Source organism: Macaca mulatta, chromosome 10 (assembly GCF_049350105.2).
Source record: "Macaca mulatta isolate MMU2019108-1 chromosome 10, T2T-MMU8v2.0, whole genome shotgun sequence".
Lineage (NCBI taxonomy): Eukaryota > Metazoa > Chordata > Mammalia > Primates > Cercopithecidae > Macaca > Macaca mulatta.
The window spans coordinates 34,879,144-35,000,433 of record NC_133415.1 but is presented as its reverse complement, the minus strand read 5'-3'; the positions used below and the strand labels follow the sequence as shown (position 1 = coordinate 35,000,433).

The 121,290-nt window shown below is 49.8% G+C and overlaps 3 protein-coding genes, 1 long non-coding RNA gene and 1 pseudogene across 18 annotated transcripts; 1 reads left to right on the top strand and 4 right to left on the bottom strand.

Annotated features, from left to right (window-relative positions):
- Positions 1 to 2,699: 2,699 nt before the first annotated feature.
- On the bottom strand, positions 2,700 to 21,995 carry TMEM121B (transmembrane protein 121B). Of its 5 annotated transcripts, XM_077950993.1 has the most exons (3): positions 21,852 to 21,995; positions 19,644 to 19,765; positions 2,700 to 6,548 (listed from the first exon to the last, which is right to left on the bottom strand). In XM_077950993.1, the coding sequence occupies exon 3, from the start codon at positions 6,465 to 6,467 to the stop codon at positions 5,793 to 5,795; it is 675 nt and encodes a 224-aa protein (XP_077807119.1). In that variant the 5' UTR covers positions 6,468 to 6,548; positions 19,644 to 19,765; positions 21,852 to 21,995; the 3' UTR covers positions 2,700 to 5,792. The 5 variants fall into 5 exon arrangements, with proteins under 5 accessions (XP_077807119.1, XP_077807117.1, XP_077807118.1 ...); XM_077950991.1 differs by lacking the exons at positions 19,644 to 19,765; positions 21,852 to 21,995 and adding an exon at positions 7,150 to 7,741 and having other exon boundaries at positions 2,700 to 7,035; XM_077950992.1 differs by lacking the exons at positions 19,644 to 19,765; positions 21,852 to 21,995 and adding an exon at positions 7,230 to 7,741.
- On the bottom strand, positions 20,939 to 55,584 carry HDHD5 (haloacid dehalogenase like hydrolase domain containing 5). 5 transcript variants are annotated; one of them, XM_077948562.1, is made up of 9 exons: positions 48,620 to 48,772; positions 37,635 to 37,838; positions 36,553 to 36,665; positions 34,612 to 34,705; positions 32,672 to 32,705; positions 30,294 to 30,468; positions 27,329 to 27,517; positions 26,765 to 27,143; positions 20,939 to 21,995 (listed from the first exon to the last, which is right to left on the bottom strand). In XM_077948562.1, the coding sequence occupies exons 1-8, from the start codon at positions 48,743 to 48,745 to the stop codon at positions 26,807 to 26,809; spliced, it is 1,272 nt and encodes a 423-aa protein (XP_077804688.1). In that variant the 5' UTR covers positions 48,746 to 48,772; the 3' UTR covers positions 20,939 to 21,995; positions 26,765 to 26,806.
- Positions 55,585 to 67,652: 12,068 nt separating this feature from the next.
- Positions 67,653 to 67,976, bottom strand: LOC144332000 (uncharacterized). Its single transcript, XR_013399660.1, has 2 exons — positions 67,868 to 67,976; positions 67,653 to 67,833 (listed from the first exon to the last, which is right to left on the bottom strand). It is a non-coding gene; the product is annotated as an uncharacterized LOC144332000 (long non-coding RNA).
- Positions 67,977 to 69,470: 1,494 nt separating this feature from the next.
- ADA2 (adenosine deaminase 2) lies at positions 69,471 to 121,065 on the bottom strand. Of its 7 annotated transcripts, none has more exons than XR_013399657.1 (11): positions 118,598 to 118,650; positions 104,635 to 104,996; positions 102,332 to 102,551; positions 97,792 to 98,002; positions 81,780 to 81,907; positions 80,013 to 80,103; positions 77,558 to 77,666; positions 72,980 to 73,137; positions 72,237 to 72,439; positions 70,791 to 71,996; positions 69,471 to 70,166 (listed from the first exon to the last, which is right to left on the bottom strand). XR_013399657.1 is itself a non-coding variant. In XM_077950989.1 (10 exons), the coding sequence occupies exons 2-10, from the start codon at positions 104,948 to 104,950 to the stop codon at positions 71,903 to 71,905; spliced, it is 1,530 nt and encodes a 509-aa protein (XP_077807115.1). In that variant the 5' UTR covers positions 104,951 to 104,996; positions 120,928 to 121,065; the 3' UTR covers positions 69,471 to 71,902. The 7 variants fall into 7 exon arrangements, 4 of the variants coding, with proteins under 4 accessions (XP_077807115.1, XP_015005144.3, XP_015005145.3 ...); XR_013399658.1 differs by having other exon boundaries at positions 69,471 to 70,804; positions 71,314 to 71,996; XR_013399659.1 differs by having other exon boundaries at positions 69,471 to 71,011; positions 71,519 to 71,996.
- On the top strand, positions 83,001 to 83,442 carry LOC144331999 (large ribosomal subunit protein eL32 pseudogene; annotated as a pseudogene).
- Positions 121,066 to 121,290: the final 225 nt, after the last annotated feature.

Genomic DNA, 121,290 nt, shown 5'->3' with positions numbered 1-121,290 from the left:
TACTTACAATGCAGTGGGCTGTTTTAACTCTATAGCCTTTGGGCTCTGTGCTTGGTGCTCCCCTTCCTAAATAAACGAGGGGTATGCAGGGCCCTCTTCTGCCTTAGCGCCCTGCCAGCTGGGACTCCAGCGAGACCCGGGGCACCTGAGGGCAGAGTGAGATGGAGGGCCGCTGCTCCAGCAGCCAGGCCTGCGTCCCACAAGTCAGGTGTGTCGGACAGTGGGTCCTTCCAAAGAAGAGGCAGCAGGGTTGGGGGCTGGCCAGCTGCTCATCCGCCCTAGGTAGCTTGCTCCTCTGTAAACTGGGTGGGGCAGGAGTTCCCACCTCATGGGGTCCTGGGAGGCCTGCAGTATCCCTGAGTGGCACCAGCCTGCTTTTGGGGCAGAGCAGTTTGTGCCCCCTGAGGTACCACCGAGCCTCGTTCCCTGCTATTAGATATTGCTCTCTCCCTCCAGTGTTTGCCTTTTCAGATTATAAAAGTAATACGTGTTCCCATACTTGGCATCTCTCAGAAGCTCAGGAAGTATGTGGCTGAGTGAACATGTCCGTTGTGGAAAAATGGCGACAATATGGATTCCATGGGTATATTTTACAGAAGATAAAGAAAAGCAACTACCCCTAAACCCATGGCACAAGCTGTTAATGTTAATTCTGTACCCGACACTTTGTCCACGGGGCCTCCCCTCACTCTGCAGTGGCATCCAGGTCCATCTTGCCCTGCGCCTCTGCGTGGCTCTCCATGCCCCATCGCCTCTCCCAGATCCTAGCACTGGGTCCACACTCTCACCCTGTCCATTTAGATTGATGAAGGCGAGCAGTCATCCGGGTGGGCCAGTCTTCCCTGTGAGAGGAACGTGCAGTCTCCTGTCTCGTGGTTTGAAGGGTGCCAGGAAGCCTGGCCCAGCCCACCTCTCCCTGGAGTCCTTCCCAGGAGGAATAGCCCCTTAGGTCATTGACAGTAGGATGAGTTCGCTCACTGGATCCTTCCTCTCTGATGAGACAGGAAGAAGGTACACAATGACCGGAGGAGAGGGAGTAGAAGGAGGGACGCAGGTGGCTGGCTGGCCCCTACATTTGCCTGCTTCCTTGCATGGGTGTCCCACTGGCTGCCTCTGCTCACCAGTGTCAGGGGATTCTCACAGAAGATGAAGACAGCCCCTGCTTTTTTGCTAGCATGGCTGAGCTTTCATGGAAAGGAAGTTGGACCCGAGCAACAGCCGACCACTAAAGGTTGCATGGAGCAGTGCAGATGTGGGAGGAAGAAGGGCCTTGGTGCACACTGGCTTTTCTTCCTGACTGCGGTGCGGCATTGTGCCAGCTACCTCCTCTTTCTGGACCTCAGGAAAATGGAGAGAAAACAGCCCTGAAGGTGGCTGTGAGGAGGGAAGGGGCTAATGTGCAGAGGGCCTGACAGTCAACCACATGCTATATTTTCCTGTTCTTCCTTAAGGCGAGAACTGCATGGCCAGACTCAGGCAAGGCCTAGGTGTGGGCTGGGCATGGCCTACACATGAAGAGATCACTACGCATCCCTACTGCACCTGTCACAAAGCGCCTTCTGATACGCCTGGCAAACCAAAATCGGTGAGCGCCAGCTTACTTCCCTAGAAGACATTTCTAAACATTCATAATATGTTTGGTCAAATTAATCACCTAATTTTGCATCCATTCCAGGGACAAATGAAGACATGGTCCTATGTTGCTCTGTAATTATTTTCTGTGTAAATTTTGTTGCTTGTTACAATTATACGTCTTAGGGGAAAGGACCATTTCACATGTGTCACCTCATGTAATTCTCACCATAGCCCTGATTGCTCCTGTTTTATAATGACGAAGTTCCAGTTGATGGCCAAAGCCACAGCTAACGAGAGGAGAGAGCCCAGGCTCCCAGGAGCTTCCACTCTCAGACCTTGCCTCTCGGGCTCTCCTGAGTCAAACCCCTGTGTAGCCTTTGGCACAGCCAGAAGCATCAAGCTAGGGTCACAACACAGAGAGGGGCCGTGTGATACTGGCTGCCTCTGTGCTAAGACCATTCTGTGTTTATTTTGGTGCAGACCCAATGTTCTTCCTTAGACTTAATACTACCCTTCATGTTAAAATAAAACCAAACAAAAACTGGTGGCTTTGTTCTTATTCATACGTATGAATCTGTGCTTCTGGCTGGGGCAAGAGTGATAAGAGGAGGGCACAGTATTTAAAAATTAGTTTCTCAAGATGTTCCCCCTTTGGAAAGCTACTCTTAGAAATAGGAAGCCGGGCGTGGTGGCACACCCCTGTAGTCCCTGCTAAGGCAGGAGGATTGTTTGAGCCCAAGAGTTTGAGGCTGCAGTGAACTACGATGGCGCCACTGCACTCCAGCCCTGGTGACAGAGTGAGACCCTGTCTCAAAAAGAAAAAGAAGGAAGGAAAGAAAGAAAAGTGCAAGAGCGCCCAGGGCGTGAGAAAAAAATCACTCTCAGGCTGAGTCCATTAGAGCCGAGCTGGCTGTGCCAACAAAGCCTGTCAGACACTCACCAGCTCAGGCCACAGCCTCACTGCCTCCCTCAAAAACATGCCAACTGCCTAGAAGGAAAGGGCCAAGGTGTACCCCTAATGTGAACACAAACCTATAAAATAATGGCGAATGTCAGAGTGACATTTAAGAATTTTGTAAGGAAACCAGGACAGAAAAGATCTTGAAACAAACCACACAGGAAGCTTGTCACAAGCCTCAAGTTTTTTATTTTCAGAACAGAGTCTGGTTTTATTTTTAAAAAGAGAAGGAAAAAAGTGATAAATGCTAGTGAGGTGCCACTTCCCTCCTTCTTCCAGGCTCTAACCGCCAGCTAGCTCTCTTTCACAAAACCCACGGATGCAGAATCAGGGCGTGTTAAAATGGAACAGTCTTTAGAGAGGGTCTAGTCTTTTGAAAATAAGTAAGGATCTGGGGACTCACAGAGAGGAAGGCCCTGACTTGCTGAAATGTTAGGGGTAGGCGGTTCTCAAAATTCTGAGCCCAGGATCCTTTTCTGTGAACTATGCACGGGCTGGCATTGACCTCGGAAGACAGTGCACCGCCTTGGCTGTCAGGCCCATGGGGAAATCTCACGTTTGCCCCTTCACTAGGGATGCCCTAGAAAGCAAGGCAAAGGAAGCTTTAGGGGTCATCGTGAATGGGGCCGGGAAAGTGAGTGCAAGGACTCAAGAAAAACACAGCAGAGGAAGGGACTGACCCTCTGAGCACACGGTGCTTGACCCATGTGTGAAAAGAGGGTGACTGGGGCTGAGCTGGGGGCCTGGTGTCTGCCAGAATTGGCCCAGTTGCCATCAGCCTCTTGACATATCCAAGGAAGTGGCAGCTCATTGGAACTTATCACAGCCTCCCACCAAAAACCTAACAGTACAGAGATTTTACAGTCAGGGAGGCCCAGCAGGAGATGGCCATCCAAACAACAGAAAGGGGACAAGTCAGGGGGCCAGCCAGCAGCTGGCCATGGCTCAGACACAATGTCCTTTCACAGTCACTGAGATTAGGTAGCAGAGAAACAGAGCAAAGCTGGAGAGAGGACATGGGAACAGGGAGCAGCTGTTGGTACCCACCCAGGGCCTAGGCCCCAGAACCTTGAGTACAATCAAAGGGAGAGGAGAGGAGTCAGTGGGAGCAGAGGAAGAAGGCAGAAAAAAACCAATTAAGTGTGAAATTCAGCCAGCTATTGGGCCACATAGGGTGAGGGACTGGAAGCACAGATTGTGTGTGGAGTGTAAACATTTTCCCCTGCTGTTCCCTGCTCTGAGAGCATGAGGAGGCTCAAGAGAACTCTGGTCCAGCCTTCTGCCCCTCTTACGTCTGTCTACATGGGTGTCTTCTGCCCTGAGCCCCGAAGCAGTTGGAAGAGGGGGCTTCCAGCAGGAGGCGGGGGCTTGGCCTGGGTGCTGAGTTAACGGCCAGTGACTTGGCACTTCCGGCCCTCCCTGTGCACTCTGCAGCTGTGCCAGGCCCTGCCCCACAGTCAGCCCAGGCGCCCAAGCCCTCCCTCTGGCCTTCTCCGCTGGGGCTTCACACACCCAGTGCAGAGCAGCGAATGTTCTGCCGGTGCAGCCTGGCTGGCTTCTCTCCTGGCCACCTTTACAGGGAGCATCAGGACCAGGGCTTTCAAGAGCCACAAACTCAAAGAATGTGAGAGTTGAAATTACCTTCAACCTTAGAGATCACTCATCTAACTTCTACTTTTTTAATGTGAGAAAACAGGCCCAGAAAATAAAAATGATAGTCACTCAAAGCCAACGAGTGACAGAATCAGAACTAGAATCCACATCTTCTGGTAACTTGTCTAGAGTTTATTACGCTACATAAAACTTCCCAAACGTAAGAAGGGAGAAGGGGAAACAAAAATTCTTCAAGTTTCACCCCCACCACATCCTGTTGAGGGTGGAGGGAAGTGAGTATTTCCTGGCCTTGTTAGCTGCTGTCCTCCTGCACCCTTAAAATATGTAAAAATACTTATCCTGCCTCAAAGATGGCAACAGTGACATTCCACACCAAGACTGTAAGTGCACAGTCCCCGGATGTCTCTTGTCATCACCCTCAATGGGAGGAATTCTAAGAGGGAAAGTTCTGCAGCCTGCCTTGGCCCTAGTGAGACTCTTAACCAGACCACAGGCGGGAGGTCACCACCTCACTTTCTGATCTACACTTCCTAGAGGAAGGACAGGTGGGGAATGGGGCTTCCTACTCCCTTGGGCCCATGGGAGGCCCAACTTCACAGCCATCCAGGAACCCCACCAAAGCTATTACTCTAAGCCCAGATCCGACCCAGTTGGCACCAAACCACAGGAAGGATAAGAGTTCTAGGTGCAGAGGGAGGAACAGACAGAGGCCAAGCCAATGGCTGATACTCCGCAGACCCTGTAATAACACTGGCACCAAACCCCAGCTGGAGCCAGTGGCCATGGCAAATGCAACTTCTGAGTATTTTGTCTTCATTTTTTGCAAGCAGCATCGGTGCATGATGCAACAAAAGTTGAAAGCACGGAGGTAGAAATGCTCGCTCACCCAAGAAAGGGTGCAGTTTGGTCCTTAGAGAATGGATCCCCCCCCCTCTCCCTGAGCTGAGAAGAGAGGAGCAGGATTGAGGAAGATCCTGGGTGAGCTTCTCCCTTCAAGGGGAGTACCTGGGCAGCTCCCAGGGGCCCAGCTCTTCCTGGGAATTCATGGTCACAAATCCAGGCAGAAAAGAGGAGGGTGGTGGTAAGTATGGTGTAGGGGGCAGGGCCTCCCCAGATCTCCTACCTGTTGCAAAGGGCCACAGGGTGGACACAAGAAAACAACACTACACACACAGAGACATACACTTTGTATCTATCACCTGGAAGAAATCCAATAGACACATCAGTGGAAAAGTAGGTTCTGGGTCAATTTCAAGGCATGTGACAATGGCCACTAACCACAGCCTAAAAGAGGCTGGCACTTCTAAGCAAGGGAGAAGGTCCAAGGCCCAGCACCCCTCTCCTCCTAATGGATGGGAATTAGAGTGGAGGTGGGCAAAGCAAGAAGCAGAGGTACCAGCCCTTGGAGGTCAGGATTGGGGTAGGACAGGAGGAGAGAGTAACTGCACCTACCTCCCTCACCATTAACTGCTGGTTTCCCTCCAAGCTGTCCTCACCCCAGGGGTGCAGAAGGACACCCTGGCCCTTAGCCCTGAAAAGGGTTACCTCTTCCAAATACAGCCTGATCAAATCTGGGCGACAGAAGGTAGAAGACAAGGGGGTTGGGGACTCTCAACCCAAAACCAAGGACCCATGCCCTTCACCCTCAATTATGGGAGGCCACAGCCAGGGTGTTGACATAGCCATGGGCACCCCCCTCGTTCTCCGAGATGCAGTGGCCCAGCTGGGAGCCTCCCTGAGGTGGTGGCGGAGGCGGTGGAGGGGCGGAGGGCGGAGCACCATAGCCCCCTCTGGCCCGACTCGGGGAGGCCCGACTGCCCCGGTCCCAGCAGCCCTCCAGGGCTTCCAAGCCGCGGCAACCGAGGAAGAAGAGGTTCTTGAGCATGAAGATGGAGAGGGGCTGCTGGTAGCTGACCACCAGGAGGCAGCGCAGCGCCAGCAAGGGCACGTCTACCAGGCAGCCGCCCAGCAAGCGCAAAAGGCGGCTGCAGCTGCCGGGCCCGGAGGCCTGGCCCCAGGATGCCGCCGCCGCCGCGGCCGCGGCGTTGAGCTCGTAGAGCCAGAGCACCGGCGAGGCGAGGGTGAGGAAGTAGACGGCGATGAGCAGGTAGCGCAGGTGCGCGGGCAGTGGCACGCGGCCCTCCAGCATCAGCTCCACCAGCGTGAAACTGTCGAGCAGGTCTAGACACGTGCCCAGGAAGCATCCAGCCGCGCGGTGCCGCTGGGGCTGCAGCAGCAGGGGTCCTGCCGATCCCGGGGGTGCGCCCGCCTCGCTGATGGCCCGCACCAAGCTGTAGAGCAGGGGCACCGACAGCGCCATGGTGAGACGGAAGCCCGTGGTGCCGAAGGGCGCGCGCAGCTCGATGAGGTCTAGGATAGACGTGCCCAGGATCAGCACCACCTTGGGAGTGAAGGCGATGGAGTAGATAAGCCAGGCCAGGTAGGCGAAGGCGAACTCGCCCGCTGCCGCGGCCGCCCCCAGGCCGCCCCCTGCGCCGCCAGCGCCCCCGCGGGCTCCGCGAGCCTTGGCCCCAGCGGTAGCAGCCGAGGGGGCGGGCAGGTGCAGGGGCGGCGCGGCGTGGTGGTGGTGCAGGTGGTGGTTGTGCGCGCTGCTGGCCACTCCGCCCCGACGGCCCCGGCTGTTCTTGGCGAAGAAGATGGCCCAGCCCACCACCACCACCAGGTCAGTGGCGATCCAGGAGCACCAGTACAGGTCGGTGACGGCGATGAGGTACAGATCCAGCAGGCCACCCTGAGCCAGCAGCAGCACCACGGACAGCGCCTGGTAGCCCCAGCGGCACCTGGGACTGGGGGCGCAGCCGCGGCGCCTACCCCTGCGGCCAGAGCGGTCTGGGCAGCCGCAGCAGCAGCAACACGGGCAGCAGGAGGCGCCGCTGCCGGTCCCGGTGCCGCCCGCGCCCCCCGCCGAGCGGCTCCCGGGGCCCCCGACGGCCCCGGCCGCGGCGCCCCCGCCGAAGTCCGCGGCTGTCATGCTGCAGGAGGAGGTGGGCGTGGAGGTGGAGGAGGAGGTGGCGGCTGAGGAGGAGAAGGCGGCGGGCGCTGGGCCGGCCGCGGCGCCCACCTGAGTCGGTGGCCCCAGGAGCGCGGCGTTGGGCACCAGCGGCTTGCTGACGCTGAGGCTCTCGTCGTCGTCCTCGCGCTCGGCGCCCGTGCTGCTGCTCGGGGAGCCGCCGCCCCCGCCGCGTCTGCCGCCGCCTCCCCCGCGGCTGGTGCTGGTGCTGGTGCTGCTGTCGCCCGAGCCTCTCCGGCCGCGGAAGGAGCCCCCGCGGAGGAAGAGGGGCTGCAGCCGGGCGGCGGCCGGGGGCGGCGGGAAGGAGCCGGACGCGGAGGAGACCGAGCGAGGGTGGCCGAGCGCCGGGCGCATTGTCCTCCGAGGGGCTCTGGGGCCGCCCAGCTGTTCCCTCCCCGCCAACCCCGGGCGGGCGAGGCGGCCGAGGCGGCCGAGGGGAGCCGGGGCCCGCCGCCTCCCCAGCAGCGAGGACTCGCACCTGGGCCGGGCGGCGGCGAGATCCGGACTGGAGCCACTGGACTGGGCGAGCCGGGCCGGGCGGCCGGGAGCGGGGACAGGCGGGGAGCCTAGCGGACCGCGGTGACGGCGGGCGAGGCGGGGGCGGGGCGGGGCGGGGAGCTAGTCCCGCCGAGAGGGAGGGAGGCTGGCGGCGGGGAAACCAGGACTGGATTCCAGGGGGAGAGGAGGCGGCGAGACCAGAGGAGGAGAAAGCGCGGCACACTGGATCAGCGGGAAGAGAAGGGGCGGGGGTGCCGTGCGTCACGGTCGGGTGGGGAGCCCCGTGGCCTAGAGGAAGCAGGAGGCGCGAGCAGCCGCCAGGGCGAGGCGACCCCGTGTGGGGGGCCTCCCAGGGAGCGCGGAATCCTAAGGAAGTCGCTGGGAGTCCCACCGGCTGCACCGCAGGGCGTTAGTGCCTAGAGGGCTTCGGTGTCCCCAAGCGATGGGCTCAAGCTATAGGGCGGGCTTTGTACCTGGCCTTCTCAGCTCTGAGGCAGGCGGAGGGCAGCTTCGCCTCCACCCTCCGTCCAGCGCCCTTCCCACGGGGCCATCCGCCTCTCCCTAAGGCAGTAAAAACCAGTGGAGTCAGGCAAAAAGGGCCAGGGCAGCAGCCCCGACCTGTAGTCCTAAATTTCCATGTACCCAACCCCGGGGTCACGAGCCATCTCTGGGACGACCCGATTCCAGCGGATGGAGAAGTTCCCTGAAAACACCTGCCTGGGAGGAGAGACTAGGGAACAGGATTGGGCAAATGGCATCCACCCAGCGGGCTTCTCAACGGTTTTTAAAGCAGAATGGGACATAATAGGAAGATGTGTCTAGCGGAGAGGAAAATAAAGGGGGCATTTAGAAGTGTGGGCACCTGGATGAAAACAAACGCTCCAAAGGGATAATGGTGAGGGTTACAGCCCATCACAATAACAGAGACACCAAGGAAGGAATGCAGTCAGTGGCCCTGCGTAGACAGGCTCAAGAGAGAGCACACCAGCTCACCCCAGGACAGGACTCATCCAAGGCTGGGGCTGGATGTCGATGCAGCAACTCTGGAAGGCAGAAGGTAGACTGCTGCCTTTAGGGGTTTAAGGGAGAAGGAAATGACTAGAGTAGCTGGGGCTCAAAAAAAATCTGAGGTTCACCAATAATGGAGACATCCCATTCCCAGCCCCATGAAAACAAGGCAAAAAGCCTGCCTGCCCTGTTCACTTCCACACCCTTTGCGGCCTGTGGGCTCCCTGATTTCATGACCTTTGAAGCTGCTGCTGCGGGCTCATCTCCCCTAGGTAACAGCTTGCAGCATGATAATGCCATGCGGTGTGAGGTAGCTACAGGCAGTGGAGCCACAGGGGTTAGTCAGGCCTCGCCCCTAAATCCGCCTCTTGAATAAGGGTCAGTTTCAGCCAAACCTGCGTTTTCCAGTTCCCTGGAGGTCAGTCTGCACAGCCAATCCCTGGTAAATACACAATTTAGAACCTGCACCATCTCCACCTCCCCCGCACACACCACCTTTGGAAAGCTGGCATGGTGGTGAGGGCAGGAATTCTGGGGCCGCCATCCCAGCTGTACCACTTAACACCTTTGTGGTCTTAGGCTGAATATTTCACCTCAGAATGTTGATCTGTAAAAAGGACCCCACTCCAGCCGGGCAAGGTGGCTCACACCTGTAATCCCAGCACTATGGGAGGCCAAGGTGGGCGGACTACCTGAGGTCAGGAGTTTGAGACCAGCCTGACCAACATGGAGACCTAAACATCTCTACTAAAAATACAAAATTAGCCGGGCATGGTGGCACATGCCTGTAACCCCAGCTACTCAGGAGGCTGAGGCAGGAGAATCACTTGAACCCAGGAGGCAGAGGTTGCAGTGAGCCGAGACTGCACCATTGCGCTCCTACCTGGGCAACAAGAATAAAACTCCATCTCAAAAAAAAACGGACCCCACTCCTACCTTAAGGGGTTGTTGTGAGTATAAAGAGAGATCATGTGTGTAATCTTTCTTCGATGACAGAGCCAGTCCCTGGCTCAGAGTCCATGCTCAGTTAAAGGTCTCTGTGTTATCGTCATTCCATTGGCCATGCCTTAGCCTCCCGGGGAACATCGACTCACAGCAGGGGCCACCAATGGCTGTTTTCTGCCTGGACTCTGAGTTCTACTCCCCCACAGCACTGCACTTTGGTAAGTGCCCAGGAGCAAAGCTGCCCATGGTTAGGAGCACTGTTCTTGGAGCCGGTCTTCTCAGGCTCACAGTGTGAGACATCCAGGGTGCCAGTTGGGGCCAGGGTCCACCTATGTGGGGCAGAGTGGGAAGTGAACAGTCTAACGGGTGCAGTCACCACTCAGGGTGAGCAACACAGCAGGCCTGGCAGCTATCAGAGCTAAGCCAGTCCAGGTCAAAGAGTATCTTACTGGGGGGCTGCCAACTGCTAATGGGGATGATTATAGCAGTCTCCCAATCCCTCCAGGGGAACACCAGCCAGCAGCTCACACGGAAGCTGGCCCAGGCCTCCTGCACAATTAAGTAAAGTAGTGGAAGAAGGAAGCAGCTGGTGGGGCGCAGTGGCTCATGCCTGTAATCCCAGCAATTTGGGAGGCAGAGGCAGGTGGATCACCTGAGGTCAGGAGTTTGAGACCAGCCTGGCCAACACAGTGAAACTCCGCCTCTACTAATAATACAAAAATTAGCCAGGCGTGGTGGCATGCACCTGTAATCCCAGCTACTCAGGAAGGCTAAGGCAGGAGAATCACTTGAACCCGGGAGGCGGAGGTTGCAGTGAGCCGAGATCGCACCATTTCACTCCAGCCTGAGCAACGGAGTGAAAAAAAAAAAAAAAGAAAGAAAGAAAAAAGAAAAAAAAAGGAAGCAGCTGACGAAGGAAGAGCTGGACTTCTGACAGCCAGGGAAGAGCACCCTCCCACTCCCCAGCCCACACCCTACCCTGTCTCAAAAACAAAACAAAACAAAACAAAACAGAAAGTAAAAAATAAACCGGCCAGGCATGGTGGCTCACGCCTGTAATCCCAGTACTTTGGAAGGCTGAGGCAGGTGGATCACCTGAGGTCAGGAGTTCGAGACCAGCCTGACCAATATGATGAAACCCCATCTCTACTAAAAATACAAAAATTACCCGGGCATGGTAGCCTGCGCCTGTAATCCCAGCTGCTCGGGAGGCTGAGACAGGAGAATCTCTGGAACCTGGGAGGCGGAGGTTGTGGTGAGCCAAGATCGCACCATTGCACTCCAGCCTGGGCAACTCCTCCCTTTGAAAAGGAGCGAAACTCCTTCTCAATAACTAAAAAAATAAATAAACCAAGTTCTTTCCTAGGAGGGAGACAGATATATAACCAATTAAGCACAATGAAGTATTAAGAATATTATAGCCAAATTCAGAGTCCAGGAGAGATACAAAATAGGAGTGGGGCAGCAAAGCCTTCACGGAAGACAAGACAAGAGAGCTGTTTTAAAGGCTGAGCAGGTGTTGGGTAGCAGATAGGAGGTAGAGCTGGATCAGAAGAGCATTCCAGGAGCAAGATGGACAAAGGGCCTAAGGCATAAAGTAGCAGGCGCTATACAGTTACAAATATTGGCTCTGCTTGAATATGAAGTACAGGAGAGCATGCAATGAAAGGCACCGCTGAGGAAAACAGGTAGGGCTGAGTTACAATGGGCCTGACTCCAAGCCGAACCTGGGCTGCGTTCTAAGGCAGGAAAGGACTTTCGAAAGCGGAAGTATACCAAGCACAGATTTGCATGTTAGAAAAGTTGCTTTGTAGTGCAGACGGTGGATTATAGGGAATAAAAAATGGAGGTACAGAGACTATGTTCTGGTTCTGGCAATACTGTGAACTAAATCATATAAAAACTCCCCAGCTTACCAAAAAAACAACACTCAGTGAAATATAACTTTTTTTTTTTTTTTTTTTTTGAGACGGAGTCTCACTCTGTTCCTCAGGCTGGAGTGCAGTGGCGCAATCTCGGCTCACTGCAAGCTCCGTCTCCCGGGATCATGCCATTCTCCTGCCTCAGCCTCCCGAGTAGCTGGGACTACAGGCGCCCGCCACCGCGCCCGGCTAATTTTTTTTTGTATTTTTAGTAGAGACGAGGTTTCACCATGGTCTCGATCTCCTGACCTTGTGATCCGTCCGCCTCGGCCTCCCAAAGTGGTGGGATTACAGGCGTGAGCCACCGCGCCTGGCCGAAATATAACATTCTTTAGATGCACAGTTAATCTCAAAGAGTAAGGGAAACTCTTGGAACCATAAATGAAGAGGAAATCAGACTGGAAAGTGAAGTAAATGAGGCTGCGAGTGCCTTCAGATATGTAGTCAGCCTCACTTAGCCACATTGTTTAATATGGTGGGGACTGGCCACATGTGGCTCTCTAAATTTACATTTAGGCCAGGCGCAGTGGCTCACGCCTGTAATCCTAGCACTTTGGGAGACCGAGGCAGGTGGATCACCTGAAGTCAGAAGTTCGAGACCAGCCTGGCCAACATGGCAAAACCCTGTCTCTACTAAAAATACAAAAATTAGCAGGGCTTGATGGCATGGGCCTGTAGTCCCAGCTACTCAGGAGGGGAGATGGGAGAATCGTTTGAACCCGGGAGGCAGAGGTTGCAGTGAGCCAAGATGGTGCCACTGCACTTTAGCCTGTGTGATAGAGTGAGACTCCATCCCCTCAAAACAAATGTTTCAAAAAAAAAAAGTGTCTTGCATATTTCTTCTCCTTTCTTCTCTTAATTTATTCAAAAAGCAATTGCATAAAACTGTAATTGTATTGGGCCTTTAACATATAGAAATGTAATAGATTTGACAATAACAGCACAAAAAAGGAAGTTGAGAGCAAAGCTGTATTAAGGCAAGGAAATGACATAAGATGGTAACTCAAATCCACAGAAATAAATGAAGACAACCAGAAATGGTAAAATACAGATATAGATAAATATTTTTTAATATATTATATATAGGCCGGGCATAGTGGCTCATACCTGTAATCCCAGAATTTTGGGAGGCCAAGGCATACGGATTGCTTGAGCTCAGGAGTTTGAGACCAGCCTAGGCAATATGATGAAACCTCATCTCTACAAAAAATATTTTAAAAATTAGCCAGGCATCAAAAATAAATAAATAAATAAATAAATAAATAAATAAATAATTAGCCAGGCGTGGTGGTGCACACCTGTAGTTCCAGCTACTCTACTTGGGAGGATGAGGCAGGAGAATTGCTTGAACCCAGGAAGTGGATGTTGCCGTGAGCCGAGATTGCGCCACTGCACTCCAGCCTGGGCAACAGAATGAGACCCCATCCCGAAAAAAAAAAATTAGCCAGGCATGGTGGCACATGCCTGTAGTTCCAGCTACTTAGGAGGCTGAGGTAGGAGGATCACTTGAGCCCAGGAGATTGAGGCTACAGTGAGCCCCAATTGCGCCACTGCACTCCAGCCTGAGCAACAAAGCAAGACCCTGTCTTAAAAAGAAGTTATATATGTATAATGTATAATAATAATGGCACCAAAAAGGCAAAGAAGGAATAGCACTATCTAGGAATGAAGTTTCTTTATCTCACTGGAATTAAGTTGGTATAAATCTGAAGTTAATTTTGATAAGTTAATATGTATAAGCCCTAGAGCCACACTAAGAAAATAACTCAAAAAGTAGTTTAGAAATCATTAAAGGAATTTAAATGTTACACTACGAAAACTCACTCAATACAAAAAAGAAAAGAAATATTAAAAAAAAAAAAAAATACCTAGCCAGGCGTGGTGGCTCCTGCCTATAATCCCAGCACTTTGGGAAGCAGAAGCAGGTGGATCACCTGAGGTCAGGAGTTCAAGACCAGCCTGATCAACATGGTGTTTCACTAATACTCTGTCTGGTGGGGAAAGCAAGCAAACAAACACACACTTCAGTCCTACCTGAGGTGCTCAAAAATAAACAAACAAAAAACCTGGCTGGGCATGTTCGAGATCAGCCTGGGCAACATAGCAAGACCTCATTTCTAAAAATATATATATATTTTTTGAGACAGAATCTTGCTCTGTCCCCCAGGCCGTAGTGCAGTGGTGCGATCTCGGCTCACTGCAACCTCTGCCTCCCGGGTTCAAGCGATTCTCATGCCTCAGCCTCCCAAGTAGCTGGGATTACAGGCGCCCGCCACCACACCCAGCTCATTTTTGTATTTTTAGTAGAGACGGGGTTTCTCTATGTTGGTCAGGTTGGTCTTGAACTCCCGACCTCAGGTGATCTGCACACCTTGGCCTCCCAAAGTTCTGGGATTACAGGCGTGAGCCACCACGCCCAGCCATAAAAATAATTTTGTTTTTAAGTAGCCAGACATGGTGGCATGTGCCTGTAGTCCTAGCCACCCAGGAGGCTAAAATGGGAGGGTCATTTGAGGCCAGGAGTTTGAGGTTACAGTGAGCTATGATCATGCCACTGTACTCCAGCCTGGGTGACCCTGTCTCAAAAAAAGAAAAAAGAAAAGAAAAGAAACCTTCAGATTTCTAGTATATAGTAGTCCTCTCTTTATCCATGAGGGATTCATTCCAAGACCTCCAGTGGATGCCTGAAACTGAAGATATACAAATACTATGTTTATTTTTCTATACACACCTATGATAAAGTTTAATTTATAAATTAGGTACAGTAAGAGATTAAGAATAGTAACATAGCCGGGCGCTGTGGCTCACGCCTGTAATCCCAGCACTTTGGGAGGCCGAAGGGGGGGATCACGAGGTCAGGAGATCGAGACCATCCTGGCTAATACAGTGAAACCCCGTCTCTACTAAAAGTACAAAAACAAAAATTAGCCAGGCATTGTGGCGGGCGCCTGTGGTCCCAGCTACTCGGGAGGCTGAGGCAGGAGAATGGTGTGAACCCGGCAGGCGGAGGTTGCAGTGAGCCGAGATCATGCCACCGCACTCCAGCCTGGGCGACAGAGCAAGACTCTGCCTCAAAAAAATAAAAAGAATAGTAACATAATAGAACAATTATAACAATATATTATAATAAAAGTGTATGTGAATGTGGTGCCTCTCTGCCTCAAAATATCTGAATATTTTCAGAGTGTTTTACCATGGAACCGAAACCATGAAAAGTGAAACTGTATATAAGAGAGACTACTGTATAGTCACTGAAAAAAATTTAATGGATGAGCTCAACAGCAAATTAGACACAACTGAAGTGAGTAAATTTAATAATATATATGAAGACATTCTCTAGAATGTACTACAGAGAGCTAGAGACTGAAAATATCTAAGAGACAAGAGACATGAGAGATAGATTGGAATATCCAAAATATGTCTAACAGAAGCTCCAGAAGGAGAATATAAAAGAATAAGGGAAAGACAATGAAGAAATTTCAACTGAGAATTTTCCAAAATTGGTGAAAGAACTTCTCCAACCCACAGATTTAGGAATTGCAATGAATCCTAAACAGGATGAATAAAAATAAACAGGCTCTGAGATGTTTTCAAGTAAAATTGTAGAACTCTAGACAAGAAAAAGATCTTAAGGGAAATCAAACAGTAAAAAACAAATTACAACAAACAACAGTTAGATTAGTGGCAGACTTCTCATCAGAAATAACAGAAGTCAGAATGCAGTGGATGGTAGCAATAAAGCTAAATAATCAGTAATCACAATAGATGTTATATTAAATAACAGATGATCAGATTGGATTTTTTTTAAATGTCCAGTTATAGGCTTTTACAAGAAATATCCCATGGCCTGGCATGGTGGTTCACACCTGTAATCCCAGCACTTTGGGAGGCTGAGGCAGGAGGAACCCTTGAGCCCAAACTGGGCAACAAAGTGAGATGCCATTTCAACAACAAAAAAAAATCTTTTTTTTTTCTTTCGGGCAGGGGGGAGTGTTTTTGTTTTGTTTGTTTTATTTTGTTTTGTTTTAAATGGAGTTTTGCTCTTGTTGTCCAGGCTGGAGTGCAATGGTAAGATCTCAGCTCACCACAACCTCCTCCTCCCGGGTTCAAGCAATTCTCCCGCCTTAGCCTCCTGAGTAGCTAGGATTACAGGCATGTGCCACCACACCCAGGTAATTTTGTATTTTTAGTAAAGACGGGGTTTCTCCATGTTGGTCAGGCTGGTCTCGAACTCCTGACCTCAAGTGATCCTCCCACCTCGGCCTCCCAAAGTGCTGGGATTACAGGCATGAGCCACCATGCCCAGCCTTCAAAAAATGTTCTTAATTAGTCAGGTGTGGTGATACATGCCTATAGTCCCAGCTAGTCAGGGGGCTGAAGTGGGAGGATCCCTTGAGCCCAGGAGTTGGAGGTTGCAGTGAGCTATGATCACGCCATTGCACACCAGCCTGGGTGACAGAGCAAGACCCTGTCTCAAAAATAAATAAATAAAAAAGAGAAATGTCCCTAAAATATAAAGACAAAGTAAAAAAAAAGGCTGAAGAAAAAATACACAAATATAATTTAATGCATGTATATAATTAAACTAGGCAAATATCAACTTTAAAAAGTGGGTTTGCCAATATTAATACCAGAAAAAATAAACTATATGACAAAGAATATTCTTAGGGATAAAGAAGTTCATTATATAATGATAAAAGACAGTACACCATAGTAGTGAAGGGCACACACTCTATAGCCAGACTACCTGGATTCAAACCCTGACTCCACCATTTAGTTTTATTTTATTTTTATTTATTTTTTTTTTTAGAGATGAAGTCTCACTTTGTCACCCAGGCTAGAGTGCAGTGGCACAATCTCGGCTCACTGCAACCTCTGCCTCCCAGGTTCAAGCAATTCTCCTGCCTCAGTCTCCCAAGTAGCTGGGATTACAGGCACCTGCCACCACACCCGGCTCCTTTTTTTTTTTTTTTTTTTGTATTTTTAGTAGAGACAGGGTTTCACCATGTTGGCCAGGCTGGTCTTGAACTCCTGACCTCAGGTGATCTGCCCACCTCGGCCTCCCAAAGTGCTGGGATTACAGCGTGAGCCACGGCGCCCGGCCGACTCCACCATTTAGAAGCTGAGTGACCTTAGGTAAATTACTTAATCTCTCTTTCCTTGATTTTCCCACTAGAAAATGAGGAAAATAATAGTATCCACTTCATAGAGTTGTTATAAGGAGTAAATGAATTAATATATGGAAAGTGCTCAGCACAAAGTGCTATATAAATATTTGCTGCTGTAAAAAGACCAAGTTCCAGAAAGACTATAATTCTGAATGTGTATGTATTCAATAACATAGCCCTAAAACATATCAATAAAAATGGATAATATTTATGAGACATTGGCAAATAACCTAATGATAGTGGGAAATACAAACACAGCTCTCAGAAATTGATAGCTTAAACAGATAAAACATTGGTACAGATGTACACAAGTTGAACCACATCATTAACAAGCTTGATCTAAATGGCTGAATTCAGAACTCTGTACCTACAAAATTAGATACTACACATTGTTTACAATTTTACATGCAACATTTACAAAGCCTGACCATGTACAGACCAATCCTTTAACCTCACAACAATTAGATTAGAATAAAATAACAAAACAATGACCAACCGCCCCCCACATATTTGGAAGTTTAAACACATACTTCCAAATGAATCATTCAAAAATTAGAAAATATTTAGAACTAAATGAACATGAACATATCGCCTGTCAAAATGGATGGGATATAGCCAAAGCAGAAGAGGAACATTTATAGCCTTAAATGTTTGTGTTACAAAAGGAGAAAACTGAACCTTTAATAAGGTAAACGTCCAACTTAAATTGGCTGAGCACAGTGGCTTATAATCCCAGCACTTTGGGAGGCTAAGGCAGGAGGGTCACTTGAGGCCAGTAGTTTGAGATCAGCTGGGTACAGCAACACCCTGTCTCTATAAGAAATTAAAATATTAGCCAGGCATGATGGTACATGCCTGTAGCCCCAGCTACTTGGGAGGCTGAGGTGAATCACCTCTTGAACCCAGCAGTTTGAGGCTACAGTGAACCATGATCACACCACGTCCAGCCTAGGCGACAGAGTGAGAGCCTGTCTCAAAATAAATTTTAAAAAGTTGGAGAAAGAAAAGCAAGTATAATGAAAACACAAAGAAGGAAATATGGTTGGGCATGGTGGCTCATGCTTGTAATCTTAACACTTTGTTTTTTGTTTGTTTTGTTCTGTTTTGTTTTGAGACGGAGTCTCACTCTGTCACCCAGGATGGAGTGCAGTGGTGCGACCTTGGCTCACTGCAACCTCTGCCTCCTGGGTTCAAGCAATTCTCCTGCCTCAGCCTCCTGAGTAGCTGGGATTACAGGTGCGTGGCATCATGCCGGCTAATTTTTGTATTTTTAGTAGAGACGGGGTTTCACCGTGTTAGCCAGGATGGTCTTGATCTCCTGACCTTGTGATCTGCCCACCTCGGCCTCCCAAAGTGCTGGGATTACAGGTGTGAGCCACCACACCCGGCAGTCCTAGCGCTTTGGGAGGCCAAGGCATCAGCTTTCCAATTTGGTAACGGGTAGAGGCTGAAAGAGTTTTGAGGTATATGCTAGAAATGTGGACATTAAGGGTGATCCTGATGAGGACTCAGAAAGAAAAGAGGAGAGCTGTAGAGAAACCTCAATCTTCTTAGAGAGTACCAAAGTAATCCTGAACAGAATGTTAGTAGGAATATATAGTAAGGCCATTCTTTTGTTTTGTTTTGTTTTGTTTTGTTTTGTTTTGTTTTGATTTGATTTGTTTGAGACAGAGTCTCACTCTGTCACCCAGGCTGAAGTGTAGTGGCATGATCTTGCTGCAACCTCCACTTCCTGGGTTCCTGCCTCAGCCTCCCAAGTAGTTGGGACTACAGGTGCCTGCCACCACACCTGGCTAATTTTTGTATTTTAGTAAAGACAGGGTTTCACCATGTTGACCAGGCTGGTCTAGAACTCCTGACCTCAAGTGATCCACCCGCCTTGACCTCCCAAAGTGCTGGGATTACGGGCAGTAAGGCCATTCTGAGGGGGTCACATATGGAAATGAAGAACATTTACTGGAAGCTGGACAAAAGGCCATCCTTGTTAGGAAGAACTTGGCTAAATTGTGTTCATGTTCTATCATTTTGTGGAGGTAAAAATTGCAAGCAATGAAACCTGCAATTGGATGTTTGGCTTAGGAAATCTCTAAACAAAGTATTGAAGGAGTTACCTAGCTCCTTCTGACTGCTTCCAGTAAAATTCAAGAGAGACATAAATGACTTAAAGACAGAACTGTTAAGCAAAAAGTAATGAGAACTTGAAATTCTGAAAAATGATCAGCCCATCCATATAGAAAAGAACGAGAACCCGTTTGGAGAGAACACTAAGGGTGTTGCTGTGTTGCCAAGCTCCTTTAGTAAGATTAGTATGGATCAGCCATTGCAACAGAAGCTAGGAGCTATTCTCCAAGATAATGGAAGAAGGACCCTGAAGGCAGTTCAGAGATCATGAGAGCTGGCACTCCCATCACCGGCCCAGAGTGCAAGGACCCACAGTGAGAGCAGATTCAAAGGCTGGCCACCTCTCTGGTCCAGGCCAACCAAGAAGCAGGAATTAGTCCCTCACCAGACACCGAATCTGCTGATGCCTTGATCTTGGACTGTCCAGTCTCCGAAAGTATGAGAAATGAATTTCTGTTGTCATAGGACACCCAGTCTATGGTCTTCTAACAGCCTGAATGGACTAAGACATAGACCAATTGCACTTATGAACATAGGCAAAGAACTCCTGAACAAATTACCAGCAGTAGCGGCCAGCAACATGTAACATAACCAATTTGGTTTTTTCCCAGGGATGAAAGAAAGAGTTAAAGATGAAAACAGGCTGGGCGTAGTGACTCACGCCTGTAATCCCAACATTCTGGAGGCCAAGGTGGGAGGAGCGCTTAAAGCCCAGGAGTTTGAGAGCCGCCTAGGCAACATGGCAAGACCTCACCTCTACAAAAAATAAAAAATAAAATTAGCTGGGGTGTGGCGGCACATACCTGTAGTCCCAGCTACTTGGGAGGCTGAGGCGGGAGAATTGCTTAAGCCTGGGAGGTCGAGGCTGCCGTGAGCCAGGACTGCGCAACTGCACTGCAACCTGGGTGACAGAGAGATACCCTGTCTCCAAAAAAAAAAAAAAAAGATGAAAACAAAATATATTAATATAGTTTACCATATTAACAGATTCAAGGAGAACACTTAAGATCAACTCAACAAATACAGAGAAACAAACATTTAATATCTATTCATGAATTTTAACAAAAATTGAGCAAAACAGAATTTTTTGCTCTATTGGTCTTGCTCTGTTGTCCAGACCAGAGTGCAGTGGCACCATCACAGCTCACTCAGCCTTGAATCCTGGGCTCAAGCAATCCTCCTGCCTCAGTCTTCCAGGTAGCTGTGACTACAAGCATGTGCCACCACACCCAGCTATTTTTTTGTTTGTTTGTAGATAGAGGGTCTCCCTGTGTTGCCCAGGCTGGACTCGAACTCCTGGACTCAAGCGATCCCCCTGCTTCTGCCTCCCAGAGTGCTGGGATTATAGGCGTGAGCCACCAAGTCTGGCCAGAATTTCTTTATTCCTAGTAAATGGTAATATGGCAACAGAGACAGACTAGACGCTGTCCAATCCCATTTCCTCTTCCTAGACAGAGGAAGACCACATTTCCCATCCTCTTTGTAGTCACATTAGAACCACATGGCTAGCCAATAAACACGCAGACGTGGTATCCACCACAGCCTGGTTCAGCCATAAATCGCTTCACGGTCATCCATTCACTTTCTCTCCCACAGACTTTGGATGCCGTGTGTGGAAGATGACAGCATCACCAACTGGAGGGTGCCTGGATCCCTGAGTCACCATTTGAAGGGAAAAGGTCAAGAGTAGCCACCTGACCCATATCAGGCTATGAAATGAGCAAGAAAGAAAGATTTTGTGAAGCCATATTTTCATCCATGTGTAGGTCTATTTCTGGGTACTCTACTTTGTCCCATTGGTTTGTATCTCTCCCTCTGCCAGTAGAACAGTGTCTTAATGATTGTAACTTTATAAAATTGCTTGATATCTGATAGGCAAGCCCAGGGTCAAGACAGGATGAACCCCTCTAGAACAAAGGCAGTTTCTCATTTCTTTTTTTTTTTTTTTCTGAGATGGAGTCTCACTCTGTCATCCAGGCTGGAGTGCAGTGGTGCAATCTTGGCTCACTGCAACCTCCGCCTCCCAGGTTCAAGCAATTCTCCTGCCTCAGCCTCCCGAGTAGCTGGGATTACAGACACGTGCCACCTGCCTGGCTAATTTTTGTATTTTTTTTCTTTTTTTTTTTTTAGTAGAGATAGGGTTTCACTATGTTGGCCAGGCTGGTCTCACACTCCTAACCTCAAGTGATTCCCCTGCCTCGGCCTCCCAAAGTGCTGGAATTACATGTATGAGCCACCGAGCCTGGCCCTCATTTCTTAACACTGCGTTTGGTAGGGCAGCAACAGTCATTTATATGTGAATAAATGAAGCTGAAAGAGGAAGTTAGAAAGACCAAAGGAAGAAGCAGACAAGAAGGGAAGAAGGAACACCCCTCCCCTCTCCAAAGAGACAGCTCCAGGAATGCCAAGTCTGCTCGCCTAGGGATGCAGAGCCAGAAAGCCCAAGTCAGAGTGGGAGGAGGTAGGGAAGGAATTTCAAGCTAGACTCCTATTCTCTCTCTCCACCCCCTCTCTCACCCCAAAAAGAGAGAAAATGACACGAGGCTTTCGAACCAAGAGCTGGAGGAACCTGGAGGCAAAAGCTGAGGCTGTCAGCTGCCCAGCAGTTAACACCCTGAGACCATCTTCCCACTTCCAACACCCACAGAAGCTGCCTCCCAAGGGCTCCGGTGTCCCCGCGTGGCCCACCTCAGCAGTATGATGCAGCACTGGGGAAGTGACAGAATGTGAAAAAAACTATTATAGCTGAGATATTTTAAAATTCCGCCCTCCAGGCAGCATCTGGTTGCTACAGCAACCCCAGCTCTGCAGGGTGTCCCGATTACCAGCAGGCTCCCTGCACCTGCCTCAGGCTGAGAGCAGGCGGCTGCCGCCAAGGGGAACACCAAGGAAATGCCCATGTTCTGATTCCAAGGTAATGGCTCAGACCCAAGGGGATTTTTATCTGTTCAACGTGAAACCTGATGAAGTTTTGTCCCATGTTAATAATTTCATTAAAAATATGGCCTTACCTCCTATTCGATGCACTCACAGTCTTTTTTTTTTCATTCATTTGGCTCCATCAAAACGCAAAAAAGATAACATTTTCATTCATTTGGGATCGAGCAAATGAAGGCAGCTGGATGAGTTTTGGTTCCAGGGTTTAGACAAAGCCCCTAAGGGACAAAATTGGAATCAGAGCTGAGTAGCTGGTCCTGCTCTCTAGATTTGCATAAGTCATGTGGCAGGACACTTGCTCTTTTGCACCCGCCTGAAATAGCTTATGATATCCTTAGGAAACCCAAACAAATAATAAATAGGGGGCTGGGCACTGTGGCTCATGCCTGTTATCCCAACACTTTGGGAGGCTGAGGCAGGGGTATCACTTGAGCCCAGGAGTTCCAGACCAGCCTGGCTAACATAGCAAGTTCCTGTCTCAATGAAAAAATTACAGGCTGGGCGCAGTGGCTCACGCCTGTAATCCCAGCACTTGGGGAGGCCGAGGCAGGTGGATCACCTGAGGTCAGGAGTTCAAGACCAGCCTGGCCAACATTGTGAAACCCTATCTCTACTAAAAATACAAAAAATTAGCTGGGCGTGATGGTACATGTCTGTAATCCCAGCTACTCGGGAGGCCGAGGTAGGAGAATCGCTTGAACTTGGGAGGCAGAGGTTGGAGTGAGCCGAGATTGCGCCACTGCACTCCAGCCTGGGCGACAGAGCGAGACACCGTCTCAAAAAAAAAAAAAAAAAAAAAAAATTACATTAGCTGGGTGTGGTGGTGCACACCATAGTCCCGGTTATTTGGGAGGATGAGGTGGGAGGATTCCTGAAGCCCAAGGAAGTCAAGGTTGCAGTGAGCTCTGAGCACGCCCCTGCACTCCAGCCAGAGGGTGTGGTGTGTGGTGGTACACACCTGTAATCCCAGCACTTCAGGAGGCTGAGGCGGGAGGATCGCTTGAGCCCAGGAGTTCGAGACCAGCTGGGTCAACAAAGCGGGACCCCATCTCAAAATATAATAAATAAGTGAAATTAAATTAGAAAGAATGAGTGGTTTCTGACCGTGTGCCCTCATTTCTGAAAATGGCATAGATAAGAATGCTCTCTCCATGGCTCATGCTTGCAATCCCAGCACTTTAGAAAGTCAAGGTAGAAGGATCACTTGATGCCAGTTTGAGAGTCAAGGTGGAAGGATCACTTGATGCCAGTTTGAGAGTCAAGGTGGATTACTTGATGCCAGTTTGAGAGTCAAGGTGGAAGGATTACTTGATGCCAGTTTGAGACCAGTCTGAGCAACATGGCAAGACCCCATCTCTTAAAATAAAAAAATTAATTAGCTGGGTGCAGTGGGCAGGGGGGCACACCTCTACTCCCAGCTACTCAGAAGGCTGAGGTGGGAGAATCACTTGAGCCTGGGAGGTAGAGGCTGCAGTGAGCTGTGATTGTGCCACTGCCCTTCAGCCTGGGTGACAGAGCAAGACCCCAGACTCTAAAAGAAAAAGACCAAAAAGATTTCTGTCAGGAACAGAACATAATCTGAAATGATACAGAACTGTATAATAGCTCACTTATTTCTCAGCTAGTCCTATGAAACAAACATTGCCAACGCCAATTTCACGGGTGACAAAATGGAAGCTTGGAGAAGTGAAGGAAGTTGCCCAAGGCCATATAGCTAGTGGATGGCCGGGCTGGGACTCCATCGCCAGGCCTGCAGCCCTTTCACTTCTGCCACACTCCCTAGGGAGTGAAAGCAGAGGGAGGCGTGTTTGTGTCCAAGGGCCCCTGTGGAGGACTCACCATAGGAGGGTCTCAGGGGCCGTCTACTATCATCTTTTGAAGACTGCCAAGTGCCAGGCACGCAGGTGTGGGGACACAATTATGATGCAATACGGAGAGTTCATGGAGTAGTAGAAGACACAGAATCAGCAAGTATATGTGGGTCATGAGGTGGTAGGTACCATGAAAACATTAAGTAGGGTAAGGATGATGGTGCTATGTTTACAGAAAGTCAAGGAAATTGGAATGGCACATCCATCAGATCCATAAGAAGTGGGTCTGGGAGAAAAGGAAGAGATGCTTGGCCGGGCGCAGTGGTTCATGCCTGTAATCCCAGTACTTTTGGAGGCTGAGGCAGGCGGACCACGAGGTCGGGAGTTTGAGACCAGCCTGGCCAACGTAATGAAACTCCGTCTCTGTCAAAAATCCGAAAATTAGCTGGGTGTGGTGGCACGCACCTGTAGTCCCAGCTACTTAGGAGGCTGAGGCAGGAGAATCGCTTGAACCCAGAAGGCGGAGGTTGCAGTGAGCTGAGATTGCGCCATTGCACTCCATTCTGGGGGACAGATTGAGACTCCCTCTCAAAAAAAAAAAAAAAAAAAAAAAAAGGGAAGGGATGGCACGAGCCACGTGGACACTGTGGCCTGGCAGAGGGGCTGCGAGAGGCCCTAGGCAGGAGGGAACGTGGAGTAGGGTGGCGGGTGTGAATGATAATGAGGAAAGCAGCAGGTGAGGTCCCGGGGGGAGTGGTGGGACAGGATGAAGAGGATTTGTACCAAGTTAAGAAATCACTGCTTTTGCTGAGTCAGATGTCACCGGAGGGCTTTCATCACAGAACGGGCCACGTGATCTGCCAGTGAGTGAGCAGAGCAGGTGGGAGAGAAAAGGGCGGAGGCAGGGAGGCCAGAAGTGTGGCTGCAACAGCTCAGGTGAGGCCAGGGGCCTAGCTGGGGTGGGGCGTGGTGGGTAGCAGAGCTCACTTGGGAAATTAAGAGGAGCTCAGCAGGACGCCAGGCCCTTGGGCCTAGACAAGGAGAGCAAGGAGCTGCCGCAGCCACCTAAGGTGGGGAAGACAGTTAAGCAGGAGGTGTGGACTGCGCTCAGTGTCTGGTCGTGGACACAGAGACACTTACACTGAGGGAATGAGCACAGCTCCTCAGTGCTTAGCCACTCAGCCTCCAAGACACTGGTTCTCCTGTTTCACAGCCACTCTCTCAACCTCCTTTGCTCCCTGACCTCTAAGCACCTCTGAGGCATCCAAGCAGAGGTGTCAAGAAATCAGTTGAGGGCCGGGCGCGGTAGCTCATGCCTGTAATCCCAGTACTTTGGGAGGTCGAGGCAGGCAGATCACCTGAGGCCAGGAGTTTGAGACCAGCCTGGCTAACGGTGAAACCCCATTTCTACTAAAAATACAAAAAATTAGCTAGGCGTGGTGGTGCACGCCTGTAATGCCAGCTACTCAGGAGGCTGAGGCAGGAGAATCGCTTGAACCCAGGAGGTGAAGGTTGCAGTGAACCAAGATCGCGCCATTGCACTCCAGTCTGGGAAACGAGCAAAACTCCATCTCAAAAAAAAGAAAGAAAGAAATCAGTTAAGGTCGGGAGCAGTGGCTCACGCCTGTAATCCCAACACTTTGAGAGGCCAAGGAGGGCGGATCACTTGAGGTCAGGAGTTCGAAACCAGCCTGGCCAACATGGTGAAACTCTGTCTCTACTAAAAATACAAAAATTAGCTAGCCAGGCATGGTGGAGCATGCCTGTAATCCCAGCTACTCAGGAGGCTGAGGCACAAACACTGCTTGAACCCAGGAGGTGGAGACTGCAGTGAGCTGAGATCGTGTCACTGCACTCCAGCCTGGGTAACAGAGTGAGACTCCATCCCCCCAAAAACAAATAGTCAGGCGGAGAGAGCCAAGAGGGCTTTAAGAATAAGGGAAGGAGGCCAGGCATGGAGGCTCACTCCTGTAATGCCAGCACTTTGGGACACCAAGGCGGGCAGATCATTTGAGGCCAAGACTTTTAGACAAGCCTGGTCAACATGGTAAAACCCTGTCTCTACCAAAAATAAAAAATAAAATAAAAAAATTAGCCAGGCGTGGTGGTGTGTGCCTGTAGTACCAGCTACTCAGGAGGCTGAGGTGGGAGAATTGCCTGAACCCAGGAGGTTCATGGGGGCCATGATCGTGCCACTGCACTCCAACCTGGATGACAGAGCAAGACTCCGTCTCTAAAAAATAAAAAAAGAACAAGGGAGGGAGGTATCAGCTGTGTCAAACGCAAACGGCTACTGGAGTAAAATAAGGACGAGAACTGAGTGGGGAATTTGCAGATGCTGAGGCCATGGGTGACACAAATGAAGAAATGAAGTTGGTTACTCCTAGAGGAAGGGATGCAGGAAGCGGCATGTTTTCTAGAATCACTGCAGGAAGAGCTGCTTCCTTTAGAACAATCAGTAACAAGATCCCTCCTTTTCCACTCCAGGGAAGTTGCTAAGTACAGCTAAGTATATGCCAAACTCATTCCTAGACAACCTCAAGCTTCACAGCCCAGAATGGGTATGGGCTTTGGGGGCAGGAGGTAGGAAAGGAGATGTGGGCACCTCGTGGAGCTGAAATGCCACCCATCTCCCAGCCCCTGGGCTGCCCACACCACTCACTCCTTCTCCTTTTCCCACAGGACTTTCAGTGCACTCCAGACAGAGCTTCACAAGAGACAGCATCATGAATATTTATAATAATTATTTTAATTTTAAAAAAAGCCCCAAATCTCTGGGCAATAAACTACAATACAGTAAAAAGTAGCATCTGGTGTTAGACACTCTGCCGACAGGCTGCACGCCTTCAGTGCCGGCAAAGGCTCTGCACAGACATCCACAGTATTCCACACTGCCTCCCCCTTTTCAGAAGTTCCTACTGAAACGAGAAGGACACTGAGGCACACAGGTGAAGAGAATGGCCTGGGGTTAGACTGCCAGGAGAGGCACAAGGGAACTGTGCCCAGAAGATTCTGACAGTTCCATACAAAATGCTACCCAGCAGGGAAAAAGAGCCACTGTCTTCTTCTAAGTGACCAGTAATGCCACACTCATGGGGCAGCAGGAATGGTGGCAAGGGAACCAAGCCCTGACCTGAGCCCAGTGATCAGGCCAGAGCCCAGCCAAAGGGACTCGCCCACAGGTCCAGGCTCACCCCCTCGCCTCCCCCGCACTGCCCTCACTCCGAGGCCCAGCCCTCCTCGCGGAAGACCAGCTGCACAGCCTCATTCACGTCATTCACCACGTGGGAGGCCTCCATGAGCCCTGGACTGAAGAACAAGTCTCGGTGCCCGTGGAATGGAGGCTGCTCTCCTCCAAGGACAGGCTCCGTGGACTGCGGGTTGCTGGGATTGTAGACGCCTGTGCACACCAGGATGGAGATGCAGCTCTGGCTTGCTGAGGGCTGCTGCTGCCGTGGGCCCCCGGCCCCTAGTTCTGGCGCCCCGTCACGCGTCGCCTTCTGCAGGTACTGGTGGAACAGGTTGGCGCCATATATGTCAGACGTAGGGTTGTCACTGGCAGGGGCAGCCACACCGGAAAAGGAAAAAGGAGAAAACCCTAACTCAATGTTGCAAAGCAAAGGGAGCAGAGTTTCAGGGCAGAAGAGTGAATGAGATATAGGGAAACGGGGGTAAGACTAGAGAGGGAGGGAGGGAAGGGGACGTCATAAAAGGGATGAAGGAGGAGGGGCAGAGCCTACCCCACAGCATAGAGCTTCCGGATGGGGGCGACCCAGCCCCGCCTCTCTGCCTGTCGTCTGATCAGGTCCTGGGCGTACTGGTAAGTGAGGATGCTGGGTTTGCCCATCAGGCCCTCGTATCTCAGCTCCTTGCCCGTCACTTTCTGGTAAATGGTTTCCAGGCACAGCAGAAAGGTGCCATGTCCAAACCTGCCAGAAACGAGCATGCAGCAGTTCAGTCTTCCTGATCTCCAGGTTCTTCTAGAGAATAGGACTGCCACTGTCTAAGCAGCAACCACACAGACCAGCCTCTTCCCCAGGGTAAGAGCTGACATGTAGCAGACACTGTGCTGGCACTGGAGGCAGCATTTCACATTTCCCTCTCAGAAAAACTCTATGAGATGACACTATTTGTAAAATGAGGAAACCAAGGCACAGCAAGATTAAGTAGTTTGTTCAAGATGGCAGAACTAGGATTACAACTCAGTCTGACTCCAGAGCTTAAATCCTGCTGCAGAGCTGGGGCAGACTATGGTTGCCCTTCTCCCTTCTTTGCTGGTGTCCATTTTCAGCTGACCATATTGCCACTAGGTGTGAAAACGACCTTCCCGTGCCTCCCTTCCAGCGAGATGTGGCCATGTGACTAAGCTACAGTCAAGGAAAGCAGAATGCTGGGCTAAGCTTTTAGTAAGCATCCTTATAACTGGGGACAGGGGGCCAGGTGCAATGGCTCATGCCTGTAATACCAGCACTTTGGGAGGCCAAGGTAGGTGGATCACCTGAGGTCAGGAGTTCAAGACCAGTCTGGCCAACATGGTGAAACCCTGTCTCTGCTGAAAATGCAAAAATTAGCTGGGTATGGTGGCACATGCCTGTAGTCCCAGCTACTTGGGGGACTGAGGCAGGAGAATCACTTGAACCCAGGAGGTGGAGGCTGCAGTGGGCCAAGACTGCACCACTGCACTCCAGCCTGGGCGAAAGAGCAAGACTCCGTCTTAAAAAAAAAAAAAAAAAAAAAAAAAAACTGGGGGTAGGGTATTCTTCTCTGCCCTCTCTGCCCTCCCCAACTCTTTCCTGACACCTGGAATGCCGATATGATGGCTGGCACTTGGGTGCAATCTTGGCTCACTGCAACCTCTACCTCCCGGGTTCAAGCGATTCTCCTGCCTCAGCCTCCCAAATAGCTGGGATTACAGGTGTGCACCACCATGCCCCGTTAATTTTTATATTTTTATTAAAGACAGTGTTTTGCCATGTTGGCCAGGCTGATATCTTGAACTCCTGATCTCAGGTGATCCACTCACCTCGGCCTCCCGAAGTGTTGGTATTACAAGCGTGAGCCACCACATTTTTCAGTGTCATTTATGTAAAGAATTCTATTTTTAATTAGAAAAGTTCATCTAAAATCTGGTTTATAAATTGAAATCTGCCCCTTGCTTTTCAGTTCACAGTGACATAACCAACCAAGCCCACTGATCTAGTGTCAGCATCCCTCCTCTGGGAATAATACTTCAGAGACAAGGCCAAGCCTCGAGCCACAGACATACACTTTTTTTTTTTTTTTTTTTTGAGACGGAGTCTCGCTTTGTCACCCAGGCTGGAGTGCAGTGGCACCATCTTGGCTCACTGCAAGCTCCGCCTTCTGGGTTCATGCCATTCTCCTGCCTCAGCCTCCGAGTAGTTGGGACTACAGGCACGCACCGGCTAATTTTTTGTATTTTTAGTAGAGACGGGGTTTCACCGTGTTAGCCAGGATGGTCTCAATCTCCTGACCTCGTGATCTGCCTGCCTCAGCCTCCCAAAGTGCTGGGATTACAGGCGTGAGCCACCGCGCCTGGCAGACATACACTTTAAAAGTGACAAGAGCATCCCATACCCCTGTCTCTCTAGGACTACTGAGATGGGCCCTGAGGCAGTACTGGGCCGTGCCCACCCTCTGCTGACGAGCACTGTTGACTGGGGGTCAACAGCAGGCTGACTCAAGAGTCTGGCCATGCAGATAACGGCAACCAAACAGTACACAGCAGCTGTCAGCTGGCCTTCAAGTAAGCACCTTGAGGGCCAAAAAAGGGCTGCCTCTATCTGTGCTATCCCCAGAATAAGACAGAACAGATGATACCAACACAGCTGAGCAGGGAGTGTAGGCACCTGCATGCCCCTGAGAAAGCCACTTATCCGCTGGGTCTCAGTTGTCTGGTCTGTGCAACCAACAGAACAATCCTTGGCTGGCATGATGGTGCATGTCTGTAATCCCAGCACTTTTGGAGGCTGAGGCAGGGGGATCACTTGAGGCCAAGAGTTCAAGGCTGCAGTGAGTTATGACTGCACCACTGCACTCCAGCCTGGATAAGAGAGTGAGACCACACACACACACACACACACACACACACACACACACGGCAAATGCTTGCTTCCTCCTGGATAAGAGAGTGAGACCACACACACACACACACACACACGGCAAATGCTTGCTTCCTCCTGGATAAGAGAGTGAGACCACACACACACACACACACACACACACACACACACACACACACACACACGGCAAATGCTTGCTTCCTCCTGCCCTATGTCTTAAGGGTAAAAGGAAACAAGAAAGTGAAAGAACCAATGCTACAGGGTGGAGCCAAGGAAGGAAGGGCAACTGAATGTGCACTGATACAGCACAAAAAGTATCCACAGTTTGGGTCCACAGACACAAAGAGCATGTTCTGTTAAGATTATAGGGGCAGGGGTCATGTGTGAAACATCCTCTCAATACATCCTCAGACTGTAATCTGTAGTTTAGGTTCAGTAACGAATACGTGGAGTGATCCTTGAAAGCCCTTCCAAAGGCCAGCTTACTGCAGCAACAACAGGGCCTACCAAAGTAAGGTCCGAGTACCCCGGTGTCAGGATGACGGGTGGGAACTGCCTGCAGGACTGCCCAGGCAGCAGCCAGGAGTGGACCACCAGACCAAGGCTGGGAGCTTTGTGTCCTCACCTGGGCATCTTGGCTTCAGCCATCCACAGGAGATCCATGTTGCTGGCCAGGATGGGGAGGTGGGGGTAGGGGGGTGTCGCCAGGCCAGTCCCAGGGCTCCCATTGCTGAGGAGGACATCCATGATCAGCTGCAGGCTGGTCTCCCAGCGGACCGGCTCCCCTAGGAGGAGCACCCCTTTAAAGAACAGAGGCACAGGTGAGGGCTGCAGGGCAGGTGGCAGGCCCTCAGGATGCCAGCTAGGGCTACCCGCCCACAAGCCCTCTACCCATGGTGCACCCAGCTGGGCAGGGCACAGCTCCCCGACAAGCCTAGTAGAGCCCCTTACCCATCCACCCTGGGTGCACAAGGCCCAGGGCCCAGGAAGGAGATTCCTGAGGGCTCCCATTCTGACTTCAGTCCACTGGTGCTTCACAGAAGAGGTTACAAAACAAAAGCAGCATGTCTCAGGCCTACTTCTCCTTGCTGACTGGGGCTCTGCCACCACGCTCTCCCTCACACGACTTAGCAAGGGCTCCTGTTCCCTCAGTCACTTCTCTCTGAGCCCCAGGGACCAGCAGAACCTAACAGCCAGGAGAGGGGGTGTGGAGTGATACAGACTTGAACCCCAACCTGGACTCCACCGATCTTCCTGTATGACTGTGGGCAAGTAACTTCTCTTCTCCAAGCCCCAGTTTCCTCAACTGCAACTACATAACAGCAACACTACTTATAATGCTGTTGTGAGGATAAAAATGAACTATATCGCCGGGCACGGTGGCTCAAGCCTGTAATCCCAGCACTTTGGGAGGCTGAGACGGGCGGATCACGAGGTCAGGAGATCGAGACCATCCTGGCTAACACGGTGAAACCCCATCTCTACTAAAAAATACAAAAAACTAGCCGGGCGAGGTGGCGGGCGCCTGTAGTCCCAGCTACTCAGGAGGCTGAGACAGGAGAATGGCCCGAACCCGGGAGGCGGAGCTTGCAGTGAGCTGAGATCCGGCCACTGCACTCCAGCCTGGGCGACGGAGCGAGACTCTGTCTCAAAAAAAAAAAAAAAAAAATGAACTATATCATCAGTAAACAGCCCAGGACTAGACACACAGGAAGCACTAGGCAAAGGACTCTGCTGACACTAAGGTACAGGGCTGGTGAACTGCACCAGACCAGTGATTCTCAATGGGGCAGCACCACCCCTTATGAGGTGCTTTAGAAATCAGGGGCAATTTTAATTGTCACAATGACTAAAACCTAGCAAGTGAAGGTTGTGGGAGGGGGCCAGGGATGCTACACACTCAGGACAATCCTGCGCAATCAAAAACTATCCCACAGTAAAATTAAAATTAATTTTTAAAAAAACCATCCCATGGCTGCGTGTGGTGGCTTGTGTCTGTAATTCCAGGACTTTGGGAGGCCAGGGTGGGAGGACTGCTTGAGCCCAGGAGTTTGAGACTAGCCTAGGCAACATAGTGAGATCCCGTCTCTACAAAACAACGAAAAGAAAAAGGAAAATCTTTCCCATGTCCTAATAACATTTGAATGTCCCACCTGATATCCTGATATCCACATAGGTGAACAACCTTTTCAGAATTACTTGAACAATTCTATTTTACATATAATCACAAAGTATTTTTGTACAGTTTCAATAAACATCGATTTTTCCAAAAATAAACCAGACTGTTCCAAAAATACAACTATCCTGTAAGTCAAGAGAAGACTGTACGTTGCCTTTTGAAAACTCTACCAGGAGTTGTTCCCTGTTTTGGAAAATTACTTGACCAATGGCAATGCTGCCCCTGATTTCTGAGTCACCTGTAAAACACACCTATCACACCTATGAACACACTGACATCAGCCTGCATTTGTAGCTGTTAACATTCATGGTGATGCTGTTCAGTGCAACCATTTTACTTCTTGGATAAGTACTACATACTGAAATACATTATCTTCTTACTAAAAATGTCTCCTTTTATATCCCCCTATTACAGTTAGGGCTTTATACTGAACTAATTTTTAATATGTGTGTATAGAAGTTATATTACCTCTGAATTTCGCTTCAGGATAATAAAGGGGATATTCCAACGTTCTTGCTATAAAAAGGGGAGAACTAGGTTTGAAAGTGGAGAAACACTAGAGCAGATCACCTCTAGGTGCCTTTCCACTGCTAAAAGTCTCTAAGCTTACGGTTTTCCTGCAATAGTGAGTGGCACGGGGAAGGAAAGACTAACAACAATCTCAGAGGTGGTGAGTGGCAGATCCAGACCAGGGCCCGGGTGTCCTGACTCCAAGGCCCCCTTGCTGCTGAACCAGGCTGCAGGCAGTCACACCGAGACAGCCTGAGGGCCAGAGAGGACAGGGAGAAAAGACCTCACAACTCATCAAAGACGACCTCTCTTACCTTCAATGGGGGGGAAGTCATTCCTCGGGAGGGGCTGCAGAGAGATAAATGAGAGGCTATAAACACAAGTCACCGTCCACTCCTGGAGAACCACACCTCCACCTCCGGAGTGCTGGGAGGGGAGACACACTCCACAGACCCCACACTCGTGGCCAAGCCCAAGCCAAGGGAAAGCTGGAGAGGACTGAGGAAGATGCGAGAAAGGCGAAAAGACAACGGCCAGGTGGGGCCACAGAACAGGCAGGACACCACATGTGAAGTCACCAGGAGGAAGGGTGGTCAGGTGTCTTTCTCCGGTGGGAGAGGACACAAGACACAGCCAAGTAAGAGTCTAGAATCAGGCAGCTAAGGATGCAGGTGAGCCCGTGGAGATGAAGGTGGCATTGGGGCCTGATGGGCCATTTCTCCTGTCGGTTCTCAAGCAGGCGGCTTCACTCAACCAGCCTCGAGGGTCCATTCCATCCCCAGGCCATGGTAGTCTTGGCTCTGCCACCAACCAACTATGTGACCCAGGACAGGTCACTCCCCTGTGTGAGGCTGCCTCTGAGCTATTCTGAGATCTGTTCCAGCTCTGACATTCTGGTTCTCCACAGAACTTGCCCAGGTCAGGGAGAAAGCCCTCACAGGAGAGGAAGTGCTCTGTTCCATCAGAAAGCTCTGGAGGAGGAAGGACTTAAGCTACATCTGCAAATAAAAGTTAGTTATCTGTTTATAACTGCATGTCGTCAAACTGTGAGAATGGTCTGACTCAAGACCTGGGCCATGTGATACGTAGACAGTGCGATGAGGAGAAAGTGAGCCAACGGGCACCTCGAGAGATGGCAGTCATGCTGCAGAGGATCACCAGGGATCAGATGAGACGGTGGACAAAGTCAGTGCTCAAAAATGAGCCCAGCACACAGGACACCTGGGCAGATGTGCAGACTGGCCAGTGCTTCCTCTGCAAGCAAGCCGCCTCTCCCAAGGGCAGCTCAGTGCCAGGCTTCAGGATTGCTAACTTCACAATGGCCAGCAGCTCTCCTGGGCAGCACTGGGAAGGCCGGCCAGTAAGTCTGGAACTCCTTGTTGGAAGGGATGCTGCAACTCTGAAAGGGGTTCCCAGGTAATGACAAACAATACAGAGAGGACAGGGAGTAAAGCCGTTCACTTCTCTGGGCTATTTTTTTCCTTTTTTTTTTTTCTTTTTTTGGAGACAGGGTCTCACTCAGTCGCCAAGGCTGGAGTGCAGTGATCACAGCTCACTGCAGCCTCCAGCGCCTGGGCTCAAGCAACCCTCCTTCCTCAGACTCCTGTGTAGCTGGGACTACAGGCATGCGCCACCATATCTGGCTTTTTTTTTTTTTTGAGACACAGTCTCACTCTGTCACCCAGGCTGGAGTACAACGGCGTGATCTCAGCTCACTGCGACCTCCGCCTCTTGGGTTCAAGTGATTCTCCCACCTCAGCCTCCCAAGTAGCTGGGATTATAGGCGTCCATCACTGTTCCTGGCTAATTTTTGCATTTTTAGTAGAGATGGGGTTTCGTCATGTTGGCCAGGCTGGTCTGGAACTCCCGACCTCAGGTGATCCACCCGCCTTGGCCTCCCGAAGTGCTGGAATTACAGGCGTGACCCACCATACCTGGCCAATTTTTTTAAAATTTTTTTGTAGAGACGGGGGTCTCACTATGTTGCCCAGGCTGGTCTTGAACTCCGGGGCTCAAACAGTCCTCCCAAAGCGTTGAGATTACAGGTATAAGCCACCGCAACCAGCCTCTGGGCCATTCTCATAAATTCAGGGAACAAAACCCTTAGCCAGATGTGCCTCCAAAGAGGCAATGGACATGCAGAAGCATGGACAAATCACAGCTCTGCAGAAGGGCTTGCAAGGTCAGCGACACAGCCAATGCAGGGCACGGGAGGAGTGAAGGATGACACAGCCCAACCCGTGCTCCTTATTACCGTGGTCTTCAGCCGCCGCTCCAGGTCCACCATGTCAAGCAGAGGGAAGGCCATCCGCAACTCATCCATGGTAACAACATTTCGGAAGCCCAGCCTGGAGCAAGCTCAGGAAGTAATGCTGGACAGTTCTTGGGGAAGAAGCCTTTCTGAATGCATCAAATCACAAGTGAAGGGAACACAACCCACTCCTGATCAAGCCAGGCAGGAGGGCACCAAGCAGAGCTCAGCAAGGATGGCACAAATCCTGCAGGTGCTGGCAGGCAGGCTATAACTGCACAGCCAGAGTAGAGAGGGCAGCTCCTGGCTAACCCACCAGCAGTCACCAGGCACATGCCAGCTACCAGGTCCTACACTGGGCACAGCCCAGGGGGCCAAGGCACGTAAGAATCTCTGTCCCCAGCTGGGTGCAGTGGCTCATGCCTGAAATCCCAGCACTTTGGGAGGCTGAGGCAGCAGGATGGCTTGAGGCCACGAGTTCCAGGCCAGCCTGGGCAACGTAGTGAGACCTTGTCTCTACAAATAAAGTCAGTTAGGCATGGTGGTACCCACCTGTAGTCTACTCAGGAGGCTACTCAGGAGGCTGGGGCAGGAGGATCACTTGAGCCCAGGAGGTCAAGGCTATAGTGAGCTATGATTGCACCACTGCACTCCAACCTGGGCAACAGAGTGAGACCCTGTCTCAAAAAAAAAAAGGTTCTGTCCCCAAGGAGCCGAGCACATTCAGAGCCCATTAAAACCAGTGTTCTAAGAACAGTGCTGCCAGTCAGTGCTGAGCTCAGAAGAGACTCTTCAGTGGGCTGGGGAGTCCAGAGGAGTCATGGAGAAGTAGGGCTGGAGCTAAAATCTTAAAGGATGAACCCAAATCAGCAAGGAAGAGGAGGCCCTGGGGAGGGACAAGCCAGCTTCAGCTGCCTCCATCTTCCTGTCCTCAATTCCAACTTGCAATCTTAACTGGACATGGTTTCAGATTACTTTCAAAATGAATTCCCCCAAAATCCTGATTCTATCAGATTGCCCCATCAGTAATAAAGCCTGCTCTGCCCTCCATTGCCCTGAGAAGTTGGTCAGACTCCTCAAGTTTACTTCCAAGGTTCCCGACACCACCCACCCTTCCTGTTCTTTCATTCCTCTCCCTATCCCATTCCCAACCTCCTACTTCCCCTGCCTAAGAAAGCTTAGCCATCTCCCGGGGCTCCACTGTACCCCTCCAAGAAGCCACAGGCAACTCCTGCCCCAGGGATACTCCAACCCCTCCCCTCAACGCCTGTGGCGCAGCTCCTGTGAGCTTACAGGACTTCCATCATACACCATCGTAAACGCTCCTTTATTGCGCACAGGGTTATTCTTGCCTCCTCAAGCACAAGCCCTTGATTTATTCGTAAGCCTCACGTCCTCATCCCAGTCCTCATCCCATTCAGAGTGTGCAGCAGACCACTGGCACACAGGACGTGCTCAGCACAACTCAGTTGCTTGAAACAGGGGCCAGGTATTATTCCGCAGGCTCCCAGAGACAAGCTCCCCATAGCTGCTTCACTACCACTGGCTAATAAACTGACTGGGCACCCCAAGGAAGAGGCTAGAGCAGGGGTTCCCAAACCTAGTTACAGAACCACTAAGAGAGATGTTTTGTTTTTTTAAAAAATACAGATTCCTGAGTTTTACCCTAGACCTAGTGAATTAAGGCTCCAGCGCAGATACCCTGGAATCTGTATTTTAAGCCCCTCGGAGGATTCTGATGCAGGGGTATGAGGACTGGCTTCTAGAAACCACCAGACATGAGGACTGACCACAATCGGGAGCTTTCCTCCCTCCCCTGAGCCCACAACATCGCCTGTGTACCCCAGCACCCGGCACTCCTCACTACAGTCCCCACTCAGCTAAGGGAGGAAACGCCCCAGCCCTGCCCCTTCCCTTCAGCCAGAGTTAAGACCAAAAGGATACCCCTGGGCATTTTCCACCACGGGCCCCTGCCCAGACACCAGCATCCGCTTCTCATGGTACTCTGAGAAGAGCTTCATGGGGCTGTGAGAGAGGATAACTTGGTCTGCATCCACCTGTAGGGACAGCCAAGACAGGGGAGGGCAGAGGAAGACAGAACTGTTAAGGGAAATAATGAGACAGGTGGCAGGTCCTTTAGCCTGCTCAGAAAAAGAAAGGTGAGCAAAGCCCTTTCTAGCACCCAGCAGCACTTCTAAAAGGCACCCAAACAGATGTGAGAAGAACCTGTCTCATTTGGTTCTTGCCACACAAAACAAGAGACCAGAAATGCCACAGATGTGGGTTCTGACCACTCGCCACCGCCATCCCGTCAGGTTCAGTTTGGATTTCCCAAGCCCCCATTTGGAAGCCACAGGGTTCATGTGTGCTCCCTGTCACTGTCACAGAAATTGGTCTTTTACTTTCTATTTTCAGTTCTGCTAAGACTTAGCTACTTAACATTTATACTAACCCTAACAACGCAGCCTTTAGTTGGAAGGTTTTTGGAATTCTCTCTGGAAATCACAGCAAGGAATCAATTTTATTCCGTCACACTTTACATGCAACTTTGAGCAGCATCATCTAATACACCAGCCATTTTATTTACTCTCTTGGCTCCAAAGGACTCTTTCCAAAAGCTGAATTCACCCTCAACAAACAAGAATGCATCAAAGTTGGGATATGGTGCAGGGCTGCAGGTGGCTGAAGAGGACAGCACTCCTTCGGGTGTACACATCACACTCAGGAAAGCCAAGGTGTGACTTCAGAGCTGCACCTGCTATTCCCGCTGTGCAGAGTTCCAGACATGTGTGTGACCTTTGCTTTCCAGGGACTCACACCCCCAATACCCAGAAGAAAAGAAACAGATACAACGACATAAACTACAACTACCAAATACACAGGCAGGATTTCTGTGTTCAGCTGTGGCCATGACCTAGGACCAGGTGATTCCATATCCCAACCCAAGGGAAAGGGACTTGAGCTGGGGCGGGGGGTCCACTAAGAACCAGGTCCGTGGGCTTCCATGCCTCTGGCTGCCTTCTCACCTCGCACCCCAGCAGGGCTGACAGCTCCTGGGCTTTGCTGTGTTGTAAGCTGTTCCCAGCATTTGTGACAAAAACCACGGGCACCCGCAGCTGCCCCTGGGAGTTCATCAGCCTTCGGAAGGCTTCCAGAGCAGCAGGGATCACTCTGTGGCCCCGCACAAGCACTCCATCGATGTCCAACAGGAACCCAAAGGTGGGCGGGCTCTGCAGAGATGGTAAGATAATCACCAGTATGTGAGTCAAGAGGTAGGAAGAGAACAAGGAAACAACCCTTACAAAGAGAGGCTCAACACCATCCTCGGGTCACTCATGTCCCTTGAAAACCTGTCAGAAAGAACGAAAAAATGAAGACGGGATTCTGATAGGGTAATTTTTAAATTAGAACATAGAGAAATCCAAAGAAAATATAATCCCAACACTTATTTTTATTTTTTATTTATTTATTTATTTATTTTATTTTATTTTATTTTTTTTTATTTTTTATTTTTTTTTTTTGAGACAGAGTCTCGCTTAGTCGCCCAGGCTGGAGTGCAGTGGCGCGATCTCGGCTCACTGCAAGCTCCGCCTCCCGGGTTCACGCCATTCTCCTGCCTCAGCCTCCCGAGTAGCTGGGACTACAGGCGCCCGCCGCCTCGCCCGGCTAATTTTTTGCATTTTTAGTAGAGACGGGGTTTCACAGTGTTAGCCAGGATAGTCTCGATCTCCTGACCTTGTGATCCGCCCGCCTCGGCCTCCCAAAGTGCTGGGATTACAGGCGTGAGCCACCGCGCCCGGCCCCAACACTTATTTTTAATCATTTGTTTTTACAGACAGAGTCTTCCTGTCACCCAGACTGGAGTACAGTGGTGTGATCATGGCTCACTGCAGCCTTGACCCACCAGGCTCAAGGGATCCTCCCGCCTCAGCTTCCCAAAGTGCTAGGATTATTAGGTGTGAGCCACCGAGTCCGGCCTAACCCCAACACTTTAAAACAACCAATTAATAGTTTCCCTTTTATCTATTCTTACATTTGTCTTGTAGCTACAACTGTACTATATGCAATTTTGCATCATCTCGTTCTTTTTTGCTTGACATATCATAAATATTTTTATGGATTACAATAGCCTTTATAACCATCTTTTAAGATTTTATTATAGCAAAAAGTTGGTTGGGCGCAGTGGCTCAGGCCTGTAGTCCCAGCACTTTGGGAGGCTGAGACAGGTGCATCACGAGGTCAGGAAATTGAGACCATTCTGGCTAACACGGTGAAACTCCGTCTCTACTAAAAAATACAAAAAACTAGCTGGGCGAGGTGGCGTGCGCCTGTAGTCCCAGCTACTCTGGAGGCTGAGGCAGGAGAATGGCGTAAACCCGGCAGGCGGAGCTTGCAGTGAGCTGAGATCCGGCCACTGCACTCCAGCCTGGGCGGCAGAGCCAGACTCCGTCTCAAAAAAAAAAAAAAAAAAAAAGATTTTATTATAGCAAAAAGTTAAAACAAATATAACCTCAATCACTACAGACAATATAAAAATGTTTCAGAAGTTTCTTGTCTCCAACTTACTTAGTCCTATTCCTGTCTTGCCTAATTTCCAGAAGGCTTAAATCCATAGTATACATAACTTTCTAATCTTAACACACACATAGAATCATGTTGACTTTGTTTTCCATCTTACTTTTTTAGTTGGTATCTCTTGGCTATCTTTTTTTTTGAGACAGAGTCGTGCTCTGTCGCCGAGGCTGGAGAGCAGCAGTGCGATCTCAGCTCACCACAACCTCTGCCTCCCACGTTCAAGTGATTCTTCTGCCTCAGTCTCCCAAATAGCTGGGATTACAGGTGCACCCCACCGTGCTCAGCTAATATTTGTATTTTTAGTGGAGACGAGGTTACGCCATGTTGACCAGGCTGGTCTCGAACTCCTGACCTTAGGTGATCCACCCACCTTGGCCTCTCAAAGTGCTGGGATTACAGGGGTGAGCCACTGCACCCCGCCCTACCATTCCATATTAATTATGCATAGCTCTATTTCCTAAACATCATTTCTGGCTACATACTATTCTGAGTGAATGATTCACTAATATTGTTCTCTGTATTTTGGAGTTTTCCACAATTTTGCTATGAAAAATAATGCTACAAGGAATCTCTTCAGGAATACTGATTTTTTTTTTCCCCACATTATGGGTATTTCCTTGAGCTAGATTCTTAAAAATAGGAGTAATAAATCAGAGAGAGCAAATGTAATTACGCAAACACCTGCTGACAAACTGCTGTTCAAAAACATGTCCACTGGCAACGTACTTTACCCTTACAGTATTGATTTTCACAACTGTTTGTTAATTATCAAACTTTTTGATAATTTAAAGGTAAAAAATTATCTCTTCTTGATCTGCATTTCCTGGATTTATAAAGTTGAATGCTGTTTTTAAAAATCATTCCATTTCTCGTTTTATAAACTGCCTGTTAACATACAAGATATTCTTCAATCGTCAAAACAAATCTAACCTAACTTGTTTGCTATTCTTCTTTTGTTGGTGCCAACCAGGTCAAGTCATTCTTATTGACACACCTACTCTATGCACAGAGCTCCCTTTATAAAGAGCAACCAGAAACAGAAATGGTGCTCTAGGCCAGGTGTGGTGGCTCACACCTGTAATCCCAGCACTTTGGGAGGCTCAAGAGGGTAGATCACTTGAGATCAGGAGTTCAAGACCAGTTTGGCCAACATGGTGAAACCCCGCCTCTACTAAAAATACAAAAATTAGCCAGGCGTGGTGTTGGGCGCCTGTCATCCCAGCTACTCGGGAGGCCGAGGCAGGAGAATCACTTGAACCTGGGAGGCGGAGGTTGCAGTGAGCCAAGATCGCGCCACTGCACTCTAGCCTGCGCAACAAAGCTAGACTCTATTAAAAAAAAAAAAAGAAAGAAAGAAAAGAAAAGAAAGAAAGAAAGGAAAAGAAATAGCGCTCCAGTTCCTAGTTTCTTAGCTAGGGTGACAGAGCAAGCAACCAGCCTAGAAAGCAAACTCTAAAACAGCAGCATTTTTGCAAGTGCAAATCAATTCTAGGTAAGTTCTAAATAAATAAACAGAATTAAACAAAGGCAGTTTCTTCAAAGAGAATTTTGTGCCAGGCAATGAAAGTGTTAAATATATCCTGTAACAAAACTCTTTGCACCCCCCGGTCACCCCCAGACTAGATGAGTGGTTCCTGCCTGCCTACATGGTTCAATGAGAAGACAATTAGACAAGCAGCCCCAGGACAGTCTACAGGGAGCCTTGCACTAAGAGATGAGCCCACACCAGGGGCACCTGACCCACACGGGTGGGGAAGATCGGCCATCACAGGTCTCCTAGGCCAATTTAAGGAGTTTGAAAATGGAAAGTGGTATCATGAGACCCGAACTATAGAAAAAAAAAATTGGCTGCAGAGAAAAGACCACATTGGATAGACTGAAAGGAGTTAACTCAAAGAAGACCAGGTGGGACCAAACGCAATCCAAGATAGAGAAGACGGAGGTTTCACCTGGGAGAGCAGGATAAGAATGGAGATCAGGGGGCATTATCAGAGACAGAACAGTCATGACTTGGTAACCATCCAGATACAGGGGTGGAGGGAAGAGGGAGCCACACGGACTCCCATGCTTTTTTAATTTGGTCTGGGAACCCGGGAGGATGGATGCTGGTATGAGTCACTGAACCCAAGGGCACAGTAGGAGCAGGCAGTGAGAGGTCATTGGAGGATACAAGGTTAAGTCCCACTTTGGACCAGGAGACAGGCAAGTGGAGACATCAGCACTGGACAGGTCTTGGAGATGAAAAATGTGGAAGGTCTCTCCTCTCAGAGAACCAGGAAGAACAATACAACTTAATAAGGGACCACACAAGACCTGCCAGCAAAAGACAGTGCAAGGAGGAAAACCAAGAGCATGTGGGGTCAAGGAAGCTGAGGGATGCCTCTGGGTCAGTAAAATAGAGACTGGAGTGGCTGTAATGATCCCATCTCCCTTCCACTGAACAGGCAAGACCCCCGGGAGAGGCAGTCTTCCAGCTCCTCCATGCTAGCCTGTACACCAGCCCTCCAAGCTTGGACAATGACAGCTACAGAGCCAAGCAGGAGGGGGGCAGGGACCCTGGAAAAACAGGAGGAAGTACCTCGAGCCAACAAGATATCACACCTGAACACCAAAAAATAGCTGCCAAGAGAAAAGGGACCAAGCTCCACATGCCACACAGGAAATGCCTGGACAAATGGTGCCTCTAACCCTTGGCTTCACAGGATTATGCTGTTGCACCCAGACCTGTCACTGTCCCAAGCACTCAGCCAGACATGTAACAAAGGCATTTTTATGTATTCTTTTTGGCAGCCCTTTGGGGAAGTGTCAGCATCTCCAAATGGCCTTGCCTAGCAAAATGTGCCTGGTTTATTATACAAGGTGTTCAATATACAGGCACTAAATTACCTGACTGGACAAATAAGACACCAACCTCAGAGAGAACTCAGCAAGGGTCACCCAGTTCACAAGTGCTGGATTCAGGATTCAGCCTCAAATTCAGCTGGCAACTCGGCAGCACCTCAGAGAAAACAGGGGACCCCAGGACTGCTTCCCCCACCTCCTGCTAGCCCCCCTCCGTGAGCTCCATTTCTTCTCTCTCGTCAACATACTCATGTACCCTCAAGGATCCCTGGAGTCCCTCCCTATTCCCCAAGAAATCTCACTAGAATGGGGGTCCTAACCTAGGCCCACAGATAGATTTCATAAAGCCTCTTTAAACGTTACATGCATTCTTCCTGGAAAAAGTAACCACAGCACTTTTCGGATTTCATTTTCCTATTCTTCTCAAGGAGAATCACTGCCTGGGCTTAAAGGGAGGAGTGGATGTGATTTGCCCTTTACCCCCATACCTGGCACAGTGCTTAGACTCACAGGTGCTTGACAAAGGCTGACTGGATGCTGAATGACCCAAAGGATAAACGGTTAGGGAGAAATAAGCACTTCCTGACCACCCTATCCCTTTCTGAAGGAAAAGAGTGGCCCTTAGAAAGTAAGTCCCTGGAGGTAAGGACTGGGCGATTCCAACACTTTTTTGAGGCGTGATCTTGGCTTGCTGCAACCTCCACCACCCGGGCTCAAGCGATCCTCCCACCTCAGCCTCCCAAGTAGCTGGAACTATAGGTGCGCACCACCACACCCGTCTAATTTTTGTATTTGGCAGAGATGCAGTTTCGCCATATTGGTCTGGTCTCAAAGCTGGTCTCGAACTCCTGGACTCCAGTGATCTGCTGCCTTGGCCTCCCAAAGTGCTGGGATTACAGGCATGAGCCACCGTGCCTGGCCAACACTTTTTTTTTTTTTTTTTTTTTTTTTTTTTTTTTTTTGAGACAGAGTCTCGCTCTGTCGCCCGGGCTGGAGTGCAGTGGCCGGATCGCAGCTCACTGCAAGCTCCGCCTCCCGGGTTCACGCCATTCTCCTGCCTCAGCCTCCCGAGTAGCTGGGACTACAGGCGCCCACCACTGTGCCCGGCTAATTTTTTGTATTTTTTAGTAGAGACGGGGTTTCACCGTGTTAACCAGGATGGTCTCGATCTCCCGACCTCGTGATCCGCCCGTCTCGGCCTCCCAAAGTACTGGGATTACAGGCTTGAGCCACCGCGCCCGGCCTGGCCAACACTTTTTTTTTTTTTTTTTTTTTTGAGACGGAGTCTCGCTCTGTCGCCCAGGCTGGAGTGCAGTGGCCGGATCTCAGCTCACTACAAGCTCCGCCTCTCGGGTTTACACCATTCTCCTGCCTCAGCCTCCCGAGTAGCTGGGACTACAGGCGCCCGCCACCTCGCCCGGCTAGTTTTTTGTATTTTTTAATAGAGACGGGGTTTCACCATATTAGCCAGGATGGTCTCGATCTCCTGACCTCGTGATCCGCCCATCTTGGCCTCCCAAAGTGCTGGGATTACAGGCATGAGCCACCGTGCCCGGCCAACACTTTTTTTAAGAAACAGCCTTGCTCCGTCACCCAGGCTGTAGTGCAGTGACACAATCGAGGCTCACTGCAGCCTCAACCTCCTGGGCTCAAGGGATCCTCCCACCTCGGCCTTCCAAAGTGTTGGCACTACAGGCTTGAGCCATTATATAAGCCCAGCCCTAACATCTCTTTTTTGTACCGTTATGAACAGAGCATACTGTTCTGAAAATTTAAACTTAAAACTCATTTGCTCAAAATCTGGAGACAATCAGATAAATTTTAATAAGGTCTACATTTTATCTCAATTTTTTTGGTTTAAAAAAAAAAAAGGCGCCAGGCGCAGTGGCTCACGCCTGTAATCCCAGCACTTTGGGAGGCTGAGGCGGGCAGATCACCTGAGGTTGGGAGTTTGAGATGAACCTGACCAACACGGAGAAACCCTGTCTCTATTAAAAATACAAAATTAGCTGGGTGTGGTGGCCCATGCCTATAATCCCAGCTACTCGGAAGGCTGAGGCAGGAGAATTGCTTGAACTCAGGAGGTGGAGGTTGCAGTGAGCCAAGATCACGCCATTGCACTCCAGCCTGGGCAACAAGAGGTAAACTCCATCTCAAAAAATAAATAAATAAAAATAAAAAATAAATTAAAAAAATTTGTAAAGGCCTAGATTTTAAGTGATATTAAGGAATTACTAATGTTGTTAGGTATGATATTGGCATTGTGGTTATGTTCAGAATGTCCTTTTTTTTTTTTTTTTTTTTTGGTTGAGACAAAACAGGGTCTTACTCTGTCACCAAGGCTGGGTGCACTAGTGTCATCTCAGCTTACTGCAACCTCAACCTCCTGAGCTCAAAGGATCCTCTTGCTTCAGCCTCCCAAGTAGCTGGGACTACAAGCATGTGCCACTACATGCCTGGCTAATTTTTTTTTTTTTTTTTTTTTTTGTAGAGGCAGGGTCTCCCTATATTGCCTGGGCTGGTCTGGAACTCCTGGGCTGAAGTAATCCTTCCAACTCCCAAAGTGCTGGGATTACAGGTGTGATCCATGGCACCCAGCCAGAATGTCCTTATTTTCTTAGAGGTACACACAGAAGAATTTAGGGTTGAAATAACAAGAAATCAGAGATTTACTTTAAAATCTCAGAGCCACAAAAAAAGGAGGAGGGAGATAAGCAAAGCAGGTGTGGAAAAACATTAATCAATCTGGGAGATGGGCACAGGGGTTCATATTATTCCAATTTTTGAATTTCTGAAAACTTACATAGTTAAAAAAAAAAAAAAAAGCTCATTTGTACAATGGCTGCAAAATTTACCATACATAGTTTTAACAGTCATTGCGTAAAGTCGTAAGATTTGCCTTTTTTTTTTTTTTTTGAGGAGTCTCACTCTGTCACCCAGGCTGGAGTGCAGTTGTGCAATCTCGACTCACTACAACCTCCGCCTCCTGTGTTCAAGCGATTCTCCTGCCTCAGCCTCCCAAGTAGCTGGGACTACTGGCACGCACCAACACACCTGGCTTATTTCTTATATTTTTAGTAGAGACGGGGTTTCACCATATTGGCCAGGCTGGTCTCAAACTCCTGACCTCGTGATCCGCTCATCTTGGCCTCCCAAAGTGCTGGGATTACAGGCATGACCCACCACGCCTGGCCCAAGATTTGCCTTCTTAAAAATAAGAATCCATAGCCCCTGTAATTAGAACAGCAAAGTTTTCAGGAAAACTGGAGCAATATCCATAAGGCTCCCTCATCCATCACTACAAACCCCTCCCCAACCTTCAGGATGTACACAGAGAACCAGGCACCCAGTACCATAAAAAGTGAAGGTGTACATCAATTATAACAAATGTACCACACTAATGCAAGATGGTAATACAGTCACGCACCACAACGATGTTTCAGTCAATGACACACTGCATATACAATGGTCCTTTAAGATTATAAGGGAACAGGAACTCATAGCTGAAGAAGAGGCAAGAGAAAAGGTAGCTGCAGAAAGAAAAGAACATTCAAGAAAATTCAGTGAAGGGTTCAGCAGAAGCTTTTACAGACCTCAAGTTCCTTAAAAAGTCTGAAACATGAACTCCAACACCAAAAGGTTTTCATTACTAGAGAAGAATGTTTATGGTACATTATCCACTTACAAGCAAACCTATGACAAAAAAAGAAACCAAGCAAACCACAATGGACATATTTCTGGTAAGAGTGACACCTCAAGAGCCTCAGAGAGGTCCTTCAGAAGATATACAGAAGACAGCACTGTTAACACAGATGACAGTCCCATGCATATGACTGCCCTAAAGACCTTCCAATGGGACATGGTGTGAAGGCGGAAGACAGTGATATGGATTACCTGACCTGACCTTGTGTAGGCCTGGGCTAGTATATGTTTGTGTCTTCACTTAAAAGTTCAAAAAAAATTTTTTTAAGGCAGGGCATGGTGGCTCACGCCTGTAATCCCAGCACTCTGGGAGGCCAAGGCCGGCGGATCACGAGGTCAGGAGTTCGAGACCAGTCTGGCCAACACATGAAACACCATCTCTACTAAAAATACAAAATATTAGCCAGGCGTGGGGCAGGCGCCTGTACTCCCAGCTACTCCGGAGGCTGAGGCCGGAGAATGGCGTAAACCCAGGAGGCACAGCTTGCACTGAGCTGAGACCACACCACTGCACTCCAGCCTGGGTGACAGAGCGAGCGAGACTCCATCTCAAAAAAAAAAAAGAAAAAGAAAATAAAAGAAAAAAGCTGGCCGGGCGCAGTGGCTCATGCTTGTAATCCCAACACTTTGGGAGACCAAGGCAGGCAGATCATGAGGTCAGGAGTTCGAGACCAGCCTGGCCAATATGGTGAAGCCCCGTCTCCACTAAAAATACAAAAATTACCTGGGCGTGGTGGCGGGCGTCTGTAATCCCACCTACTTGGGAGACTGAGGAAGGTGAATTGCTTGAACCCGTGAGGCAGAGGTTGCAGTGAGGCGAGATGGCGCCACTGCACTCCAGCCTGGGTGACAGAGCTAGATACCGTCACAAAAAAAAAAAAAAAAGAAAAAAAGAAAGAAAAAAGCTATGGAACAATGATATAAATGAAGCTATTTAGTACAGCTGTACAATGTGTTGTGTTTTAAGCTAAGTGCTATTACAAAAAAGTAAAAAGTTTTAAAAATTAAAAACTTGGTAAAGCAAAAAAAGTTACACTAAGTTAAGATTAATTTTCTTTTTTTTTTTTTTTTTTGATAGAGTCTTGCTCTGTTGCCCAGGCTGGAGTGCAGTGGCCCAATCCCCGCTCACTGCAACTTCCCTCCCAGGTTCAAGGGATTCTCCTGCTTCAGCCTCCTGAGTAGCTGGGATTACAAGTAATAGATCCATTACATAGATGGGGAAACGGAAGCTTGAAAAGCTAAGTAACTTGCCTTAAGTGAAGCTGCTAACAGACTGCACAGGATTCAATTCTAAAGCTCGTGCTCAAACTCTATGCTATGCTGCATTCTTCTTTTTCTACTCTACCGAAGAGTCACTTGGAAACATCTCCGGACTCTGCGGAGATGCTAGAGCCAATATAATAGTTACAAATGAGGGCAATATTTCCTTATATTTATACCCTCACAGTTTGTAAGTCCTTTTATCAACATATTCTCATTTCATACTTCCATCTTGGTCACTTCTAGCGTTGTGACACTGGCCAAGTCACTCAGCTGCTTTGAACCTCAGCTGCTCCATATGTAAAAATCGTAAAGACAACACAGCTGTTAAGAGCTTAGACTCTGGCACCAGACTACCTGAGTTCCAGATTCTGTCACTTACCAGCTGTGTGCCCTTGGGTAAGCTGCTTAACCTCTCTGTGCCTCTGCTCCATCTATAAAATGGGAAGACTAATAATCGTACTTTCCTCGGAGTTGTTATAAAGATTATACGAATAACTGTGGAGAACCTGGCATAAAGTAAGCACTATGCGTTTTTTTTAATGTAAGTAGTTTGGCCGGGCGCAGTGGCTCACGCCTGCAATCTCACCACTCTGGGAAGCCAAGATGGGCGGATCATCTGAGGTCAAGTTCGAGACCAGCCTGGCCAACATGGTGAAACCCTGTCTCTACTAAAAATACAAAAATTAGCCAGGTGTGGTGGCGCGCACCTGTAATCCCTGCTACGCAGGAAGCTGAGGTAGGAGAATCGCTTAAACCTGGGAGGCGGAGGTTGCAGTGAGCAGATATTGAGCCACTTGCGCCACTGCACTCCAGCCTGGTGACAGAGTGAGACGCTGTCTAAAAAAAACAAAAAACAAACAAAAACAAGCAAGGATTACTGTGAAATCAGTATGTTAATGTAAAATATTACTTGTGGGTTTAGAAGACAAAGTGGTTCCTTTTACAGGAAAAGGCAAAACGGCCCAAGGGAGCGTGAGAGCCGTGGATCTGACCAATCAGGTTTAATGTCCCGGCACAGCCGTCTCCCGCTGTGGCTTCCTCACCACACAAGGTCACACCTCCTCCGAAGCGTCGGGGAGGCTCACACATCACTATCGTGCCGGACACACAGCAGGCGCCGGCTCCAGCCCTCCTGCTCCCGCCCGCGGAGCCTCCAGCGCTCAGCCAAGGTCACCGCGAGCTGAACCGATCCCAAGGCCCGCACCAAACCCACACGCACTTGGGGGCGGCGCACCCGCAGGCGCGGCTCCCGGCGCGTGGCCCCGTCTCCTCCACATGCAGATGAAAAACACGGCCCAAACGACCTCATGGTGGAAATCAGAAAACGCACAGGGAAAACAGGGACGCGGACACCTCCGGGAAGCGCAGGGGCTGACGAGCAGCCTGGCCGAGGCCGTCCTGACCAGCGCTCTCCCGCGGGAGTAGCGTTTCCGAGGCCGCGGGCGAGTCAGGGGGAGGGAGGGCACATCGGGCCCCCGGCAAGAGCTAGACGCACTCGGGCGCGACGACTGTCCAGGCAGTTTCCAGGAGGCGGGGATGCCAGCCCGGCCGTCCCTCCTTCCCCGCGGCTCCCCGCCCCGCCTCCGGCCCTGAGTGGCGACTGGCTCGGCCGGAACCCGGACGTCCTCACCTGAGCTGGGCCCACAGCATAGCTCCTGCGGGAGGGGCGGCCCAGAAGCCCCGCAGCCGCGCGCGCCGCCCGCCAGCAAAGCCAGCGCGCTGCGCCGAGCGAAGCCACACAGCCCCACGCAGCCATCCGGCCGTCGCCGCGCGCACGTGCACAGCGTACCGCCCGCCCGCGAGTCCGCCCGCCGCGCAGCCAATCAGCGGTCGGCGCGCGCGGCATCACGGGAGTTGTAGTCCTGTAAGCGCGCGGAGCCAGTCGGCGCCTACGGAACTCGACCCTCTGGCCACACAGGGGCTACGTTGTAAGGAAGTGCGAGGTCCCGCCGCTTCCTAGACCGAGATCGCGGTGAGCGGGCCTCGGCGCACGGTGGGCACGGCCTGGGCGGGGGCGCCTGCACTGTCGCCCCGCGCCTGCGGATCCCGGGAACACGCGCGGCAGGCCCCAGACCGACCTCCCTCAGCTTCGCGGACTGTCTGGGCCGGGAGTCTCAACCTTGACTTCAGGGACCGGTCGCTGGGGCAGACCCTTAGTGGTGTTCAGGCCCTCTGGGCCCGTGTCAGTCAAGGGACGGTCGTCGCGCGCCAATTGTTAAGTCTTTAAGTGTGCAAACCCGCTGACGCCCTCCCCGCGGATAGGGAGACTGCGCACCTGAGCCCGCCCCCACGCGCGCACTGCGGAGAGGTAGAGGCAGGAATGTAATACACGATACAAAATAACTACTCCAGAGAGGGCCGGATGACTAAATCGGCAAACACTTAGGGAACACAACTGTGTCCGCTGCGCGGCTCCCGCAGTAGACACAAGGGTGAATGAGCAAAGAATGGACTTCGGTCACTGAGAGAGGAAGCCGACTCCGTCCATGGAGGCCCCTAGCAGAGCTGGATCTGGTAGTCCCCGGTCATGAGGGGAGATTCTGCTGGAGAAAGAGAAGTCTCCATTCCCACCCTTTGAAATGTGTAGGATGCCCTCAGATTCTTTGGCCCGTTCATAGGTATAGCTACACTAAAAACGCGGGAGCCTACAATGTATTTAGGACTAGCAGAGAGGCAGGGAGTTGAGGGTATGGACAGAGACTGTACTACCCCACAAGTTAGCAGGCCAGGGTGCCGTGGCTCACCCCTGTAATCCCAGCACTTTGGAAGGTCAAGGTGGGAGGAACGCTTGAATCCAGGAGTTCCAGATCACCCCTGGGCAACATAGGGAGACCCCTTCTCTATTTTAAAAATAATAAAATAGGGCCAGGCACGGTGGCTCACACCTGTAATCCCAGCACTTTGGGAGGCTGAGGCGGGTGGATCATGATGTCAGGAGTTCAAGACCAGCCTGGCCAACATAGTGAAACCCCGTCTCTACTAAAAATACAAAAAATTGGCCGGGCATGGTGGCTCACGCCTGTAATCCCAGCACTTTGGGAGGCCGGAGCAGGCAGCTCACCTGAGGTCAGGCGTTCGAGACCAGCCTGATCAACGTGGAGAAACCTTGTCTCTACTAAAACTACAAAATTAACCGGGCGTGGTGGCACATGCCTGTAATCCCAGCTATTTGGGAGGCTGAGGCAGGAGAATCGCTGGAGCCCAGGAGGTGAAGATTGCGGTGAGCCGAGATCGCGCTACTGCATGCCAGCATGCCAGCCTGGGTGACAGAGCGGGACTCCGTCTCAAAAAAAAAAAAAAAAAAAATACAGCCGGGCGCAGTGGCTCAAGCCTGTAATCCCAGCACTTTGGGAGGCCCAGGCGGGCGGATCACGAGGTCAGGAGAGCGAGACCATGCTGGCAAACACGGTGAAACCTCGTCTCTACTAAAAAATACAAAAAACTAGCCGGGCGAGGTGGCGGGCGCCTGTGGTCCCAGCTACTCCGGAGGCTGAGGCAGGAGAATGGCGTAAACCCGGGAGGCGGTGAGCTGAGATCCGGCCACTGCACTCCAGCCTGGGCGGCAGAGCCAGACTCCGTCTCAAAAAAAAAAAAAAAAAAAAAATCTTAATTCAGTTCAACTACAGTTGATCAGAATTTAGAAGACTAACTTAAGTCAGTCAAACTCACAATAGCCCAACCCTTAAATCCTGCCAGGGGACATAGCCCTCTAGGATTGCAATGTTCCTAATCCCTTCCTTCTATTAAACTACCTAGAAACTGATTTAGTCATTAGAAATTTATTGGTATGATGTCTTTTAAATATGCCCACAGTTTTTTTGACAATCGGCTCCTTAAAAGTTTAGCCAAGCGCAGTGGCTCACACCTGCAATCCCAGCACTTTGGGAGGCCAAGGTAGGTGGATCACCTGAGGTCAGGAGTTCAAGACCAGCCTGGCCAACATGGTGAAACCCTGTCTCTACTAAAAATACAAAAATTAGCTGGTCATGTGCCTGTAATCCCAGGTACTCGGGAGGCTGGGCCGGAGGATTGCTTGAACCTGGGAGGTGAAGGTTGCAGTGAGCTGAGATCGCACCACTGTACTCCAGCCTGGGCAACAGAGTAAGACTCGATCTCAAAAAGAAAGAAAGAAAGAAAAAAAGGCCAGGCACAGTGGCTCATGCCTGTAATGCCGGCACTTTGGGGGGCCAAGGTGGGTGGATCATCTGAGGTCAGGAGTTTGAGACCAGCCTGGCCAACATGGTGAAACTGTCTCTACTAAAAATACAAAAATTAGCCAGGCATGGTGGTGTGTGCCTGTAATCCCAGCTACTCGGGAGGCTAAGGAAGGAGAATCACTTGAACATAGGAGGCAGAGGTTGCAGTGAGCTGAGATTGAGCCACTGCACTGTAGCCTGAGCGACAGAGTGGACTCTGTCTCCAAAAAAAAAAGCTGGAGTTGGGTGGGTGTGGTGGTTCATGCCTGTAATCCCAACAATTGGGAGGCCAACGCAGGTGGATCACTTGAGCCCAGGAATTCCAGACCAGCCTGGGCAACAGGGCAAAACCCTGTCTCCACAAAAAGTATATAGAAAAAAAAAAAAAAATTAGCCAGTCATGGTGACACACACCTGTAGTCCCAGCTACTCTAGGAGGCTAAGGTGGGAGGATCGCTTGAACTCAGGAGGCAGAGGTTGCAGTGAGCCAAGATTGTGTGCCACTATACTCCAGCCTGAGCAACAGAGTGAGACTCTGTCTCAAAAAAAAAAAAAAAAAAAAAAGCTGGAGTCTCATTCTAATTCCCCTCCCATTGAGTGTGGGCTGGGCTTCACTGACTTCTTAATAAATAACATGGGACAGAAGTGAGTGTAGTTGATTTCCAAGGCTAGGTCATAAAAGATACGGTGACCTCCACCTTGCCCTCATTTGGATTACTCATTCTAGGAAAGCTAGACGCATGGCAGAGATGTCATGTGGTGAGGCCATTCAAGCAGCCCTGTAGAAAGGCCCACATGGTGAGGATCTGAGGCATCCTACCAGTAGTCAGGAGAGATAAGCTTGGAGGTGGAACCTCCATTCCTGGCAGACCCCTTGACCAAAACCTCATGAACCACCCTGAGGCAAAACCACCCTGAGGCAAAACCACCCAGCTAAGTCACTCCTGAATTCCTAACCCTCAGAAACAGGGAGATAATGAAGGTTTGTTGTTTTAAGTCATTACACTTTGGGGTAATTCATTACACAGCAAAAGACAACTAATATCTTGGTGATCAGGACTATGTCACACTTAGCGTTATTAATCTTTAGGAGTTCTCAGCCTAATTCAACAGTGTTCCCCACATGGGCCTGCCTTGCTTTCATCCTTCCTCAGCCTAATTCAACAGTGTTCCCCACATGGGCCTGCCTTGCTTTCATCCTTCCTCCATTGTGGACTGAATGCCATAAGACCATTGCAGCCCATCCAAGGCAAGAACCAGAAATGGGCTGGGTTTTGCTGTTGTTTTAGTTGGTTTGGTTGGTTTGTCTGTTTGTTTCAGAGAAAGATGACAAAAGGTGCACTTCGGGAGATTCCAACATGATTATTGAATCAAAGACTGTGTGTGAATGTGGTAAGTCTATTAGATTCTCTGGGTTCATAAGCCAGAAAAAGGTAAGAACCATCCTCTAAGGAGAAATCTCACAGCTAAGGCTTGCCATGTTAAAGAGTTTGCACTTCCAGAAACAAGGGCACTCATGTCTACCCTGTACTGTTCTAGATGTCTTCCCATTCTGCCAGATGCACGGAGCACATATTCTGCAACCCCAGCTCTATCTTTGGGCAATGCTGAATAAACACTAACAAACTCGGGCTCTGTGGCTTACATTGTAAGCAGACCCCTTGCCCTGCTGTTACTTAACACATCTTTATTTTGTTTCCCAGTCGTGTTACGACACACTCACATTGATGTTCTTTCACATTCAAGTTCAGAATATTTGCTCCGTTCACTTGATTGAATTTGGAGACTTCCCAAGTCTTTACATCAGCACGTCTTCTGAGTTTATCCAGATTATGTTTTGTACCCTCTGTACAAATGGACCATGGATGTTAATTAGAAGGGCCTCGCCAGTTTTCAATCACATGTTACTCGTGGGGTTTGTTAAATTAGCTTTTGTCTCAGAGGGAGCTTCGATGCTTGGATTACACTATATTTGGAATTTGTAGCCTTCTGTGCACTGACTTGCCCCGCCTTCCTACCTGGCTTCAGAAGTCCAGGATTCTCTACCTTGAGCATCCATCAGAATCACCTGGAGGTCTCCTAAAAACACAGATTGATGGTGCGCCCCTTGGAGTTTGGACGTGCATATCTGATCAGCTCCCCAGGATGCTCATGCTGCTGACCCACTTTAGGAAGTTCTGCGTTAGGAGTTAGTATGTCTCTGAGCAGATGCTGGACCAGTATGTTCTGGAGACCATGCACTTCCCATCCCAGAACAGATGCTACTCCCTGTTCTCCATCCCCAGCCCCCAGCCACACCTATATAACCACAATTCTGTTCAACTGGTGCCCCAGCACTCATATCTGTGGGCCCTGCTCATCTCAAACGATCCATATTTTTCTCTCAGGCCTGCTTTGCTTTCAGTCATCCTCTGTTGTGGCCCGAACACCATAAAACAGCAGCTATTCCTGGCAGGAATACGAGGTGAGCCAGTTATTTTCAGGAAAGGTGACAGAACAGAAGATACACTGTGGGAAGTTCCAACCTCATGCATGTACAAGCTCGATGCCCTGGACTCTAAGCTGCTTGAGGGCAGTGTCTCTCTGATTCACCTCTGTCTCCTTCACAGGTCCCGTTATGCATGGTGCCTTGCACATGATGGGTGCTCAGTTAACATTAATAGGCAGGTGAGGCCAGGCGTGGTGGCTCACACCTGTAATCCTAGCACTTTGGGAGGTGGAGGTGGGCAGATCACCTGAGGTCAGGAGTTCAAGACCAGCCGGGCCAACATGGTGAAACCACGTCTCTACTAAAAATACAAAAATTAGCTGGGCATGTTGGCACGCATCTGTAATCCCAGCTACTCGGGAGGCCGAGGCTGGGGAATCACTTGAACCCGGGAGGTGGAGGTTGCAGTGAGCCGAGACTACACCATTGCACTCCAGCCTGGGTGACAGAGTGAGACTCCATCTCAAAAAAAAAAAAAAAAAGCAACAGGTAAATGACTGTTCATACTCCTACTTTCTCCACAAACTTGCAAACATGTGTCTGCATCTAGACATCTGTAAACCTGCTATCACCCACACACATTTTCTATTAGTTAGGATTAGGTTTGGCTGCAAGTCACAGAAACCTCCAAAGAGCAGTGGCTTAAATAAGAAAGAAATGTGTTTCTCTCACATAAACGAAGTAGTTGGCAGAGAACAACACAGTCTTGGTATTGTGGTTCCACAAACTTGTTAGGTACCCAGGCTCCTATTTTGCTCCTTCACGGCCTTCACTGCACAGCTGCTACTTCGTGGTCTAAGATAGCTGCTCAGGCTCCAGCCCTTATGTTCACATGCCAGCCACCAGGAAAGAGACAAAAAGGGGTATGCCATTTCCCTACAGGTGCAGTTCCAAGGGGTCTGTTACACCACTTCTGCTTACACCTCATTGGCCAAAACTTAACCACATGGCCATGCCTAGCAGCAAAGAAGGCTAGAAAATATAGCCTTATGCTGGCTAAAAGTCATGGTTGCTTTTCCACATGAGAAGGAATAAAGGATAAAAGGAGGGAAATTGGCATATCCTACCTCACACCAGTAGGAGGCAGACAAAAGAAAAGAGAAGTCGGTTCCCAGCACAGGAATGGCAGGGAAGCTGTGGCTGGAAGAACAGGGGTGGAGGATGGGTAACAGGCCACAGAGAGATGGGCGGGTCCCCCTGGCTGGGGGTCAGGAAGGGCTTGCAGAAGGGTTTACTGCTCACTGTCTCTCTCTCTCTCTCTTTCTGTCTCTCTCGTTCTGTCTCTCTATCTCTCTCCATCTCTCTGTCTCTCTCTCTCTCTCTCACACACACACACACACACACACACACACACACACTCAGTCTTGCTAAAAGAGAATTCTGAGAAGGTGGAGTTCTCTGTAGGGAAGGAATATGTATTTCCTACTCGTCATGTTTCCCTGAAAATGGGACTTCTATTAATAATACTCCTGGCGGCCGGGCACGGTGGCTCAAGCCTGTAATCCCAGCACTTTGGGAGGCCGAGACGGGCGGATCACGAGGTCAGGAGATCAAGACTATCCTGGCTAATATGGTGAAACCCCGTCTCTACTAAAAAATACAAAAAAACTAGCCGGGCGAGGTGGCAGGCGCCTGTAGTCCCAGCTACTCGGGAGGCTGAGGCAGGAGAATGGCGTAAACCCGGGAGGCGGAGCTTGCAGTGAGCTGAGATCCGGCCACTGCACTCCAGCCAGGGCGACAGAGCGAGACTCCGTCTCAAAAAAAAAAAAAAAATAATAATAATAATAATACTCCTGGCCTCTCTCTACCTGGGGAAGAGGAAACGTGACTTACCTGAGAGAAGCTGGGAAGGAAGAACCAAGCATATGTGGGTTGGTCCCCTCTCCTCTTTAGAAGCCAGCTGGTCCACCGGAAGTGTGTGTTCTGCCTGTCCCTGCAGTGCTGAGGGCTGGGCTTTATACCTGTGCCAAGGACAGGTAGATACCTGTAATCAAGGGTAGCATCAGCAAGCCCGTGTTGTCTCCCAAATAAGTGGTGTTCTCCAACAAGCTTTTAGCAGTAACAAAGCTGATATTTTTATTTTCATCTGTCCCTTGTCTATTTTTCAATGATTTAGATTTAAGCAGAAAAGCCTGGGTTCCTTTTTTGTGTGTGTGACAGGTTATCTGTCGCTCAGGATGGAGTTCAGTGGCGCGATCAAAGTTCACTGCAGCCTTGACCTCAACCAATCCTCCCACCTCAGCCTCCGAGTAGCTGGGATCACAGGCATGCATCACCATGCCCAGCTAATTTTTTTTTCTAGGCACGGTCTCACTATGTCACTCAGGCTGGTCTAGAACTCCTGGCCAGTAATTCTCCTGCCTCCACCTCCCAAAGTGCTGGGATTACAGGTGTGAGCCACCATACCTTGTCTTTTTTTTTTTTGAGACCGAGTCTGACTCTGTCGCCCAGGCTGGAGTGCAGTGGCACGATCTCGGCTCACTGCAACCTCCACCTTGCCACTGGAGCCCTCCAGCTTGTCACTGGAGCCCTCGGGCCTGTCTCTGCCTGTCGCTTCACCTTGTCATTCTCATAGTGCCTCTTGCTCTTGCCCTCCTTACCACATGCAGAGTTTACATTCAGGATAGGACCAAGTGTCAGGTATTGATGCCACAGAGGCAATGAGCTCAACCTTTGGCATTCTCTGTTCTCCCTGTGCTTCCTGTCTTCAGAAGGGACCTGGGGAGTTGGGGAGGAATGGTCCCGAGATCGCGTGGGCACCTGAACTCACTACAACAGAGGTGGCCAGTTATTCTGCTTATCTGCGGGGGATGGGAAGGTGCAGTAGGGGTCTCTAGTCTGGGGCTGGTGGGGAAAGAGGCTGTAGGAGTTTTAGGAATAAATCACTTTTGGAGCCTGAGGCGGGAGGATTCTTTAAGGCCAGGAGTTGAGACCAGCCTGGGCAACACAGGGAGACCCCAATTCCAAAAAAAAACTGGCCTGGCACAGTGGCATGTGCCTATAGTCCCAGCTACTCAGGAAACTAATGTGGGAGGACTGCACCACTGCACTCCAGCCTAGGCGACAGAGACCTTGTCTCTTAAAAAAACAAAAAAAAGGCCAGGTGCAGTGACTCACACCTGTAATCCCAGCACTTTGGGAGGCCAAGGTGGGCGGATCACAAGGTCAGGAGATCGAGACCATCCTGGCTAACATGGTGAAACCCCGTCTCTGCTAAAAATACAAAAAATTAGCCGGGCGAGGTGGCGGGCGCCTGTAGTCCCAGCTACTCAGGAGGCTGAGGCAGGAGAATGGCGTGAACCCGGGAGGCGGAGCTTGCAGTGAGCCGAGATAGCGCCACTGCACTCCAGCCTGGGCAAGAGAGCAAGACTCTGTCTCAAAAAAAAAATAAAAAGAAAGAAAGAAAGTAACTCAGGGAGCTTCCTAGCCCAACGGACAGCTCTCCTCCGCCCAGTGCTCTTGATGGGGTGCTCCCATCCCAGCCCTGCCCAGCTTCTGCCTTTGCCATGTCCCCCTGTTCCCTTCCTATGTCCGTACTGTCCTCTCCCCACCCATCGTCACTTGCTCCAGGAAACTCTGGCCCAAAGTGCCTGAAATGCTGGCAAGGAACAGAGCCCTTGGCACGATCCCTGTGGAGGGTCAGGCTGGGTCATGGCTCCAAGTGCAGGCAGAGGAGAGAGCCCTAGAGATTCAGGCTCCCAGCTGCCCCTGGGCCAGGTGCGCCAGCCTGACTCCTTCTGCTCAGTCCAGTGTACCACGTTGAAGACAGGCTGGTTTCTTGTGGGAAAGGGGCAATAAAAAGAAAAGGAGAGGAGGGAATGGAAGAAAGGAGAAGCTAGAGAGAAAGAGAGAGAAAAGAAAGGGCAAGAGAAGCTTGATCAAGGAAATTTTAAAACCTAACAGAGATGAAGAGGAGGGAGGAAGGAAACACTAGTAGACAGAGTTCTTTTTTTCTTTTCTTTTCTTTTCTTTTTTTTTTTTTTAGAGGCAGGGTCTCCCTCCATTGCCCAGGCTGGAGTGCAGTGACTGAGTCTCGACTCACTGTAGCCTCAACCTCCTGGGCTCAAGCAATACTCCTACCTCAGCCTCCCCACCACACTCAGCTAAATTTTGTATTTTTTGGCAGATACGGGGTTTCGACATGTTGCCCAAGCTGGTCTCAAACTCCTGAGCTCAAGCGATCCACCTGCCTTGGCCTCCCAAAGTGCTGGGATTACAAGCATATGAACCTCTGCCTGATTCTTTGGTTCTGATCACAGTCAGAACCAAAGAACTGACGGAGTTCTTTTTTTGTTTGTTTTGTGTTTTTTTGTTTTGGTTTTTTTTTTGTTTTGTTTTGTTTTGTTTTGTTTTGAGATGGAGTCTCACTCTGTTGCCCAGGCTGGAGTACAATGGCACGATCTCGCCTCAGTGCAAGCTCCGCCTCCCGGTTCAAGCGATTCTCGCCCCTCAGCCTCCGGAGTAGCTGGGATTACAGTCTCCCACCATCATGCCTGGCTAATTTTTGTAGAGATGGGGTTTCACCAAGTTGTCCAGGCTGGTCTTGAACTCCTGACCTCAAGTGATCTGCCTGCCTTGGCCTCCCAAAGTGCCAGGATTACAGCCCTGAGTCACTGCGCCCCACCTGGATCTCAAGTCTTGATAAGATTTAGGATTGATTCTTTCAGCAGGACTATTTAACAGGTGGTGTCCCTTCCAATTTGCATCCTAACGGTATTAGGGTTCTCCAGAGATACAGAGCCTGTAGCATGCAGATAGATAGATATATAGATAGACAGACAGACAGACAGACAGACAGACAGATAGATAGATAGATAGATAGATAGATAGATAGATAGATAGATAGAGATAGGAGACAGACAGATACATGAGGAGGGATTTATTAGGTGAATTGGCTCACATGATTATGGAGGCCTGAGAAGTCCTACGACAGGCCGCCTGGAGACCTGGGGCTGCTGGGAGCATGGCTCAGTTCAAGTCTGAAAGCCTCTGAACCAGGGAAGCTAAAGGCGTGACTCAGTCTGAGGCTGAAGGCCTGAGAACCTGGGGGGCTGCTGGTGCAAGTCCCAGCTCTAAAGGTCAAGACCCTTAGACTTCTGATGTCCCAGCTCCAGAAGAGAGACAGCAAATTTCCCCTTCCTCTGCCTTTTTGTCCTATCGGGGCTCCCAGCTGATTGGATGGTACCCTCCCATATTGACAGGGTGCCTTCCCCACTCAGCCCACCAACTCATACGCCAGTCTTCTCTGGAAGCAGCCTCACAAGACGCTGCTTTACCAGCTATCTAGGTGTCCCTTGATGCAGTTAAGTTGACACCGAAAATTAACCATCACCCCAATGAAGTACAGCCAGTCAAAGGCTGGGACCCATCCATGGCTGGAGCCACAGGGGCAGCAGTCAGTGGGGTCACTTGGAGTCAGGGCATGGGGAAACAGCACTGGGCAGTAGCTCCATCTGCTCAACCCACCCGTAAGCCTGGGCTCTGGAGGGCAACTGACTCCCCAGGAGCCTTCCCTCTGCCTGTCCCTGGAATCCCCTCCCCTCCTATGGGAGTCTGGGGGCCTTCAGGAGCTGAGCCCCTTGCCTGCATGCCAGTCTCCCTAGGAAGGACTTTGCAGGATGAGCCCAGGTTCAGCTCAGAGACTCTCTGGTGCCAGCTGCCCCTTCTCAGGGTCAGTGGCAGGAGAGTGTGAGGGCTGAGCTAAGTGCATCAACGCCCCGTTTGCCCCTGGGATTTGGGAGAGGCCGTGGCAGGAGCTGTATTTGGAGGGTCCAGGCACTGCCCTGACTGGGAAGTGCAGTGCAGCCTAGGGATGGGCCAGGGAGCTCACAATGCCAAGAGGGCAGATAGCTGGGAGTCTATCTGCCCTCCTGGGGAACAGCCACCAGGTACCAAGCAGGGAGGCTAGCAGCCTAGCCCAGGGACTTGCGTGGACTTCGCATGCTTCCTACATGCTTAGAACTCTGTCGGGCCAGGCGTGGTGGCTCCAGCCTGTAATCCCAGCAGTTTGGAAGGCCAAAGCGGGCGGATCAGCTGAGGTCAGGAGTTCCAAGTACTAAAATACAAAAATTTGCTGGGCACGTTGCCTCACACCTGTAATCCCAGCACTTTGGGAGGTGGCTGGATCACCTGAGGTCAGGAATTCGAGACCAGCCTGGCCTACTAAAAATACAAAAATTAGCCAGGCGTGGTGGTGTGCATTTGTAATCCCAGTTACTCAAGAGGCTAAGGCAAGAGAATTGCCTGAACCTGGGAGGTGGAGATTGCAGTGAGCCGAGATGGTGCCATTGCACGCCAGCCTGGGAGACAAGAGCAAAGACTTCATCTCAAAAAAATAAAAAATAAAAAAAATACAAAAACTAGGCGGGGTGTGGTGGCTCACGCCTGTAATCCCAGTACTTTGGGAGGCTGAGGTGGGCAGATCATGAGGTCAGGAGTTCAAGACCAGCCTAGTCAACATGGTGAAACCCCATCTCTACTAAAAATACAAAAATTAGCCAGGTGTGGTGGCGCACCCCTGTAATCCCAGCTACTCAGGAGGCTGAGGCAGGAGAATTGCTTGAACCTGGGAGGTGGAGGTTGCAGTGAGCCAAGATCGTGCCATTGCACTCCAGCTGTGGGCAACCGAGCAAGCCTCCATCTTGAAAAAAATAATAATACAAAATTAGCCGGGCATGGTGGTGTGTGCCTGTGGTCCAGATGAAGCAGGAGAATCGCCTGAAACCAGGAGGTGGAGGCTACAGTGAGTTGAGATTGTGCCACTGCACTCCCGTATGGGCAGCAGAGTGAAACCCTGTCTCCAAAAAAAAAAAAAAAAAAAAAAAAAAAGAGTTCAGAACAGTGTGGATACCGTGCTGCCTTTTGCATCGGAGTGGGAAAAACAATATATATTTGCTTTTGTTTATTTTGCATAAAGAAACACAAGAAACTAAGCCTGGTGGGAGAATGGGTGGGATGGGAAAGAGGACGGTGGAAAAGAGAGGTGGACACAAGCCTTTCGAATGTGTTCCTTTTCACACTTTTTGAATTTTTGAAATGTGATTGTATATAGATTCACATTTTAATTTTAAATGCAATTAAAATGTAAAATTCATTAAGGCGCTACTCTATCATCCTGTACTATGGGCTCTACTCTTTTTTTGTTTTTGTTTTGCTTTGTTTTGAAGAGAGAGAGTCTCGCTGTGTTCCCCAGGTTGGTCTAGAACTCCTGGGCTCGAGCGCCCCTCCTGGGCCTCCCAGAATGCTGGCCTACAGGCGCCGCCACCACCTGGCCTCTACTCTAAAAGCATTGAGGCCAGGATGACCCAAGGTCACCAGCGGCCCATGCTGCCTGGCAGCGGGTTGAGGCCGGGAGGGGACCCTGCGAACAGGCAAGGCCGTGTGTGATCTGTGGGAAGCAACTAAACCAGCGTATTCGCGGCGGGGGAGCTCTGTGCCGTCCCGCGGCCCCACCCCACTCCGCCAAGGGAAGCCATAGCTTGGCGCTGCCCACAGTGACGCGAGGGACCCCGAGGGCACCCGGGCCTGGGTGGACACGGAGGTGGGACCGGGCGCGGCCGGCAGGGGGCAGCAGCGCCGCGCCGCCCGCGCAGTTCCACAGGTGCGCGGAGCCTGGGGCCATCGCCTCCCGCCGGCCGCCGGCCCCAGCGAATCGCCGCCTGCGTTCTGCCGTTTCCCCGCCACCGCAGCCACCCGGAGCTCGGGCGGCCGCAGCCATCCGCAAGCTGCGGGGCGGCGGGGCAGGGCGCGCCGCTAGGGACGCCGGACAAAGGGAGCTCGCGGGCGGGGCCTGGGCGCCTACATCTTTGCTCCTGGGCAGGGAAGGGACAGGAAACTGAGGCTGTTTCCGGGGCTGACCCCTGGCCAGAGAGAGCAGGGCTCGGGAGGGTCGGCGCGGCCCGGAGGCGGCGCCCCCTGGAGGCCGGTGCCCTCTGGCTCTGCAGCTGGGGAGAACAGGGATGGAGGCCGACCGACCCCACTCAGCTAGGAGTGAGGGGCGCCGAGAGCTCACTGGGATGCAGGTGCCGACCCCCGAAATCCACTCCAGACCAGCGAAGAAAACAGCTCTGTGTCCCAGGACGAGCACATACCTGCTGTCACCCACTGTGCGACCTGGAGGAGTTACTGACCCTCTCTGGGCCTTAATCAGTCATCAGAAACACAAACGCGTGGATAAGATGGTCTTTAGGCCTCTCCCAGCTCTGCTATTCTGTGAATCTAAGAAACTCTAGTCCCTCCATCAGTCCCCACCCCGGGCTGGCTTAGCCTCAGGGAGGCCTGGCTGAGCTGGGGCCCTCATCCAAGGTGCATGGTTCCTCAGCAAAGGCGTTTTGGAAGGCTGGGTCCCACCCTGGAAGGTGGCGGAAGAAGAGGCTATTGGCTAAAAAGTCTGGACAAATTCAAAACCAGCAGCTCCGCCCTGTTTTTTTCAGAGCACAGCCAAACCCAAATCACACCTCTGCACCCACCTTGCTCCAGAGATCTCGGCAGCATTTACAGCCCCCAAATGTTATTTTTACACCCTTTCCACGAAGGGAAGGACAGAGGAGGGTAAGCTATTTTTAGGATGACTGCTATTTAAAGTAACATACTGGGCTGGCAAGGTGGCTCAGGCCTGTAATCCCAGAGCCTTGGGAGGTCCAGGCAGGAGAATCACTTGATGCCGGGAGTTCCATACCAGCCTGGGCAACAAAAGGAGACCCCATCTCTATTAAATAAACAGCCGGGGTGGTGGTGCGTGCCTGTCGTCCCAACAACTTGAGAGGCTGAGGCAGGAGGTCAAGATCATAGTGAGCTATGATCACACCACTGCACTCCAGGCTGGGCAGTGAGACCCTGTCTCAAAACAATAAATTAGGTAACCTAGATTATGTATGTAAAAATAATATTTCCAACCCTGAGCTTACAGATGCATTTTCATACCGTCCTCCCGAAGAGATCAATTCCTGTGAGAACCAAGGATGGCACCAGTCATTGAAATCCTGACCATGGGAAACAGCCATTTGGGATTCGGGGATGGGTGGCTGAGACAGTTTACAGAATCTCATTCTGGTGAGCTTTAAGAATGGAACAGGCACGGGGTGCGGTGACTCACGCCTGTAATCCCAGCACTTTGGGAGGCTGAGGCAGCCAGATCACTTGAGGTCAGGAGGTCGAGATCAGCCTGGCCAACATGGTGAAGCCCCAACTCTACTAAAAATACAAAAATTAGCCGGGTGTGGTGGCGTGCGCCTGTAGTCCCAGCTACTCGGGAGGCTGAGACAGGAGAATCACTTGAACTCGGATGGCGGAGCTTGCAGTGAGCTGAGATTGCACCACTGCACTCCAGCCTGGGTGACAGAGCGAGACTCCGTCTCAAAAAAAAAGAAAAAGAAACAGGGACATCTTCCTGAGGAAGGCTTGGGCTGCTCTCCTTGAAGGTGAGGCTGGTTGCAGTCTTTCAGGGCCCCTCGCAGGCTGAGGCTCCCGTAAGTTTTCTCTTTTCAGCTAGTCTTTTTTTTTTTTTTTTTTTTTTTTTTTTTTTTTTTGTGACGGAGTCTGGGTCTGTCACCCAGGCTGGAGCGCAGTGGTGCGATCTCGGCTCACTGCAAGCTCCGCCTTCCGGGTTCACGCCATTCTCCTGCCTCAGCCTCCCGAGTAGCTGGGACTACAGGCGCCTGCCACCTCGCCCAGCTAGTTTTTTGTATTTTTAGTAGAGACGGGGTTTCACCGTGTAAGCCAGGATGGTCTGGATCTCCTGACCTCGTGATCCGCCCTTCTTGGCCTCCCAAAGTGCTGGGATTACAGGTGTGAGCCACCACGCCCGGCCTCAGCTAGTCTTTTCAAACGAACACACCTCCACCTCGCTTTCCTCCTTCCAAATGAAGAGCTGATCTAGAGCAGGCACAGATCCAGATTTTGGGGCAGTCCTGAGGTTTATACATATTTGAAGGGTCTTCTTAAGGAAAAAAGAATAAAATCTGACTAACACACATTTCCTCTGAAATGGCAGCTTCAGTAGTGCTGCTAAGGTAGCCTAGCCCTCCATTCCAGAGGTCACTTCCAGTCTAACAATTCCATCGTTTTCTCTTCTTCTTTCAACTCTTTCCCTCTTCCTGCCCATTTTTTTGTTTTGTTTTATTTTGGATTTTTGTTTGTTTGTTTGTTTTTGAGACGGAGTCTCCCCCAGGCTGGAGTGCGGTGGCATGATCTTGGCTCACTGCAACCTCCCCCTCCTGTGTTCAAGCGATTCTCCTGCCTCAGCCTCTCGAGTAGCTGGGATTACAGGTGCCCACCAACATGCCTGGCTAATTTTTTTGTATTTTTAGTAGGAATGGGGTTTTACCATGTTGGACAGGCTGGTTTCAAACTCCTGACCTCAAGTGATCCACCCACCTCAGTCTCCCAAAGTGATAGGATTACAGGGATGAGCTACCACACCTGGCCATAGATTTCCATTTTAATATGCATAACTTGTATTTATGTGTCTATACACACACACAAACATACTCCAGTACCAATGAGCACATCTGGTGCCTAGATCAGGGCTGCTAAATATTTTTCTCTACTGAAAGGAACAGAGCTCCCTGAGAAATGGCTGAGCTCAGGCATGACACAGGGAAAGTACAAAATGAACCTACAACATTTTATTGCGTAAGAAAATAAGGAAGTCTGGCCAGACACAGTGGTCCACACCCATAATCGCAGCACTTTGGGAGGCTGAGGTGGGCAAATTGCTTGAGCCCAGGAGTTTCAGACCAGACTGGACAATATGGCAAGACCCTGTCTCTACAAAAAATACAAAAATTAGCCAGACGTGATGGTATGTGCTTGTCGTCCCAACTTCTAGGGAGGGTGAGGTAGGAGGATCGCTTGAGCCTATGGGGTCAAGGCTGCAATAAGCTGTAATGGCACCACCGTACTCCAGCCTGGGGGATGGAGCAAGACCCTGTCACAAAAAAAAAAAAAAAAAAAAAAAGAGAAGAAAAAGTAAGAAAGTTCTCAAAAAATTATAGAACTTTATCATCAGCCAACTTAACAGGACTCCCATGGCCAGATGTGGAATAGTATAGGCATCACAATAAATAATGCTAGTAATGGATTATAGCCCATTGAACACAACCTGAATCCCTGAGTCGTACTGGTAGAAGGAAAAAAGGGGCCGGGCATAGTGGTTCATGCCTGTAATCCCAGCACTTTGGGAGGCCCAGGCGTGCGGATTGCCTGAGGTCAGCAGTTCGAGACCAGCCTGGCCAACATGGTGAAACCCTGTCTCTACTAAAAATACAAAAATTAGCCAGGCGTGGTGGCAGGCGCCTGAAGTCTCAGCTACTTGGGAGGCTGAGGCAGGAGAATTGCTTGAAGCCAGGAGGTGGAGGTTGCAGTGAGCCGAGACTGCACCATTGCACTCCAGCTTGGGCAACAAGAGTGAAACTCTGTCTCAAACAAAAAAAAAAAAAAAAGGAAAAAAGGAAAAAAGGAAGGCGAGAGGGAAGGAATTGTTCTTCCTTGCAGCAAAATGGCAACTAACAAATATGGAAGAAATGGTAGAATTAGAAAATCACCATTTTGGCCAGGCACAGTGGATTACACCTGTAATCCCAGTGCTTGGGAGGCTGGTGAGAGGATTGCTTGAACCCAGGAGTTTGAGCCATATTGGGCAACATAGTGAGACTTTGTTTGTACCAAAAAGTTGTTTTAATTAGCTGGCTGCAGTGATGCACACCTGTAGTCCCAGCTACTTAAGAGGCTGAGGCTGGAGGGTTACCTGAACCCAAAAAGTCAAAATGCAGTGAGTCATGCTCATACCACTGCACTCCAACCTGGGTGACAGAGGGAGACCCAGAAAAAGAAAAAAGAAAAAAGAAAAGAAGGAACGAAGGAAGGAGGGAGGGAAGGAAGGAAGGAAGGAAGGAGGGAGGGAGGGAGGGAGGGACGGAAGGAAGGAAGGAAGGAAGGAAGGAAGGAAGGAAGGAAGGAAGAAGGAAGGAAGGAAGGAAGGAAAAAAATCACCATTTGATGGTTGTATTTTCTGAAATATTTTCCAACAACTTCTGTTATCCTATATATTCTTTTTTATAATGTGACTTTGACAATCTTCTATCAAAAGTTGGGATCTCTGTCTCCTCCTCTTAAAACCAGGAGGTGTTTTTTGTTACTGTTGGGAAATGATGCCATGTGACTTCCAGAATCTTCCATTTATTCCCCGGAATGCTTACCCCAGAAGTTGAGGCCAATGGGAAGAAGCCCAAGCTAGCCATAGGAAAGCAGCAGCTGAGCCCTGGGGCTGTATAGAGAGGTGACTCCGGCGGCCCGTCAGCTCCAGCTCTGCCTCCACTGTGACAAGGACCTCATGAGAGACCCCGAGCAGAACTTCCCAGCTGGGGTCTGCCCAAACCCCTGACCCACAGACACTGGGAGAGCTCATAAATATTTTTGTTTGTTTGTTTGTTTGTTTTTGGTTTGGTTTTGAAACGGAGTTTCGCTCTTGTTGCCCAGGCTGGAGTGCAGTGGTGCCATGTCGGCTCACCGCAACCTCTGCCTCCTGGGTTCAAGCTATTCTCCTGCCTCAGCCTTCCAAGTAGCTAGGATTAGAGGCATGTGCCACCACGCCTGGCTAATTTTGTGTTTTTAGTAGAGATGGGGTTTCCCCATTTTGGTCAGGCTGGTCTTGAACTTCTGACCTCAGGTGATCCACCCGCCTTGGCCTCCCAAAGTGCTGGGATTACAAGCATGAACCACCATGCCTGGCCCCATAAATTTTTATTTTTGTTTCAAGCCACTATATTTTGGGATAATTTTCTGCACAGCAATAAATGGAACAGCAACCATTATAGTAATAGCAGATTTAGACAAAAGTCCTCAGTGGATGCAAGCAGTAATGGGTAAAGTTTTAAGGAGGAGTGAAGACTTTTACATAAAGTGTCTTCTCTCCAAATATTTAATTACTGAGGGAAAAATGGTAACTTCACAGTGGCAGATTCTGGCAGAAATCAATTTAAGTGATCAAAGTCGGCATCATATTGAAACAAATTAACATTGTACGCATCAGTATGCTGGCAAATGTGTAACAGCTGGCTGGTGGGGACATGGATTTGTAACATTTGCTGATTTTTGTGGCACAAAACCTCCCACAAGCCTGGTGGCATGGCTCATGCCTGTAATCCTAGCACTTTGGGAAGCCAAGGCGGGCGGATGGCTTGAGGCCAGGAGTTTGAGACAGGCTAGACAGTATAGCCTGATCCCATCTCTACAAAAAGTAAAAAGATAAAGAAAACTTAGCCGAGGTGGCGGTGCACCCCTGTAGTCCCAAGTACTTTGGATGCTGGGCAGGAGGATTGCTTGAGCCCAGGAGGTAGTGGCTGCAGTGAGCAGCGATCCTGCCACTGCACTCTAGCCTAGGCAACGGAGTGAGACCCCTGTCTCAAAAAATATATATATATATATCCCATCAAGACCAATTTCAGACTCCTAAAGGTTTAACAACAAGCTGGAAGTGTAACACTTGGCCCCATTCATGTGCCCCTGGCGTGTACACTGAGAAGGACAAAACCTTGTTGCTAAGGTGCTCCTCTCAAAAGTGTATCCCCTGAGCCTCTTCCCAGGGAAACGTTAGAGGAACCTGAAATGAGGGATAGTCTGTGAAATAACTGGCCTGTACTCTTCAAAAATGAGGTTCCAAAACACAAAGGAAGACTAAGAAACTGTTTCAGACTGAAAGAGACAAGAGATTTGACAACTAAATGTAGCTTGTGATCCTGGATTGGGTTCTGGACCAAAACCAAAACAGAACAAAACAAAGCTCAGCGGGGCCAGAGCCAGATACTAGCATTTTTTCAATGTTAATAATTTTCTGATTGGGATGGATGTGCTGTGGCTCCGTAGGAGAATATCATTGTCTTTAGGAAAGGCACACTGGAGAATCTAGGGATAAAAGGCATAATACCTGCTACTTAGTAGTCAGAAAAAAATAGGATATATATAGAGAGAGCAATTAGATAGAGACAGAGAAAGAATGATATATCGAATCAAATGTTGTAAATGTTAATAACTGGGGGGACCTGGGCAAAGAGAATGTTAGAGGTTTGTGTTGTTGTTGTTATTTTTGTTTGTTTTTTGAGACAGGGTCTCCCTTCATTGGCCAGACTGGAGTGGAGTGGTGCAATCTCAGTTCACTACAACCTCCTGGAGTGGTGCAATCTCAGTTCACTACAACCTCCGCTTCCTGCGCTCAAGTGATCCTCCCACCTCAGCCTTCTGAGTAGCTAGGACCACAGGCACACCCCACCATGCCCAGCTAATTTTTGTATTTTTAGTAGAGATGAAATCTGGCCATGTTGCCCAAGCTGGTCTCAAACTCCTGGGCTCAAGCAATCCACTCGCCTCGGCCTCCCAAAGTGCTGGGATTACAGACGTGACCCCCTGTGCTTGGCCTGGTAAGAGTTTTTTGTACTATTCTTGCAACTTGTTTGAAATTATTTCAAAATGATCAGATAAATGCTCCGTGGACATTTAGTTCAATAGGACTAGGCCTATGCAATGAGGAATAAAGTCAAGAAGAAAGAACTGGGGCCGGGGATGGTGGCTCACGCCTGTAATCCCAGCACTTTGGGAGGCCAAGGTGGGCAGATCATGAGGTCAAGACCAGCCTGGCCAACATGGTGAAACCCTATCTCTACTAAAAATACAAAAATTAGCCAGGTGTGATGGCATGCGCCTGTAAACCCAGCTACTCGAGAGACTGAGGCAGGAGAATCACTTGAACCCGGGAGGCAGAGGTTGCAGTGAGCCAAGGTCGCGCCACTGCACTCCAGCCTAGGTGACAGAGTGAGACTCTGTCTCAAAAAAAAAACAAAACAGAAGGCAGAACTGGACACAAAGGCAAGACTATTGCTGGTTCATTTTGCCAAATCATTTGCCAAATCAGCAAGTCCAGGCCAGAGGCTGTCTGTGTCTGCCTGTGCTGGAGGTCCCCTGCAGCCATGGCAACTTGCTACAGAAGTCCATTCTGCTAAAGTCCATCTTTACTAACTATTAAATGTAAGTTAGTGGAGTTGGGACCTAAAAGAGATCTTCAGGGATTGGGTAAGGCACTGAATCACCTGCAGAGTTAGACAGGACTCTAGAGGTTGTCTTCTTCCACCCAGGCACAGCTTGTGGTTGCTGACTCCTGGTCGCAAGGCTTTTACCAGTTCCCGGAACCAAATGGTGATAAACTAGGAATGGAGAGAGGGCTCGCCGCTGCCTGAGAGCTCCATACAGGTCATGGAAGATGGCTGAGAAGACATTCGCATCCACCTGGGGCTTTTTTTTTTTTCTTTTTTTTTTGAGACGGAGTCTGGCTCTGTCGCCCAGGCTGGAGTGCAGTGGCCGGATCTCAGCTCACTGCAAGCTCCGCCTCCCGGGTTTACGCCATTCTCCTGCCTCAGCCTCCCGAGTAGCTGGGACTACAGGCGCCCGCCACCTCGCCCGGCTAGTTTTTTGTATTTTTTTAGTAGAGAGGGGGTTTCACCATGTTAGCCAGGATGGTCTCGATCTCCTGACCTCGTGATCTGCCCGTCTCGGCCTCCCAAAGTGCTGGGATTACAGGCTTGAGCCACCGTGCCCGGCTGCCGCCTGGGGCTTTTAAGGAATTCTTTGATTCCCTGCCATCCTTGAGTTGGGTGAGGACAGGGCTGGTTTCTTGCATCCTTCTTCCAAGGCCAGGTGAGGAGCTGGACTCTGATCTCTGATCACACCAGGTCTTTTATTTGGGGCGGCTCTGCTCTACTCCCCACTGCCTCGGCTGCTGGCTGAACAGACACAGTGACAGCCACTCATTCAATGCATTGTTTATTGAGCCCTAACTAGCTTTGGGCCCAGGCTCTGGGTTAGCAGCAGGCGTGAAACAATCAGAAACAATCATGAGTGCCTGCCCACATGGGGCTTACAGTCTCGCAGGGCGAGACTGTAGACACAGAAATAAATATCTGATTATAAATTGTGATTCGAGGCATGACAGAAAAGAGCAAGGCTCCCTGAGAGAAACAGGACGGGCATAGGAAAACTTCTCTGAGACAGTGACATGAACCTGAAACTTGAAGGGTAAAGAGGAGTGGGCAAGACAAAAGGGGAAAGAAGGAATGTTCCAGGCAGAGAGAAGGAGAAGAGACCCAGGCACAGTATAGAGCCGAGGACATTTGAGGAAGAAAGGGCCGCCGGGGTCAGGGCCCTCAAGGTGACTGGGAGAGGAAGGCGCTGGAATGGATCCAGATTAAATCAGATGCTGTATGCCCTGTGGAGACATGGGGTGTTCCTCTAAATGCACTGGGTTGTAAGCAAAGGAGTGACCTGATTTAATTTGATATTTTAAGTCATTCTAGGCCAGGCAGGTGGCTCACGCCTGTAATCCCAGCACTTTGCGAGGCCAAGGCAGGCGAATCACGAGGTCAGGTGTTCGAGACCAGCCTGGCCAACATGGTGAAACCCTATCTCCACTAAAAATACAAAAATTAGCCAGACATGGTGGCGCATGCCTGTAATCCCAGCTACTTGGGAGGCTGAGGCAGGAGAATGGCGTGAGCCCAGGAGGCGGAGCTCGCAGTGAGCCGAGATGGTGCCGCTGCACTCCAGCCTGGGCGACACAGTGAGACTCCGTCTCAAACAAAACAAAACAAACAAACAAAATGCCATTCTACTCTGTGAAAAATGAGCTGGAGGAGGCAAAGGGAAGAAAGGGGAGATCAGTGAGGAGGTGTTGTCATAGCTCGGGCAGGAGCATGGTGGCTTGGACTCGGCAGCAGCGTGCAGGTAGAGTGCCACTATTGGAGTCCGGATGCGGGATGCGTTCTAATGTAGGGAGTGGGGGACAGCGCAGCATCAAGACTTGCACTGAAAATTTCTGCTTTGAGCAACTGGGTGGAACAGATGGAGGTGTCCTTCACCAGCTATGGGAAAGGCCAGGGAAAGGTTTAAAGGGCTGAGTGTGGTGGCTCATGTCAGTAATCCAGCACTTCAGGAGACTGCGGCAGGAGGATCACTTGAGGCCAGGAGATGGAGACCAGCCTGGGCAACGTAGCAAGACACTCTTTAGAAAAATTAAGATAGAGAAAAAGAAAGGTTTAAAGGGAAGAGACCTGGCCGGGCACGGTGGCTCAAGCCTGTAATCCCAGCACTTTGGGAGGCCGAGACGGGCAGATCACGAGGTCGGGAGATCGAGACCATCCTGGCTAACACGGTGAAACCCTGTCTCTACTAAAAAATACAAAAAACTAGCTGGGCGAGGTGGCGGGCGCCTGTAGTCCCAGCTACTCGGGAGGCTGAGGCAGGAGAATGGCGTAAACCCGGGAGGTGGAGCTTGGAGTGAGTTGAGATCCGGCCACTGCACTCCAGCCTGGGCGACAGAGTGAGACTCCGTCTCAAAAATTAAAAAATAAATTTAAAAAAAAAAAGGGAAGAGACTGAGGGTCCAGAATTGTACCTTGTCAGTTTCTGAGATTCCTGTGAGCTCTCCAAGTGCATAAATCAATGTGGGAATCATTAACAAATAAATGGTATGAGAAAGCAAAGGAATGGATGAGACCACCCAGGAAAAGAGTACAGAGAGAGAAGAGAAATAAAGAGGAGAGAGTTAAAGAGACCAGAAGAGGCCAGGCATGGTGGCTCAGCCTGTAATTCCAGCACTTTGGGAGGCAGAGGTGGGCAGATCACGAATTCAAGAGATCGAGATCATCCTGACCAACATGGTGAAAACCTGTCTCTACTAAAAATGCAAAAATCAGCTGGGTGTGGTGGCACATGCCTGTAATCCCAGCTACTCAGGAGGCTGAGGCAGGAGAATTGCCTGAACCCGGGAGGCGGAGGTTGCACTGAGCCGAGATCATGCCACTGCACTCCAGCCTGGGCAACAAGAGCAAAACTCCATCTCAAAAAAATTTAAAAAATAAAAAAATAAAGAGACCAGAATAGAAGAGAGCCCAGGACTGAGTCCTGAGGAAACAGCACAGAGATCAGAGAGAGGAGGAGACTCTGAAATAGGGAAACTGGAAGAAATGGCCAGAGAGAGGAGAAAACCAAGAGGGTCAATGTCACTGTGATTGAGAGAGAATATTTCCAGAGGATGACTTTGGTCAGCCAGCCAAGTGCTTCTGACAGCGTCGCTCCACACAGAGGCCGTTGATTTGGTGGGGACATGGAGCTGATTCAAGAACGAGTGAGAGGCAGTGACAGCTGGTGTGAGAAGACAGCTTGTGGAGGGCTGGCTAGCTTCTCCTCACTTTGTAGCCACATCCGCTATGAACTTATCCCATCTCTTCTTCCAGATTTCCATGAAAGTATTTTTCTCCGTCTCCAACAGGGTGCTGTACCTGCAGGAAGAGGAGAGGCCCAGGTCAGCCTCAGGGCAGGGGCTGGAGACCCGGGCAGGGAGCCTGAGGGGACATTAGAGCCTTGCAGAGCACCCTCCCCAGGCCAGCAGCAAGGACTAAACAGCCATGATGAGAAGGAACCCACAGGAACCATCAAGGCATCTGTCTCAAGCCTCCAGAGAGGCAAACACAAGCCGCAGGCTACAAGGAGGCGGGCCTGGGAGGACACGGGACACTCACCTGATAGAGTTCATGGCTAGCTGTTTGAGGGTCCTCAGGTCAGCCTTCATCCCCCCAATGCCCATGAAGGCTTCATAGAAATCGTACGACAAGCCTTTGGCACCAAACATGGCTGGATCATCAGAGCTGATTACCATGGGGTGCCCAATGGCCATCAGAGCGGCTACAGGGTGGTTCCTCAAGTCAGACACCAGTTTTAGCACCTGCCCAATAGAAGGCAAGGGAGAAAGATGAGCTCTGATCCCTGAAAGGAGTAGTCACAAGTGAGGTGAGACCTTGAGCCCCATCAGCTCCCTCTGTCTTCCCATCACTATCTCGCCAGTATGGGGATGACTTCTGGGCAGAGTCACAAGGAGACACAAGGAACACAGCCAGTCCTCATGCTCCTCCTCTGGTCCTGCTCAGAGAAGCGCTAACTGAACACAGACACAGAGGACTCCAAGAAACCGTGGGGAGCAGCATCCCATGGCCCATCCCACTTCACTGGCCTCCCCCCATGTCCTTTTGCTTTGTCTACAGTTTTGCCCAAAATCCCACCCCACTGGAAACCCTCCCTGCTGTCTCATTCTTATTGGTGGCTTAGGCAAAAGGCCCTAATAACTTTACCAACAGGGGTGGGAGAGTGGAGGGATGTAGGTAACAAGAGACTTAAGGAGAGAGAAGTTATACAGGGAAAAGTTTGAGACAGCAGAGGTAGTGGTTAGGGGAGATCATATGGGATTAGCCGCATGGGTCACACGTACCTGGTTAGAGATGGGACAGACTTCTATGGGGATGTCCTTTTCCCAGGAGTAAGCCCTGGCTGCGGGGTGTTTACTCAAAGCAAATCCATGGCCGATTCTGGTAGTGTTCAGCATCAGAGCATCCAGAATGTTCTTGTCTATGGAAGTGCCCTGCCAATCTGAAGACAGGTGAATGGTCTTCCATGGGCGATGGATGGGTCTGACCCACCCGCCCCCACCGACCGTCCTCAAGTAAACAGCCCCCCATGCACAAAAATGAAGAAAAATTAACATTAACACAAATACACACACCGTTTCCTTTTAACAATGCTAAAGAGAGGTATGATATGGCTTTATTAAATTAATCATCTAATTTATTAATTTATCATTCTAATGAGAAAGTTGAAACTTAATAGCTTTTATAAATTGACCAAAGAAGTTCACATAGTAAATAGCAAACCCGAGGGGTTTTTTTTGGTTTTTTTTGAGACGGAGTCTCACTTTGTCGCCCAGGCTGGAGTGCAGTGGCACGATCTCGGCTCACTGCAAGCTCTGCCTCCCGGGTTCATGCCATTCTCCTGCCTCAGCCTCCCGAGTAGCTGGGACTACGGGCACCTGCCACCATGCCCAGCTAAGTTTTTGTATTTTTAGTAGAGATGGGGTTTCACCATGTTAACCAGGATGGTCTTGATCTCCTGACCTCATGATCCGCCCACCTCGGCCTCCCAGAGTGCTGGGATTACAGGCATGAGCCACCGCACCCGATCACAAAACTGAGTTTTAAACCTCGGTCTCTCTGACCCCACAGTCCGCTTTCCTTCTTCCTCTTTTGTGGGACTTTTTTTTTTTTTTTCCAAGATGGAGTCTTGCTCTGTTGCCCAGGCTAGAGTGCAATGGTGTGATCTCGGCTCACTGCAACCTCCGCCTCTGGGATTCAAGCGGATTCTCCTGCCTCAGCCTCCTGAGTAGCTGGGATTACAGGTGCCCACCACCACACCCGGCTATTTTTTGTATTTTTAGTAAAGACAGGGTTTCACCATGTTGGCCAGGCTGGTCTCAAACTCCTGACCTCAGGTAATCCACCCGCCTGGGCCGCCCAAAGTGCTGTGATTACAGGCGTGAGCCACCGCACCCGGCTCTGGGACTCTTACGCTTATAATCTTTACAACAATGAGTCACAGGTTCTCTTATTTACAACATCAGTATAACTACCTGTATGTGCTCACTTTAATTTATATATGTAATAGTACTGTCAAGATGTTATCACTTGCCAGGTGACTGCAAACATTCTTGTGGCCTCCCTTCTCCCCTGACATCCCCATCACACCTTTCTTGCAGCTAGGGCCCTCGGTAGAGGATGAAAGGTCAGATGTGCCTTTCTCAGTCTCCCTTACAGCTAAAATAGCCTTAACGCTGGCCTGGGAGGGGAGCTGTGGGGGATTCCTCCCTGATAAAAGGAGATCCACTGGGAGGCTGTCTCCTATTTTGCTTCACTAGATGTGGTCACCCCAAAAGTGATTTACCATCTGACAGCCAAGTGGGGCAGAGTCACCCACACAATGGGCATAGCAGAGATTGCTTCTCATATGAGATAACAAATGTCCTTATTGTAAAATCTGTGGGATGCATGTACTCTATTCTTGCAGCCATAAGCATTCTAATGGATCCACATATAAAATATGAACATCCGGCTGGGTGTGGTGGCTCACACCTGTAATCCCAGCACTTTGGGAGGCTGAAGCAGGAGGATCGCTTGAGCCCAGGAGTTTAAGGCCAGCCCTGGGCAACATAGAGACACCCTGTCTCTACAAAAAAATACAAAAATTAGCCAGGCATGGTGGCATATACCTGCAGTCCCAGCTACTTGGGAGGCTGAGGTGGAAGGATAACCTGAACCCAGGAGGTGGAGGCTGTAGTGAGCTGTGATCATGCCACTGCACTCTAGCTTGGGTGACAGAGTGAGAGTCCGTGTCAAAAATATGTATATATATGAAAACTCCACTTTTCTGATAGAAATAAAACTCAAGAATTTTCATTCGTACCTAGCACATGTATTTTGGTGGATTGTCACTGGTTTTTAAAGATTTCTTCTTCTTTTTAAAAATAAGGACACTACTTTTAAGTATTAGATACCCAAGTCCTGGCAAAATCATCTCCAAGGAACATACATCTTGGAATTGTTAGGTCCTGTGCTGCAATGTTTTGTACTGCCAGAATTATTTCACACATAAGTACGATTTTCCCCAACCAGACCACACACTCTTCAAGGTTAACAACACCCTCACCCAACCCCCTCCCCCTCAAACAATTCTTCTGCTCTCCTAGAGCAGACTTTGATCTAAATTGGATCTAAATTGACTCGAAATGTCAGGAAAAAGAGATTAATGCACAAGGTCCCTTCCTCTGAGAGATGGTGTGATAAAGCAGAGCTTAAGCCTGGGCGGGAAATAAAGCTGCCCACCACTCTCTCCACCCCTCCTTGGTCTTCTGAGGGTGACAGGTGGGATGCTGCAGAGAGCCGCCCTCCTGGTTCCGGCCTCCATGGGAACAGCCTCCTCCCAAATCTTCCTTTGGATCTGAAATTGCAGCCATGATCTTGCTTAGTTAGGGTTTCCACATTTTAAGGACTGGAATACGGGAGGGGCTGAGATGACTGAGCGAGCCCAAGGATGGAGTTCTGGGGAAGAAAGATGTGGCTGGGCTAATGGCATTTCAGGAGGAACAGCAGCCAGGGCCTGCATGCGGCAGGGCAGGGTTTCCTCTCCTACGATAATGAGGGACAGAACATCCTAAAGACAGGGAGCAGACCTGGTTCTCCTCCCTCTTCCGCCAATTTCCGGCTGCGTGGCTTTAGGCAGATCAGTGAACCTCTCTCAAGCACAATTCACTTGGAGGATGGAGAGCGTCAGAAAAGGTTCCAATTCATACACATTATATACATGCGTCAAAATATCACATGAGGCCGGGTAATCCCAGCACTTTGGGAGGCCGAGGCAGGCAGATTGTTTGAGGTCGGGAGTTCAAGACCAGCCTGGTCAACATGGTGAAACCCCATCTCTACTAAAAATACAAAAATTAGCCAGGTGTGGTGGCAGGTGCCTGTACTCCCAGCTACTCCGGAGGCTGAGGCACAAGAATCACTCGAACCCGGCAGCCAGAGGTTGCAGTAAGCCAAGATCGCACCACTGCACTCCAGCCTGGGCGATACAGCGAGACTCAGTCTCAAAAGAATTTTTTTCCATGGCTCACGCCTGTAATCCCAGCACTTTGGGAGGCCGAGGTGGGTGGATCACTTGAGGTCAGGAGTTCAAGACCAGCCTGACCAACATGTTGAAACCCCATCTCTACCCATCTCTACTAACAATAAAAAAGTTAGCCAGGCATGGTGGTGCCTAAAACACATTTTTATAGCCAAAGTAGGATGATGTGAGTTTGCAGGATTATGCCTGCACCATGAAAAATTAAAAAAAAAAAAAAAAAAAGAGAAGAAGGATTCAAATTCAGACTCCACCGCATACCAGCTCTTTAACCCTGGACCACTAACACTGTGTTTGGAGCCTTGCGCTCTTCATCTATCATATGGAGATTAAAACATGAGCAGGACTGGGGAAACAATTAGAAATAAATTAGAAAAAGCCGGGCGTGGTGGCTCACACTTGTAAACTCCAGCACTTTGGGAGGCCGAGGCGTGCAGACCACTAAGTTAGGAGATCGAGGCCATCCTGGCTAACACGGTGAAACCCCACCTCTACTGAAAATACAAAAAATTAGCCAGGCATGGTGGTGGGCGCCTGTAGTCCCAGCTACTCCGGAGGCTGAGGCATGAGAATCTTTTATTTTTTATTTTTTATTTGAGACGGAGTCTTGCTCTGTTGCCCAGGCTGGAGTGCAGTGGCGAGATCTTGGCTCACTGTCAGCTCCGCCTCCCGGGTTCAGGCCATTCTCCTGCCTCAGCCTCCCGAGTAGCTGGGACTACAGGCGCCTGGACCATGCCTGACTAATTTTTTTGTATTGTTAGTAGAGATGGGGTTTCACCATGTTAGCCTGGATGGTCTAGATCTCCTGACCTCGTGATCCGCCTACCTCAGCCTCCCAAACTGCTGGGATTACAGGCGTGAGCCACCGTGCCCAGCCAGAGAATCCCTTGAACCTGGGAGGCAGAGGTTCGATGGTGCCACTGCACTCCAGCCTGGATGACAGAGCGAGACTCCATCAAAAAAAGGAAGGAAGGAAGGAAGGAAGGAAGGAAGGGAGGGAGGGAGGGAGGGAGGGAGGGAGGGAGGGAGGGAGGAAGGAAGGAAGGAAGGAAGGAAGGAAGGAAGGAAGGAAGGAAGGAAGGAAGGAAGGAAGGAAGGAAGGAAGGAAGGAAGGATACATGTAAAGTGGCTGATTCTATTATCCTGTTATTCCTTCTCCATGGGGCTGTTGTCAGTATTAAATGAGATAGAGCACAGAAAAGGGCTCTGGAAACGCCTATAGGCTCTAACCCTGAGGCATGGGCACTGCTGTCCTGTCTCCTGGCAGCAGGCTGGAGTCCTGCCCAGGGGCACTCCCACTGACCACCTCCACTGCCCCTGCGCTCGCATCCCGCAGGCTCACCTGTCTCGCCGGCGTGGAAGAAGTAAGGCAGCTTACCGCCATCCCTGGCGGGGATCATCAGAGCTTCCTTGTAGTAGTGCAAGGAGTGGCCAGTGTCCTCATGCCCCACCTGCAGGACAGAGAAGGACAGGGAGGAGTCTGCAGGGCGCGTGCCTCACTTGCTGATGGCGCGCCCTGCAGCCTGTGCACACCCTTCCTTGTACCCTGCCGCCACTGCCGAGACCTTTGTCTCGCGGCCTTTTAAGTATGACCAGGAGCAGGCTGGGCGCGGTGGCTCACGCCTGTAATCCCAGCACTTTCGGAAGCCGAGGCAGGCGGATCACGAGGTCAGGAGATCGAGACCATCCTGGCTAACACGGTGAAACCCCATCTCTACTAAAAATACAAAAAATTAGCCGGGCGTGGTGGCGGACGCCTGTAGTCCCAGTTACTCGGGAAGCTGAGGCAGGAGAATGGTGTGAACCCGGGAGGCGGAGTTTGCAGTGAGCCCAGATCCAGCCACTTCTCTCCAGCCTGGGCAACAGAGCGAGAAAAAAAAAAAAAAAAAAAAAAAAAAAAAAAGACCAGGAGCAGAGTTGAGAAAGAAAAGAGAGCTCATTTGTTCCCTGAAATAGTTCCCCTCATTTTCAGAGGCTGTGTCTTATATCCCCCAAGCCCCTTCCACCCTGGCTCCTCACAGCACCTCCCAGGTCCAGGTGCTTCAGCCCTGAGCTCCTGAGGTGGGCGGGGAAGAAGGACTACCGGTGTACCACCATGCTTGGCTTATTTCCTTTTAATATTTTGTAGAGGTCGGGCGCAGTGGCTCACATCTGTAATCCCAGCACTTTGGGAGGCCAAGGTGAGTGGATCACCTGAGGTCAGGAGTTTAAGACCAGCCGGGCCAGCATGGTGAAACGCTATCTCTACTAAAAATACAAAAAATTAGCCGGGCATGGTGGCAGGTGCCTGTAGTCCCAGCTACTCGGGAGGCTTAGGCAGGAGAATCGCTTGAACCAGGAGGTGGAGGTTGCAGTGAGCTGAGATCACACCAATGCACTACAGCCTGGGTAACAAGAGCAAGAAAAAAAAAAAAAAAAAAAAAAAAATATATATATATATATATATATATATATATTTGTAGAGACAGGGTCTCACTGATTTGCTCAGGCTGGTCTAGAACTCCTGGGCTCAGGCAACCCTCCCACCTTGGCCCCACAAGGTGCAAGGGTTACAGGCCTGAGCCACTGCCCTGGCCTAATCTAGATTCTTTTTTTTTTTTTTTTAGATGGAGTCTCGCTCTGTCACCCAGGCTGGAGTGCAGTGGCGCAATCTTGGCTCACTGCAGCCTCTGTCTGCTGAGTTCAAGCAATTCTGTCTCAGCCTCCCAAGTAGCTGGGATTACAAGTACGGGCCACCATGCCTGGCTAATTTTTGTATTTTTAGTAAAGGTGGGGTTTCTCCATGTTGGCCAGGCTGGTCTTGAACTCCAAACCTCTGGTGATCCACCTGTCTCGCCCTCCCAAACTGCTGGGATTACAGGCATGAGCCACGGCCCCTGGCCTAGATTCTTAATGAGATTGCTGAGCTGTCACCTAAGAAATGTCCTGGTCGTGCTTTGATTTGGTGGGGGGTGTGGGGCAATGACAACACCTATGAATGCGCAGCTTCAAAAACCGGTGTGGCCAGGCATGATGGCTCACGCCTGGAATCCCAGCACTTTGGGAGGCTGAGGCGGGTGGATCATGAGGTCAGGAGTTGGAGACCAGCCTGACCAACACGGTGAAACCCCATCTATACTAAAAATACAAAAATCAGCTGGGCGTGGTGGTGGGCACCTGTAATCCCAGCTACTCAGGAGGCTGAGGCAGGAGAATTGCTTGAACCCAGGAGGTGGAGGTTGCAGTGAGCCAAGATTGCACCACTGCACTCCAGCCTGGGTGACAGAGTGAGACTCTGTCTCAAAAAAAAAACAAGCGGGGAAGAAAATGGGATAGAGGAGAGGGAGGGACAAATATCACTACCTTGAGGATTTGCAAAGGGCTGGCTCCGTCCTGGACTCTTTTTCCAGACATTACCCCCCAACCCCCATCCCGCATGCTACAGGGGTTGGTGAGGGTTGTAAGAGCCACATCTAGGTGAGCAGTGTGGGACAGAAAAAAGGGCACAAGCAGGGCCATGGGGAATGAGCCCATAACTGTGGTCCAAATGCCCTGAATGCCATCCTTATTCTGGAACTTTCCTTGTTAGCCAACTGGCTGTCTGCTCTCCCTTCTCCAGTGATGACTGTCCCCTTCAGGCCTCTGAGAGGGTCAGCGCTGAGCAGCCCTGCTGGGTCAGCAGCCTGAGCCTGGCCCTGGGATTTCAGGGGTACCACAGGCACACTGCGCTCCCTTCACAGGGAAATGCTGCTCTGCCCACACAGGCATCCTTGCGTGCCCCCTTAACAGGCAGCCCTTCTGTTCACAGCATGGGTTACCAGATCAAACCCTGCCACCACCGTGGGGAACTTGGTTCGGAGCCCCATGGCCGTTCGGATGGATTCTGCGATGACAGTCACGTCTTTGGATCTGTGAGAGACAGAGAAGCCGGGAGACAGTGCCCAAAACCAACAGAGCACAAACCCCAGAGCACTCCCTCCGTGCAGGGCTGGGCCGGCCCCGAGTGTGCAGGAGCCGTTTCCCAAACCTGAGGCACCCCTGCCCTCCTAACCCCACCCGGACCAAGCCATTGTGACCCTTGAGAGATATTTAGCCCAAATCCATTCTTATTCAGAGATCCTTTCTGGCTCTGGGGGCACCTGTAGTCTCTGAAAAATAGGTGGGGTCAGAGGACCCACAGGAACAGTTTCATTTGTCTGCATTTAGAGGAGGCCAAGTGGCCTCGTTCCCGACTCTCCCCGCATCTCTGTCGGGGACTCAGACATGGATGCAGTTCAGGGGCAGCTGTCTGTCCACTGGACGCCTGCAAAGGGCCACAGGTCACCCAAGTCCCTGATGGGTCGGCTGGACCCAGTAACCATCTGGCCTCTTGCTGATTAAGTCAGCAAGACTCTGGGCACTGCAGAACCCTACAGGGGCAAGGCAGGCAGCATGACAACAAAAGCCCCAGAACACAGGCTCTGGCGCAAGCCCACAACGGGCTCAAGGTCTTTGCCCTGCCACTAGCTGGCTGTCCTGCTCCAATCCTCCACTCTGTGGGGACAAAGCCTTCCTGGCCCGCCCCTCCATGGCCTCTCCCCAGAGTCTAGGTGAACCTGGGGACATTGATACACTCAGCTCAGCCCTCACACCCTCCTGCCACTGGCCCTGGGAAGGGACACCTGGCACCAGGGAGCCTCTGAGCAGAACGTGGGCCCATCCTGCAAGCTCCCTCCTAGGGGGACGGGCACAATCCCTCCTAGGGGGACCGGCGCAAAGCCAGAGCTCAGCTCCTCCAGGCCCCAGGCCCCATGGAAGGGGGGGCACTCAGGAAGACTGGGCACAGGAGGAGGCTCCTGGGGAGTCAATGCCCTCCAGAGCCCAGGCTCGTGGTGGGCTAGGCAGATGGAGCCGCTGCCGGATCCCTCCGGTGCCCACCCCATGCCTGACTCCGAGTGATCCCACTGGCTGCTGCCCTTGCGGCTGAGACCATGGACAGGTCCCAGCCTTAGACTGGCTGCTCTTGAAATTGAGGGGAGGGGTCTTGTCTGGTAAAGTCGGAAGGACAATTAAGCTGCAAAGCTTTCTGTGCTTCCCTGGGAAAAAGAGTGGGTCTTTCACCCACGTGCCAGGCCACGCACACGGCACTACTGGAGGTCGCCACATGCAGACCTGAGCCAGTGCCCTCAGGGCATCTCCCTGATCAAGGATTCACATGCAACCACACACAGAACCCAGAGGCGAATTGAAACCAAAAAATGGGCCGATTATCCAAACATTCATGCGAAACCATTATGCTCATAACTGAGTCACCAGGCCAATGTGGGGTCACAGCCGAGAATCATCTGGGAAATTCACACATTCTTCATTTCAGTTTGGGGGTGAAGACCCGAACTAGAAGTGGCTTCAGGGAGCAATTCATTGCTGGGTCACCGCACTTCCCTACTACTGTGCTCACACACAGAGGCACAGCGCAGCTCCTTGGCACCAGCGCTGGGCCTCTCCTGGCCTCCCAGCCCCGCTTCTCACCCCTCCCCTCCCAGTCCAGCAGCTCTGCCTGCATCCCAGTCTCCCAACCCGAGCTCTTCAGCAATATTCTCTCTTACCTGTCATCTGAATAAATGATTTTGATTCCAATAAACTCAGGGTGAGTTTCCACAAACTTCTGAGCTACTTCCTGGTAAGTCTTCACTGACCACTCTTCGTCGTGGTGCTCTCCACTGAGCTCATACACCTGGGAAGAAAGCACAACCAGGAGCCGTCAGGTGAGCAGAGAGAGACACCCTTCCCAGCCACCTCCTTCCCAGCCACCCCTGCCCAGCCACCCCCTTCCCAGCCACCCCTGCCCAGCCACCTCCTTCCTAACCACCCGCTGTCAGCCACCTCCTTCCTAACCACCCGCTGTCAGCTACCTCCTTCCCAACCAACTCCTTCCCAGCCGTCAGCAAGCTCTGGGAAAAGTAGATGGGGTCAGGGGACTCACAAAACAGTTTTATTTGTGTTTGGATGAGACCAAGTGGCCTTGTTCCCAAAAGTCCAGCCAGGCTGGACTTGTGCTTCCCTTGTTCAGGTCCTCCACGGCCTCGGACATTATCTCTGCTGCTGCCTGGGGAATTCCTAGCTGGCTCTGGGATAACCCTGATGCCCGCCTGTCTCCTTCATTGCTGGGTCACTGCACTTGAAACGGCGCCTAGCACCTGCGAGGGTAGGTGGCCATTAAGCATTTGCATAATGGTTGAAGAACAGGTCACGGAGGGACAGGATGAAAGCCAGAAAGAGTGATCTGAGAATGACGTCATTCCCCATTACCTGCTCACCTCCGCACTGCTTCCCTAACTCCAGGTGCAGCAGCTGCAAGGTGGCCAGTGCCACCAGGGACAGCAAGGGGACACAGTGAGAGCAGAGTGGGGACAGCTGGGAGTGGGCAGGTGACAAGGAAGCTAAGGGAAGGGAGGTGTGTAATGGGGAAAGGACATCAACGATATCCCTCGAGGCCCGGTGTGGTGGCTCACACCTGTAATCCTAGCACTTTGGGAGGCCGAGGCAGGGGGATCACTTGAGGTCAGGAGTTCAAGACCAGCCTGGCCAACATGGTGAAACCCCCATCTCTACTAAAAATACAAGATTAGCTGGGCATGGTGACATGTGCCTGTTAATCCCAGCTACTGGGGAGGCTGAGGCAGGAGAATCGCTTGAACCCGGGAGGCAGAGGTTGCAGTGAGCCAAGATCACACCACTATACTCCAGCCTGGGTGACAAAGCAAGACTCTGTCTCAAAAAAAAAAAAAAAAAAAAAGGGCCCTCTCTCTTCCTTGGCGCTGCCTATAGAGGTGGCAGCCATCTCCTCCTCAGCATCATGGCCGCCCCCAGACCCCTTGTGAAGCCTGATGGTCAAAAAGACAACCAAAAAGTTCATCTGGCACCAGTCTGCTGATACGTCAAAAATTAAGCGTAACTGGTGGAAACCCACAGGTACTGACAACGGGGTTCGTAGAAGGTTCAAGGGCCACATCTTGACAACCAACATTGGTTATGGGAGCAACAAAAAAACAAAGCACATGCTGCCTGGTGGCTTCCGGAAGTTGCTGGTCCACAACATCAAGGAGCTGGAAGTGCTGCTGATGTGCAACAAAACTCCCTGTGCCGACATTGCCCACGTTTCCTCCAAGAACCGCAAAGCCATCACGGGAAGAGCTACCCAGCTGGCCATCAGAGTCACCAACCCCAACGCCAGGCTGCGCAGCAAAGAAAATGAGTAGACAGCTCATGTGCACGTTTTGTGTTTAAATAAAACTGTAAAAACTGAAGGGGAAAAAAAAAGGGGCCAGGCACGGTGGCTCACACCTGTAATCCCAGCACTTTGGGAGGCTGAGGCAGGTAGATCATGAGGTCAGGAGTTCGAGACCAACCTGGCCAATATGGTGAAACCCCGTCTCTACTAAAAATACAAAAATTAGCCGGGTGTGGTGGTGCATGCCTGTAGTCCCAGCTACTCGGAGGCTGAGGCAGGAGAATGGCATAAACCCGGGAGGCAGAGGTTGCAGTGAGTCGAGATCACGCCATTGCATTCCAGCCTGGGCAACACAGCAAGACTCCACCTCAAAAAAAGAAAAAAGAAAAAAAAGATGTGGGAATTTCTGCAGAGACTGTGGGGTGAAGGAGATAGAGAGCAATAATATGGAGGTGTCGATTACTTCCATGGCCATCAATGAAGCCCTTATGATGTAAAAGGAACAGGGCTAGGCACTGGAAGGGATGAAAAGTGCTAATAGACAAGATAGCTGCCCTCACGAGGGACAACATAGTCAGAGAGATAGATTTGACCCACTGAAAAGAACTCACGCCTGTAATCCCAGCACTTGGGAGGCCGAGGCAGGAGGATCACTTGAGTCCAGGAGGTCAAGACCAGCCTGGGTAATGAGTGAGTTCCTGTCTGTAAAAAGGAATGAAAAAAATAATAGAATACGTGCTAAAGAGAAGCACATGGACTCCCAGAAGAAGAAGAAGTTTGTTGTGACTGGATGGGTCAGAGAAGGTTGCTAGTCCTGACCAAGGGAACGGTGGCTCCACACAGAGCCAAGAGCTGCCTGGGGGGTGGGGGGTTCAAGGAGCCGAGGTTGAGACCTGCAGTGGGAGCCAGGAGCTGTCCCCTCACTAAGGAATAAACACCCTTCCTCCTCCTGGGACTCGGCTCCTGCCTCTGTGGCATCTCAGGAACTGGGTCCTTGGGAGTCCACCTCCTCTGCTCATTCCCACCAGCCCCTTGCTTCACTCCTGTCTCCCAGCCTAGGGGCCTCCCACACCCCTCCAGGCTGCGGCCACTATGTGTCCTTTGCCTCTGGGCAGTCCCTCAGATCCTCGCTTTCCCCCAGGCCCACAGAGCAGCACTACTGCTCTCTGATCGCCAGGGTGCCGCCCTGCTGCCTGGGCAGGGGCAGTGGGAGAGCAGGCAGCAAGGCGCTCTGCTGGTCTTTGCTCTTCTGTTTCCTCTGCTGCCCCCATGAAGCGCAGCACATCACACAGCCCCCCATACCCTCCACCTGGCCAGGCCACACATTCTGCTCAGGCAGTTTCCCTGACTGCCTGACCCAGCACAGACACTAAAGTTCAGGGCTACTGAACTTTAAGGCTGCCAGAGCGTGCCAGAGGGGAGAACCTTAGGTACTGTTCATTCAGGATCTGGTATTGTCCATTATTATTATTATTATTATTATTATTATTATTATTTACTGAAGGGGGTCAGAATACATCACCCCAAATAGGCCACTTTAGCAGAAGAAATATTTTTAGCTGAAGGCAATTAAGAAGCAGTAAATGGGTCAGGCGCAGTGGCTCAAGCCTGTAATCCCAGCACTTTGGGAGGCCGAGGCGGGCGGATCACGAGGTCGGGAGATCGAGACCATCCTGGCTAACACGGTGAAACCCCGTCTCTACTAAATAATACAAAAAACTAGCCGGGCGAGGTGGCGGGCACCTGTAGTCCCAGCTACTTGGGAGGCTGAGGCAGGAGAATGGCGTAAACCCGGGAGGTGGAGCTTGCAGTGAGCTGAGATCCGGCCACTGCACTCCAGCCTGGGCGACAGAGCGAGACTCCGTCTCAAAAAAAATAAATAAATAAATAAATAGAAGCAGTAAATGAAGAAAGAGCTCTTTGCCCACCTCATCCGCCTAAATTTCCCTTTGTGAAGGTGTCGCCCTCCCCTCTCCCGTACCAGAACAATCACCCTTACCACTGGAAACAGAAAGTTGCTACCAAGATGGGTCTGCACAAACCAGCCTTATAAAATTGACCTTATCTTCCATTAGTTTTCTCCATATGTTTACCTGCCCACAAAGTACTGTCCCTAGAAGCCCAAACCCCTTTTCCTTCATCTTGTCACTTCTTCACAATTTACTACCAGTTGTTAAAATGGAATATAAGCCCCCAGTCTAACTTCTTTGGTGCTTCACATCTTTTTAAGGAAGGCCTCCATCTATCTGTGCACATAGCAAATTTTTAGGCTGGACGCAGTGGCTCACGCCTGTAATCCCAGCACTTTGGGAGGCAGAGGCGGATCACCTCAGGCAAATCACCTGAGGACAGGAGTTGGAGACTATCCTGGCCAACATGGTGAAACCCCATCTCTATTAAAAATACAAAAAAAAAAAATTTTTTTTTAACTTTTTTTTTTGCAACCGTCTTGCTGTATTGTCCAGGCTGGAGTGCAGTGGCACCAATGTTGGCTTACTGTCCGTTTCACTCTTATTCTGTCATGGATATACAGTAGAATTTTCCTGAAGTTGCATCATGTGTGATATCATTGTGACCGGTAATGCCAATAATGGATTATGTGCTTGTATTTAGAATTTTTTTTTTTTTTTTTTGAGACAGAGTCTTGCTCTGTCGCCCAGGCTGGAGTGCAGTGGAGCGATCTTGGCTCACTGTGACCTCCGCCTCCTGGATTCAAGTAAGTCTCCTGCCTCAGACTCCTGAGTAGCTGGGATTACAGGCACATGCCACCACACTTGGCTATTTTTTGGTATTTTTGATAGAGACGGGGTTTCACCATGTTGGTCAGGCTGGTCTTGAACTCCTGACCTCATGATCTGCTTGCCTTGGCCTCCCAAAGTGCTGGGATGACAGATGTGAGCCACTGCGCCCGGCTAGAAAATTTCTTAATTTTGGCCGGGCACGGTGGCTTACACCTGTCATCCCAGTATGTTGGGTGGCCAAGGCAAGTGGATCACTTGAGGTCAAGAATTCAAGACCAGCCTGGCCAACACGGTGAAACCCCCCTCTACTAAAAATACAAAAACTTGCTGTAATCCCAGCTACTTGGGAGGCTGATGCAGGAGAATCACTTGAACCCAGGAGGTGGAGGTTGCAGGGAGCCAAGATCTCGTGCCATTGTACTCCAGCCTGGGCGACAAAAGCAAAACTCCATCTCAAAAAAAAAAAAAATTTCTTAATTTTAACAGCGAATACAGGATAGATCAATAGACATAATCCACATAAATAAAAGGTGCTCGAAATTATCAAAACTTTTTTAAAATATAAAGAGGTTCTGGGACCAGAAAGTTGGAGAACCATTGTATAAACCCAACCCAGCATTGTTACCTGCAGTTGTCTTGGACTCCTCTGGCTGGTTCACAGCAGGGAAGAACAGGGTTCTGTCCTGGCCTTGACCACCCTGTCATTACTGAGCCTCCTGCCCACACCCCACCTAGACTGGAGGCCCCTCCAGGGTAGAATCCTTACAGTTCCACTCTCCTCACCTCCTCTCCTACGGCACCAGAGCAGGAGCTCCATAAATAAATATGAATTCAAGGAGAGTGCTGTCCACAAGGAGTTTTAAAAGTACTAAGGACCAGGCAGCAAGGGCAAATAGATGTTGGAGGAGTGGTGGGTGGAGCCATGCTACCAGAATAGAAGGGAGACAAAAGAAATAAACTTTAAAAAAAATTTTTTTTTTTTTTTTTGAGACAGAGTCTCGCTCTGTTGCCCAGGCTGGAGTACGGTGGCCGGATCTCAGCTCACTGCAAGCTCTGACTCCCGGGTTTACGCCATTCTCCTGCCTCAGCCTCCCAAGTAGCTGGGACTACAGGTGCCCGCCACCTCGCCCGGCTAGCTTTTTGTATTTTTTAGTAGAGACGGGGTTTCACCATATTAGCCAGGATGGTCTCCATTTCCTGACCTTGTGATCCACCCGTCTCGGCCTCCCAAAGTGCGGGGATTACAGGCTTGATCCACCGCGCCCGGCCAACTTTAAAAAATATTAACGAGCCGGGTGCGGTGGCTCACGCCTGTCATCCCAGCACTTTGGGAGGCCGAGGCGGGCGGATCACGAGGTCAGGAGATCGAGACCATCCTGGATAACACGGTGAAACTCCGTCTCTACTAAAAATACAAAAAATTAGCCAGGTGTGGTGGCAGGCGCCTGTAGTCCCAGCTACTCGGGAGGCTGAGGCAGGAGAATGGTGTGAACCCAGGAGGCGGAGCTTGCAGTGAGCCAAGATTGTGTCACTGCACTCCAGCCTGGGCAATAGTGCAAGACTCTGTCTCAAAAAAAAAAAAAAAAATTAACAAATGACAACTCTGCTTAAAAGAGGATCTTTGAGGCCTGGCACAGTGGCTCACGCCTGTAATCTCAGCACTTTAGCAGGCCGAGGCAGGTGAATCACCTGAGGTCAGGAGTTCAAGACCAGCCTGGCCAACACGGCGAAATCCTGTCTCTACTAAAAATACAAAAATTGGGCCGAGCGCGATGGCTCACGCCTGTAATCCCAGCACTTTGGGAGGCCAAGGCAGGTGGATCACGAGGTCAAGAGATGGAGACCATCCTGGCTAACACGATGAAACCCCGTCTCTAATAAAAATACAATAAAATTAGCGGGGCATGGTGGCAGGCACCTGTAGTCCCGGCTACTCAGGAGGTTGAGGCAGGAGAATGGCATGAACCCAGGAGGCAGAGCTTGCAGTGAGCCGAGATCACACCACTGCACTCCAGCCTGTGCAACAGAGCGACACTCTGTCTCAAAAATAAATAAATAAATAAATAAACAAACAAAAATTAGCCAGGTGTGGAGGCGGGCACCTGTAATCCCTACTACTCAGGAGGCTGAGGCAGGAGAATCACTTGAACCCGGGAGGCAGAGGTTGCATTGAGCTGACATCGCACCACTGCACTCCAGCCTGGACAACAGAGTGAGACTCTGTCTCAAAAAAATCCAAACAAACAAAAAAGAGAAGATCTCTGGCAGATTAATCAAGTATGCAGAGATACACAAGTGATGCAACCAGAGCAGAGGGCGGTGGTTCAACACCCTCAATCTCAGAGTCCTGTGCTTATCACTGGAGAAGCCGGGAGCTTTGCCTTCCAAGGTCGCACCCACACTGCTGATGTCATAGCATGGAACACCTGGAGAACAGGATCTGGCTCCCAGGACTGCCAACACCAAAGCCCATTCAGAGCACCTTCCTAGTCTCCTGGTGCCCTGTAAACCACCACTGAGGCTGCCCATGAAGGAAGGGTGCAGGATGGGATCTGATCATCAACAGCACTCCAATTCAAAGAGAGGGAGGCCCTCTCAGGGTGAGGGAGACCTGCAGCTCCTCAGGGCCTCACAGCTAGTGTGGGCAGACACTCCTAAGGAAGTCAAGCTCCCTAGTGAGGGCTCAGCTGGCTTGGGGGTTCTGGTCAGCCTTCCAGATTCAGGCTCCCAGTGGAGACACAGTCTGTCCCAAATCAGTCATCCCTCAGAAGATTATTGCAAGGATCAAATGAATTAATATTTGTAATACATTCAGGAATGATAACCACTAATAATAATGTTATTATTACAAATCTATCACCAGATCTAGAAAAACAACTCAAAACCTGCAGTTGCCTCAGGAACATTGAATTAATGTCTAAGAATCTAACAATTTGTAAGTACAAGTAACTTGGTGCTAGCCATTCATCTAAGACTAAGTGATATAAAAAGTTGCTATACACTGAACTCACTTTAGATTATCTTAATTATTAACTATAGTTTAATAAAGAACTATACATTTTTAAGGAAGTTATTTAAAATACATGTGATTTACATAAAGCGATATAAAATTTTACATGTCTATGATATCATAGACATGTAAAATTTTGAAGCTGGGAGGAACCATAGGGAAATTTGGGAGCAGAGTGCTGTAAAGGTCATACAACTGGTTGTTTTTTTCTGTTTTTTTTTTTTTTTTTTTTTGAGACGGAGTCTCACTCTGTCACCCAGGCTGGAGTGCAGTGGCACCATCTCGGCTCACTGCAAGCTCCGCCTCCCGGGTTCACGCCATTCTCCTGCCTCAACCTCCTGAGTAACTGGGACTACAGGTCCCTGATATCACACCTGGCTAATTTTTTGTATTTTTAGTAGAGACAGGGTTTCACCGTGTTATCCAGGATGGTCTTGATCTCTTGACCTCATGATCCGCTCGCCTCAGCCTCCCAAAATGCTGGGATTACAGGTGTGAGCCACCGCACCCAGCCTCATACAACTGGTTTCTATCAGAACATAAACGAGGACTCAGAATTTCTTTTTTTCTTTTTTTTTGGGGGGGGGGGACAGGGTCTCACTCTGCCGCCCAAGTGGCAGTGCAGTGGCATGATCTTGAACAGCCTTGAACTCCCAGTCTCAGGTTATCCTCCCACCTCAGCCTCCTGAGTAGCTGGGACCACAGGTGCATACCACCATACCCGGCTAATTACTTTGTTTTGTCTTGTTTTGTAGAGACAAGGGTTTTGCCATGTTGCCTAGGCTGGTCTTGAACTCCTGAGCTCAAGGGATTCACCTGCCACCATCTCCCAAAGTGCTGGGACTACAGGCATGAGCCACTGCACTTGGCCAGTACTAGCAGTTTTACTCAACTTTCACTACCAGATTATCATTCACTTAAGAAGTGTTGAGCTTCTACTGTATGCCAGGCATATGCAGGGGGCTTTATGCCATAATCTCATTTAACCCTCAAAACTACACTGTGAGGTAGGTCTCATTTTACAGATAAGGATTTTGAGGCTTTAAAAGTTTGATAAAGCTAAGCACAGTGGCTCATGCCTGTAAATCCCAGCACTTTGGAAGGCTGAGGCGGGCGGTTCACCTGAGCTCATGAGTTCGAGACCAGCCGGACCAACATGGAGAAGCCCCGTCTCTACTAAAAATACAAAATTAGCTGGGTGTGGTGGCACATGCCTGTATGCCCAGCTACTTGGGAGACAGAGGCAGGAGAATCGCTTGAACCCGGGAGGTGGGGCTTGTGGTGAGCCGAGATTGTGCCACTGCACTCCAGTCTAGGCAACAAGAGCGAAACTCCGTCTCAAAAAAAAAAATTTTTTTTTTGAGAAACTCAGCCCCCCTGCATAATTAGTGGGGCTGGAGGCCGGCCACATTTCAGAATTTTGCTTGCCCTGAGGTGTCTCCTGTCATCAGGAGGCCCCTGCCCCCTCCTGTAGAAAGGTGACAGTCACTAGAGTGACATCTCAGCCTCGGCTGCACATTGGCATCACTCAAGGAGAGGAAAAATGCCTGTGTCCCACCCCAGAGCAACCAAATCAGAATCTGTGGGGTAGAAGCTTGGTGTTTGTAACCTCCCAGGTGGTTGCAGGGCTGGGGTGAAGATCTGCCACTGTTCCAATGTGACAGGCAAGTAAATAGCACAATGACAGCAGAGTCAGACGAGTCCTGTCAAAAAGGGAGCAGTTAAGAGGGTGCGTGTTCTCGTAAAGCGACACCAGCAACATGACACAGGGGACGCTTCATTCAGCAAGGAACCAAATGGAATTTTGAATGAAGGGTCTGCTAAGAATCCAGGCAAACGCATGGGGGCTGGGGAGCACGGGTACGGGGAGCACTAGAAATGCTTATTATATGAATGACAACGTCTTAGAAAACGTCTGGGAATGACTGTCACAGGTTCTCTGCCACCGACGTGTCTCCCATAAGCTCTCCCCTCCACAAGCGCCAGCAGGGCCATCCCCTGCGGATAACCCTCTGGGGTCTTGGAAGAGCCCCATGCTAAAGACTCAGGGGACCCAGTCTGGGCCTCAGACTCTGCCGTGGGGGAAGGGGCCAGAGCCCAGGAGATAAGACCCGCCTAGCGACTGTTGCTACCGGAGAGCAGCCTTTGTTACTGAGTATTAGGAACACAATGGGAGGCTCAGCGGCCAGGATAGTCCGTCCACAGCAGCCCCCGCCGGAATTAGCCTGCCACCAGGCAGGCGGAGGCGAGGCGGCTCAGCAAAAGGATTCCAGTGAAGACTGTTTTTAGTTGTTAATGTGTTGATGGGCCCCCACTCTGGCTAATGGGGGGCATTAAGACCTAGACTCTCCGTGGCAAAAGCCTTTGTTCCAGGGCCAGACCCGAACAAATGGTCACATCCCCTCCCCCTCCCCCTCCCCCTCCACCAGAATCCCAAATCCTAGCAGCCCTGCACCTTCTCCAAAGGCTGGCTGGGGGACGGACAGAGGCGGGCAGAGTGAGGACAGAGGACTGGAGCTGGACAGGCCCCCAAGTCTCTCCACCTCGGGCTCTGGAAGGAGAAAATGGCCACCTGCAGAACAAGGGGGAAGATGGAACAGGAAGCCAGTGCTCTGGCCCTTCTCTTCCTCCCTCCGATCCAACCGCTCAGCAACTTCTCCCACATGCCTCCCCACCAGGCTCCAGATGAAAGTCTCTGCTCAGCGTCTCCTCCCTCCCCTCCTCTATCCTCTTCCCCTCCACCCACGGAAGATCCCAGGGTTCTGCAAGGGTCGGGGTTCCCTATGTACTCCCACACCAAGACAGTTGTCAGGATTTGCCCAACAGGAAGTTCTCCCCTACCAGGGCCCAGTTCCATTCCAGGGAATCCATCTCCCCTCCGCAAAAAGGAAAATTGAAGCCAGATGCCCTCTGGGATCTCCATTTGAGGCGGGCGTGGCTATTAAGACGCTCAGAGAGCCCAGCGTGGTGAGGAAAGCGACGAATTTAGGAGCCCTGGTCTGGGTCCAGTCACCCCTTACTACTTGTGTGACCTTCATCAAGCTCTTTGACCTTTCCAAGCTTTAGTTTCGACATCAATAAGATGAATTAATAGCTGGGCATGGCTCACATCTGTAATCCGAGCACTTTGGGAGGCCGACCTGGGTGTATTTCCTGAGCTCAGGAGTTCAGACCAGCCTGGGCAATATGGTAAAACCCCATTTCTCCAGGCGTGGTGGCTCACGCCTGTAATCCCAGCACTTTGGGAGGCTGAGGCAGGCAGATCATCTGAGGTCGGGAGTTCGAGACTAGCCTGACCAACATGGAGAAACCCTGTCTCTACTAAAAATACAAGATTAGCCAGGCATGGTGGTGCATGCCTGTAATCCCAGCTACTCGGAAGGCTGACGCAGGAGAATTGTTTGAACCCAGGAGGCAGAGGTTGCAGTGAGCCGAGATCACGCCATTGCACTCCAGCCTGGACAACAAGAGTGAAACTCTGTCTCAAAAAAAAAAAAAAAAATGTCGCCGAGCGCGGTGGCTCATGCCTGTAATCCCAGCACTTTGGGAAGCCAAGGCGGGCAGATCACGAGGTCAGGAGATGGAGACCATCCTGGCTAACATGGTGAAACCCCGTCTCTACTAAAAATACAAAAAATTTTATTTGTATTGGCGTGGTGGTGGGCGCCTGTAGTCCCAGCTATTTGGAGGCTGAGGCAGGAGAATGGCGTGAACCTGGGAGGCGGAGCTTGCAGTGAGCTGAGATAGAGCCACTGCACTCCAGCCTGGGCGACCAAGTGAGACTCCGTCTCAAAAAAAAAAAAAAAAAAAGTCAAGGTGAAGCAGGAATCCTCAAAGTGTGGTCTGGGTCAGGCCAACTGCATTAGAATCCATAGGAAGGGGGCTGGGAGAGGGGTGCTAGTTATTTTTACAGCTTTCTGACCCTACCAGACAGCACAGAATTCGAACCTGGGAGGTCAGCATCCAATACCTGATTTTATTTATTTATTTATTTTTTTGAGACGGAGTTTCACTCTTGTTGCCCAGGCTGGAGTGCAATGGCACGATCTCAGCTCACAGCAACCTCCGCTTCCTCAGCTCAAGCGATTCTCCTGCCTCAGCCTCCCAAGTAGCTGGGATTACAGGCATGCACCACCATGCCCGGCTAATTTTGTATTTTTTTAGTAGAGACAGGGTTTCTCCATGTTGGTCAGGCTGGTCTCGAACACCTGACCTCAGGTGATCCACCCGTCTCGGCCTCCCAAAGTGCTGGGATTACAGGCATGAGCCACCACGCCCGGCGGCCAATACCTGATTTTAAACGGCACCTCCAAATTCTTCATATGCACCCCAATATTTGAGAACCCCCATCCACATGCCTGATGACCACTACTGGGGCCTACTGGGATACCAGGCTATGTAAGATCTGGGTTGGTCTGAAGTCACAATTTAGCTGGAAAATCAAGGCTTATACATTATGGCATAAATAACACAAAGCAATGCATTCAGGCTACCGAAAAGAAACATTATAGGGAACAAAGGAAGGAGGGAACTGGAAAGCCATGGTCCCAGAAAGCACGAAGGAAGGGGCTGCTGACCTGCCAACTGGGCAGGGCTGAAACTGCTCAGGAAAGAAGGGTGAGCCTCAGTGGACTGGAGTCCAGCCCTGGAGAGAGGCTTCCAAATAGAAATTAGCCAGGCGCAGTGGCTCACGCCTGTAATCCCAGCACTTTGGGAGGCCAAGGCGGGTGGATCCCTTGAGGTCGGGAGTTCGAAACCAGCCTGGCCAACATGGTGAAATCCCATCTCTACTAAAAATAGAAAAATTAGCTGGGTGTGGTGGTGTACACCTGTAATCCCAGCTACTCGGGAGGCTGAGGCAGGAGAATCGCTTGAACCTGGGAGGCAGAGGTTACAGTGAGCCAAGATCACGCCACTTCACTCCAGCCTGGGCAACAGAGAATCCCTCTCAAAAACAAACAAACAAACACAAGAATCCCCTGCTCTGGGAAGTGCAGTTTCTTTCAGCCTACCTAGGCCAGGAGCAAAGTTAGGTCATCAATTTTTGCCAGCGCCTCCCTTTTCAGAAGTTCTTTTCTCAATAAAAGATGAGATCCTCTCTTTTCTTTTAAAAGGATGATTTGTGTACTGTGTCTCATCTGTCTGCTCTGTCCACAAAACTGATGAAAGCTCCGCTGAGAGGGAAAGGTAATGTTCCCCTCCCACTTCTAAAGAACTCAGAAATGGAAATATAACTGCACTCAGTTAAAATAGAAAACAGGCAACAGATCCTAGTGGAGACACGCAGACCACACAAGAGATCAGACTCTCTCCAGGATCGAGCCCTGCCGCTAAACTCACCAAGGGTATTAACATACCTAAGGAAAAGGCCAGAAATGGTGGCTCACGCCTGTCATTTTTGGGAGGCCGAGGTGGGTGGATCGCCTGAGGTCAGGTGTGCAGGACCAGCCTGGCCAACATGGTAAAACCCCATCTCTACTAACAATACAAAAATTAGCTGCGCATGGTGGCGCATGCCTGTAATCCCAGCTACTCCAGAGGCTGAGGCAGGAGGATCCCTTGAACCCAGGAGCCAGAAGTTGCAGTGAGCCAAGATGGTGCCATTGCACTCCAGCCTGGGCAACAACAGCAAAACTCTACCTCAAAAAAAAAAAAAAAAAAAAAATCTAAGGAAAAAGGTGGGTCAGTCCAGGATGCCAAGCAAAGGGAGAGTTGAGACACACAAACTGGAATAACTGGAATAACAAGTGGATCAGCTGAGGTCAGGAGCTCAAGACCAACCTGGCCAACATGGTGAAACCCCGTCTATTAAAAATACAAACAATTAGCCAGGCATAAAGGCTGGGCACAGTGGCTCACGCCTGTAATCCCAGCACTTTGGGAGGCTGAGGCGGGCGGATCACAAGGTCAGGAGATCGATACCATCCTGACTAACACAGTAAAACCCTGTCTCTACTAAAAATACAAAAAAAATTAGCCAGGCGTGGTAGCGGGCGCCTGTAATCCCAGCTACACAGGAGGCTGAGGCAGGTGAATGGGGTGAACCTGGGAGGAGGAGCTTGCAGTGAGCTGAGACCACACCACTGCACTCCAGCCTGGGCAACAGAGCGAGACTCTGTCTCAAAAAAAAAAAAAAAATTATCCAGGCATGGTGGTGCACACCTGTAGTCCCAGCTACACGGGAGGCTGAGGCATGAGAATCGCTTGAACCTGGGAAGTGGAGGTTGCAGTGAGCCAAGATCATGCCACTGCACTCCAGTCTGGGCAACAGAGAGAAACTCTGTCAAAAAAATAGAGGAAGAAAGAAAAGAAAAGAGGAGAATTTCCTGATGAAGCATAAGTGTCTGGTCCGAATGATAACAGCATTCTGACTTTCTTGTTTACACATCTATCCCTTATGAATTTGTTCAGTGTGTGTTGATCCTGCGGTGCCCTATCACGTCTGGGTCTACAAACGATAAACTTTGGAGCCTATAAATGACTACAGAATATGCTAACAAAACTAAAATACTGCCACTGAGTGGATCTTTCCACAAGCTTAACAGCCAGTCCCAAAGGCATTCATGTACCCGATCAATATGTAAACGAACGAGCAGACTATCTTGGATACAATGTGGAGAAGACTCCACCAAAGGTCACTTTCTCCAAGCCACCGAAAACCTTTAACCAGTTCAAACCCTTAAAAGCTCACCACATAGAACACCCAGGGATCCTGCCCACTCCCACAAAACCCCATCTCCCTCAGCCCAGCAAAAACATCCTCAGGAAAGTTCTCTCCAGTAAACTCACTGAAATAAATCTCTAGCAGTATTTGAGCACCTAGGACTGCTGTCCTCGAAACATCCCTCCCCACCAACATGGAACCTGGGGTCAGTCCATCTCAGAGTACCTAACCTCAGTTATCGTTTGCTTCTGGCCAAAATGCAAGACCCAAAAATCAGATATTTTTTGATGATGCTCCTTTCTTTTGGACTCTTTCTACTCCTTTCCATTTCACTCTCTCCGAACTTCCTTCCTTAAAATAAAAATATTTTTCCATTTCTTTTCTCTTTTTTTTTTTTTGAGACGGTGTCTCGCTCTGTCATCCAGGCTGAAGAGCAATGGCAGGATCTCTGCTCACTGCAAGCTCCTCCCCTGTTCAGGTGATTCTCCCGCCTCAGTCTCCCGAGTAGCTGGTATTACAGGCGCACACCACCATGCCAGCTAATTTTTTTTTTTTTTTTTTTTTTTTTTGAGGCAGAGTCTCAATCTGTCGACCAGGCTGGAGTGCAATGGCGTGATCTCTGCTCACCGCAACCTCCACCTCCCAGGTTCAAGTGATTCTTCTGCCTCAGCCTCCCAAGTAGCTAGAACTACAGGCACACGCCACCACGCCCAGCTAATTTTTGTATTTTTAGTAGAGACAAGGTTTCACCATGTTGGCCAGGATGGTCTCGATCTCTTGACCTCGTGATCCACCTGCCTCAGCCTCCCAAAGTGTTGAGATTACAGGTGTGAGCCACCTTGCCCAGCCACCAGTTAATTTTTGTATTTTTAGTAGAGATGGAATTTCACCATGTCGGCCAGGCTGGTTTCAAACTCCTGGCCTCAAGTGATCCACCAGCCTTAGCCTCCCAAAGTGCTGGGATTACAGGCGTGAGCCAGTGCGCCTGGCCTCCCCTCTCTTTTTAACCTCTCCACACTTCCTTCTGTGTGCAAAACAAGTCTCTCCATCCTAAAAAGAAACCTGTGGCCCCTGTGGTTCCTTCCAGTTATCTCAATGTTCTTTCTCTCAAATCACTGTCAGAGCCTTTAATCAGCCAAACCTGGCTCCAATTCATCACCTGTATTTCATTTTTCTTTTCTTTTCTTTTTTTTTTTTTTTTGAGACAGAGTCTCACTCTGTTACCCAGGCTGGAGTGCAGTGGCGCGATTTTGGCTCACTGCAACCTCTGCTTCCCAGGTTCAAGCGATTCTCCTGCCTCAGCCTCCTGAGTACCTGGGACTACAGGTTCCTGCTACCACACCCAGCTAATTTTTTGTATTTTTAGTAGAGATGGGGTTTCACCATGTTGGCCAGGCTGGTCTCAAACTCCTAACCTTGTGATCTGCCCACCTCGGCCTCCCAAAGTGCTAGATTACAGGTGTGAGCCACCACGCCCAGCCATGTATTTCATTTTTCTACTCCCAGAAATGGGGTTTCCCTTCTCAGCATATTACTGAGACTGCTCAAAGGTGACCTTGTAATTTTCAAATCTCATGGGTGATTATCCATCTGCATGTTTCTTGCCCTCACCCTGCCATGTGGCTCCCTTTATTTTTGAAACCCCTTCTTTTGGCCCCTAAGATGGCTCTATCCCAGTTCTCCTCCTTCTCAGCTCGTGTCACAAGGCCCTGGGTATCACGGCAGAGGGGAGAATGGGGAACCATGAGAAACAGGGGGCAAAGGGCAACGCGGGATGTGTTCCCGGTGTTACTGGAGGCTGCCCAGTCCATTTCAGGTCTCCTTGCTCATGGTGGCCCCTGGAAAGGCACATGACCCCTTGCACCAGAGACCTGGGTGGTCAATTCATGAGCATTCAGTCTTCTACCAGCTAAGATCTGAGTCAGGCCAGAGCAAAGGAGGTGGGAGGAGCGGAGAGGAGAGCTGGGCTCACCGGCAGCAGCCTGGCTCTGATCTCCATGTAGAGCACGTTGTCCTCGTAGAACTCCTGCATGCTCCGGAAGACATAGTCTCTGAACACTGGTGCATAACGGATGAGACCAGAGATGGTGAAGAAGATGGTTTGAAATTTCGACCAGACAACATTTTGGTTTGTGTAAATCACCTCCGGGTGCTGGGTCACCAGAGTGAAATTCCTCAGCAAGCTGTCCAAGACACAAAGTGGGGAGTGGTGGAGGCATGATCCAGGGCACTGCCCCCAGGCACCCATAGGACTGCTACCCACCTTGCATATGCCAGCTAGCAGCACACCAGGATGCACCCTAGAGTGGAGATAAGGAAGGGGCAGGCCGGGCGCGGTGGCTCAAGCCTGTAATCCCAGCACTTTGGGAGGCCGAGATGGGCGGATCACGAGGTCAGGAGATCGAGACCATCCTGGCTAACACGGTGAAACCCCGTCTCTACTAAAAAATACAAAAAATTAGCCGGGCGCGGTGGTGGGCGCCTGTAGTCCCAGCTACTCGGGAGGCTGAGGCAGGAGAATGGCGTAAACCCGGGAGGCGGAGCTTGCAGTGAGCTGAGATCCGGCCACTGCACTCCAGCCTGGGCTACAGAGCAAGACTCTGTCTCAAAAAAAAAAAAAAAAGGAAGGGGCAAAGGGGAGTATTCCCAGGCTCTCCCATATAAGCGTGGGTCCTGTGGCCAGGCAGCCCACTGCCTGCTTAAACCCTAACCCCAGCCCCAGGAGACTGCTCGAGAGGAGAGCTCTCCAGCTAGGCTCTCCTGGCTCCTGTCCTCCCTCTGTATGCTTGGCCAATCTGATCCCACTGTACTTTCTAGACCAAAAAGCTCTCTCTTTTTTTTTTCCTATACCCACTGACAGGAAAATAGACCAAACTCTTTTTGGGGGATGTTATGGACTAAATTGTATCCCCAAGTCCCCAAATTAAAATGTTGAAGCCCTAGCCCTCATTTGGAGAAGGGAATTTTAAAGAGATGATTAAGATTAAATGAGGTTATGTCCGGGCTTGGTGGCTCTCGCCTGTAATCCCAGCACTTTGGGAGGCTGAGGCGGATGGGTCATTTGAGGTTAAGAGTTCAAGACTAGCCTGGCGAACATGGTGAAACTCCATCTCTACTAAAAATACAAAAAATTAGCCAGGCGTGGGCGGGGCACAGTGGCTCATGCCTGTAATCCCAGCACTTTGGGAGGCCGAGACGGGCGGATCACGAGGTCAGGAGATCGAGACCATCCTGGCTAACACGGTGAAACCCTGTCTCTACTGAAAACACAAAAAATTAGCTGGGCGTGGTGGCATGCGCCTGTAGTCCCAGCTACTCAGGAGGCTGAGGCAGGAGAATGACCAGAACCCGGAAGGCAGAGCTTACAGTGAGCCGAGATGGTGCCTGGGCAACAGAGTGAGACTCTGTCTCAAAAAAAAAAAAAAAAGATTAAATGAGGTTGTAAGGATGGGGGTCCAACTCTAATAGGACGGGTGTCCTTGTAAGAAGAGGAGGCCAGGCGCGGTGGCTCACGCCTGTAATCCCAGCACTTTGGGAGGCCAAGATGGGTGGATCATTTCAGGTCAGGAGTTCGAGATCAGCCTGGCCAACATAGTGAAAACCCGTCTCTACTAAAATACAAAAATTAGCCAGGCGTGGTGGTTTGTGCCTGTAATCCCAGTTACTAGGGAGGCAAGAGAATCGCTTGAACCCTGGAAATGGAGGTTGCAGCGAGCTGAGATCGCACCACTGCACTCCAGCCTGGACGACACAGTGAGACTCATCTCAAGGTGAAAAAGAAGAAGAAGAGACAGCAGGAGTGCACACACAGAGGAAAGGCCATGTGAGGACACAGCCAGAGGCAGCCTTCTGCACGCCAAGGAGAGAGGTCTCAGGAGGAACCCACCCTGCCCTGGCACCTTGATGTTGGACTTCCAGCCTCCAGAACCATGAGAAAATCAATTCCTTTTTTTTTTTTTTTTTTTTTTTTTGGAAACAGGGTCTCAGGCTGGAGTGCAGGCTGGAGTGCAGTGTCACAATCACAGCTCACTGCAGCCTCAATCTCCCAGGCTCAAGCAGCCTCAATCTCCCAGGCTCAAGCAATCCTCTTATGTCAGCCTTATGGGGTAGCTGAGACTATAGGTGTGCACCACCACATCTGGTGGATTTTTTATTTTTTGTTGAGATGAGGGTCTCACTGTGTTGCCCAGACTGGTCTGTCTGTCTTCCTTCCTTCCTTCCTTCCTTCCTTCCTTCTTTCCTTCCTTCCTTCCTTTCTTGTCTTGCTCTGTCACCCAGGCTGGAGTGCAGTGGCACAATCTTGGCTCGCTGCAACCTCCACCTCCCAGGTTCAAGTGATCCTCCTGCCTCGGCCTCCCAAGTAGCTGGGATTACAGGTGCCTGCCGCCACCCATGGCTAATTTTTTTTTTGTATTTTTAGTAGAGACAGGGTTTCACCATGTTGGCCAGGCTGGTTTTGAACTCCTGAACCACCCACCTCGGTCTCCCAAAGTGTTAGGATTACAAGCGTGAGCCATCGCACCTGGCCACCAGGCTGGTCTTGAACCCCTGGGTACAAGTGATCCTCCCACCTCAGCCTCCCGAAGTGCTAGGATTACAGGCATGACCCAGTGTGCCCAGCTTGAGACAATCAATTCCTGTTGTTTAAGCCCCCCAGCCTGGGGTGTTCTGTTATGGCAGCTCAAGCAGGTTAATGAAGGGAGTGGAATGGAAATAACTCCAATCAGCACCCAGGTGTGTATCCCAGATTGGCCATTTACCAGCTGTGTGTCCTTGCATAAGCTAGTTAACCTTGCTGAGCTTCATGTTTCTCATTTCATAAAGGGAAATAACCTCAGGGGAGCACTCTCTAGACATCTGTGTGACCAAACTAATTGTCACTTATACACTTACTATACAAGGCCAGGCACAACGGCTCGTGCCTGTAGTCCTAGCACTTTGGGAGGCCAAGGCGACAGGATGGCTTGAGCCCCAGAGTTCAAGACCAGCCTGGGCAACATGGCAACACCCCATGTCTACAAAAAATACAAAAATTAGCTGGGCGTGATGGTGCGTACCTCTAGCGTGCTGACACACAGGAGGATTGCTTCAGCCTGGGAGGTTGAGTCTGCAGTGAGCCGAGATTGTGCCACTGCACTCCAGCCTAGATGGTAGAATGAGACCCTGTCTTAAATAGTAATAATAATAATAATAATAATACTATGCAAGTCTGTTAGGAAGTTGCTCCAACAGGTTTTCAAGAAGATTTATCTTCCAGCTAGATTGTCATCACTTCAGAGCTAGGAACTTTTATTCTCTCTGGTTTTATTGAGCATCAGACAAATCTCATTTGCTACAGCAACAGTGTTGCTGGCGAGGCGCGGTCACTCACGCCTGTAATCCCAGCACTTTCGGAGGCCGAGATGCACAGATCACCTGAGGTCAGGAGTTCAAGACCAGCCTGGCCAACATGGTGAAACCCTGTTTCTACTAAAAATACAAAGGCATGGTGGCACATGTCTGTAACCCCAGCTACTCAGAAGGCTGAGGCAGGAAAATCGCTTGAACCCAGCAGACAGAGGCTGCCGTGAGCCAAGATTGCGCTACTGCACTCCAGCCTGGGTGATAGAGCAAAACCATGTCTCAAATAATAATAATAATAATGGCTGGGCGTGGTGGCTCACGCCTGTAATCCCAGCACTTTGGGAGGCCAAGATGGGCAGATCACAAGGTCAGGAGATCAAGACCATCCTGGCTAACACGGTGAAACCCCGTCTCTACTAAAAATACAAAAATTAGCCGGGCGCAGTGGTGGGTACCTGTAGTCCCAGCTACTCGGGAGGCTGAGGCAGGAGAATGGCGTGAACCTGGGAGGCGGAGCTTGCAGTGAGTGGAGATCGCATCACTGCACTCCAGCCTGGGTGACAGAGCGAGACCATCTCAAACAAACAAACAAACAAACAATAATAATAATAACAACAAACAAAAATAGTGTTGCTGATAATGCTTTTTGTAGATTTTAAATGCACCAGAAAACTACTATGGATAGAAAAGGTGTTGAATGCTTTTGTGGGGCAGAGTATCCAGTAAGGTTAAAAGAAAAAGGTGCTCATGGTTTTTTCTTTCTTTTTTTCTTTTTGAGATAGGGTTTTATTTTGTCACTCAGGCTGGAGTGCAGTGGCTCCATCTCAGTTCACTGCGGCCTCAACCTCCTGGGTTCAAGTGATCCTCCTGCCCCAGCCTCCCAAGTAACTAGGACCACAGGCACAGCACCACGCCTGGCTAATTTTTTGTATTTTTGGTAGAGATGGGGTTTCACCATGTTGCCCAGACTGGCAACTCCTGGGCTCAAGTGATCCACTCGCCTTGGCCTCACAAGGTGCTGGGATTACAGATGTGAGCCACCATGCTCAGCCTTGCCTCATGCTTTTTTAAAGCCAGATTTTTATCTATAGGTTTGTACCAAGGGAGACACCTACCCACTGCCACCCCATGACAGACCTGGGACATGTGCTTGCTGAACTAATACTCACCTGTCGTCAAACTCAGTGACGTTCTGCACCCGCTTCCGATAATCCTCCAGCAGGATCCACTTGGAACATTTTTCTGATGTACGGGGAGTTGGGTGAGCAAATCTAAACTGCATGATCCCCTTCGAGGTGAAACAGATGTGGCAGTGAGGCCTGTAGGTGACATTCCTCACCAGCCAGTCCATAGTCACGATGCCAGTGTCATGGAGATGCAAGGCAGCCCCTGGAGAGGGAAGAAGAATGGTGGAGACAAAGGGGTGAAGTCCCATGTCAGGGCTCCGGGGCTTGGGGACAAAGGGGTGAAGTCCCATCCCAGGACTCTGGGGCTTGGGGACAAAGGGGTGAAGTCCCATCCCAGGACTCTGGGGCTTGGGGACAGTGTGGATCACAAGAAGACGTGCGAGCAGAAGGATTTCTGTCCAGACATGTTTCTCAGAACTTGTCTAAGGCTCTAGTTTAAGGATGGGGCTTCCATGTCTCACTAATCAGGAGCCAGGGGTGATCTTGTCCAAGAGGGGCAGCAGAGGAGAGTGAGAGGGCATCAGGTTTGGAACCACAGAACTGAGGTTCAACTCGGGGCTCCACTGGCTTCTAGTTCTCCATTGGGAGCCCAAGCCTTTCAATGAGGCCACCCAACACTTCATGACGGGATACACTGGGATGAGCCCCAGGGCCGCAGTCCTGTTCACACACTTGTCCTCCATCCTCTCATCCTGCCCCTCAACTCCTCTCCCACTGGTGTTTCATCCCCTGGGCTGAGCCCGTGTCTGTACAGCTTCTGGCCTGTGGGCTTTGCCAGTTGAGTCCCCATGCTTGTCCTCCCGACCAGACACCAGCTGTGTCCCTTGCTCCCCCAGGCACAGTGCATGCTGTCCCTCTGCCCTTCTTGTGCCCATCCAGCCCCTGGCCCTGACACGAGCCCCTAGACAGCTGTCCCGGCTGCATGAGCTATAGTGTGTCACCCTCTTATGCCTCCCAGCAACTGGGGATGCTACTTTACTGACCTCATGATTATTATTATTTTTTAATCTCTATTTATAACATGAAAAGAAAGAAAACAGCCAGGCATGGTGGCTCGCTCCTGTAACCCCGGCACTTTGGGAGGCCGAGGCAGGCAGATCACGAGGTCAGGAGTTCGAGACCAGCCTGGCTTACATGGTGAAACCCCATCTCTACTAAAAATACAAAAATTAGCCGGGCGTGGTGGCAGGCGCCTGTAACCCCAGCTACTCGGGAGGCTGAGGCGGGAGAATCGCTTGAATCTGGAAGGAGGATGTTGCAGTGAACCGAGATCATGCCACTGCACTCCAGCCTAGGCGACAGAACAAGACTCCATCTCAAAAAAAAAAACAAAAACAAAAACAAAAAAAAACAGGTGTTGAAAAGTCTTTGTAAACTGCAAGTTGCTATTATTTTTATATTTTAAATTAACATTTTTGGCCAGGCGCAGTGGCTCACACCTGTAATCCCAGCACTTTGGGAGGCCGAGGCGGGTGGATTGCCTGAGCTCAGGAGTTTGAGACCAGCCTGGCCAACATGGTGAAACCCCATCTCTACTAAAAGTACAAAAATCACCTAGGTGTGATGGTGCATGCCTGTAATCCCAGCTACTCAGGAGACTGAGGCAGGAGAATCACTTGAACCCAAGAGGCAGAGGTTGCAGTGAGCCGAGATAGCACCAGTGCACTCCAGCCTGGGCGACAGAGTGAGACTCTGTCTCAAAAAAAATTTTTTTTAATTTAAAAAAAAAAAAAAAAATTTTCTGGGGGACAGGGTCTTGCTCTGTCATCCAGACTGGAATGCAGTGGTGCCATCATAGGTCCCTGCAAACTGCACCTGGGCTCAAGCGATACTCTCCACTCAGCCTCCAGAGTAGCTTGGATTACAGGTGCACCACCGCTCCTGGCTATTTATATGTGCAGGATGCTGATTATTTCATGTTTCATGGAGGTGTGTTTATACTACTCCAGGATGCTATATCGTATTGTATCCTATGCGGTAGCTTAGCCCCTGGGAAAACTATGAAGGGAATAGCAAAGTCTCAGGGTTGGATGCTTTTCCAACTTTTCCAGGGAAGACCAGGAATATTCAGGCCAATCATGACTGTCTGCAAGTCCCCCAGGAAGCAGGGGTTCTGGTTTCCAACACCCTTTTCCTAGTCTACCTAAAAGGACAGAGGAGCAGAGCAGCCGAGTGAGGCTTTCTCTGCTCCACCTAGAATAGCAACAGCCGCAAGCACAGTAGTAGCCCCAAGATGAGTCCCTCTACCTTCCCAGCACCCCAAGCCACCCCTTTCCAAACCTTACCTTTTGGCATCATCCTTAGAATATTAAACACTTGACTTCTCTCAATGAGATGCTTAGCCTGGAAAAAGTGCATGCTGGGTGGGAATATCAGGGTCTTCATGGCCTCCTTCATCTCAGCGATTTTGAGCGTCATGAGCCTCTCGTTGGCCTGCTCCTCCTTGGTGGTCAGCACCAGCGGCCCCCCGAGCCGCATCATTTTTTCTTTCAACAACAGATGCGCCTCATCTATGGATAGAGCTGAGCGGAAGAAAGACATTGCCACAGCCAACAGCAAGAAGCGCAGGGCTGGCCACTCAGATGGGCCATCCACCAACATCAGGATGCCTGGACGACAAAATGGCTCCAATGGAGACTCCACGGGACTGCAAAGGAGGGGAGGGGAGTGAAAACCTACAGATTTAAGGGTTGAACTCTGATCTTCCTTTTCTCGCCCAGCTCTCAGATTACCAGAAGGCAGGATATTGAAGGATTCTTCTTCCAGACCCCAGAGAAAAGACCTACTGGTAGAGACAGGTAGGGGTTTCTCAATTTTTTTTTTTTTTTTTTTTTTTTGAGATGGAGTTTCACTCTGCTGCCCAGGCTGGAGTGCGGTGGTGTGATCTTGGCTCACTGCAAGCTGCGCCTCCCGGGTTCACGCCATTCTCCTGCCTCAGCCTCCTGAGAAGCTAGGACTATAGGCGCCCGCCACCATGCCAGGCTAATTTTTTGCATTTTTAGTAGAGATGGGGTTTCACCATATTCACCAGGATGGTCACAATCTCCTGACCTCGTGATCCACCTGCCTCAGCCTCCCAAAGTGCTGGGATTACAGGCATTAGCCACTGCACCTGGCCATTTTTGGTCTTTGAGATGGAGTTTCACTCTTGTTGCCCAGGCTGGAGTGCAATGGCATGATCTTGGCTCACTGCAACCTCTGCCTCCCAGGTTCAAGTGCTTCTCCTGCCTCAGCCTCCCAAATAGCTGGGATTACAGGCATGCACCACCATGCCTGGCTAATTTTGTATTTTTAGTAGGGATGGGGTTTCTCCATGTTGGTCAGGCTGGTCTCGAACTCCTGACCTCAGGTGATCCGCCAGCCTCAGTCTCCCAAAGTGCTGGGATTACAGGCATGAGCCACCGTGCCCGGCAAGTTTTCCCAAATTAAAGGTCACCATGAGGCCTTCTGATACTGGAGCTTTAAGGTCAAACAAGCCCTGGCTCATGCATAAAGACACCACAATCTGATTTTTAGTGGTTCACTTTTATTTCATTTTATTGTAGTTATTTAAAAAAAATTTTCTTTTTTAAAACAGAGTCTCGCTCTGTTGCCCAGGCTGGACTGCAGTGACGTGATCTTGGCTTTCTGCAACCTCCGCCTCCAGGGTTTAAGCGATTCTCGTACCTCAGCCTCCCAACTGACTGGGACTACAGGCATGTGCCACCACGCCCAGCTAATTTTTGTATTTTTAGTAGAGCCTATATTGGCCAGGCTGGTCTTGCACTCCTAGCCTCAACTGATCTGCTCATCTCAGCCTCCCAAAGTGCTAGGACTACAGGCATGAGCCACCGTGCCCGGCCAGTGTTTCACTTTTAAATATAACCAGCATGCCTGTGGTCCTAGCTATTCAGGAGGCTGAAGCGGGAGCATCGCTTGAGCTCAGTACTTTGAGGCTGCAGCGAGCTTCGATCTCACCACTGCACTCCAGCCTTGGCAACAGATCAAGACATTGTCTTTAAAAAAAAATTTTTTTTATTAAAAAATAAAAATACTGCTGGGTGTGGTGGCTTATGCCTGTAATCCCAGCACTTTGGGAGGCTGAGGCGGGTGGATCACAAGGTCAGGAGTTTGAGACCAGCCTGGCCAATATGGTGAAAACCCGTCTCTACTAAAAATACAAAAATTAGCTGGGCATGGTGATGCGTGCCTGTAGTCTCAGCTGCTTGGGAGGCTGAGGCAGGAGAATCGCTTGAATTGCTTGGGAGGCAGAGGTTAGAGTAAGCTGAGATCGCCCCACTGCACTCCAGCCTGGGTGACAGAACAAGACTCAATGTCAAATAAATAAATTAATTAATTAATTAAAAATAAGACCAGGTGCTGGCACAGCAGGTGGATTGCTTAAGCCCAGGGGTTCAAGACCATTCTCAGCAACATGTTGAAACTCCATCTCTACAAAAGATACAAAAATTAGCTGGGCATGGTGGTGCACACCTGTAGTCCCAGCTACTGGGGAGGCTGATGTGGGAAGTTCACCTGAGCCTGGGAGATCGAGGATGCAATGAGCCAAGATTGCGCCACTGCAATCCAACCTGGGTAACGTAGTGATATCCTCTGCAATAAATAAATGAATTGGCCAGGCGCGGTGGCTCACTCCTGTAATCCCAGCACTTTGAGAGGCCAAGGCGAGTGGATCACGAGGTCAAGAGATCGAGACCATCCTGGCCAACATGGTGAAACCCCGTCTCTACTGAAAATACAAAAATTAGCCGGGAATGGTGGCGGGTGCCTGTAGTCCCAGCTACTTGGGAGGCTGAGGCAGGAGAAGTGCTTGAATCCGGGTCGCAGAGCTTGCAGTGAGCTGAGATCGCGCCACTGTACTCCAGCCTGCCAACAGAGTGAGACTCTGTCTCAAAAAAAAGAAAATTAATTAATTAATTAATTAAATAGCAAAGAAACAATTAACAGAATGAAGAGACAACCTATCTTTTTCTTTTCTTTTCTTTTCTTTTCCTTTTTTGTGGGGGGACAGAGTTTCACACTTGTCACCCAGGCTGGAGTACAGTGGTGTGATCTCGGCTCACCATAACCTCCCCCTCCCAGGTTCAAGTGATTCTCCTGCCTCAGCCTCCTGAGTAGCCTCAGACTCCTAAAGTACTGTCATTACTGATGTGAGCCACCGTGCCCAGCCTTTTCTTGGCTCACTGCAACCTCCGTCTCCTGGGTCCAAGCAATTCTTCTGCCTGAGCCTCCCAAGTAGCTGGGACTACAGGCATGTGCCACCAGGCCCAGCTAATTTTTTTGTATTTTTAGTAGAGACGGAGTTTCACCATGTTGGGCAGGCTGGTCTTGAACTCCTGACCTCAGGTGATCCACCTGCCTCGGCCTCCCAAAGTGCTGGGATTACAGGCATGAGCCACCATGCCCAGCCAATCTCTTGAATAGGAGAAAATATTTAAAAATTAGTTATCTGATGGGGAGCTAATATCCAGACTATACAAGGAAATCAAACAACTCAACAAGAAAAGAACAAATTATCTCACTTAAAAAATGGCCAAAGACGGCCGGGCGCGGTGGCTCACGCCTGTAATCCCAGCACTTTGGGAGGCCGAGGCGGGCGGATCACAAGGTCAGGAGATCGAGACCACGGTGAAACCCCGTCTCTACTAAAAATTACAAAAAATTAGCCGGGCACGGTTGTGGGCGCCTGTAGTCCCAGCTACTCGGGAGGCTGAGGCAGGAGAATGGCGTGAACCCGGGAGGCGGAGCTTGCAGGGAGCCGAGATCGCGCCACTGCACTCCAGCCTGGGCTGGGCGACAGAGCGAGACTCCGTCTCAAAAAAAAAAAAAAAAAAAAAAAAAAAAATGGCCAAAGACATACAAAATGGCCAATAGGTCTATGCATAAATGCCCCCACTTTTTTCTCTGCTTTGCTTTCTTTTTTTTTTTTTTTCCTGGAGACAGGTTCTTACTCTGTTGCCCAGGCTGGAGTGCAGTAGCGTGAGTCCACCTGGTTGGCGTTCACAGCTCACAGCAGCCACGACCCCCCGGTTTCAAGGAATCCTCCTACCCTGGCCTCCTAAGTGTGGTACCGCTACACCCAGCTAATTTTTTTTTCTTTTCTGTAGAGACAGGCTCTCACTATGCTGCTGGAGCTGGTCTCAAACTCCTGGGTTCAAGCGATCCTCCTGCCTCCACCTCCTGACATTAAGGGATTACAGGTCTGAGCCACCAGGCCCAGCCAACATTTTTCTAATCATTGGGGAAATGCAAATCAAAACTACAATGAGATCATCCCAACCCATCTCGAAAAATGACTATTACTTAAAAGACAAAAAATAACAGATGCTGGTGAGGATGTAGAGAAAAGGAGGTCCTATACACCACTGGTGGGAGCGTAAACTAGTACAGCCACTATGGAAGACAGTATGGATATTTCTCGAAAAACTAAAAATAGAACTACCACACGATCAGCCGGGCATGGTGGCTCACACCTGTAATCCCAGCACTTTGGAAGGCTGAGGTGGGTGGATCACCCAAGGTCGGGAGTTCGAGACCAGCCTGACCAACAAGGTGAAACCCTGTCTCTACTAAAAATACAAAAAAATTAGCCATGCATGGTGGCCGGCACCTGTAGTCCCAGCTACTTGGGAGGCTGAGGCAGGAGAATTGCTTGAACCTGGGAGGCAGAGGTTGCAGTAAGCTGAAATCGCGCCACTGTACTTTAGCCTGGGCTGGACAGAGCAAGACTCTGTCTCAAAAAAAAAAAGAAAGAAAAAAAGAACTACCATAACATCCAGCAATCCCATTACTGGGTATCTATCCAAAGGAAAGGAAATCAGTATGTCAAAGGGATACCTGTACTCGGAGGTTTATTGCAGCACTATTCACAATAGCAAAGATATGGAAATAACTCAAGTGTCCACCAACAGACAATGGATAAAGAAAACGTGGCAAGTCCATCTGCCAAAGCACCGGGGAGTGTCATGGAGGCCTACGAGCTGGTCCAAAAAGGACTCCTAAAGCCAAAAGGCGTTGCAGAGCTCAGAGTGACCAAGCGGAAGAAGAAAAAGCAGGACAAAGACAAAGCAAAACTCCTGGAAGCAATGGGAATGAGCACAAAGAACGAGGAGGAGAAGCGGCACAGCCTGGACAAGCGGACCCTGGCCCGGGTGGCCTTTGAGAAAATGCAGGAGAAGCGGCAACAGAAAGGATCCTCAAGAAAGCATCCAGGCCAAGCGCGGTTGCTCACATCTGTAATCCCAGCACTTCAGGAGGCCAAGGCAGGCAGATCACCTGGGGTCAGGAGTTCAAGACCAGTCTGGCCAACATGGTGAAACCCCGTCTCTACTAAAAATGCAAAAATTTAGCTGGGCGTGGTGGCGTGTGCCTGTAATTCCAGCTACTCAGGAGGCTGAGGCAGGAGAATCACTTGAATCCAGGAGGCAGAGATTGCAGTGAGCCAAGATTGTTCCATTGCACTCCAGCCTGAGCAACAAGAGCGAAACTCCGTCTCAAAAAAAGAAAGAAGGAAGGAAGGAAGGAAGGAAGGAAGGAAGGAAGGAAAGAAGAGAGAAAGAGAGAAAGAGAGGGAGAAAGAAAAGAAAGAAAGAAAAGAAAGAGAGAAAGGAAAGAAAGAAAGAAAGAAAAGAAAGAAAGAAAAAGAAAAAGAAAGAGAAAGAAAGAAAAAAAGAAAGAAAGAAAGAAAAAAAGGAAGAAAGAAAGAAAGAGAAAGAAAGAAAGAAAGAAAGAAAGAAAGAAAGAAAGAAAGAAAGAAAGAAAGAAAGAAAGAAAGAAAGAAAAAGAAAGAGAGAGAAAAGAAAAGAGAAAGAATCCAAAACGCCAACAGACACCTGGACACACTCACGGAGCATTACATTCCTGAGTCAGCTGGACGAAGTAGCCGCCTGCCCCCAGTAGAGAGCAGCATCGAGGGCTGGCAAAAGGCCACGCAGGGGTTGTGTGTGTTTTCCTTTGGTATATTCTAGAAACATGGCTTCACACACACCCTCGCATCTTCTGCTACAAACTACTTTTCGAAGCTGAGTACCCTCATTCTGGAACTTGATTAAAGTAAAATTGTCCTTGTACTCAGTTTAGGTTTCTTGGCAACATATAGAAGATACACCCTTTTAGTTCGGATGGAAAGTTTCTAAGTTTATCTGGAGGTAAAGCCCATTTCTGTGTCCGTACCATGTAAAAATGTTTTTCTCCCTGAGTTGCCTCTAACGCTCTGAGGCCAGCCAGCTGTCTTCTCCTGGATGAGATGGACACCAGAGGATAAGGAGCTAATGCCAGGGTGGCCCGCAGTATGCAGAGCCCCACAGGACCCATTGTGGGTGCCCCTCCAAGCTTCCTCTAGCTTGGGGCCTATGCTGTTCCTGCAGGCCCCAGGGAAGCCACTTGCAACTCTGTGGCCTTCAGACTTCCTCCTCAGCCACCTGGCCACTGAGACAGCACAGCCTGGGTGGCAGAACAGCCACCTAAGGCAAGAATGGAACGGACACACCTTGTTCCTTTCTGAGCCCATTCCTCAAAACCCTCCTTCCAGGTACTTCTAATGGGTATTCCCATGGCAGACATTGCTAATGGATCACAGCATTCTTTGAAATGGAGCCCAGATACAGCCTGTCTCTCAATCCTCAGCTGGGGGCTCCTAGCGGCCTCTTGTATTTATTCAGAGCTGACACATCACACGGAGCCTGTTTGGCATTCGTACCCTAAGGACGCCTCAGGGGTGACAGGACCAGGGCAGAGCCCCCGTACAAACAGACATGGGTGCGGTCAAATGGGAGGGCCCAGGCATCCGTCTTGGAGGGTTGGAATTTTGTAGGGCCTGTGTGTCCTGGTTGAGGATCAAACTGCATATGCTATTGGGAGAAACGATCTCTGTTGACATACATATTGAAAGAATAACGAAGGCAGAAGAGAAAAACCAAGTGTGGAATTTGGGATTCTCCCCTGTAAATTACACAATAAAGCAAAAGCCAGTTTTTTAAAAAAAGAAAGAAAATGTGGCATATATACACAATGGAATACTACTCAGCCGTTAAAAATGAAATCACGTCATTTCCACCAACATGCACGGAACTAGAAGACATAATGTTAAATGAAATAAGCCAGACACAGAAGGACAAACACCGTATGTTCCCACTCATATGTGAGAGCTAAGAAAGTTGATCCCATAGACATAGAGAATAGAAAGATAGACACCGGAGACTATGAAGGGTTGAGGTAGATGCAGGGGATGAAGAGAAGTTGGTTATGGGTACAAATAGACAGGAACTTCAAGAGGCCGAGGCAGGAGGATCACTTGAGCCTAGAAGTTGAAGACTGGCCTGGGCAATGAAGCAAGACCCCATCTCTACAAAAACTTTAAAAATTATCGGCCGGGCACAGTGGCTCACACCTGTAATCCCAGCACTTTGGGAGGCCGAGGCAGGCAGATCACGAGGTCAGGAGTTTAAGACCAGCCTGACCAACATGATGAAACCCCGTCTCTACTAAAAATACAAAAATTAGCCAGGCATAGTGGCGTGAACCTGTAATCCCAGCAACTCAGGAGGCTGAGGCAGGAGAATCGCTTGAACTCGGGAGGCAGAGGTTGCAGTGAGCTGAGATCACACCACTGCACTCCAACCTGGGTGAAAAGGCGAGACTTCATCTCAAAATAAATAAATAAATAAATAAAATAATAATAATAAAAATTATCCATGTGTGGTGGTGCACACCTGTACTCCCAGCTACTCAGCAGGCTGAGGTGGGAGGATCGCTTGAGTCTGGGAGGTCAAGGCTGCAGTAAGCGGTGGTGGTGCCATTGCACTCCTGCCTGGGTGACAGAGTGAGACCTATCTGCCCCACTCCCAGGAAAAAAAAAACAAAAACCTACAGTTAGATAGAAGAAATGACTTCGAATGTTTTGTAGTAGACTAGGGTGACTATACTTAGTGACAATATTATGTATATTTCAAAGTAACTAAGACCGGGCATGGTGGCTCATGCCTGCAATCCCAGCACTTTGGGAGGCCGAGGCAGGTGGATCACGAGGTCAGGAGTTCAAGACCAGCCTGGCCAACATGGAGAAACCCTGTCTCTACTAAAAACACAAAAACTAGCCAGGCATAGTGTGCCTGTAATCCCAGCTACTCGGGAGGCTGAGGCAGGAGACTTGCTTGAACCCAGGAGGCAGAGGTTGCAGTAAGCCAGGATTGCGCCACTGTGCTCCAGCCTGGCAACAGAGTGAGACTCCATCTCAAAACAAAACAAAACAAAACAAAAAACAACAACAAAATATATATATATATAGAGAGAGAGAGAGAGACTCATATAAAATGGATTAAAGTTAAAATAAATAAATAAATAAATAACAAATATAACCAGAGAGCACAAGAGCATAAGACATTTGAAGAAAGGCTTCAACCTGAGAAAGAAACCAAAAGAAAACGCACAGAGATAAGGAACCGAGAGGAAATAAAGCAACACGGGAACTAAAAGAAAAATCTGAAACAACTGTAATTAACATCCTTAAACACATAAAACATTGTGTGTGTAAAACAGGAATAGGAGGTGATAAAAAAAAATAGAGAATTAGAAAGAACTTTCAGAAATTAAAAATAGGAAAGCCGAATGTTTAAAAATTTACTAGCAACATTAAAAATGAAGTTAAAGAAAATATTTTTAAAAATAAAGCAAAATAGGAGAAAAGAAAATGAGATGATTATTGGTTGAGGAAATCCAACACCCAAATAACAGACATTTCAGAAGGAAAAAAATAATAATAATAACAGGTGAAGGAAATAAGCAAATAAAGAATACAAGAAATTGCCCCAGAACCGACAGTCTCTATTGAGTACCTTGCACAGCACAGTCATTCATTCAGTGGCCACACCAAGGTACAGCATCTTGGTATTTCAGAGCATTAGCATTAGAAAGGATTATCAGGGCCGGGCGCGGTGGCTCAAGCCTGTAATCCCAGCACTTTGGGAGGCCGAGACGGGTGGATCACGAGGTCAGGAGATCAAGACCATCCTGGCTAACAGGGTGAAACCCCGTCTCTACTAAAAAATATAAAAAACTAGCCGGGCAAGGTGGCAGGCGCCTGTAGTCCCAGCTACTCGGGAGGCTGAGGCAGGAGAATGGCGTAAACCCAGGAGGTGGAGCTTGCAGTGAGCTGAGATCAGGCCACTGCACTCCAGCCTGGGCGACAGAGCGAGACCCCGTCTCAAAAAAAAAAAAAAAAAAAAAGAAAGGATTATCAAAACTTCCAGAGAGGCCGGGCGCGGTGGCTCAAGCCTGTAATCCCAGCACTTTGGGAGGCCGAGATGGGCGGATCACAAGGTCAGGAGATCGAGACCATCCTGGCTAACACGGTGAAACCCCGTCTCTACTAAAAAATAAAAAAAAAAAAAACTAGCCGGGCGAGGTGGCGGGCGCCTGTAGTCCCAGCTACTCGGGAGGCTGAGGCAGGAGAATGGCGGGAACCCGGGAGGCGGAGCTTGCAGTGAGCTGAGATCCGGCCACAGCACTCCAGCCTGGGTGACAGAGCAAGACTCCGTCTCAAAAAAAAAAAACTTCCAGAGAGCAGCCAGTGCAGGGCGGCAAACAGCAGGGACTGAAGGAAGGAAATGTATTCAGCGTCTCCCTACAAAAGGCTCTATGCTGCTCCTTTACCTGGGTTATCTATTTGAATTACATTTAAGAAGGGGCAGTGGCTTACACCTATAATCACAGCACTATAGGAGGCTGAAGTGGGCAGATCACTGGTGCCCAGGAGTTCGATACCAGCCTGGGCAACATAGCAAAACCAAAATACAAAAATCAGCTAGGCGTGGTAGATTGAACCTGTAGTCCCAGCTACTCATGAGGCTGAGGCATGAGAAGGTCCTGAACCTGGGAGGTGGAGGTTTCAGTGAGCCTAGACTGCACCATTGCACTCCAGCCTGGGCAACAGAGCAAGACTCTGTCTCGAAAATAAATACTTAAATAAAATTTTTAAAATGAAAATAAAAGAATTGTTTCTATAAGGAGTAAGGAAAGGATCCAGTTTTGGCTTTCTACTTATGGCTAGCCAATTTTCCCAGCACCATTTATTAAATAGGGAATCCTTTCCCCATTTCTTGTTTCTCTCAGGTTTGTCGAAGATCAGATGGCTGTAGATGTGTGGTATTATTTCTGAGGATTCTGTTCTGTTCCATTGGTCTATATCTCTGTTTTGGTACCAGTACCATGCTGTTTTGGTTACTGTAGCCTTGTAGTATAGTTTGAAGTCAGGTAGCGTGATGCCTCCAGCTTTGTTCTTTTGACTTAGGATTGTCTTGGAGATACGGGCTCTTTTTTTCCTTACTCCTTATATGAAAATTAATTCAAGATGGATTAGAGACTTAAATGTTAGACCTAATACCATAAAAACCCTAGAAGAAAACCTAGGTAGTACCATTCAGGACATAGGCATGGGAAAAGACTTCATGTCTAAAACACCAAAAGCAATGGCAGCAAAAGCCAAAATTGACAAATGGGATCTAATTAAACTAAAGAGCTTCTGCACAGCAAAAGAAACTACCATCAGAGTGAACAGGCAACCTACAGAATGGGAGAAAATTTTTGCAATCTACTCATCTGACAAAGGGCTAATATCCAGAACCTACAAAGAACTCAAACAAATTTACAAGAAAAAAACAAACAACCCCATCAAAAAGTGGGCAAAGGATATGAACAGACATTTCTCAAAAGAAGACATTCATACAGCCAACAGACACATGAAAAAATGCTCATTATCACTGGCCATCAGAGAAATGCAAATCAAAACCACAATGAGATACCATCTCACACCAGTTAAAATGGCGATCATTAAAAAGTCAGGAAACAACAGGTGCTGGAGAGGATGTGGAGAAATAGGAACACTTTTACACTGTTGGTGGGATTGTAAACTAGTTCAACCATTATGGAAAACAGTATGGCGATTCCTCAAGGATCTAGAACTAGATGTACCATATGACCCAGCCATCCCATTACTGGGTATATACCCAAAGGATTATAAATCATGCTGCTATAAAGACACATGCACACGTATGTTTATTGCGGCACTATTCACAATAGCAAAGACTTGGAATCAACCCAAATGTCCATCAGTGACAGACTGGATTAAGAAAATGTGGCACATATACACCATAGAATACTATGCAGCCATAAAAAAGGATGAGTTTGTGTCCTTTGTAGGGACATGGATGCAGCTGGAAATCATCATTCTTTTTTTTTTTTTTTTTTTGAGACGGAGTCTTGCTCTGTCGCCCAGGCTGGAGTGCAGTGGCCGGATCTCAGCTCACTGCAAGCTCCGCCTCCCAGGTTTACGCCATTCTCCTGCCTCAGCCTCCCGAGTAGCTGGGACTACAGACGCCCGCCACCTTGCCCGGCTAGTTTTTTGTATTTTTTAGTAGAGACGGGGTTTCACCCTGTTAGCCAGGATGGTCTCGATCTCCTGACCTCGTGATCCGCCCGTCTTGGCCTCCCAAAGTGCTGGGATTACAGGCTTGAGCCACCGCGCCCGGCGGAAACCATCATTCTTTGCAAACTATCACAAGAACAGAAAACCAAACACTGCATGTTCTCACTCATAGGTGGGAGCTGAACAATGAGATCACTTGGTCTCGGGAAGGGGAACATCACACACCGGAGCCTATCATGGGGAGGGGGGCTGGGGGAGGGATTGCATTGGGAGTTATACCTGATGTAAATGACGAGTTGATGGGTGCTGACAAGTTGATGGGTGCAGCACACCAACATGGCACAAGTATACATATGTAACAAACCTGCACGTTATGCACATGTGCCCTATAACTTAAAGTATAATAATAATAATAAATAAATAAATAAATAAACGTAAAAAAAAAAAAAAGAATTGTTTCTATACACTTGAAAGTATGATACAGCATACTGGAACATGTCAAGACTATAAATTAGGAGACCTCAGGAACAGCCTCAAATTAGTGTCAGTCTAACTGTGCAACCTTGGGCAAATCACTAATGTCTCCGGATCTCAGTGTCCTCGCCTACAAAAAAGGTAACTTGGACAAGATCAGTAGTTTTCAAAGTGCAATTTGCATATTATCAGTGGCACAAGATACAATCTTAGGTGGCTCACAAATGGATAGGGGTTATTTTGACAGATATGCAATTTTAAAACATTTATTAGCACATGAAACCCATGATATCATAAGTGTTATTGTTTTTGTTGAAAATTTTTTAAGTTAAAGAAAAATACGGCCAGGTGCGGTGGCTCACGCCTGTAATCCCAGCACTTTGGGAGGCCGAGACGGGCGGATCACAAGGTCAGGAGATCAAGACCATCCTGGCTAACACGGTGAAACCCCGTCTCTACTAAAAATGCAAAAAATTAGCAGGGCGTGGTGGTGGGCACCTGTAGTCCCAGCTACTCGGGAGGCTGAGGCAGAAGAATGGCGTGAACCCGGGAGGCGGAGCTTGTAGTGAGCCGAGATCGCGCCACTGCACTCCAGCCTGGGTGACAGAGCAAAGACTCCATCTCAAAAAAAAAAAAAAAAAAATTAAGTAAATAGAGGTGCTGAAAGGATATGACAAAAATGGAAAGTTTGCTGCTCATTAAATCGTTTTAATATCCAAGACTTTTTCCAGCTCAGTTATTCTTTTTTTTTTTTTTTTTTTTTTTTTTTTTTTTGAGACGGAGTCTCACTCTGTCGCCCAGGCTGGAGTGCAGTGGCCGGATCTCAGCTCACTGCAAGCTCCGCCTCCCGGGTTCACGCCATTCTCCTGCCTCAGCCTCCCGAGTAGCTGGGACTACAGGCGCCCGCCGCCTCGCCCGGCTAATTTTTTGTATTTTTTAGTAGAGACGGGGTTTCACCATGTTAGCCAGGATGGTCTAGATCTCCTGACCTCGTGATCCGCCCGTCTCGGCCTCCCAAAGTGCTGGGATTACAGGCTTGAGCCACCGCGCCCGGCCTCCAGCTCAGTTATTCTATAGTATATCAGATAGCAAAGAAAATTTTAAGAATGAACTAGGATCAGCAATATGCAGTTATGGTAGAAGCTGTACCCCCAAAATCAGAGTGCTGGACTTCAGAAGAATACCTTTAACTTCATTAAGTCCTTGACTCTCTTTTTTGACCACAGCGTTTGCCTGCTACTGAAATCTCTAGGGCAGGAGCATGGTGACTTCTACGTCACCATCCAACCTACCCCATGCAGCATTCTCCATCGACAGCCCTGCCCCTTGTCCCTGTCTCCCTGGTGACACATAACAAAGGCCATCAAGCTCCCAAATCTTCAACTCCATCCTCTCCAAGAAGGACCCCAAAAGCATTTGTGTCCCAGCAACTGTGAACTTTTCCAGGTTGCCAGACAGAAATTTATCTAATGCTGGTCAAGACCCACCTGGTTGAATACTAGAAAAAACAATCCCTGTTCACAATTTATTGCTATATCTACTTCATCTATCTTCTCTCCTCCACAAATTTCTCCTTTTTCTTTTTTTTTTTTTTTTTTTTTTTTGGAGATGGAGTCTTGCTCTGTTGCCCAGGCTGGAGTGCAATGGCAGGATCTCAGCTCACTGCAACCTCTGCCTTGTGGGTTCAAACGATTCTCCTGCTTCAGCCTCCTGAGTAGCTAGGATTACAGGCGCCCGCCACCACACCTGGCTAATTTTTGTATTTTTGGTAGAGACGGGGTTTCACCATGCTGGCCAGCCTTTCTTTTACTTTTAAAAGAGGAGGCATGAAAACTTCACAAAGTAGTTTGCTTCCAGACTAAGAAGAAGGGAGGCTGGGCGTGGTGGCTTATGCCTATAATCCCAACACTTTGGGAGGCTGAGGCGGGCGGATCACCTGAGGTCAGTAGTTCAAGACCAGCCTGGCCAACATGGTGAAACCCCGTCTCTACTAAAAATACAAGAATTAGCCGGGCGTGGTGGCACACGCCTATAATCACAGCTATTAGGGAGGCTGAGGCACAAGGATCGCTTGAACTCAAGAGGCAGAAGTTGCAGTGAACCGAGACCGTGTCCCTGCACTCTAGCCTGGGTGACAGAGTGGAGGCCACATGCATCTGTGGTCCTGAGAAAACACCCTTGGGCCCATTTTCAAAAGCCTGCTGGGGAGAAAGCCTGTTACTCCTCCACTGAGAGTCTCAGACCCATCTCAGATGGGGACAGGGAAAGGCGCAGGTGAACCAAGCCCAAATCCCAGACTTCCCAGCTACCTCCTGAACCTCATCAGCCCAGAGCTCCCAAAGGACCCCAGTTACCTCAGAACAGCTCCAGAAACTGACGGCTGTTTGCTTAGTGCCCCAGCATCTGTGCAGAGCACCAGAAAAGCTCACCAACTGCTTCAGTTCCTGTCTGGGTAGGTTTTACTTCCCTCCAGTGTGCACCCGGGATCCGAGGACAGGCAGGGGAGAGGGGCTCTGCAGCGCTGAGGCAGCCGGAGTGGCAAGTGTGTGGTTTACATGCATGCTTGCTGTGTGCATTTGAGTTTGATGTGGGGGACTTGTGTGCATGCTCATGCGGGTGTTTGTGTGTTCGTGTGTGTTTCAGTTTATGTGCATGTGGTTTTTTTTTTTTTTTTTGTAGACAGAGTTTCACTCTTGTTGCCCAAGCTGGAGTGCAATGGCGCAATCTCAGTTTACTGCAACCTCCGCCTCCCGGATTCAAGCAATTCTCCTGCCTCAGCGTCCTGAGTAGCTGGGATTGCAGGTGTGTGCCACCATGCCCCACTGATTTTTTTGTATTTTTAATAGAAATAGGGTTTCACCATGTTGGCCAGGCTGGTCTCGAACTCCTGACCTCAGGTGATCCGCCCAGCTCGGCCTCCCAAAGTGCTGGGATTACAGGCATGAGCCACCATGCCCAGTGCCATGTGGGTTTGTGTTAGAAGGAGAGTGTGTGTGTGTGTTTGTGTGTGCTGTGTCTTTGAAAGGTCCACAACATATTAGTTTTAGAAACAAGCACTGCAAGAGGCACTCCAAAATCTGTTCCTGAACTCTGGGAAGTTCTTCTTCAAAATGTGATTGTGGACTGTCGGGCAACCCACTAGACAGAGGATAAAAAGTAGCTATCATAAAATACATGTTTTAGTGGGGGAATCAGGGATGTGACAGGACAGTAGAGGGGGTAGTACGTGGGAGACAAGAGCTGGGTCGTGAAAAGGACCAGCAAGAGCAACGCTCCGAGGGACAAGTGGAGCAGACAAGGCTCCTGTGCCCAGGACGGTCAGAATCAGACCTTGCTTTGTACCTAGCCTTAGCACTCTAGCAGTGGGGCCTTGACCAAGTTGTTTCAACTCTCTATACTTCAGTTTCCTCATCTGAAAATGTGGATAATATTGTCAGAGGGTCCATTGTGAGAATTAAAGGAAGAACACATGCAAAGTACCTGCCACATAGTAAGCTCTTGATAAATATTAGCCGTGACTATTCTTAGAAGTAACTATTGGGATGCGTCATCCAGGCCAATTAGAAATGCAGACATGGGAGGCTACACCAGGGACTTCCGTGATACACGCATGGTCTAAAGACTCGATTGCACCCTACTCCTCCCCAGTCCCACTCAGATCTACCCCCAGACCCCAAATCTACCCTCCAAAGCCCACAGCACTTTCAGTTCTGCAGCTCCCATACATCTGGAGCCTTGGTGCTCCTTTTTGTCATTTTCTCCAAAAAGTACCAGGGTCATTCATCTAATAAACAGGAAGAAATCCGAAAGTAAAAACACAGAGGGGTCAAGGATTCCCTCATCAAGAGTTCAAGACTAGGCCGGGCTCAGTGGTGCATGCCTGTAATCCCAGCACTTTGGGAGGCTGAGGCGGGTGGATCACAACATAAGGAGTTCGAGACCAGCCTCTACTACAATACAAAAATTAGGTGTGGTGGCGTGCACCCGTAATCCCAGCTACTCAGGAGGCCGAGGCAGGAGAATTGCTTGAACCCGGGAGGCGGAGGTTGCAGTGAGCTGAGATTGCACCACTGCACTCCAGCCTGGATGACAGAGTGAGACTTTGTCTCAAAAAAAGTTTAACACTAATTTTTTGAAAGTCAGAGGAAGTAGAATGTACCACAAGTAATAAGGAGAAACAAGATTGATTTCAGTGCTGCACAAAGGGCAAACCACCAATTCTGAAAGCAAATCACGTGAAGGGTTTTTTTGGGTTTTTTTTTAATACTTTAAGTTCTAGGGTACCTGTGCACAACATGCAGGTTTGATACCTAGGTATACATGTGCCATGTTGGTTTGCTGCACCCATGAACTCATCATTTACATTAGGTATTTCTCCTAATGCTTCCCCCCCCAACCCCCCAGCCCCCAACAGGCCCCAGTGTGTGATGTTCCTCTTGAAGGGTTTTTTTAAATACCAGATCAAAGCTAAAGATCAAGCTTTTCTTTCAAAACGCTTTGGCTAAAAGTAGGAGCTAATTTTCACATCTGCGAAGGTGGCTGAAGGACTCCAAGTCACGCCTTGGCAAGGGTGTGGCAGCTGGCTGAGGACTGCAGGTCCTTGTCAGGTGGAACCTGCTGGGTTCTGGGGAGTGGAGACTCAGATCTTGAGGTGGAAGCACAGACACGAGCTGGGCACACTTACCTGGATGTGGGGTTGGGAACGGTGAATCAGAGCCCAGTTAGATCCCGGAGGCCGGCAGCAGGCTCTGCAGAGGTGCAAGGGCACCTCATTCAGAACTCATTTCTTGGCCCTCTGTGACTAAAACCAGCTCCAAGCAGGACTTTTTATGGCTGGAGTTGCCTCCAAAGGGGCGTTGGCCTCCACTCAGGTGTGACTCTGAGCGTTGCCTAGCTGAAAAGGTGTGACGACAGGGAGCACACGTGAGGCCATTCGGGAAGAATATTTTGCCAAGTGCAGAGGCCGTAAAAATGTGGAACAGGGCTCTGTTTTTTACGCTGTATTGAAAATGATCATCAGGGCCGGGCGTGGTGGCTCAAGCCTGTA

Coding starts and splice junctions, on each gene's coding strand:
- HDHD5 (XM_077948562.1), bottom strand. CDS start 48,745: ATGGCTGCGTGGGGCTGTGTGGCTTCGCTCGGCGCAGCGCGCTGGCTT. Junction 37,839..48,619: donor ATGCTGTGGGCCCAGCTCAG/GTGAGGACGTCC, acceptor CCATCTCTGCAG/AGCCCGCCCACCTTTGGGTT. Junction 34,706..36,552: donor GTGGTGGAAAATGCCCAGGG/GTATCCTTTTGG, acceptor AGCTTGCTCCAG/GCTGGGCTTCCGAAATGTTG.
- TMEM121B (XM_001102577.5), bottom strand. CDS start 7,532: ATGCGCCCGGCGCTCGGCCACCCTCGCTCGGTCTCCTCCGCGTCCGGC.
- ADA2 (XM_077950989.1), bottom strand. CDS start 104,950: ATGTTGGTGGATGGCCCATCTGAGTGGCCAGCCCTGCGCTTCTTGCTG. Junction 102,552..104,634: donor TCTAAGGATGATGCCAAAAG/GTAAGGTTTGGA, acceptor TTCCCTCTCCAG/GGGCTGCCTTGCATCTCCAT. Junction 73,138..77,557: donor CTTCCACGCCGGCGAGACAG/GTGAGCCTGCGG, acceptor ACCTGTCTTCAG/ATTGGCAGGGCACTTCCATA.